The 144179-nt window shown below is 38.9% G+C and overlaps 2 protein-coding genes, 7 long non-coding RNA genes and 1 pseudogene across 13 annotated transcripts in view; 9 read left to right on the plus strand and 1 right to left on the minus strand.

Annotated features, from left to right (window-relative positions):
• Positions 1–9468: 9468 nt before the first annotated feature.
• LOC149090775 (uncharacterized) lies at positions 9469–10491 on the plus strand. Its single transcript, XM_089263554.1, has 2 exons — positions 9469–10254; positions 10310–10491. The coding sequence occupies exons 1-2, from the start codon at positions 9547–9549 to the stop codon at positions 10319–10321; spliced, it is 720 nt and encodes a 239-aa protein (XP_089119680.1). The 5' UTR covers positions 9469–9546; the 3' UTR covers positions 10322–10491.
• A 915-nt stretch (positions 10492–11406) lies between these two features.
• LOC149090776 (uncharacterized) lies at positions 11407–15857 on the plus strand. Its single transcript, XR_016197318.1, has 2 exons — positions 11407–13321; positions 13382–15857. It is a non-coding gene; the product is annotated as an uncharacterized LOC149090776 (long non-coding RNA).
• Positions 15858–22979: 7122 nt separating this feature from the next.
• LOC149090777 (uncharacterized) lies at positions 22980–24611 on the minus strand. The gene is made up of 2 exons (XR_016197406.1): positions 24367–24611; positions 22980–23263 (listed from the first exon to the last, which is right to left on the minus strand). It is a non-coding gene; the product is annotated as an uncharacterized LOC149090777 (long non-coding RNA).
• Positions 24612–26886: 2275 nt separating this feature from the next.
• LOC149090778 (uncharacterized) lies at positions 26887–28630 on the plus strand. Of its 5 annotated transcripts, XR_016197539.1 has the most exons (5): positions 26887–27244; positions 27302–27375; positions 27454–27944; positions 28010–28398; positions 28472–28630. It is a non-coding gene; the product is annotated as an uncharacterized LOC149090778 (long non-coding RNA). The 5 variants fall into 5 exon arrangements; XR_016197538.1 differs by having other exon boundaries at positions 26887–27375; XR_016197537.1 differs by having other exon boundaries at positions 27302–27944.
• A 16744-nt stretch (positions 28631–45374) lies between these two features.
• On the plus strand, positions 45375–78059 carry LOC149090779 (uncharacterized; the record flags this gene model as incomplete). The annotated part of the gene is made up of 5 exons (XM_089263597.1): positions 45375–45546; positions 45624–45885; positions 46450–46454; positions 65522–65547; positions 77751–78059. Coding segments are annotated over 5 exons (774 nt in total), but the record flags the coding sequence as incomplete, so codon positions are not given.
• Positions 71198–72105, plus strand: LOC149090780 (uncharacterized). Its single transcript, XR_016197557.1, has 2 exons — positions 71198–71324; positions 71373–72105. It is a non-coding gene; the product is annotated as an uncharacterized LOC149090780 (long non-coding RNA).
• On the plus strand, positions 76861–77532 carry LOC149090781 (uncharacterized). Its single transcript, XR_016197553.1, has 3 exons — positions 76861–77062; positions 77132–77277; positions 77391–77532. It is a non-coding gene; the product is annotated as an uncharacterized LOC149090781 (long non-coding RNA).
• Positions 78060–81081: 3022 nt separating the features above from the next.
• Positions 81082–87972, plus strand: LOC149090782 (uncharacterized). The gene is made up of 2 exons (XR_016197307.1): positions 81082–81121; positions 87762–87972. It is a non-coding gene; the product is annotated as an uncharacterized LOC149090782 (long non-coding RNA).
• On the plus strand, positions 83611–87645 carry LOC149090783 (uncharacterized; annotated as a pseudogene).
• A 52154-nt stretch (positions 87973–140126) lies between the features above and the next one.
• LOC149090784 (uncharacterized) overlaps positions 140127–144179 on the plus strand; it is a 59192-nt gene continuing 55139 nt past the window's right edge. Inside the window, exon 1 of the long non-coding RNA XR_016197550.1 lies at positions 140127–140536. This is a non-coding gene — a long non-coding RNA (uncharacterized LOC149090784). The remainder of the gene's footprint in view (positions 140537–144179) is intronic.

Raw genomic sequence — 144179 nt, forward strand, 5'->3', positions numbered from 1 at the left:
CATCTATAGGCCGGAGAAGCTTCAACAGCAGGCGGAAAAAGAAAAAAAAAATTAAATAGTTACCCATAAATTGAATAGTGGCAGAGTGACATATAAAACATATAAAACTTTTAACCCCAAAAAAACTCTAAGTCGGCCGCGAAAATCTAAAAGTGGGATAAAAAGAAAAAAACTACACACATCCAAGAACAAAAACTCTAAATTCCAGTTATACCATAATTAACTAAACGAAACAAGAAAAAAAAAACCGAACAAAAACCACACCTCAATTACATATGTGACGTACACTGGAAAAATTTTGTTACTAGCAACTAAAATAGTTCACCAAATCGAAAAGAAAAATGTAGAATTAAAACCCACCACTTAAAACTAGCATGAAAATAACAAAATTAATACGATAACATAATAATGAAATAATAACATTTATCTTATATATGCATATATATATATGTATGTATATAGATACATATATGCACATATAAAAGTAGAAAAATACCACCAACAAAGAAAACATGAAGTCTAAGAAATAATAAACGAAATTATATATAAATGTATAACGAAAAAACAAAAGGAAAAATTTTGTTTGTTTAAAAAAAAAAAAAAAAAAAAAAAAAAAAAAAATAGAAAAAGTAAGAAAGAAAAAATAATAATAATTTGAATAGATATAAATATAAGAAGAAGTATAAAGAGGTAAAGTTAAAAGAAAAAAAAAAAAAACCAAAACCAACAAAAACTGTGTGTTTGTCCGCCCCTATATTCTTTTTGTAACCTGTAAGCTACCACGAGGAAAGGCCTTTCATCGCTGGAGTGAAAAAATCTAAAAATCATGTAAGTGCTGGAAGATACCCTGTACTCCCACTCCCCCCAATCCAAACCATTATATTTTCTTTTGATGACTTAATTAATAAAAAAATGAATATATATATATATATATAAACAAACAAAAAAAAAAAAAAAAAAAACTGAAAAAAAACAACCAAGAATAATAAAATGTTTGAAAATAATTGCATGCAAGAATGAAACAAAGAATTTTTTTTTTTTTAATTAAAAATAATTTTCTTTGCAACCACATTTTTTAAATAAAATTATTAAGACCATTTTTCTTTATTATTATTATTTATTTATTAGATAATATATAAAAAATATAAATCTAAAAATTATTAAACGTGCTAGCTACGAGGGCCATCGACGTGAATGTTGGAAGTTAAATTGGATGAAAAATATTACAAAGATTTATAAACTTAACAATTAAATTAATATTTACAGCTGTAGGTTCGCTAAGTAGTGTGGTAGGAGGTGTGTTGCCGAAGAGTCTTATCCTCTCCCGTTGGTAGGTTGGGCATTGGTCAAGTATATGGTCTACCGTTTTACGTGTGTTGCTGTTGTTGTTACAGCTGCAAAGAGGAGGCGCAGAGCCCGTAAGTAGGTGACCGTGTGAAAATTGTGTGTGTCCAATACGCAGACGAACAAAAGTTGACCACTCCTGTTTTCGAGTATTGGGGGGATATTTGCTGCTAAGTCCAGTAGCGTTGTACGTTTTGTAGCGATGGTGGAAGTTATTCCAGTCGCATGAAGTTATGTTGGCGTGCCGAATAAGTTGTAAGCGGATGTCAGTCTCAGCTAATGGAATATGCATGATGGTTGGATATTGTGCAACTAAATTAGCTGCTGTATCCGCGTTTTCATTGCCAGGGATTCCTTGGTGACTGGGTACCCAAATAAGCACAACATTGTTTGCGATGCATAGGCTGCGGATGTCACTGATAATATCGTTTTAGCAGTTGAGATTTTGTACTGCAGTTAGTGTGGACAAGCTGTCTGTGCAGATAATAAATTTGCCTTTGTTTTTCTGAGCGAAATGACAAGCTTTTAAAACAGCAAAAGCCTCTGCCGTGAAGATGGAGTAGTAATTTGGAAGTAGGCCGTGGGCTATGGTAACATTTTGATTACAGACCACTGCAAAGGATGTGTAGTCTCCAGATTTCGAAGCGTCTGAGAACAGCCAGGTCCGGTTTCGGTATTTATCTCTTTCCTGTCGATAAAGTTGCTTGAAAGTATCGCTGCTGGTGTTCTTCTTTTTATGAGCGTGGATGACGAGATTGATATTAACATCTTCCAGTAGCCAAGGGGGCTTGCATGGTGGTTTCTTGGGATGACATGGTATGAGGATATTTGACTTGCGTAGGATAGCTGCACATCTTCTTATAGTGGACATTGTTTTGTAATTTTTTTTTGGCTGCAATAGCGCTCTTGAAGCATTTTAGTAGTAGAAAATTTGGCGTGGTGCAGAGTTTGGCTAAGAGTTTTGTTGTAGATACCACCAACCTATCTTTGATAGAGGGCAGTCCAGCTTCCGCAAGGATACATTTGATCGGTGAGGTTGGATACGCATTAATGCTACGCCGGACGGCTGTGTGGTATGGAGGCATAATTTTTTTGAGGGTGGAGTCGGAGCAACAACCGTAGATTGGCAGACCATAATCCAATTTGGAGAGGATAAGAGCTTTTGTTATGTATGTTAGCGTGTTTATATGAATATTTGAAAATTTTGAACTTAAAAATTTAATAATATTTATTCTAGATTCTAAGTTTGATCTTAATTCTAGGCAGTGTTGTACAAAATTAAAGTTCTTATCAAATACAATTCCAAGTATTTTTAGGCTATTAACTAACTCTATATTATTATTATTAAAGGATATTTGTCCAATGGAACAATTACGCTTTCTGCAAATATGCAGTAATTTGCATTTTTCTATTGAGAGGGTGGCACCCGATAAGTCTCCCCACGTTTTAATATCATTAAGGACTCGGCTAAGAGCGTTATTTGCGGCAACAGTGTCTTTTATCTTCGTATAAATGATAGCATCATCTGCATATGCTGTGAGTTTTATATTTTTGTGATTACGAACAATCGAGTTTAATTTTTCAAAGGCGATTATGAATAAAGATACAGAGAGTGGGGAGCCTTGTGGGATGCCGTTGTATAAGCAGTAGGTGTTTGATAACTTATTATTAACTCGAACTCTAAAGGAGCGTTGAGCCATAAAGGCCTTTACTATATTAAAGACCCTTGGACCAACTTTCCATAGGTCAAGTTGATTAAGGACAGCATGTATACCAACGCGATCGAATGCCTTTTCGAAATCAGTTCCCAAAATGGAGACATGATTTTTTTCTGAAAGGGCATCCGACACGAAATGATGGATCTGCAGGAGAGAGTCGATCGTACCGTGTTTGCGTTTAAAAGCATTTTGATTGTGGGAAATAAGATTATTTTTTGTGACGAGCCACATTAGGCGGCGAGAGAGAATTTTTTCAAAAAGCTTGGCAAGGCAGGAGAGAAGAGATATTGGACGAAAGCTATTAATATGATGCGCAGGCTTCTTTGGTTTCGGAATAGGTAACACGATTGCCATTTTCCATGTGTGGGGGTAGGAACCGTTGTGTAGCATATCGTTATAGATATTAATTAACATGAGTTTAGCGTTATCAGTGAGGTTTTTTATGATAGGGTATGAGATGCGGTCGAAACCGGGTGTTTTACCTTTAGTATGCACAAGTGATGCATTCAGTTCGGATAGGGATATGTTTGACTCTAAATATTTAGCTTTAGGGTTAACGCTAGTAGGGGTGTAAGTTCTATTGATTGTCATATCTTTATTAAGAATATATTCGGGCGAAAAGTTATTGTCTTTGGAGAGATTTGACCACATAACGCCGAGCGCTTCTGAAATATCTTGTGCAGATGTTAATACAAGTTCGCCAACTTTAAGGCTTTTCAGTGGTACGCTGGGCGAGCCAGTTAGACGCTTTACGTCAGACCAGATTTGGGTCATAGAGGATTTTGGCGAGATCCGGGATGTGAAGTTAAACAGAGCTGATCTTTTAGCGATTTTTGTTTCTCTTTTGAATAATGCGTTGGCTTTTTTTATAAGCAATTAAGTTAATGGTATTCATGTTGCGCTTAAAGATCTGCCACAGTTTTTGTTTTTCATCGCGCAATTTTTTTGTGTCCTTATTCCACCAGACAGGGCTAACTCTAAGGGGTATACCTTTAGTTTGGGGGATAGACTCATTTGCTGCCTTGCGAATGGCTTTGGTTAGCTTGGCTACGCCATGATGGATGTTGACATATGAGCAATCTGTTAAACTGGAAGAGAGGCTTAACTTAAATTTGTCCCAATTTGCTGCATCAGTTTTGTATTTTGCAGTGGGAATTGTTTTTTCGGGCCGAAATTGTGTGATAATATTGGTTATGCTGGGGAAGTGGTCGCTGCCGTGTAAAAACTTATCAATTGACCAAGAGCACCGGTGTAGAATATCAGCTGAAACCAGGGTAATATCAACACAAGTAAAAGTGGAGTGGGTTGAGAAGTGGGTTGGTGATCCATTATTTAAAACTGAGAGATTTGATTGAGAGATAAATTTTTCCACTTTTTTGCCGCGTGCGTTTAGGCATGCAGATCCCCATAGAGGGCTCCAGGAATTAAAATCTCCATTAATTAGCAATGGAGTGCGAATATTAACAAGTAAACCCAAAAGGTCGTTTTCATGAAAATATTTAATTGGTGGCATGTATACATTGATTAGAGTAATTTTATTGTTGAGATCTAATTGGAGAGCATCACAGAGAATGTTACTCCTAATAGCGATATTTTTATGGGGAATGTGGCGTTTAATTAGAAAGCAAATGCCTTCTTTTTGCATGGAACTCGAGTTTTTAAAATAACCAATATATGGTTTAGGGAAAATTATATTTTTAGCGGTGTTAGCTAAATGAGTTTCTTGTATGCACATAACATCTGGGTTTTTTTCTTTAATTAATATAATAAGTTCATGGTAATTATTAATATATCCATTTATGTTCCAATTTAGAATTTTAATAGACATTGGGATATAAAAGAGAAGCAGATGTTATGTGTAGAAAAAATTATGATAAGAGAAGTAGAAGTTAAGAGGAAGAGTCATCCATTGACTCGTCCGAAACTGTATTAATCGATTCAAGACGTGTGGGCAATAGAATTGCCGAATTTATTTCATTTGTTTGGTTTTGTACGTATGTAGATCTGGAATTAACTAGATCATTATTATGCTGTGTGCTTTGGTTAACGGTAGCTGTTTCACTATCGTATTGTTTGTTTTGTTTTGGTACGTAAGTTTTTGGTGTTGAAGTGTAGGGGGGAGATAAGGGAGATGAAAGAGATTTTTGGTTGGTATTTGTCTGCATTGACTTTTCGTTTACAGTTGTAAAGTTGTTATCTTTGTTTATGATGGTTTTTGTGTGTGCGTTATCTTTAGCTTGCGTGGAGATCGCAGAGGCGGCTACTTTGGCGAAAGATAAGGAAGTGATAGAGGGGCTGATTTGGTTAAGCAATGTTTTGGCTTCACGTATGCTGCACTTATTACGAGTTTTAATTTTCAGAATTTCTCTTTGTTCAACATATTTATTGCACGTAGGCGACGAGGCGGGATGGCCAGCACCACAATTTGCGCATTGTGTCCGGGAGCATTCATCATTAGGGTGGGGTGGGAGGTTGCAGTTAACACAAATAGCAGAATTTTTGCAATGTTTAACAGTATGACCGAGAAGTTGGCAGTTTTTACACCGCATAGGGTTGGGAATATACTCCCTTACCTTAACATTATTCCAGGCAATAGAAAGTTTGTTTGGAAGTGTAAATAACTCGAAGGTGACTAGTACCACACCGGAAGGTTTCACTTTTCCATCGAATTTTTTGGTAAATTTGTATACTGAGACCACATTTTGAAGTTTTAATTCTTGTACAATTTCTTCTTCTGGTACATTGTTGAGGAACGGAGCATAGATTGTGCCCTTTATATTATTGAGGGAGTCGTGCAGTTTACAGTTAACCTCACAAATACCCGGTAAGTGTTTTGTTGTGATAAATCTATCAGCGACTTCTTTGCTTTTTACCAGTAAAAGAAGACTGCCATCACGTAATGACGAAATGGAAAGGACTTCAGGACTAATGAGCTTTATTGCCCTATTTATGGCGAAGCAAGAATATTCAGATAAAGGTTTCTCCTCATTCTTAGCAGACAAAGTTATATATTTGGGGTTCTGTGCGGGTGGTGTATTTTCGGGGAGTTCGGGGAAGTCAAACGGGATTTTTTGGTTGTGTCTTTTCTTTTTGGCTTTTGGACTATCACTTAGTAGTGAAAATCTGTTTTCCATTATGTTAGGTGGCCCCGGGGCCATGGCTGTATTATGCGTACGCAGACTTATTCGTGTGAATGTGACCGCGTGCAAAAGAACGAGCAAGAAGGGGAAGAGAGAACGAAGAGGTGTATAGAAACTGAGTGAGACGAGCTTATCAGAACAGACAACCGATCGCGATGAGTGTTAGTCGAAGACTGGTTTTTCTTTATATTTATATCTATTTGTTTGCCAATTTAATTTCACTAAATGATTACACCTAAATTATAAAATAAAGAAAAAAAAAAAACAAGGAGGTAAAATAATAAAATAAGTAAAATGAACAATTAAATAAATTATTGAAATAAATAAAACAAGCTTAGCTTGAAATAAGAAAAAAAATATGAAAATACAATAAATAAAGAAATAAATAGAATTTAATAGCAAGAAAGATTTACTATAGAAAATAGAACAATTTAAAGTATAGCAAAAAAAAAAAAAAAAAAAAAATAATAATAATAATAATAATAATGTAAAATAAAAATGTAAAATAATACCAACATTGTTAGTGTAAGAAAAATAATAGATAGTAATGTAAAATGAGTGAAATTGAATATTATGAATAATAGGAATGAAACCAAGAATAATATGAGTCGTTAATCTGGAAGAAGGGTTGAAATAATGGGGTAGGCTAGTTAGTGTTGGAGCTTCTTTGGGGTTTTTTCTGATAAAATTGTTTATGAAAAACCATGGTTGGGTGGGTAAAGAGCGCGTGTGCCGAATGCCATCTATGGCCACGCTTAGTTGTGTCGGTGTTCTTGCTGTAAATTTGTGCCAGTGCCTCCCCTACTTCCCCAGTATAATTTTTTTTTTCGTGGAGTATAGCTCCACCTTGAGTTAAGGGATCTTAAAAATTAAAATTTATGAACTCTGATCGCAAGGCAGAAAAGAACCCCCCCACACTCCCGACGAGCGCCGGTACTAGAAGATCCCGCTTATCTGCCTTGCGACCGAAAAACAAAGCCCAGCCAGGGTTTTGATTGTCTCCATCGAGAGAGTCACTCTGCTTGAGCATACATATATTTGTTTACAAATGTTATTCATGTCACACTCCAACAGATATTGAACCTTTAGATGATGATTTAGAAATAGAATTGTCATTAGATACAACCATTGCCAATATTCAAAATGATTTTTATGAAAATGCATTGCGATATTTTGCTGGGTATCTTCTACACAAACTGTTGCAAAAACTGATTGCGAAGTTTGTACAAGTCTTCTAAAATCATCAGACAAAATGCAGTGTTCTTCCGAGTATTTGATACTCAATAAAAATGTTCATAATATAAATAGATGTCTTAAATTGAATTGAGCGTCAAACCTCAAGCGACCGAGTCGAGCAAATACAAAGTTGGTTGGTCTCTTCGAGGCAGGTTTTCGGCCTTGGAAAAAGTTTGCTGTTCTTTTCCAGTCTATGTGTTGTATGTGTAGTGGCACTGACCAGACAACACATAGACTAGACATGTAGTACAAAGTTTTTAACACCGAAAAATCTGCCTCTTAGGTCCTATCGATTTCGAATTCGCCTCACTGCTGCCAATTCAGCTTTTTTCCCGCTAAATCTGGCTTTTTCCCAAGACAAATTGCGGGAAATATTTGGGAATTGCGGGAAGCGGGAATTCTGGTTTTATTTTAAATGAATTAGGCTTTTTTCGATTTTTATTTAATACTTCGATTTTTTTTTAATACTGCCATTTTTTTATACCCTGAACCCATTGAAAATGGGAAATCAGGGTATAATGGTTTTGTTAAAATGTATGTAACAGGCAGAAGGAGGCGTGGCAGACCCCACAAAGTATATATATTCTTGATCAGGGCGACGAGTTGAGTCGATTTGGCCATGTCCGTCTGTCTGTCCGTCCGTCCGTCCGTCCGTCTGTCCGTATGTATGAACGCGTCGATCTCAGAAGATATAAGAGCTAGAAACTTCAACTTTTTTTTAAAATGTCCGTATATATCGCGCGCATATCGAGTTTATCACTAAAAAACGATAACTTATTCCGATATTTTTTTTATCGATAAAAAACCTTATCGAAGATCACTTAAAAAATTATATCTCCCACATCTTTAAAGCCAGAGTGTCGAAATTTTAAATATATATTAAGACGCATTTTATACAATTTCGGTTTTTATTAAAATTTACCTCCCACCCTTATATCCACCCCCTCACCCTCATCTTTTTAAAACTCGTATATCAAATACTAGAGACTTGTGCTTTGGTATACTCATACATTTACACATTATGATTATGTTCTGAAAGTTTCATTACGATCGTACGTCTAGAAGTTAAATTATTCAACAAATAAGTTCTGATTATATTGCCAACACTGCAGCGCAACCCAAGCGCAATCGCCTGTATATGTGCGCGTGTGGGTGTGTGCTTGTGTTTGTTTGTTTGCGTATGTGTGTGTGCGTGTGTATGTGCGAATTGTTATTGAAATATCAGTTGCTCGAAGGGTTCAGGGGATCTCCTAGTCGAGCAGTCTCGACTAGAGCTTTCTTACTTGTTTTATACTGAAAACATGTAGCATCGCGGTTGCCACTTGTAAAAAAAGTTTGGTATTTAAATCTACCATTTGTAACAGGCTACTAGCCTATGTTATATTATATTTAAGTGCTGTTGCAGTATGGTTAACCATCGATAGATACACATCGATCGATAGTTAACCATATCGGTGGCTGGGGAGGTTGTCGATATGCGACGTGCCATTTTGAGTAATAGAAGAAGAAGAGGGAGATCGATAATAATAATTTAGGTTTGACTGTGAACAAGAGAAGACGTGTGAAATTAGGAGATTAATAAATTATGAGATTAAGAAATAAAGAAATTAGATAAGGCCTACTACAATCTCAGAAGTGGGATAAAGTACAAAAATTTTCAAGTTAAACAAAATGAATCTAAGCATAGACGAAGTATCTTAAAGAATTGGCTAGCTGCATTGGGCTTGTCGACCCAAGGGTGCAAGACTGAACTTGTCGCTCGCCTCAATGGCGTGCCCGTAAATTTGCGCGGCAACGCCCCCGAATTGGAGCAGAGTGAGGCGAAGTCAGCTCAAACTGGAGTATCTCAGACATTGCAAATGCAACAAGAGGAAATAGACAGCAACGAAGAAGTTTTGCGAGAGTTAAGTGAGCAGATCGACGCAGCGAAGAAGCAGTTAAAAAATTTGCACACACGACAATTGGAAAGAGACAGCAACAGCAAGCGTGATGAAATTAGTGCAAATGGCGTCGATACAGAAGCTGAATTCGGGGAACGCGCTACTTACGCGCGCCAAAAGGGCGCCGGTGAAAATTGCGTAATAAATGAAACTAACAATGATGAATTGATGTCAATGATGTTCAAATTAGCTAAAGAAATTATGGCGGAATTCACCGGGGAGGAGTCTATTAGCAACTGGATAGCGCAATTGAATAATGTATCTCAATTATATCAGCTAACGGATATGCAAAAAAAGCTGCTGTGCATGGCCAAATTAAAAGGGAAAGCCATGCAGTGGATATATGAGGATCCATCGAGGATTCTACAACCGTTGGGCACACTGCTGGATGGACTGGCAGCAGTTTTCGAAAGAAAGATATCCAAAGCCGAAATGCGTCGCAAGTTTGGGGCACGTATATGGAATGTCGACGAGAAGTTTACCCTGTATTATGAAGAAAAAACGCGTTTAGCAAAGGAAATCCATTTAGATGTAGACGAGCTACTGGATGGTCTCATTGAAGGAATCCCAAATGCAGTTTTACGCGCGCAGGCCAGGATACAGTGCTTTGAAGACCCCAGAAAATTGGTAAGGGCTTTTGCAGAGGTGCGTCTTCCACGGCAACGATCTACTGGAGGAAAAGGGACAACAGCAGGGGGACCAGGGATCGATAATGCGATGAAGGAGACGCGTTGCTTCAACTGCAACTATAAGGGACATTGGGCAAGAGATTGTCTGAAGCCCAAGAGGGAGAAGGGTACGTGCTACCACTGCGGCGCTAAGGACCATATGGTGGCACAATGCACGAAGAGGAAGGATGATATTGGAAACAATTTCGTAAGATTAATCAATATATATTTTAAGACCATAGATAAAACGTCAATTACTGCAGAATGCCTCATAGATTCAGGGAGTCCCATTTCGTTTATTAAAAAATCGTGTGTTCCATATGGAATAAAACTTGAACCACACGCAGAACATTACTTTGGGCTAAATGAAAGCCAGTTGAATGTTATTGGAAAAACATTTGTTCATATTTTCAAGAAGTTTAAAAAAATACATTTTTGGTTAATAGTTGTGCCTGATGAATCTATGAGGTGGGGAGTAATTTTAGGAAGGGATTTCATGGAAGCTTGTAATTTGTACGTCGACCCAAACGCTCTGAGAATGATTTCAGTGGGAAGAACAGCCAGCACGTTGGTCGAATCGAAGCCTATTATAGCAAAACTTAGAAAAAACGATGATGCGGCAAAAGGAAAATTAAGTACGTTAGAGAATAAATTGTTAGAAAATGAAGAATTAGAAGAGAAATTGTTAGATAAATTGTTAGAAAATGAAGAATTAAAGGAGAAATTGTTAGATAAATTGTTAGAAAATGAAGAATTAGAAGAGAAACTGTTAGATAAATTGTTAGAAAATGAAGAATTAGAAGAGAAACTGTTAGATAAATTGTTAGAAAATAAAAACTTAGAAAAGAAACTGTTAGCTAAATGGTCAAATAATAAAGAGTTAGAAGAAAAATTATTAGGCAAAGAAGAGAACGATAGTTCAAAAGAGTGTTTAGAAAATTCAATGGAAATAAATAGCAAAAGTATTTTTGACGATAATTTTGAAAACAGCATGCTTCAAATTAATATGGTTGAAGCAGACAATGAAAAAGATACATATATTATCGGTGAAAACATTAGGTATGATGTAAGAGAAAAACTAATTAGATTGCTGAAAGTGGCATATGTAGCTGCTGAAAAGCCAGTGAAACCTAAGAACAAATGTGAAATGAATATACGAATTGAGAAAGCAAAACCGTTCAGCTGTTCACCAAGAAGGTTATCATACACTGAAAGGGAAAAATTACAGATAATGTTAGACGAATACCTTAGAGATGGCATCATACAACCTAGTTGCTCAGAGTATGCTTCGCCAATAGTATTAGTAAAGAAAAAAACAGGAGACTTAAGAAAATGCGTTGATTTTAGAAAACTCAACTGTTGAAAATCTATCGATATTAAGTATTGGCAACACTAAAAACTATAATGCCGATTATTGAGATGTCTGGCAACCTTACACTGATATATAAGCGAGAGTTGAGTTTTAGCACGCGTAACGGAGTGTCGCGCATACATATTATTTTTCTATGAATAAACGTTAATATAATTACAAACATATCTACTGTAAACTTTTAGTATGGGCAGTGAAATTTACAACAGGTTATGGGCCCAGGTCGCTGAAACAGATTATTAAAAGTATACAGTTGCTAATGTGGTGTGTCCAGCTAATTCTTATTGTGTGTCAATAAATTAGTACAAAAATGGCAAATAATAATATGTACTCAATCGACAAGTTAGACGAAAAAAACTATGACGTTTGGTGTGTCCAGATGCGTAGTGTTCTGGTTCATTCCGAAGTATGGAAAATTACAAGTGGTGTGGAATTAAAACCAGAAGTGGACAACGGTAATTGGATAAAGAAAGACGAAAAAGCGTTAGCATCAATTACATTGTCAGTGAAACCAAATCAATTAAATTACATAAAAAATTGCCAAACATCGGCAGAAGCATGGCAAAGACTAAAAGAAATTCATGAACCAAGTGGACCGGCGCGTAAAGTGTCTTTATATAAAACATTGTTAGGTCTCCGTTTGTCGGAAGGCGCAAATGTAGTTCTATATGTGAACGAGTTTGAAAGTGTAATAGACAAATTAAAAGAAGTCGGAGTTTCATTAGGTGATGAAATTATTGTCATTATTTTGTTGTCTAGTTTGCCAAAATCCTACGAGAATTTTGTAATTGCAATGGAAATTCGCGATGAGCTGCCGAATTTCACCATAATGCGCAATAAACTATTAGAAGAGGCAGATCGCAGAAATCAAACGAAAAGCGAATGCAGTGAACAGCAAGCATACATGATAAAGAACAAGACAAACCGCGATAAAGAAGGAAAACGAAACAACAACGACGGTAAATGCTTTGTGTGTGGCAAGCGCGGACATTATGCAGCGAGTTGTCGGCAAAATAAATTTAAAGACAAACAACGGAAAGAAGAGGAGACAATAAAGCAAGAAAAACGAAATAAAAACGAACAATCGTTTGTGTGTGTGTCACCGAATATTGCTCTTTTTTCATCGAATCAAAGTGTGAATTATGACGTATGGTGCGTAGACAGTGGCGCAACCTCTCACATGTGTAACAATCGCGCGCTATTTCACCAATACACAGAAATACACGAAAAGGTGTTAGTTGCAGGAGATCAATCGTTAAACGCAATAGGCATCGGTACAGTGCATATTAAAACCAAAAATTCAAGTTTCAACCTAAAAAATGTTCTGCATGTACCAGACTTACAAGTTAATTTTTTCTCAGTTGGAAAAGGTACGGAAAACGGTTTACAAATAAACTTCAATAGTAAATGTGCGATAGTAAAAATAAAAACCGATAACGAATTGATTGCTATTGCAAAAAGAGACAAAGGGTTATATTATTTTGAAAATATAGTCGAGTGCGTTAATATGACGTGTGTCGAAAACGTAATCAAATGGCACAACAGATTCGGTCATCTGAATATACAAAGTTTACACAGACTTGCATCGAATGAAATGGTACAAGGCATAGATAAAATACAACCAATATCGAACATTACGTGTGTGTCATGTATGAAAAGTAAAATCTGTTCTCAACCGTTCAATGAAGCAGATTATCGAGCAAAGAACTTATTAGAAATTGTACACTCAGATGTTTACGGGCCTTTTAACACAAATTCGATTGGTGGTTCAAAATATTTCTTGACATTTATCGACGATAAATCTAGATATGCTACGGTCATATTTATGCAAAATAAAAGTGAAGTTTTTGAACATTTTAAAAAATACAAACAATACGTTGAGAAACAAACAGGCGCTAAAATAAAAGTAATTAGAAGTGACAATGGTGGTGAATACGTAAATAAAGAGTTTGACCAATACTTACAGAGTCAAGGCATAGAACGGCAACTTACAGTACCCCACACGCCCCAACAAAATGGTGTGGCCGAACGTTTTAATAGAACACTGGTAGAAATGGCACGTTCTATGTTATTGCACGCAGGTCTCGAAGAAAAGTTTTGGGCTGAAGCATGTGCATGTGCTCTTTATATACGGAATCGTTCTACAACAAGAGCCTTAGAAGATGCAACCCCTTTTGAAATCTGGTTTCAAAGGAAACCTACAGTTAAGCATTTCAGAACATTTGGTTGTTTAGCAGTTGGCCTGGATAAGACGCAAAAACAGAAGTTTAGAGCTAAAGGAAGAGAATATATCTTTGTTGGTTATAGTACGGCAACGAAAGGTTACAGGTTATATGATATAGATCAGCACAAGGTGGTTATCAAGCGAGATGTAAAATTCCAAGAGTGGATGTTTATGGAAAACAAAAATAGAGCTGATTTTTCTGACATGATCTACAAAAATAATTGTCAAGCTGATAAAGAATCGCAAAACGTAAGTGCAGATAAAACAATCAATACTAATTGTTCTGCAAGTCCTCAGATAGATTACGAAGATGCTGAAGCGGAACCTAATCACATGGAAAATATACCGGAATCCAGCAATGACGAGGAGCAATTGCCTAGATATGGTCCAGGTAGACTACGCATCGTCCGAACAGGTGCACCCGGCAGACCGGCAAAGCAGAAAAACAGACTCAATGTGATACAGACAACAGAAGAGGTTAAAGTTCCTGAAAACGTTACAGCAGCTATTAATGATACGCATTCGAGCAAATGGAAGGAAGCTATGCAGCTGGAGTTCAACTCGCTCGTGGCTAACAATACTTGGTCTTTGGTAGATTTACCAGCTAATAAGAAAACTATCGGAAACAAATGGGTTTTTAGCTTGAAGAGAGATGCAGAAGGAAACATTGAACGATACAAAGCAAGACTCGTCGCAAAAGGTTGCAGTCAACAGTATGGAGTTAATTATGAAGAAACTTACTCACCCGTCGTACGTTATGCAACAATACGTATGGTTTTTGCACTTGCAGCCGAGCTTCAATTATACATGCACCAAATGGATATATGCACAGCATATTTAAACGGCGAATTAAGCGACGAAATATATATGGTTCAACCGGAGATGTTTATCAATAAAAGGCATCCCAATAAAGTAGCAAAACTAAATAAAGCTATTTACGGATTGAAACAATCTGGTCGAGAGTGGAACGTCAAACTGGATAATGCATTGAAGAAATTTGGGTTTATTTCATGCAGTAGCGAGCCTTGTTTATACACGAAACTGATGGACAACAATATAAACATCATTGCAGTTTACGTCGATGATATATTAATTGCAAGTAAAAACAAAGCGGACTTGGAAGCTATCAAACAATATATCGGAAAACAGTTCAAATCTGTAGACAAAGGCGAAGTCAACAATTTTCTGGGTTTTTCGATAGAGCGTACTGAAGAGACTGGAGATGTGTTTGTGTGTCAAACAAATTATATTGATAAATTACTCAATCAGTACAATATGCAAAGCTGTAAGTCAGCCGCTACACCGTTGGATGCGGGATATCAAATTAATCCATCCGACGAATCTAAGAAAGTTGATGCTACAAAATATCAGACTTTAATTGGAAGTTTGATGTATTTGGCAATATCTACACGCCCGGACATATTGAATTCAGTATGCAAATTGTCACACATGAACAAAAATCCAAATAGCACTCATGAGGCAGGAGCTAAACATATATTACGATACCTATCTAGCACAAAGAATATGAAACTACATTACTACAAAACTGGCAAATCAATAGAAGGCTATACAGATGCAGATTGGGGTGGTAACATAATTGATCGCAAATCTTTTACAGGTTTCATCTTCTTCTTGGCAGGAGCAGCTTTTTCTTGGGAATCACATAAACAAACAACTGTGGCATTAAGCAGCACTGAAGCCGAGTATATGGCGTTGGCAGCAGCAGCAAAAGAGGCGGTGTATCTAAGACGACTTGTTAATGAAATTGGATGTTTTTCTACAGATCTTCCAATATGTGTCTATGGTGATAATTTAAGTGCACAACAACTAGCCAAAAATCATATGTATCATGCAAGAAGCAAGCATATCGACATAAGATACCATTTTATAAGAGAGTTAGTAGAAACTAAAGAAATTGTTTTAAAATACATTGATACATCTAATATGATAGCAGATATTTGTACTAAGAATTTAAGTAAACAAAAACATGTAAAGTTGTTAGGCATGACAGGTTTGAAAATATTGAAAAATTGACATGTAATTTGAAGAAAAGTTTTTGTGTTGAGAAGAGGTGTTGAAAACTATAATGCCGATTATTGAGATGTCTGGCAACCTTACACTGATATATAAGCGAGAGTTGAGTTTTAGCACGCGTAACGGAGTGTCGCGCATACATATTATTTTTCTATGAATAAACGTTAATATAATTACAAACATATCTACTGTAAACTTTTAGTATGGGCAGTGAAATTTACAACATCAACAAGATCATGATCAAAGATAATTATCCTTTGCCGTTAATTGATGATTTGTTAGACAGACTGGTAGGAAAGTGTGTTTTCACTAAGCTTGATCTTAAGAATGGATATTTTCATGTTTTTGTAGAAAAAGAGTCAGTAAAATACACATCGTTTGTTACGCCGTTAGGACAGTTTGAGTTTTTGAGAATGCCTATGGGATTAAAAACTGCTCCGCAAATTTTTCAAAGGTTCGTTAATGATATATTTGCAGATTTAATAAAGGAAAGCAAGATAATCATATATATGGATGATATAATGATTGCCAGCGAAAATGTGTCCGAGCATCTCAAGATACTGGAAGAGGTTCTAAAACGATTAGTAGAGAACAAATTAGAGTTAAGGCTGGATAAATGCGAATTTTTGCAGAGCAAGGTTAAATATTTGGGATTTGTAATATCAGAAGATGGCATTAAAGCAGATAATAAGGGATTAGAAGCGGTAAAAAATTTCCCCACACCTAATAAAATTCAGGCAGTGCAAAGTTTTCTCGGGTTGTGTTCATATTTCAGAAGATTTATAAAAGACTTTTCAACTTTGGCAAAACCGTTGTATGACTTATTGCGAAAAGATAGGAAATTTCAATTTGAAGAAAAGGAACTCAATTGTTTTTTATGCTTGAAGGATAAATTGTTAGAAGCACCGGTATTAGCGTTGTATAATCATAAAGATGACATAGAATTGCATTGTGATGCCAGTGCGTTGGGATTTGGAGCTGTGCTTTTACAAAAAAAAGAAGACGGAAAGCTGCATCCTGTATTTTATTTTTCAAAGCGAACGACAGAAACGGAAGCAAAATATCATAGTTTTGAGTTGGAAACCTTAGCCATTATTAATGCACTTAGGAGATTTAGAATATATTTGCAAGGCAGGAAATTTAAAATAGTAACGGATTGCAATTCTCTTACTTTAACATTAAATAAAATAGATCTTAACCCTAGAATTGCAAGATGGGCACTGGAAATGCAAGAGTTTGATTACGAATTAGTGCACAGGGCCGGAAGTCAAATGCAGCATGTAGATGCATTGAGTAGATACAATAATACCATTATGGTAACAGAAGCAAATAGTTTTGAGACTAATTTAATTATTTGCCAAACAAAAGATGCAAAGTTACAAGAAATTAGAAAATTGTTAGAGAAACAAGAGCACAAATTATTTGAAATGAGAAATGGTGTTATATTTAGAAAGACAAACGATGACAGATTATTATTTTATGTGCCAGAAAAGATGGAAGAGCACGTATTGTACAAATATCACGATGAATTAGGGCACATTGGAAGGGACAAGATGCTTAATGCAATAAGCAAATCATATTGGTTCCCCAATATGAAAAAGAAAATTTTAGAACATATTGAGAATTGTTTGAAATGCATAGCATTCTCGCCTAGAACGGGCAAAGCAGAAGGGTTACTACATAGCATTCCAAAGGGAAATAAACCTTTCCAAATAATTCATATTGACCATTATGGACCAGTGGATAACGGCAGATCGAAGAAATACATTTTTGCAGTAGTAGATGGGTTTACAAAGTTTGTCAGATTATTCACTACTAAAACAACAAGCACTAAGGAAGTGGTAAAGGCGTTGGGAGAATATTTTAGAACATACAGTAAGCCAGAATGTATTGTATCGGATAGAGGAAGTTGTTTCACGTCAACGGAATTCGACCAATTTTTAGAAGAAACAAAAGTAAAGCATGTCAGGATTGCAACAGGATCGCCACAAGCGAATGGACAAGTGGAGCGAATAAACAGAAGTTTAGGTCCGATGATAGCTAAACTAATAAAAGTCGATAATGGACAGCATTGGGATACGGTAATTGAAAAAGTGGAATACGTTTTGAATAACACTCAACATTGTAGCACCAAGCAATTGCCAAGCGTAATGTTATTCGGAATAGCACAAAAAGGGGAAATTAGTGATAGTTTAGAAGGACAATTAGAGAAAATAGCAGGATTAGATACATACAGTTCACAAAATTTAGAAGATATTAGAGAACAGGCACAACAATATCAATCTGCATCACAAGCAAGGAACGAAGAGAACTTCAATAATGCTAGAAAAGCTGCAAGCGTATACAAGCCAGGAGATTATGTAATGGTTAAAAATTTCGACAGCACGGTGGGAATATCAAGAAAATTAATACCTAAATCCAAAGGACCATATGTAATAGATAAAGTACTGAAGAACGATAGGTATTTGATAAAAGACGTTGACGGCTTCCAATTATCCAGGAATCCTTATCAGGGCGTTTGGAGTGCAAACAATTTAAGACATTGGATAAAAGCTTAAGAGAGACAATGTATTATGAATATTAATGTCAAAACTAGTGTGCAACATTTAATTAATAATTTTATTTTCAAAACATGTAAATATATATATATGTATATATCTATAAGAATTTTTATCAAACATGCAAGCGCAATATTATTTTTAAGAATTTAAGTATCAAATATGTAAATAGTTATACAAAATTAACAGAGATAGAGGGCTATCTCAGAGTCAGGATGGCCGAATTGTAATTGTAAATAGTTATACAAAATTAACAGAGATATAGGGCTATCTCAGAGTCAGGATGGCCGAATTGTAACAGGCTACTAGCCTATGTTATATTATATTTAAGGTAACAGCACTATGGTTAACCATCGATAGATACACATCGATCGATAGTTAACCATATCGGTGGCTGGGGAGGTTGTCGATATGTGACGTGCCATTTTGAGTAATAGAAGAAGAAGAGGGAGATCGATAATAATAATTTAGGTTTGACTGTGAACAAGAGAAGACGTGTGAAATTAGGAGATTAATAAATTATGAGATTAAGAAATAAAGAAATCAGATTAAAGGCCTACTACACATTTTCGATAAATCTGTGAAAAAGTTTGGTAAAAATATACCAAATGTGTCAAAGAGTGGCAGCTTTATTATACGTTTATGTCGATATTCGCCAATATCACTACCACTGCTTTACACAAACTGTGATCACAATAAGTGGGATTTTTTCGGCTACAAATTTCGTCATGCCAAAGGAATATAAGCAAAAGTGCCGTGATGCTTGGATAAAGAGCGAAGAATTCAAGGAGTGGCTTCGCAGGGATGACACGGACGACACAAGGGTCTATTGCAGTTATTGTAAGACTACAATAACTGCAAAGCTGAGCGATCTTCATGCTCATGCAAGCACGAAAAAACACACAAGCCACACGTTGGGTGGCTTCCAGCAAAAGAATAAAATTGATTTTGGTACCTTGCCTACAAAAGCTTTGGAACAGGAGCAGCATTGTGTCTGTTTATTGCACAGCACGCAGCTATGGCACAGGTAGACCATTTGGGCAATTTATGCAGCAGTCATTTTGATAGTGCAACTGCCGGGCGAATAAAGCTTCATCGCACAAAATGCACCAGTATTATAAAAAATGTTCATTACCATGGTCCAACGCGGAGGTGGAACGCGTATTAAGCCAGCTTAACTTGAAAAAGTCAAAGTTAAGGAACTCAATGAGCCTAAGCACAATAAACAGTATTCTTAGCATAAGGTAATATTTTATTGAGAGTGAAAAGATGATACCGATATATATATTACTTTTTTATTTAATATAACACACAGATATGGTTTGCAGAGACTCAAACGAAATTGTCTCGTTCTATGCGCTTTGCGTTTTTTGTCCTACTCTCTCTCACACACTCTTCTCTCTCTTTCTCTCTATGAGCTCTCAAATCATCAAGCTCAACATCGGACAACAATTTAAATTTTTTCGCGACGATCCCCCTTTTGAGTGAAGAGTACACCAACATTTTAAAAGCGTTTGCCACGCCCATGCAAGCAAACTGTAAGGGTTTCGTTGATTATTTCGTCCGTTGTAGTCCCGCTTTATATGTATTTGCCATTATGTATGTATGTGTTAGTGTGGGAAACGATTCTTAGTAAAAATTTCTTACTGCCTGTGGTATATTGTAAGTGTGTATGTTCATAATACGTGAACATTGGCGTGTGCCTGCCACGGGCTTTTAATTGTGCGAGCGATTTGGATTAAATCTGCAAAGGCGAGTGCTAAACGACATTTTATTATCACTCCAGTGTTTTCTATTGTTAATCGTGTCAAAATTTATATAAGTTTTTTTTTTAAAACTATGGCTGAAGCAAGTATTATAAAAAAATTATCCGTTTGTGTCAAATAATGTTCACAGAGAAATGGCGAGAAATGCATTATTGAAACGTGTGGCGCGAGTTATAGGACCGTTCCATTCATTTTCCGGTTAGCTTATTTGCGTTTCCGTCTAAAGAATTTGATTTAAACAAGTGGACTATAGCATGTAATTTACCTAATAATTTCGACCGGAAAAGGGCTAGAATATGCAATAGGCATTTTGAACGTAAATATATTGGCAAACGTTATTTAAGAGCCAATGCAGTTCCAACATTACATTTGGGCAATTCGAATTTAATTTCAAATAGTAATGCTGACGTAAGTGAGGACATTTATTCATTAGACATACAGGAAGAAGATATTACTCCTTGTAGGTATCATAAAAAAAGTTTAGAAAAAGTAGTGGATGGCTTTGTGAAGCCATCTGACCCATCGAACAGCAGCATCCGATCAGCAACATTCCAAATCCAAGTGACGAGGAAGACAATTTAGAGAATTTTTTGAGCTTTGACAATAGCTTAAAAAATCAATTGTGGCAAGATTTAAGTGCCGGTAGGTCTTCTTTTTGCTCAAATTGTTTAAAAAGAGAGCAAAATGAGCTATATTATAGGAACAAATACTATGATATGGGAGCAGACCTCAAAAAATCTCAGCAAGAATTCCTTAAATTAAAGAAGAACTATTTAGCTTTAAAAAATGCCTCTAGACACAGTAACATTTATTATAGAATTAGAAAGGTAAAAAATCATGTTAATGTCTTCACGACAATTAACAATTTACCTCATGTTTCTGAAAATTCAAAAGTATTAAGTAGAATGCTTTTGAAATATAATCATGTCTATAATAGTGCTGAAAGGGCTATCGCCCAAAATATTAATTTTTATTCAGCTAGGACATATGATTATCTTAGAGATGTTCTTAATTTAAGACTCCTATGTAAGAAATCCTTAAATCGATGGGCGATTTTGAAAAATTTAGTGGCATAAACCATACTGACCTGAAAAATAAAGTAGAAGAAAATATTGGACTATCGCAAACATAGGGGCTTAATGTCAAAGCCGTTGAAGGCTGATGGCACAGTTTCATGGGGAATAATTAGAAAATTATATGAAACTGAAACCAAAAATTTAACTCGTTTATGTGCGAAATTAACCTTAAAACATGTCAGTCCGAATTGTTTTGTAAAAATGAAAGTTAAATTTGCCTGTTATAGATTCAGGTGGGTTTGCTGATTGCAAAGACAGTGCAGTTGCAACGGCAATATTTATTGAAAAAATTAATAACCTCTTTGATTGCTTAAATAGTCATGTGCTATTTGATAGCAATCCTTATAGATGTGCACTTAGGGAGAAAAATAATATTCACGAATAAGTTCTGGAAATGCGTGATTATTTCCAAAATCTGCAGTATCCACACAAAGTGTATTGCATTGATGGGATGATAATTACAATCTCATCGGTAATTGCTTTGGCAGAAAATATTTGGAGTGACAACAATGATCTTTTCTTTGTTGCCACATCCAAATTAAATCAGGACCCGTTGGAGAATTCATCTTATTTGATTAGATGCCGGGGAGGAACAAATAGTAATCCAACAGTACTCGAATTCAATACAATAATATCTAAAATGCTATCCATGAAAATGATGACATCAACTTCGGTTCCTAGAAAGAAGATTTGATGTTGGCGAATATCATAAAAGATAGCGGGTCCCAATTATCTGTTTTTCATGAACAATGTTATTCATGTCACACTCCAACAGATATTGAACCTTTAGATGATGATTTAGAAATAGAATTGTCATTAGATACAACCATTGCCAATATTCAAAATGATTTTTATGAAAATGCATTGCGATATTTTGCTGGGTATCTTCTACACAAACTGTTGCAAAAACTGATTGCGAAGTTTGTACAAATCTTTTAAAGTTATCAGATGAAATGCAGTGTTCTTCAGAGTATTTAATACTCAATAAAAATTATCATTATATAAATAAATATCTTAAGTTGAAAGCCCCTTCTGACCTTTTTTATAATATGATAAAACTGCATTTTGAAACGTTTAAGACCATTTTTGAAAAGAAACCATATATGCCACGTATCAAAGAGAAAATTGTTCTGTACTGCATGCACGCTACAGCAAAATCCTCTTTAGACACTAAATGGTTTTCTCCCACCCACCCTTGTTATGAGCATAGGCAATTTATTCTTAATCAGTTTGTCTTAATTCTAATTAGGAAGAATTGTAAATGGCAAACTGAGAAAATTGTTGGTAAAACCAGCATAAGTAAAAGGAAATTCAAAATAATTCATCAATAGGTAGTTTAGGTTGTCAAGTATTATAAACATACATACACACATATGTACATATGTTGGATATACAATGACATACATATGTAATTGGATTTGCATAATTGTAAGTAAAAACATACTCATTGAGCGCAACTGGCGCAACACATTTTTATACGCTTTATATACATAGTAACAATAATCTTAAAATTTTACATTATCATTGTAAACATTTTCAACAGTATGGTATACTTTTCAATCCGAAGGGCAATGGAGGATAATCGTTTCGTCGCCAAGAATTTTTGTACGCAAGTGGCTTGTGCGTGCAAACACATATGTATAGAAATTTACATTTATTGAATTATGTTTGTTATTTTTCTTTGTTAATGTTATTGAATTAAATTTGTTTTTTTGATTTGTTTTAATATATACACATGTATATTAAATGTTATGTTTTATATTTATATATATATTAAATTAATTAAATAATATTAAACAAATTCCTATTTTAAGCAATTGTTTTTATGAATTAATGACTTCGTTGCCACACGATCATAAATACAAAATAAAAGGTACTTAAATACAAAAAACAACTACTAAATGTTATATTTAAAATTTTTTTAAAATTATATTATGTTTTTCAATTTGTTGTCTTACAAAAACTATTTTTAAAAAATTAAAAAATATTAACATATGCTTAAAAAACAATAACAACAAAAAAGATATTCAAATTCAACTGACACGAAAGTGTTTGCACACATGCTATTCTTTATTTCTTCTTATTGCTAAATTCGCATTTACCGTTGTTTTTGGCGATTTCAATGTGCACAGCTGTGGCTAATGCTATGTTCTGAAGAATTTCGTCATATTTTGTAAGAATCGATTCAATCTTCAACTAATTTAAACAAATTAATTATGCCAGGGAAGCGATTGTCTTTTGACATGATCCAATTGGTTTATTATAACCACTCCATAGGAAAATCAGTTGCAGAGATTGCAGAAATGTTTGTAATATCGAAGAGGACCGTTTATAATATATTAAACCGCGCAGAAAATAATGAATCACTGGAGCCAAAGCGTTCAACTGGCCGACCTCGGACGTTAACAGATAGGGCAGAGCGTATTCTGGCCAGGAAAGTTAACGAGAACCCAACAATTTCGACCAGAACGCTTGCCAGGGAGTTGAAGGAAGAATGTCGTATTGACATATCCCGCGAAAGCGTTCGCAGAGCCCTAAAAAGGAACGAACTTACTTCCCGAGTTGCGCGGAAAAAACCTTTATTGTCGGCGGATCACGAAAAAAGACGTCTAACATTCGCCAGGATGCATGTGGGACGGGGGGAATCATATTGGGATGAAACCATATTTTGCGACGAGACTAAGATGATGTTGTACTACAACGATGGACCCAGCCGTGTTTGGCGAAAGCCGTTGAAAGCCCTTGAGCAGAAAAATATAATTCCGACTATTAAGTTCGGAAAACTTTCAGTGATGGTCTGGGGGTGTATATCCAGCAAAGGAGTTGGAGAATTATGCTTTATCGAAAGTACCATGGATGCCAATCAGTATTTGCAGATTTTACGCACGCATTTATTGTCCAGTGCCCGCAAGTTTGGATTATTTAGAGATGGTAAACCAACATTTAGGTTTTACCAAGATAATGACCCCAAACACAAAGCTAACATAGTAAGGTGCTGGCTTCTCTACAATTGTGCAAAGGTGTTGGATACTCCTGCACAAAGTCCCGACCTTAATCCCATAGAGAATCTGTGGGCCGATCTCAAAAAACGGACAGCCAAGCGAGGTCCAAAAAGCAAAAGAGAATTGAAAGCCTATATATTAGAGGAATGGGAGAAGACACCGGTGGAATATGTCCAAAAACTAATTAATTCCATGAGTAGAAGGCTGGAAGCGGTCATTGGAGCCAATGGGGGTCATACTAAATACTAATTTTTATACTTAATATAGTTAATATTGCCTTATTTTGAATACTTTATTTTTGTGCAAACACTTTCGTGTCAGTTGAATTTGAATATCTTTTTTGTTGTTATTGTTTTTTAAGCATATGTTAATATTTTTTAATTTTTTAAAAACAGTTTTTGTAAGACAACAAATTGAAAATCATAATATAATTTTTAAAAAATTTAAAATATCACATTTAGTAGTTGTTTTTTAATGCCAAAGAAGAAAAATATAATTTTTTTCCCATGTGAAAACACTTTCGTGTCAAACTGTATGTACATACATTCATATGTATGTATGCGAGCACTCCTCAAGATCGACCAAATTCAAATCCTAGGACCTAAAATTGCTACAGGCAAACTAATGCTCATACATGTAGGAAGGGACTGTGGTGTGCGTGTGCACGCTCGTCGCGAAATTTTTTCATTAGGACCACCAATGCTTTCATACCCTTCTCACAAATAACGAAAACGCAAATTTTTTGTACAAGGTTGGCAAACGGTTTGAAGAGTTAGGTATACTCTTCACACAGAAGGGAAGAAACGGCAGTCGAACGCGAAAATTTTCAATTTTTGTGAGCTGCTGCTTGTGCACACATATACATATTTGAGAGAGCAGAGAGTAAAGAGAGCGAGAGAGCAACAACTAAAATTGAGCACAAAAGCATCTTTTATTCAACATTTGACCGTTTCGGTCGAGCGCATGAAGCGGCATGATTGTGCACCCGTGTATTTTCGTAGCTTGAACCGAAAAGTGAAGAGCCAGGCGAATTCGAAATCGATAAGACCGAAGAGGCAGATTTTTCAGTGTTGAAAAACTTTGTACTACATGTCTAGTCTATCTGTTGTTTGGTCAGTGGTAGTGGTTATGTAAAGCGAATCGTTTCGTTAACAGTGCCGCAGTTCTTACTGTTAAAAGACACAGTAGGTTAGGCAAAGAGCAACAGTGTTGCCGTTTTGTCCTTTTTCCGGACAGATGTCCTATTTTTGACTGCGACAGCCGGAAAAATTTTGAAACGTCCCCTGTCCGGAAAAAATGCCTTTTTTTTTTTTAGTTTGTCCTATTTCTATCCTTTTTTTAATTTTCTGAGTCTCATATATAATTTGTTATTTTCAACTGCATGTCATCGCTTTGATCATGATTTTTTGAACATTTTCAATGCAATTTTATATGTGTGTTATCGAAATCTGACTTTTCGAACATCGCTCACTCGAGTTATAATTGTTAAAAGTAAAGGATGCCGAAAGATACGTACAAACAAAAATTTAGAGATTCCTGTATGAAGGAATGCGACTTGAAGGATTGGGTTTGTCGGGATCCTAAAGATCCTGATAAAGCATTTTGTAAATATTGCAAATGCACGTTAAATGCTAAAATCGACCAGCTCCGCGCGCATGGGCATTCAAAAACAAGTAAGAAGACTCTAGTCGAGACTGCTCGACTAGGAGATACCCTGAACCCTCCAAGCTGATATTCTTATCATTCTGCACTTCTTTTATGCACGCACACATACATTTACATGCATCCACCCTCACGCGCCCGCGCTCTGCTAACTGCGCAGTAAGCAGCGACTGCGCTTGGGCTGCGCTGCAGTGTGGGCAATAGTATGAGAATTTATTTGATGAATAACTTATTTTGTAGACATGCAATCTTAATGAAATTTTCAGAGCGTAATCATATGGTCAAAATGTGTGTACATTCTAAAGCACAAGTCTCTAGTACTTGAAACGTTTTTTACGAATTGGGGGCGAAGGGGGCGTGGTATCCAAAATCTGTTGATTACAAAATGTTTGTATTCATCATATGTATATACACAGTAAATCTCCACGTCTAATAGTGCTCCGATAAGGCTCAAAAACAAAATCAAATTTTCGATTATTCTCGATAAAAAAGTTATCCGATTAGTTATCGAAAAAATAAAGCAAACTCGTACTGCGTATGGTATACACGAGTATGCACACAAAATTTCAGCTCTCTAGCTTTTATATCTTCTGAGATCTCGGCGTTCATACGGACAGACGGACAGACGGACGGACGGACGGACAGACGGACAGGGCTATATCGACTCAGCTCATCGTGCTGATCAAGAATATATATACCTTGTGGGGTCTGCGATGACTCCTTCTGCCTGTTACATACTTTTAACAAAACCATTATACCCTGATTTCCCATTTTCAATGGGTTCAGGGTATAAAAACATATGCAAAATGCAAAGCCCTTTCAAGAAGTAAACAAAATTACATTTAAGCCCCTTGTAAGTAGTGCGAGTTGTAGGCAAGAGGCGGCACTTGCACTGTTTTGCGCACAACATTGTGCAATAAGCCCCATTGGTCATTTAAGTGAATTGTGCAAGTTACAATTTGATGCGAAAGAAATACAATTGCCCCGCACTTCGAAAAAAAGTTGAAAATTGAAGTAGGGGAAAACAAGTATAGCTTGTTAATTGATGAGTCGACCGATGTTTCAATTAATAAGATGTTAGGTAAGAAACTATCTTTAGCACCTAAACAATTTCAATAATTACATTTGAATTTTCTTCAGGTGTCGCTATTAGCTCTGATTGAACTGGAAAATGGAGACGCAGAGAGTATTGCCAAGTGCCTATTGTCCGAATTAATAAAACGGCAAATTCCGCTTAAAAAGCTTTTTGGCATTGGAACAGATAATGCCAGTGTAATGGTGGGTAATAAGAAAAGTGTTTTTGTCGAATTGAAGAAGGTTGTACCGTCCTTAGTATTAATAAAATGTGTGTGCCATTCGGTACAATTGGCGGTGAATGCAGCATGCAAAAAAATCACTGCCAATGTCGCTTGAATTTATTGTCAGCGAAACCTATTCTTGGTTCGCAAAAAGTTCAAGTAGACAGATGGCTTACAAAAGATTGTACGAAGCCATAAATAATGATAAGGTATGGTGGAGTTGTTATATTTGTGTTACATACATAAAATTAACATTATTCTTCCAGATTATTAATTTGTGTACCTGTTTTATATATTAACCACGTACTAAATATATGCGTTGTCCTGAAACTTGTCCCAAGTAAATATTATATGTTATATGTTGTAGTGTTTGAATTTGAATTAATTTTTGTTTTTATATATATTGTTTTTCAATAAGGAACCCCTTCAGATTCCCAGGGTGTGGCTCTCTATTGAGCATGCCGTGAAACGCATATTAGCTCAGTGGATAGAGTTAAAGCTCCACTTTGAGACATCAGCTCTGGCAGAGAAATGCCACAAAGCAACAATTTTAAGTGATTTATACACGGGCACAAATTATTTGTACCTTATATTTTTAAAACCCATTCTTGAAGTGATGCAACGGATCAATAAAAACTTTCAGTCAAATAAGTCAAACCCGACTAAGCTATTGGGCGACTTAATATTTGGAATAAATTACCTTCGCTCAAAGGTAATACCACCTGACTGCGAAATTAATATTCTAGAAGAACCATTTGAGACCCATACAAAACGTGATTTATATCTAGGATACGAGTTTGAAACTCATTTTAAAAAAATCAAAAACAACATCGATGATGAGGCAGAGTTGACTATTCGTCAACATTGCACGGAATTCATTATTGAATTAATTTGTCAACTGAAGCATAGGTTCAAGAATTCTTTTTGCATTATATTTAAATATTAAATAACATTTTTTTTTTTATAATTTTCAGATTGCCAGATAACTTAAAAATCTTGAAAAATATAGACATTTTCTCAGTCGAAAATATTTTGCGAGCTAACAAACAATCGATAGTAGAAATTTTGGAGATCTTTGATAAAAAAAGGCGAAGAAATTGAAAAAATTGTTTGTCAATACAATACAATTCATCTTCAGCGATGGGAAAACCAAGAGAACACGGTAGCATTTTGGGCAGAAGTGAAAACGTTTATGGATTCTGCTGTCAACAGACAGTTTCAAGATTTGGCAGTATTTGCCTTTGTTGTCGCTGCCATGGTCGAATACGGAAGTGGAGCGCGTGTTCAGCCAAGTTGACTTGGTGAAAACAAAGTTAAGGCACAGGCTTCACATCGATACGCTAAATTCGATTTTGGCAGTTAGGTAAGTTGTTATTTAAAAAAAAAATACTTACGTACAACATATTTCAAAAAAATTAAATTTCCTTCTTATTCAGATTTGGATTACGTCGAAACGGAACTTGCTGCCATAACTATGAAGTGCCTGAAAAATTTTTGCGCCAAATCGGCACAAACATGAATGTTTTAGAATCTGAAAATGAAACACTCGACGAAGTGTTAATAAATTTGCATGAAAATGTATAAATTTACTTAAACTTTTTGTTTTATTGAAGAAAAACTTTTTAGTCCTATTTTATATTATATATATATTCTTGATCAGGGCGACGAGCTGAGTCGATTTAGCCCTGTCCGTCTGTCTGTCCGTCCGTCTGTCCGTATGTTTGAACGCGTCGATTTCAGAAGATATAAGAGCTAGAGACTTCAACTTTTATTTTTAATGTCCGTAAATACAGCGCGCATATCGAGTTTATTTAAAAAACGATAACTCATTCCGGTACTTTTTTATCGATAAAAAACCTTATCGAAGATAACTTAAATAATTATATCTCCTACATCTTTCAAGCTAGAGTCTCCAAATTTAAAATGTATATTAAGATGTATTTTATACAGTTTCGGTTTTTGTTAAAATTTACCCCCCACCCCTAAATCCACCCCCTCATCATCATCTTTTAAATAGTCGTATATCAAATACTAGAGACTTGTGCTTCGGTATACACATACATTTAAACATCTTGATTACGTTCTGAAAGTTTCATTACGATCGTACGTTTAGAAATTAAATTATTCAACAAATAAGTTCTCATAATATTGCCAACACTGCAGCGCAACCCAAGTGCAATAGGTTATAAATTTATATCTCCTACATTTTTAGAGCTATAGTTTCCAAATTAAATAAATTAAATTAATTAAAAATATATTCCAATGCATTTTATACAATTTCGGTTTTTGTTATATTTTGGATACCGGCTCCAAATTCACCAGAATCCCCAATGAAGGTCAGATGCTAGTATAGCTAATTGTGAATGATTTGACATGTTTTTTTTTTTGAAAATGCCAAATATTCAATAGAATATGTAGATCATATGCTGAAAGTTTCATTAAATTCCATTAAATCAATCGACGTTAATAAATTAACAAATGTTTGGCCAATTAACAAACGCACGTGCAGCAACCGCAACAGTTTTCTTATAGGTGTGCACACATACACTCAAACTTATTCTTTATAGTTGTTGAATTTGTATTATGCTCGTAGCGATTAAGTTGGGTTGGATTGATTTTTGTAGCCGTTAAGTTGATATCTTATAGTTGTGGTATATTTTTGGTAGATAATAAGTTAGATAGTAAGCAGACGAAGTGTTAGTTTGTAAGATAATTAAGTAGATATGGGTGCCATAGCTATTAACTCTAGACAGTAAGCAAAATTCAAATTAGTGCAACCGTGCGGCTTGAAAGCTCGCGGCTGTGGATTGCATTGCTGGTCGCGTGGTGAAAGCTGGAGAGCGGGAGGGGAAGCTTGAAAGCTGCACACAGGGTTTAGTGAGTTTTGGCTCTCGGTCTGAGCAGGGGTAGTAAGTTTTTGGCTCTCGGTCTGAGCAGTAGTAGTAAGTTTTTGGCTCTCGGTCTGAGCAGTAGTAGTAAGTTTTTAGCTCTCGGTCTGAGCAGTCAGTTTTTAGCTCTCGGTTTGAGCAGTCGGAAAATAAAAGATAAAAGAAAAGGAAATCAAAGAGAATTGATAGGTGCAGGGTAGAAGGTATAAGGTAACATTTGAAATAAAATAAGAAAAGTATATAGAAACAGTTGCGCATTTATTTGTAGTTAGTATGCTAACAATAATTCACTAACAATTATAACAATACTAACAGGTAGTTAGAACGTGGTCCAACCCCGTTCGCCAGACGGTTAAAACTCTGGCATGCAAAAACCGCGTGGTCTGGAGCGAACGCCGGCGACAACGCTGGGCGTTCCTCGATCCGCGGTCTACCAATCATAGTAGCCCCACTAATACCCCGCAATACGCCTTTGCAACCCCGACGCCAGCAATCTTGAGTGCGCTTGATCGCGCCACTCGATCGCTGCAGCCTTCCCACGTGCGAACGTGTAGGCGTGGTCGGCGAGTTCAGGGTGCGTGGCCGTTTAATACATAATAACTCCATCACCCTCTCCTATTTCTCTAACCACGTAAACTGCCGTATCTACTTACAAATTTCTTGTGAGTTATGGCCCTGGGCAGACTGAGACTCTGACCCCGGCTGGAAAACAAATGTAACCTTACAATATTCTTAGAATCACATTACGCATTAAGTGTTAAAATTCTCAGCAGTTAGTTTAGCTTAGATTTGCTAGATGGCGTTGCAGCAGTAAACTTATTTCAGTTTTGCTACTTAATCTTTGAGCATAGCTATGGTGTTCTTGTTAGAAGTCAGGCACAGGAAACAACAGACACTGGGCTCGAATCCACACGCGGTTTGCAGAGAAAAAAGAAATTTCGCATTTATTTATTTTTTTTTTCACAAGAAAATCCAAAATTTTGATTTTGATAGCGGCCAAATGAACAAATTTATTAAATATTTGTATTTTTACCAAATTAACAGATATGAAATGACTTTGAAGTAATTAAATTAAACACTTGGAAAATGGTTCTTATGCGTTCTTTACATATTGTATTCAGAAAATTATAATCGCTTTAGTGCTTTTTTTCAGTTTATACCTAAGTATTATACATATATGCAATGCTTCTATTATATGTATCAGTGGTCTAATAACTAATATGGTTGCATGTATCCGTTTTATGTATGTGTTGAGCTTAGAGTTCAAGCTCCGCGGCGGAGAGGAATTTTATAAAACAGATGCGAAATACTTTATTTTTTTTTATATATAAGCAGAACAAAATATTTTTGTTTTAATAATTAATTTGAGTGTATGTGAAAGTGCGTAAGTATATACATACTATCGGTGTATATATATGGAATTGTACTTTGTGTGCGTGCTTTAAAGAGACTTTCGCGTGATTGATTAGTCGCGCGTGTTATTCAACTCTGACCTCGGCAAGTTATTAATACAATTGTCTCAGTCTTTTTAAATAATTTTAATTATATTAAAATAATTCATTCATCATATATACATATATATATGTGGGATTCTCAAAAGTTGCAGCATCCCTGGCAGATGCACCAGAGAGTAATTCGGAGTTAAAGCAAGCTTAGAGTTAGATAAGCCATCGCTAAGAAAGAGAGTAATTCGGAGTTAAAGCAAGCTTAGAGTTAGATAAGCCATCGCTAAGAAAGAGAGTAATTCGGAGTTAAAGCAAGCTTAGAGTTAGATGAGTCATCGCCAAGAAAGAGAGTCGTAAGAAAGTCGTCAACTAGAGCAGTCGCGTAGCGGACTTAGATAATGAAGAACTGAAGTCGTGAAAGTCAAATAGAGGTCACATGAAGTGATCGAAATCGCACATAAAGATCGCGTTATGCGTTCAATTACTTAAAATATATACAAGTGTAACTAAAACTAATCCATAATACTAAATGAAATAAATTGTAGACATTTGTTGTGAAACTCGCCATAGTTATAATTAAAAGGAAATCGTCAAATTGACTTTTAATCTGATCAATAAATAATAAATTCTACAAATTGGGGGCTCAACCGGGATTTGGTCCAAGTTACACCTCGAACAATTAAATTAATTGAATCGCGCAAGGCAAAATTGCAGAAATCGCGAAGTGAACAATTATCACAAAAGTATGAGCGAGACAGAAGATCGCTCAGTGACATTTTTTAAGTTGCTTTACAATTCATTTCTCTGCTAAAGCGAATCGCGTAAGCAGAAAGGAGACAAAGAAGAAAGAGTGCATGCAGAGACGTCGACGAAGTCGGTCGAGGTCAAATTTTGCTGATACGCAGGCGGATGAGCTGGTGCGTAAAGGAACAGAGTTAATCAAGAACGCAAGTCGGGTGGCTGTGCGCTACGATTAACTACACTAACTTGTCGGTGAGATTCGTCGTGGGACGTAGTCGATCGAGAACGCAAGTCGGGTGGCTGTGCGCTACGATTGATACCGAAGTTGGCGCTGAGATTCATCGTTGGAATCACAGGCGGACCATCAGGGCAAGAGGAACTGGACGCAACCGATCAGCAACGCAAGCAAGGTGGCCGTGCGTGAGGACGAAGTGCGTCGAGGGAGTCTTAGTAAAGTTAGAAGTGTATCAGTAAATTGTGCAGTTTTAGTAGAAAATCTAAGTCATAGCAGCGAGCAATTGTAAGCAAGCAAAGTTACAAGTGTTAAGTAACATAACATAATCTGTTAACAGCATCAACTAACATAACATAGTTTTGATATGCAAATTCACAGCTGATTGGGCTGCTGAATAATTTAGAAACCGAAAGCAAACAAGTGCCAAATTTATAGTTAAGTAAACTAATTAATAATTGCGATATGGAACGAAACGAGATCCTAGGGCTTGTTATTAGCCAATTACGAGGCAAGTTAGAAGAATTACAATTGAGTACGACTGGACGAAAAGTTGAATTGCAGAACAGGCTATTAGAATATTATGGCTTGGGAGCGGAGGAAGAGGACTCAGAGGATGAAGCAGTGAATGCAAGTTCATTGGCGCGTAATTTTGAGCAAAGCAGATCGTGGTTTACACTTAAAGATGTCGAAGATAGTGTAAATAAGTTTGATGGCTCGAGTTCAATGGATGTAGAACAGTGGATTTCAGAAGTTGAAGAGTGTGCAGTTACAGTTCAGTGGTCAGAGTTGCAGTTGTTTGTGTACGCAAAGCAATTACTTGAAGGTGCTGCTAAGTCGTTTATTCGCAGTCAGAGAGGTATCAATAACTGGGAAAAACTGAAAACAACATTGATAAGCGAATTTGAGGTAAAAGTGACATCGGCAGAAATTCACAGAAGGTTGAGAAAGAGGCAGCTGAAGAAAGGGGAGACACTTCAAGAATATTTGTATGCATTGATGGAGATAGCTAGGAGTATCGATCTAGATGAAGAGAGCTTGATCGAGTATTTTGTTGAAGGGATACCAGATTCTAGGATAAATAAGACACTTTTGTACCAAGCTCGATCGATTAAACAGTTAAAAGTACAGATAGAGAGTTATCAGAGGCTGTGTAATGCAACATCGAATACTTTCGTTACAAGAAGTAATGCAATCAGAAGAGACTCTTCAGATAAAAAAGTTGTAAAATGTTTTAAATGCGGAGCTGACTCGCATACCTTGAAAAATTGTGTCAAGAAAGAATTTTGTTGTTTTAAATGCGGTAAGCCAGGACACCGTGCAGCGCAGTGCAAAGGTGAAATCGTAAACGAACCAGTGAAATCAGCAAATCTCGTGAACGAAGGCAATTTAGTCAAAAAAATGTCGAGTACATTTACGCCTTCCGGATTAGAACTGAAGAATATAGTTTGTGGTGCAGTGATTTTGAAAGGCTTAGTCGATACTGGAGCAGATCTGTGTCTCATGCAAAAGCGCGTATATCGGAAATTAGGAATAAGAAAATTGTCAGGCCCTGGTAAATCTTTGAATGGTATAGGTGATGGTCAGATTCTGACATTTGGAAGCTTCGTAGTAGAAGTGAGGATAGACGATATAAAGATAAATATCGAATTTCACGTCGTACCAGATGAAGATATCGTTTTCGAGGCCATTCTCGGCCGAACAATCCTAAGTTGTGTCGATTTGGTAGTGACTGAGGGTGGAACCATATTAAAATCTAAAGTTAATCAAGCATCCGCTGAAAATGAAGTTGAAAGTAGTTCTTGCTCAGCAGTGCTAAGGGAGTTTAAAAACATGTGCATGCTCAGTTTAGATCAGGATGTTGGAGCAGTGGATCTAGAGTTACCACACTTGACTGAATCGCAACAAGAAGAAGTGAGACGAATAGTAGATTCTTATCATCCGATCAAAAATCCAAGTTCCCCGATTAAGATGAAAATTTTGTTAACCGATGACTTGCCAGTGTATCAACATCCGAGACGAATAGCCGACTGCGATCAGGAGATCGTAGATAAACAAATAAAGGAGTGGCTAGCGGAAGAAATTATTAAGCCTAGTGTTTCAGAATATGCTTCTCCAATTGTGCTAGTTTCCAAGAAGAATGGTAAAAAGCGCTTATGCTGCGATTACCGGAAATTGAATGAGAAAGTGATCCGTGATAACTTTCCAATGCCGAATATGGAATGGGTGATAGATAAGTTGCAAGAAGCGTCGGTATTCACTACATTAGACTTGATCAATGGATTTTTCCATGTTCCAGTTGAACCAAGTTCGCAGAAATACACTTCGTTTGTTACTCAGAAGGGGCAGTATGAATTCCTATATGTACCTTTCGGAATTTCGAATTCCCCAGCAGTTTTTACAAGATTTATAATGTCAGTTATGAGTGAACTAACTAAGAATAACGAGGTCGTCGTTTACATGGATGACGTCATCATTCCGAGCGTTTGTTTGGATGAAGGCGTGATGAAGCTCAAGAAAGTATTGAGTGTTACAGAGAAAAGCGGTTTACGTATAAATTGGTCTAAGTGTCAGTTATTGCAAGAAAGAGTAAATTTTTTAGGATATATTATACAAAAGGGTACAATAAGTCCAAGTAAGGAGAAGACACAAGCTGTATCAAATTTTCCAGTGCCACAGAATAGGAAAGCTATCCAGCGATTTCTAGGGCTCACATCTTATTTTCGAAAATTTGTCGAAGGATATGCAGTAATAGCGAAGCCGCTAACTGATCTATTACGGAAGGATGTAGCCTTTAAATTTAAAGAATTAGAGCATGTCGCATTTGAGCAATTAAAGGCAGCGTTGTCAAATGGACCAGTGTTGAAACTGTATAATCCGAAGTTTGAAACGGAGATTCATACAGATGCAAGCAAGTATGGATATGGGGGAGTATTATTACAAAGAGACCCCGAAGATTGTTTGTTTCATCCCGTTCAGTACATGAGCCGGAAGACTAGTGAAGCTGAAGAAAAGTATGACTCTTATGAACTAGAAGTTTTAGCCGTCATGTGTGCTTTGAGGAAGTGGCGTGTGTATGTGCTAGGCATTAAGTTCAAAATTGTAACAGATTGCAATGCATTCACAATGACAATGAAAAAGAAAGATGTTCCTTTGCGAGTAGCCAGGTGGGCAATGTATTTACAAGATTTCGATTATAGCATTGAGCATCGTTCTGGAACAAAAATGCGTCACGTTGATGCATTGAGTCGTGTATCATGTTACATGTTGAGTGATAGTTTATTGCATCGTTTAAAAGAAGCACAACTGAGAGATGAGTGGATTAAGATCATAAGGAGCATTGTGGAAGAGAGAAGTTATGAAGATTTTTATATAGAGAATGGAATATTGTTCAAAGATCCAAACCGCCGATTAATTGTCGTTCCGTCACAGATGGAAGTCGAGATCATCCAGATCGCTCATAAGCAGGGACATTTTTCATCCGCAAAGACTCAGGATCTAGTCGAAAGAGACTATTTCATTCCGAAATTGAAAGAAAAGATAGTTAGCGTTGTTGGAAACTGTATAGAGTGCATAATCATGAATGCCAAGAGTGGAAAGAGAGAAGGGTTTTTGTCCTCGATTGATAAAGGTGATAGACCATTGTGTACCTATCATATTGATCACGTGGGGCCAATGGAGTCGACTAATAAACGTTATAATCACATTTTGGTCGTGGTAGATGCTTTCTCAAAATTTGTTTGGCTATACCCAACTCGCAGTACAGGTGTCGAGGAAGTTATTTCATGTTTAGAAAGGCAAGCTTCGGTGTTTGGAAACCCCGAGCGAATAGTGTCAGATAGAGGAACGGCGTATACCTCGCACATCTTTAAAGATTATTGTCAGAACCAAAGCATTACGCACTTGCAGATTACTACTGGTGTACCTCGTGGAAATGGTCAGGTAGAGAGAATGCATAAGATAGTCGTACCAATGCTTTCCAAGCTAAGTCACGATTGCCCGGCAGGCTGGTACAAGCATATTGGGAGGGTTCAGCAAATAATCAATAACACCGCACCAAGGAGTACTAAAGTGTCTCCTTTTAGAATTCTAACAGGCTTAGAAATGCGTTTGCCCAACGATCTCGAGTTGAGGAAATTAATTGATGAAAGTTTGATCGATGAGTTGAATGTTGAACGATCTGAAGTACGGAACCGAGCTCGAGAAAATATACAGAAGTTACAGGAAGAAAACAAAAGAACTTACAATCTGAGGAGGAAGGCAGAAACTCAGTACGATATCAATGATTTGGTAGCTATAAGACGTACCCAATATGGTACTGGTTTAAAACTAAAAGGAAAATATTTAGGACCGTATAAAATATTAGAAAAGAAGGATCACGGTAGATATGAGGTGGAAAAGGTAGGAATCGGAGAAGGACCACATAGAACGACAACAGTAGCGGAATATATGAAAATGTGGGATTCCTTCGGGTCGAAGGACTTGTCAGGAGGGCCGATTGTGGGATTCTCAAAAGTTGCAGCATCCCTGGCAGATGCACCAGAGAGTAATTCGGAGTTAAAGCAAGCTTAGAGTTAGATAAGCCATCGCTAAGAAAGAGAGTAATTCGGAGTTAAAGCAAGCTTAGAGTTAGATAAGCCATCGCTAAGAAAGAGAGTAATTCGGAGTTAAAGCAAGCTTAGAGTTAGATGAGTCATCGCCAAGAAAGAGAGTCGTAAGAAAGTCGTCAACTAGAGCAGTCGCGTAGCGGACTTAGATAATGAAGAACTGAAGTCGTGAAAGTCAAATAGAGGTCACATGAAGTGATCGAAATCGCACATAAAGATCGCGTTATGCGTTCAATTACTTAAAATATATACAAGTGTAACTAAAACTAATCCATAATACTAAATGAAATAAATTGTAGACATTTGTTGTGAAACTCGCCATAGTTATAATTAAAAGGAAATCGTCAAATTGACTTTTAATCTGATCAATAAATAATAAATCCTACATATATATTATTATTATTATAATTATTATTATTATTATTTTTAAAATATATACACTTACCTTTAATATTTATAAATAAATTAATTTTTATAATTTATAGAATTATATAAAAATGCCTAGAACAAAGAGAACTTCTGCTTCAGCTAGGTCTCAGAGACAGCGAAATAGAAATTTGTTAAATAGGTCCAATCCTGAATATTCGGAGCAGGAAAGGATTTTTAATTTAGAGTCTCTACGTGAGCGTAGGGAAAATGAAGAGTATAGTCAAGGTGAAAGAAATCGAAATAGACAGAGGAATCAAGTTCGACGAGCTAATTCTCCCGTGAGGCAACAGGAGCAATTGGCTAACACTTCGCGTCGGTCAAGACGCAGACAAGACCCGATTTACCGGGCAACCGAACAAGAACGAGACACTATACGGCGAGCTCACCGTAGGAATGACATTGGACAGCGCATTTTAGAAAGGGCAAGAGATAGGAGCCAAAGATCGCAGGATCATCGAGCAAGCACGTAATTCTAGTGCAAGGCGTAGTGCTCGCATTCAAGCACGTCAGGAAGCATTTGACGCTAACCGAAGCGTATCACAGCGGGTTAGCCAATATCGCAACAGTATCGACAGTAGGGTAGCTGAGAATAGGCGTAATGCAACCAGAAATAAGATAGAACGTTTTAATGCCTTTATTGCAAATAGATCTCAAAATATTAATTGCACTCTTGATGATCTAATAGCTGCTTTTAATAATACAGTGAAGCAGGGACCTGATCAGGTCTGTATTTGTTGCAAAGGTTTGTGGTTCCCCCACCAAGTAGACAAAATTTCACGAGAGGCCTTTGAAACCAAGTGTAGTGCAGAAGTTTCTTCAGATATTTTATATCTATCATCTAGGTTTCCATCCGAAAATGGCAAATATAACTTCTGCAAGACATGTAGTCATAGCATAAAGTTAGGCAAAAAAAACAAAAGCTTCCATTACTAATGGCCTAGACTTTCCAGAGCTTCCAAATAGTTTAAAGGGCTTAACGCCGCTAGAGGAAAGGCTTATCTCCCCACGCCTTCCTTTTATGATCATAAAGTCTCTAGGATATGGCCGTCAGAATGCCATTAAGGGAGCTGTGGTCAATGTACCTATTCCTGTGGCCAATGTTGTCACGTCCCTTCCAAGGGCGTTTAGCGAAGCTGAGGTAGTGCAAATTCACTTGAAGCGTAGAATGGAATACAGTCATGATTTCATGACTGAAACCATTAGACCATCAAAAGTGGCTGATGCAATTCGATTTTTAGTCGACACAGAGCTTTACAGGAAGCATCATGTTACTTTTAATGAACAGTGGCTGTCTTCTTTTTCGTCTGACGAAATTCCATTCGTTGCATCAGCTGAAGATAGGGACATAGTTTCAGAGTTAGTAGAAAGATCAGCTTAAGTCTCTACAAACGAGCAGATTATAGAGAACCAGAAGATATCAACCCAGGAGGCCAGGAAACACTTTTAGAAAATGTCCCTGTAGAAAATATAGCGATGCAAAGAATAGTCATAGCCCCAGGAGAAGGTCAGCGACCATTAGATATGATCGAAGATTGCGATTCAGAGGAGCTGGCCTTTCCAACTATCTTTGCAGGCGTAAAACGAAAGTGTAAGGAGAGTTTTACAACCATAGTTAGATAATTTTGATAGAAGAGGTTTTAGAACTGACAAATTATTTCTCAACTACAAGAAGTTAGAAATGATTAATATTAGAAACAATACCTCTGTTTGCTTACGTAAGCACAGCGCCACTCACGGCATTACAGCAGCGAACGCTCTTAATGAAGAGCAAATAGATCAATTAGTTCGCCACGATGATGGATATAGAGTTTTAAAAGGCATTAGAACTTCGCCTGCTCACTGGGAAGCAGAGAAGAAGAAGGTAATGGCTATGATCAGGCAGTTTGGTCTTCCGACCTTTAATATCACATTTTCGGCAGCAGAAACTAGGTGGACGGAGCATTTAGTAATACTTTCTAGGAATGCAGATAAAATAGACATTTCAGAAGAAGCAGCAGGCTGCTTAAGTTTTGAGAATAAAGCCCGTCTTATTAGAGCCGATCCTGTGACTTGTGCTAGGTATTTTGATTTTCGCTATAGGCAGATTTTAAAACTAATGAAGAAGGAAAATGGTGTTTTTGGTAGGAATTATGTTTTTAAGTTTTACTGGCGAGTTGAGTTTCAACAGAGAGGCTCCCCCCATATCCACGGCATGTTTTGGCTGAAAGATGCCCCCAAGTTTGACTCATCTGATGATTCAAGCATTTCTAGAGTAAAATCGTGTATTGATCAGTTTATCACAACTGATACTGATTGCCCGGATGTGGCTCCATATTTGGAGTATCAAATCCACAATCACGGTCACTCATGTAGGCGAGAAGTTAGGGCACAAAAAATTTGTAGATTCGGTATACCATACCCTCCTATGCCCCAAACAGAAATTTTGTTTCCATTTGAAGACGATGCTCAAAATTTATATTAGCATATCGTAGGAATTTTCAAAAAATTCAGGGCTTCTTGGAGCATTCGTTTGATAATTTTAATAGTTTTTTGTCCCACGATCAGCTTAATCTTAGCTATGAGTGCTATATTAATGCACTTAGGTCTAGCATCAAGAAGCCGAAGATATATTCAAAGCGTTCATTCGCTGCTATTAAGCTTAACGCTTACAATAAACATCTTCTCCAACTGCAGCGAGCTAATATAGATATTCAGTTTATATTAGATCCCTATGCTTGCTGCAGTTACGTTGTTAATTATATTAACAAGTCCCAGAGAGGAATTTCAAAATTAATGCGTTAAGCAGTTAGTGAGATTAGTAGGGGCAATGTAACAATCAAGCAAAAGTTACAACACATAGGCCACAAATTCATTTCGGGCACTGAAATATCTGCCCAAGAAGCCGTTTACTGCTGTTTAGGTATGCACTTGTCCGAAAGCAGTAACGCTGAAGTATATATTAATACTTCATTGCCAGAGCATCGGGTTCGAATGCTTAAGTCTAGACAACAATTAGAAAATTTACCCGATGGCTCAACAGATATATTTTTGTTAGGGCTCTTAGAGCATTATGTTCAGCGCCCAGACGCTTTAGATACTTTATGTCTGGCTGATTTTGCTGCTTTTTATAGTTTTAGCAAACATCAGGGTGGAGCCCGCCAAGATTCAGTAGAGCAGGATGACCCAGAAGCATCAACATCCGATTCAATAGTTTTTGCACTTCGCAATGGTAGTGGTTTTATTAGAAAAAGACGCTCTCCCAGTATTATTAGGTATAGAAGATTTAATATTAATACTGAGAGAAGCCAATATTTTAGGGAACTAGTTATGTTATATGTCCCATGGAGAGACGAGGAGGTAGAACTAGTGAGAAGAGACTGCGAATCGTTTTGTAATAATAATCAGGAGTTAGTTGAAAGAAACCGTAGGAAGTATAATAGCTTAGATGATAGTGAGCTTCAGAATGCTCTTAACGCCGCAGTGCAGGAAGAGAATGAGGGCAATATGGAAAATGACGAGGTCGTTGAAGATAGGTTTAGAGTGTTAGGTTTGCCAGAAATAGATCCTAGATTGAATGTCTTAAACATCAATGGCAGGGATGAGAATCCGGATTTAGATAACAATGTCCGTCTGATTAAGCTTCCTCCTTTGTTTTCGTCCGATAAAATCCAAGATCTGGTCAGATCTTTAAATTTAAAGCAGAAGACTTACTTTACAAATGTACTACACAACGTGAAAAGTAAGTTAACATTTTACGAATTCGTTGGAGGTGGTGCTGGTGTCGGAAAGAGCCGACTAATCACCTCAATTTTTCAAGCATTATCTCATATGTTTAATAGTAGACCTGGGAATAATGATTCAGCAAAAATTTTACTCTGTGCCCCAACAGGTAAAGCTGCTTTCGGAATTAATGGTGCGACACTACATTCCATGTTCTCTCTACCAGTTAACCAATCTGGTTCTGATTTGAGAGCTTTGAGTAATGATTTAGTCAATAGCTTACTTTCAAGGTTAATAGACCTTAAACTCATTCTAATAGATGAAATATCTTTGGTAGGTTCCAAAATGTTTTCCCAGCTAGACTACCGTCTAAAACAAGTTTTTAAAAATACTCCTCCATTTGGTGGTATGTCTGCCATAGTCTTTGGGGATCTACGACAGTTGCCACCAGTAGGCGATCGTTGGATTTTCGAGTCCAACTCCCATGATCCCTACAGTCTTATATACTCTTCTTCGCTCTAGGAGCTCTTTAAGTATTTTGGGCTCACAGAAATAATGCGACAACGGGAGGGTCTAACTTTTGCTTCTGCTTTAAATAATATGGCATCGGGGAATATGACACCCGATGATATTAGCCTTATCAGATCCCGCATTTGTCAGCCATCGGATGTTCCCGATGATGCAATTCATCTATTTAGCACAAATGCGGCGACAGATAATTACAACATAATGAAGCTTAATGTTATTGCAACGGATCCATTTATTTCCGTTGGCGAAGATTTTATTATAGCAACCCATTTAAATGCAGCAAATAGGGAAAGAATTTTAGAAGTCGTGGGTAGCTTTGGATCCTCCGAAACACAAGGTCTGTGTAAAACCCTCCTTTCGATGCATCCAACGCTCCAAATGTTTTATGGATGAAATTTCCAGAGGATAGTGTAGGAGTTCTTGCTCGCTCAAAGTATACACATCGTACTGAACCTTCATGGATCCCAATTCAGAAAATAGTTCGAAACTTCCAGTATAGGAAAAATGAGCAAGTTTCTATTGATCGTAGGCAGTTTACAGTTGTACCTGCAGAAGGTATAACTATTCACAAAAGCCAGGGAGCTTCGTATAGCAAAGTAGTGGTCCACCTTTGCTCTCGAATGCAGCGTGCTGCAATATACGTAGCTTGTAGTAGGGCAACATCTTCTTCGGGGTTGTTTATTATAGGAGATTTTGTTCCTCCCAAGCCTCCCAAAAATGATGATCGGGTCAAAAGCCAAATTGTCCGATTGCGCACTGAAAAACTACTTCGATCACATTATGATCATTTAGTTGACAGTTCCGCCTTAGATATTTTTTTCCACAATACTCTGAGCATTAATTGTCATATTGAAGACATTCGATCTGATAGATTAATGCTCAAGTCGTCCGTTCTATGTTTCGTTGAAACGTCTACGCACGCAAACGAAAGTGTCAATATTCCAGGTTTTAGTATTGTTGTCCGTCTTGATTGCGAGGTAGTGGCTAACGCAATCCGACCTAAAAGGGGAATCATCATTTATGCTAAGGATACTATTTTAGATAATCAATCAAGCTGCTTGAGCGTCAGGAAAATAGCTGGGTCATCCGTTTTTGAGTATGCCGTATTTAGGTACAAATCGTTAAGCTTCGTAGTTGTTTGTAAGAGTCCATCTTACCCAGTCCGTTTTTGTAATGCAGAATTTCAGGATCTATTTCTACAATATCCTTTTTTGACAGAAAACTGTATAATTTTAGGAGATTTTAATTTGTGTTTGAGCAAATTTGAATCGGCTAGGACTTTATATGATGATTTAGTTAGCAGAAGCTTTAGAAGCCTATTGGATTTGAAAACGCCTACAACCAATTGTGAATCTCACATTGATTGGGCGTTTTCAAAACTATCTCATGAAAATATTAGCGCTAGGACTTTTGAAACAGTTTATAGTTACCACAGTGGTATTTCAGTAAGTATTCAGGATATGGAAATTTAGTATAGCCTTAATGTAAATATATGTAAATTAGTTTTTTTCATTTAATTAATTTATTGTATTCAATAAATATATTCAAACATATATTATTATTTATTAAATATATTAAAATTTAAGTATTTAACCGAATAATGGAAAGAAGCCGATTCACCATTCGAAGCATCGTTCAGCGCTTCAAAGGAACTGGAAACCTGCAAAGTTCAAAACATACAGGTCGCCCAAAGTCATTGGACAGCTATGAATGCAGGAAAATTGTTAGAAAGGTACAAGTGGATCCGAAAATAACATCAACACAGATTGCTGCTGAGGTTAAGAAAGAAATCGGGAAGGATGTGCACCCGATTACGATACGCAGAGTACTGCACAAGGCAGAATACAGAGCGCGTGTGGCTCGGCGAAAACCGTGTATCTCAGATGCCAATAAAAAAAAGGCGTTTGGACTACGCTAAAGAATATTTTAGCAAGCCACCTGACTACTGGGGGCAGGTGTTGTTCTCTGATGAGAGCAAGTTCATATTTCATATTTCGGTCAGACGGGCGCCAAAGGGTTTGGAGAAAGCCAAATACAGCATTCGATGAAAACAATGTTACTCGAACAGTTAAGCATGGTAGTGGTGGGGTGATGGTTTGGGGTTGTATGTCTGCTGCAGGTGTGGGCGAGTTTGTGCTTGTAGAAGGAATAATGGATAAGCAGATTTATCTAAATATTTTAAAAGAGAAACTTAAAAAAAGTGCCGTAAAGCTACAATTACAAAGCTCGTTCACATTTCAGCAGGACAACGACCCCAAGCATTCTGCCCATATAGTAAAAATGTGGTTGGCGTATAATACCGCCCATGTGCTACCGCACCCACCACAATCCCCAGATCTAAATCAAATTGAACACTTGTGGGAAGAATTGGAGACGCGTATCTCCAAGAGGGCAATAACAAACCAAGCCGACTTAAAACTATCTCTCATTGATGAATGGCATAAAATTAGTGAAGATGTCACTAAAAAATTAATTCAATGCCAAACCGCTTATCAGCGGTTATTAAAGCTAAAGGGTTACATACCAAGTATTAATTTTAGTTGTAGACCATTTTTTCCATAAAATTTCTATGTTTAAGTTTTTTTTTTAGGTGTGCCACTAATTTTGTTCAGCAAAATTTAGGTTTTTTTTTTGTTATTTAATTTTTAAAAAATGTACGATGAAGTTTTTTGCAATATTTTTTTTTTTGTATAACTTAATAAATACTTTATTCTACTTAGTTAATTTTTTGTTTCATTAAAAAAACGTTTCAAAATACTTAAAAAATTGCTATAAAGTTTAAAAACCTTACTGTGCCAATAATTTAGTTCGTCACTGTATATTTTAAATACTCTTAATTTGTAGTTTCGTTAAATATATATTTGTAATGTACTGTTTTGGGTATCGATTCAGGCAATGGCCACGTTGCTTGATACTGATTTAAAAAAAATACGTTTTAAAGAGATCCAGTTGCATGTGCCAATGCACTGATAAAAATTAAATCTCTGTTTAAACAAAACGAAAGCAAAGTGGTCATACCACCGACAACAGGGAACTTAGATTCTTTTTCGAACCACCTTACTTCCTTCGAAAGTAATCCCCAACATCGATGGGCATCGACATCGACGTTTTTACTCAAATTTACATCACTACTTTCAATAATCTGTATAATTGGTTTCTCCCAGTCATTCAGTCTCGAAAGTGCACACTTACCAGTTTTTTTACAGAAAAAAAAAACAAGAAGTTCTATGCCAAAAACCTTCGATAAACTTTATAATTTGTTTCTACCAGTGAGCGTTGGTACCACCCTCGCCATACTTGAACCGTTTGAGAATTATATAGTCGCTGCTTTGGTAAATAGCACCAGTGTTGCCGAATCAGCTAATATGTTATTGCCGAATCAGCTATTTTGTAGCCAGATCTGGCTACTTTTTAAGGTCGATTGCTACAAAAATTTTCAAACGGATTATAAAAGCGACAATGCTGAAAATGACGAGTTTGTGGTCATAGATGAAATATCATCAGAATTAAAGCAGAATTAAGCACTGTTTCCTTATTTGCTACGTTTTCAGCTATTTTAGAAGAAAGTTGGCTACTTTTAGCTACTTTCAGCACTCGGTTTTGCTACCTTTGCTGAAAAAGTTTCGGCATCACTGGAGAGCACAAAAACGAGTGAAGTAGCACTACCTTTTGAGTGGTTGGTAATGCTATGCTTACATATGTACATCTGTGTTGCCATTTTGGCTTATGTTAAGCTAGATTTAGCATAATTTGAAATCAAAAATGCGTGTATCGCCGCTGTCAACATAGAGTTAAAGCGAACAAAGTGTATGCAAATAATAAACAATGTACTGGCAGTCCACTTTAATGAAGATTTGCGGATGGACATAGGAGCGTCCAAATTTAGCTTGTTATTGGATGAGTCAACTGAGTCAACTGATATAAGTGAGCCAAAGTTGCTGGGTAAATAGGAAATGATTACAGGCATTTGGACTGTAATTACATGCATTTGTATATTTTGTCTTTTTTTTGATCTTTAGAAATAGTTATAAATTATTATAGCTTAAATAAGCAAGGTATGGTAACGACTTTCTTAAGTTTGTTTCACATTCAGTCCGGCGACGCTGTTACAATTGCAGAGGCTGTAAAAATGCAAGTCTGGAAGTTTAACGTTGATATATCAAAGTTAATAGCAATCGGAACTGGTGCTCGACATAGCGTATACACGGAGTTGAGGAAGAGTGTGCCCTCCCTAATATTAATAAAATGTGTGTCTCACTCATTTCAATTGGTTGTAAGTCAGTCAACGAAGAAATACTTGCCAGATATGTGATATATATATATGTTTGCGTTAAGTTCTACTATCCAACGTCGAACACGGAAAACAATTCATTATTGCAAAAAAGAAAATTTTTCACAAAAATATTCATCGTTTTTATATAATACAAAATATTCTCAAAATAGTCCAGAAAATGACGAAAGCACGGGGTTTTACAGTAGGAATTCTAGTAAATTAAATTAAATTTTCGCGTAATATTGTCCATTGCAAACCAATATAGTCTTAAGGTACATCATATGAATGTCATTACTGCTTTTCTTAATGCTACACTGAAGGAAGATATATTTATGAAAATTCCTCAAGGAATTGTTTGCAATAGTAAAAATGTATGCAAATTAAATAAGCTATTTTCACACATGTATATTTGTCGGGTATGTTGACTCAAATGGGAGAGGAAATGAGATTGACAAAAGAAGTACAACAGGCTATCTATTCAAAATGTATATTTAAAATCTTATTTGCTGGCATACTCAGTAGCAGCCTCATTTACTGAATCGGAATATATGGCCTTCTTCGAAGCAGTAAAGAAAGCGTTTTGGTTGAAGTCACTATCAGAAAGAATTAATATTAAATTGAAAAATCAAATAAAAATATTTAAAGATAATCAGGGTTGCATTAGTATAGCCAATATTCAAAATGATTATGAAAATGCATTGCGATACTTTGCTGGGTATCTTCTACACAAACTGTTGCAAAACACTGAAGCGAAGTTTGTACAAGTCTTCTAAAATCATCAGACGAAATGCAGTGTTCTTCTGAGTATTTGATACTCAATAAAAATGGTCATTATATAAATAGATATCCTAAAATTAAAGGCCCGCCATGACCATTTTTACAATTTGATAAAGCTGCATTTCGAAACATTTAGGACAATTTTCGAAAAGAAACCATACATCGCTCGCATTAAAAAGAAAATTGTTCTGTACTGCATCAACTCTACAGCAAAATCATCTTTATATAAGGAATAGTTTCCCCCACCCATCTATGCTGCCAGCATCGAACATTTATTATTAATCAGTTTGTTTTAATTTTAACTAGAAAAATTGTAAATAGCAGTTTGCCATTTCAGTTGAAAAGAAAATAAACGTACATGGAAAATAATCGAGAATCGAGCACAATGAAAAGCCTGTGGCAGGCACATGCCAATATTCACGTATTATGCACGTGCATACACACTTACACACACACATACAATATTCCACAGGCTAACAAGTGCATAAACATGTAAGCAAGAACTGATTCTTTATGCGCACCATCGCTTTCCCACCTTTCATAGTAAGATTATAATTATCTTACCATTTTGTATGTGCGCGCTCAGAAGGAATACGAAAATGGGATCGTGGCAAAGAAGTTTCAATTTTTGTGTGCTGCTGCCCAGCAAGCATTTGGAAGACTGTTTTAACAGAAATCGTCTTGATGAGTCTTTTTTAAGCCCCCTCGACGATTAAAAAACGATCTAATCTCCTGGGCGATCGAAAGAAGACTCATAAACAGCCCTTCCATATGATCAAAGTATGATTGCTTTGAAATACAAAAACGAAATGCAAAGCAATCGCCAAAGGAGCATGCAGATGATTAAAATATGATCATTGCTTGGTTTGTCTTTGCTACTATGCAATCATATTCTGCTTGCTTGGCTAATCCAAAAGCGATTCTTATCAAAGCTTATATCCAAGATAATCGCTACTTTTTCTTAAGCACATGCCGAAGTGTGCAAATTTTGTCATTCGATCGTGAAAGTGCAAGTGAAGTGCAAGTGCGAAGTGCAAACATACATAAGCATTATATCAAATATATCAAATAAAAAGGTGATTATGTCAGTTAAACAATTGCGTCTGGAGGCCAAAAGAGAGGCTTATAATATATTATTTCCTAAAAAGGAAATAATAGAGAAAAACACCAATTCAAATGATCTGTTGGCAAACGAAAGTTTTGAGTGCTGAAAGGTCAAGCGACAGTGGGTCTTGCGACAGTGACACTGGGTCTTTTGCCAGTAGCAAGAAAAGTGAAGTTGACCTTTGTGAGGGACTAGCTAAATGGGCCACTGAGTATCATTGCAGTCAATGCGCTGTTGTCATTATTGCGAAACTGCGATATCTCAGTTCCGAAAGATGCGAGAGCTGTTTTGCAAACGCCTTGTTGGAGACGGCACCTATGTCCATTATGTCGGACTAATGATTGGAAGTTGGCAAATTTGACTTTAGACTTTGGCATTGATGGACTTCCATCATTTAAAAGCAGCACCACGCAAGTTTAACCAATTTTGACAAGTGTCAGTTGCACAACTTATGTTGGGCTTGTTGGTGTTTATGAAGGGAACTCAAAGCCACATTGCGCCCTTAACTGTCCTGAAGAGTTCATCGCTGAACTGCAAAGTGTCTACTTTTCTTGTGTGCGGTGCACTCAGAAGAGCCAAATAGTCAAACATCGCCTAGTTTTTTCACCAGGTAGTGACACTATAGAGTTGAGAAGTAATGAATCTTTTAGAAATCGTGCGCAGCCGGAACACCATGTGAAGCAATTTTCACCAATAGAAATGCTAAACATTGGCATAGTGTCCCAGTGCTGCCTAGATGACATGCACGTTTTTTGCTTAGGCGTAATGCGGACTTTATTGAAAAGCTGGGTTCACAAAAAAGGCTTCGAGTTTTCTTTAGTGTCAACGAAAACAACATCAATTTCCGAGGAGTTAACTTTTAATAAAAAGAATATAGCGAGAGAATTTAAAAGAAAACCTCGAAGCTTAAAAGACCTAGACAGATGGAAGGCAACAGAGCTTAGGCAATTTATATTATACACTGGGCCTATCGTGTTGAAAAGGAATTTGAGTCCAAACAGATATTGCTATTTTTTTAAATTATCGTTGTCATGGCCAACGATACTTTTGGACATGCATGCCTTCCAGTCAAACAATTCTGTTGCTGCTCAATTATTAAGATCATTTGTTGTTGACACACCAGAGTTGTATGACTTGGGTTTTTTAACATACAATGTCCATGCCTTGTTGCACATCAACAAAGATGAAAACTTTTCGGAGCCTTAGATGGCATAAGTGCATTTAAATTTGAAAACTATCTGCAGCAAGTCAAGAGGAAAGTCCGAAAAGGAGGAAGTGTTGCAGTTCAAATCCATAAAAGGCGCATTGAGAAGAGCTACCATTTTGGAAAGGAATTAGGGCAAGAAATTAACATAAGTTTTGGGAAGATCATAAATGATCAAATATCAAGTATTTCTTTAAAAGGTGTCTACATTTCTTTGGAAGAACCCAACAACTTTTGTTTGGTAAATAATAAAATATTTAAAATAATAGAAATAATGAAAAATGAGAATCTCTCAGTTTTTGTAGGGACTGAAATACATGGCTTGACCCCACTTTTCGTGGAACCAATAATATCAAGCGATTTTAATATACAGTGGGCCAAAAAAGTAGTGGCACACTTGAAAAGTCAAACTTCTAAGAGCTGTAACTTTTTCTTGAACACAGCTATAATTAAATTAAAAACGGCATTTATTAAATCCATGTTTTCTAATAACAAAAAAAAATTTAATTTTTTGTTTGGTTCACTTGCACAGAACTAAAATATAAATATAGGCACAAATTTTCGTCAAAAAGTATTGGCACCCACTATGTTCTAACTTACGCTTTCGTTGCTACAACCGTAAACTACCGTTATTTTTCATTTCTTCTTTTACACATCGCTTCGTTTTGGTTGTTGCACGTGTTTGCAATAACTTCTAATCGAAAATTTAAGAGAGCAAGAGAAAAATGGCTAGAGGTGCAGAAATTTCTTTGGAAATACGGAAATTAATCATTAAACTGTATTTAGAGAATAAAATAAATCAGATCATGGTCTAGTGTGAGAAATATTATTTTGCATTACACACAAACGGGAAAAATAGCTCCAGTACGCAGATCAGGCCAGCCTAAAATATTAACAGAACGCCAGGAACGGATTGTGGTGTCCACAGCTGCTCAAAATCCACATACTTCGGCTGTGAAATTAGGCGAGAGCCTACAGGAATCTTTTGACAATAATTTCACCCCACAAACTGTTCGAAATACCTGCATAATGCCGGGTATCATGGTCGTGATCCTAGGCGCAAGTCTTTTATTTCGAAGGTGAACAAGAAAAGGAGGCTAGAGTTCGCCAAACAACACATAAATCAGCCGGATTCATTTTGGAACACAATTACATATTTTTAGTGACGAATCTAAATTAAATCTCTTTGGGTCTGATGGAGCGCAAAAAATTTGGAGGAAACCCTTCGATAATACAATTGAATTTTGCTTAAATCAAATAAATAATAAAATAATATGTTTGCGTGATTCCTTAGACGGAAGCTTTTTGTTCATACCGCAACTTCACCATGTCCTTCAATGACATAACTTCATCGTAATTTAATTATATTCCAAGTAATAATTTAACAACATGTAAATAATATATTTTTATTACAAATTTTCCAATATTATTTTAAATAAAAACATCATTTTTAGTGACAAACGTTACGATACCAGAGACCAAAATCTTTTACAAGACTTGGTGAAAGAAATTAAACAGTTGAGGTCTGCTTTAAAAGAGTCAAATAAACGGGGACTCTTAAAGTTGACAAAGGAGGTTGTCTCTGTTAAAATGGACAATAGAAAAAACAACACAGATTTTGATGCTGATGTCTTATATCCGGACATCCCAAAACTTCCTCTCAGTGCTATTAGTGAAGTAGTAGCATTTGATGAGGAAGTAAGTAAGTACTACAGAAACAGATATTAATATTTAATTTTATTTTGATTTTTTTTTTAATATTTTTAATTAATATGTTTAGAAACATCTAATATCGAAAGTTGGAGGAGATGGGCCCACACAATTTATTAGAGCTGCGATAAGAAAAGTTTTTTCGGACAAGGTAGCTTCCGAATACTGGAAGGAAGCTGGAAGGGGACGAAAATTAAACCCTCAGCAGAAAGGTGCTACATTGTAACCGTTATAAAAAGTATGTATTATTTTGGAAAATATTTATATTTATATATATATTATATATTTATATTATTGAAAATTTCATTCGAATATGAGTCAGAAATGATTAAATTAAGACTCTTATTTGATTAAAAAATTACTCGTGGAAGACACTTTTATGATTAAAAGATGACTCGTAGAAGATTCTTTTATGATTAAAAAAAAGAGTCATAAGTCAAGAAGAGTCGCGGCTAGGGTACCATTTTCTCCCGACAGAACAGGGTTTTATGACCAGATAATGAGCGCAAATATGACTATTTTCAATCGCCGCGCGAGTCTTTTAAGACTTACTTATGCTCTTTCAAACTCAAAAGTGCTGGGTGGGCTGTGACGTCACGTTTTCAGAGTATGCTTTAATTTGGCGCGCACTCAAAGCGAATTATGAGATTTTCTTGCTTAGAATTAATGATAATTAATAAATAAAAACAAAAAATTAAGTGTTCGGTGCTTAATTGTAAGAACCAATGTGGGAAAAATTATATTTCTTTTTATATCCTGAACCCATTGAAAATGGGGAATCAGGGTATAATTATTTTGTGAAAAAGTATGTAACAGGCACAAGAAGGCGTGCTTGATCAGGGCGACGAGCTGAGTCGATATAGCCCGATATAGAGCTGAAATTTTGCAAGCATACTCGTGTATACCATACGCAGTACAAGTTTGTCATAGTTTTTCGATAATGATAAAAAAAATCATTAAGATTGTATTGTACAGAAGAAATTATTCAACAAATAAATTCTCATAATACTGCCAACACTGCTGTGCAGTCCAAGCGCAGTCGCCTGTATATGTGTTTGTGCGAATTATTCATTAAATATCAGTTCGCTCGTAGGGTTCGGGGGATCTCGTAGTTGAGCAGTCTCGACTAGAGCTTTCGTACTTGTTATAAATAAATTTATATGCATACAACGTAATTAATATTATATTTAATCAACTTAATATCCATACAAATGTTCGTATGTATATAAATACATGTTATTATTAAGCTGAACAAATATTAAAATACCTAGAACTAAGAGAATTTCGGCATCAGCTAGGTCTCAGAGACAACGAAATAGAGATTTGTTAAATAGGTCAAATGCTGATAATGCTGATCAGGAATCATCAGAATGAAGGAAATATAGAGAGCGGAATGAAGTTCGTAGAAATAATGTTTTAAATAGAATTGCTGATCAAAGCCGAAATTCCCTTCTGCAGCTTCTTTACTTACAAATTCTCAGACTAGACCGATCGAGCAATGAAATCACACTTCGCGTCGATCGAGACGAAAACAGGAGCCACCTTACAGGGCAAATGAACAGACACAGAACACAGTAGACCACACAATTCGACGAGCCAATTCGTCCGTAAGGCAACAGGAACAATTGGCTAACACTTCGCGTCGGTCAAGACGCAGACAAGACCCGGTCTACCGGGCAATAGCTCAACAACAAAACACAGTAGATCACGCAACTCGATGAGCCGATTCACCCGTTAGACAATAGGAACAAATTGACAGACAAGACCCCATATATAGGGCAGACGAACAAAAACGAGACACTCTACGGCCAGCTCATCGTACGAATGACAATGTAATAAGTGTAGTGCAGAAGTTGCTGCAGATATTTTATATCTAGCATCTAGGTTTCCATCCGAAAGTGACAAATATAACTTCTGCAAATCATGTAGTCATAGCATAAAGTTAGGCAAAAAACCAAAAGCTTCTATTACAAATAGTTTAAAGGGCGTAACGCCGCTGGAGAAGAGGCTTATCTTCCTGTTTGTCTGACGATATTCCATTCGTTGCATTAGCTGAAGACAGGGACTGATTTTGCAAGGCTTTAGGACTTCGCTTGCTTACTGGGCAGCAGAAACTAGGTTGATGGAGCTAATAGTAATAATTTCTAGAGATGTAAGGCAAAATAGAAATTTCAGAAGAAGCAGCAGGCTGCTTAAGTTTTGACGATAATGTCCGACTTATTGGAGCCGATCCTGTGACTTGTGATAGATATTTTTATACCCTGAACCCATTGAATATGGGAAATCAGGGTATAATGGTTTTGTTAAAAGTATGTAACAGGCAGAAGGAGGCGTGGCAGACCCCACAAAGTATATATATTCTTGATCAGGGCGACAAGCTGAGTCGATTTGGCCCTGTCCGTCCGTCCGTCCGTACGTCCGTATGTATGAACGCGTCGATTTCAGAAGATATAAGAGCTAGAGACTTCAACTTTTTTTTTAAAATGTCCGTATATATCACGCGCATATCGAGTTTATCACTAAGAAACGATAACTCATTCCGATACTTTTTTATCGATAAAAAACCTTATCGAAGATCACTTAAATAATTATATCTCCTACATCTTTTAAGCTAGGGTTTCCAAATTTAAAATGTATATTAAGATGAATTTTATACAATTTCGGTTTTTGTTAAAGTCTCGACTAGAGCTTTCTTACTTGTTTGTGTTTGTTTTACTGCAATTTTTGGTCGGTATTCGAAATGCACCGTTAGTTTTTTCATATTGCTAGACGTAGACTGCAAATGTGGCACTTCAAAGTATTGATTCTATGTGCAAACATGCCACCGCAAAAAAAAAAATTTTAATATTAATAAATATTTCGATGCAAGTGATGACGATTACATTAAATGCAAAAAATGCGAAAGACTTTTAAAAAAAGATCGCGTTTTTAATTTAAAAAAGCATTTATTGTTGCATGAAATTGAAATCGATGATAAAGGAAGTGAGATTAGTGATTCTGTTGCAACTTCTAAAAATTTAAAACATCAACTAGTAAAAGTGAAAATCAACAGAAAAACATTAATTCGGTCATATATTGGTCTTGTAACTGAAGAAAGCGTTCCATTCCATGTGCTTAATTCAATTAATATGCGCAATATTATATTATTATTTACTTGTTTGATTATTGAAAATCTTGCAAAGTGGATCTCCAAGGCATGAATCTTTTGTTAAGCGTAAGAAAAATTTGAGATGTAGTGTTGCGTTTTTTTGTGCTTTTTGTTTTTTTTTCTATATTGCCTATATTAAATTTTCTATATTGCCTGAGGCGTAAACTTCTTATAAAAATAAGATGTGCTGAAATAAAGATGGCTTTCTTTTTGACGAAAAATAATCTTTCCTTTGGTTTGTCGGAAGATTTAAGCAATCTGCAATCTGTTGCTAACGATTCCAAAGTCGTACATACATTAAAATTTTGACGGGCAAAGGCTCAAGCTATAATAACATCGGTAGCTGGACAAGTGTCAGAGGACGAGTTAATATGACGGTTATAATTGAATAAGATTTCGCTTATTGTCGATAAAAGTGGAGACAGATCTGCAACGAAACATCTCGCTGTTGTTGCAAGAACTGCAGTGGCATTTAAAGTTCAAGATAGCTATTTGGGTCCTATTGCAGTCACTGACAGCTCTGCCACGGCATTGCATAATGAATGCAAGAAATTTGTTGAAGCAAGGGACATACCATTAGAGTCGAACATGATAGGATTTGCTGCGGATGGATGCCAAAACCATTCTCTTTCGCAATGGCTGAAGAAGGATATTCCGAATTTGTTTTTGATTAGATGTATGTCACTCACTTCACCTCTGTGGGTCTTATGCTTGCAAAAAATTGACAAAAAAAAGTGAAAGTATTTGGAAGAGATGTCTGTAACTTTATATCAAGAAGCCCGAAACGTATCGGAGACTGTAAGGCGTTTCAGTCTTTCGTTAATGTGAAACCACACAAACTTTTTCACATCGAACAAACAAGGTGGCTATCTCTGCCTCAAATATTTGAAAGCATGTTCGAACAACTTCCTGCGTTAAAACTTTACTTTCAAGGAGCTGAACTGAATGACCAGTTAAAATCTGCAGAGCCGATTCTCTATATGTGCTTAGATTCGACGACAGAACTGTATTTGGAGTTTCTGAAATTCGTGCTGCCCTATTTCAACAGTTTAAACAAGGAAATGTAGTCAGAAAGTCAAAAATTGTATTTGTTCTACGAAAATGTTCTTGCAGTTGAGTGCTTTCTGAGGTTTTATTATTACCTGATGAAGAATTACTAAAGATTACCAATCAAAAAGAACCCAATTAATCAAGTACTCCCGTAGCTAGCCCAGAACTAAAGGAAGTTATCGTGAGTCCGATCAAGGAAACTTTAGGAAGAGGGGATAATTTCCAGGGCCAGAACGATAGGGCGTATATTTAGTGAAAATATAGTGGTTTGACTCAGGACTAATTGATAATAAGCTATGAGCGGGATTTATCAAATAGAAAAGTTGGACGAAGGCAATTATGACACTTGGCGTGTGCAAATGCGGAGTGTGTTGGTGCACCAGGAGCTATGGAGTGTAGCATCAGGTGAACGGTTACCAACGGAAGCCCCTGAGGATGTGAATTGGAAAGCCACAGATGAGAAAGCGCTAGCAGTGATCACATTAAGTGTGAAGGCTTCACAATTGGGTTTTTTGAAAGATTGCAAGACGTCGTCCGCGGCATGGAATCGGTTGAGAGATGTCCATCAGCCAACTGGAGCAACACGTAAGGTTCAGCTCTACAAGAAATTGCTTTTCAAGCGCATGGAGCAAGGGCAAAGCATATCGAGTTATATAAATGAATTCATGGGAATTCTGGATGCCCTTGGGACAGTAGGAATTGAGCTATGCGACGAATCGCGCACAATTATTTTGCTGTCGAGTCTTCCAGAAAGTTTCGAAAATTTCGTTGTCGCCATTGAGACGCGCGACAGTCTGCCGCCCTTCAACGCTCTATGCATCAAAGTGCGGGAGGAGAGCGAGCGGAGGGAGAACGCAGAAGAAAAGAACGAATGCGAAAAAGCATATAGCGCAACATACAAGCCGCGTGAGCGCGGGCATATGAAGGCTGAGTGTAAGAAAGAGAGCGCAAGTGAGAAAAAGGCAGGAAGAAGAGAGAACAAGCAGTGCAGTTTATTAAATGCGTAGAGCGCAGATCATTTGAAAAAGAGTATGTGGAGTTTAGACAGTGGTGCCACAAGCCACATGTGTTGTGATAAAAGGTTATTCACAAAGTTTGATGAACACACAGAAATGATTAATCTGGCTGACTCTGGGTTGCTGAGAGCAGAGGGCAGAGGAGATGTAAAGCTAGAGACGGAATTATGCACGTTGCTGTTAAAAGATGTTCTCTATGTGCCGAAAATGAACGGAAATTTTTTCTCAGTTAGTAGCGCTGTGAAACATGATTGCTTTATTACTTTTGGGCAAGAGTAAGCAAAAGTAATGCAAACGGGTGATTGTATTGTTAAAGCAAGAAAAGTTGGAGATTTGTATATGTTTCAAGGAAAGCAAAATGGCTGTTATTCTGCGGTTAAGGCAGATTAAGGCCATTTGAATGTCAATAGCTTCAAAGACATGATCAACAAAGGAATGGTGCGCGATATTGATAATATGGTTTTCAATGATAGCATGAATTGTAAAACTTGCATGCTATGCAAAATTCATGTGCAGCCGTTTCCTGACGCGACTGCCAATAGAGCACAAGGCATATTGGAGTTGGTCTATGAAATATTTGGAAGAGATGTCTATGACTTTATATCAAAAAGCCCGAATTGTATCGGAGACTGTAAGGCGTTTCAGTCTTTCGTTAATGTGAAACCACACAAACTTTTTCATATCGAACAAGGTCGCTATCTCTGCCTCAAGTATTTGAAAGCATTTTCGAACAACTTCCTGCGTTAAAACTTTACTTTCAAGGAGCTGCACTGAATGACCAGTTAAAATCTGCAGAGCCGATTCTCCATATGTGCTTAGATTCGACGACAGAACTCTATTTGGAGTTTCTGAAATTCGTGCTGCCCTATTTCAACAGTTTAAACAAGGAAATGTAGTCAGAAAGTCCAAAATTGTATTTGTTCTACGAAAATGTTTTTGCAGTTTACAAGACAATAGTTGAGTGTTTTCTGAGGTTTTATTATTACCTGATGAAGAATTAGTAAAGATCATCAATCAAAGAGAACCAAATGCATCAAATACTCCCGTAGCTAGCCCAGAACTAAAGGAAGTTATCGTGAGTCCGGTCAAGGAAACTTTAGGAAGAGGGGTTAATTTCCGGGGCCAGAACGATAGGGCGGAAGCGGTAACCGACGTACCAGCTATAACCCTTTCTCCAAGAGACCAGGAAAAACTTCCAGACTTAACGAAGTTGGTAAGAGAGTTCTCTGGAAATCGTGCCGACTTCGGTTCATAGAAAACTATGTATCATGTATTACGAGCTAGTACGAAAGTAGGGAAGATACACAGGCCTTTTATATCATAGCTCTAGCAATTCGTAACGAGGTTGCCGGTGAAGCTGATGTAGTCCTGGAATCATATAACACTGGAAGGCTATTTCAAAGTGTTTAACAGATAATTTCGCTGATAAGCGCGATCTGAAAACATTAAAATACCAGCTATTCTCGCTCACTCAAGGCAAACTGACCATTGCTGAATTCTATCAGGCGGTCTATTATCAGCTCTCCTTGATACTAAGATACCAAGATTTGACACTCGAAAGAGTTAGAGCTTTGACTCAAAACTATAGGGAAAAGGCTTTGGATACCTTTGTTAGAGGACTACACGGATATTTACCCACACTATTGGCAAAGAACAACGAAATACTTTTACTCCGAAATTCCGGGAATCACCCCCAGCACTGCCCCCTAGACAGTAATCTGCTCCAATGAAGCTTAACATTATTGCAAGGTATCCATTTCATATCCGTTGACGTTGATATTTGATTGTATATTATATTCCATTATCAAGACTTGGCCTTCAATAATCCATATGAAAAGCTGACTAGCTTCGCCCTAAAATTATTATACTCATTCACGAAATTGAAATGAGTATATTGGTTTTGTGCAATGTCCGTCTTTCTGTCCGTCCGTCTGTCCGTATGAGCACAGTCTATTTCGGCGCTATTGAGGCTAGAGACTTGAAATTTGGAACATATACTCGTGTATATCTCCGATTAATAAAGTGTTAAAATTTTCCGGATACGCCCACTAGGGGCGTGGCAAATAGGAAAATGCATTTTCCGATATCATCATCATCGAATCATGTTAGTTCCGCCCTTAGGAAGCGTGGCAAACAGGAAAAGCTTTTATTTCCTAAAGTATGAGAGCTAGGAGCTTCAAATTTGGATAGTTAGGTTACTCTATCGATGTACCAAAAATAATTGTTACGCCTCTTTAGCGTAAAAGTTCAAATTTTGAATCTAGGTTACCGTTAGCTTGTTCTAAGAGCTGGCCAAATATGAAGTGCCTATGCCCAGTAGAGACGTGGCAAATCGAGAAAATTCTACAGTATTAGAGCAAAACTTGGCTACTAAATTGCTGATGGGGTGTGAATGAGTATTCCGCGGTCGGAACGCCCGACTGCAACGTTCTTACATGTCTTTCAATAAAATTAAAAGAAAGTGATTGAACGAATGCACTTGACTATGATGGTGTTTAGTTTCGTATTGGTCTTTATTATTCTGAGCCTGGGTTTATATACCCAGACTCATGTATAATTTCAACCCTTAAATCTAATGTATCTATTGCTGAGTGTGTAAGGCTCAGAATTGGGCTATTACATATTCTTATCTTATCGCTGAATATGTAAGACTCCGCGTTGGTCTATTAGCTATTCTTATCCTATCGTTGAATTTGTAAGGCTCAGCACTCGTCTCTTACGTTATCTTGACTCTGGGGCTGCAAGGGTTGGTCTTCATTTGTATATTTATGCAGTCCGTACATGTGGCCCTTATCGCTATCACAGCGCACTACCTGCTAGTCGCTGAGTGCGTCGGAGGCATGTATACGATCATCGTATATTCATATGTTCATGCCTGAACAGTGATTAATAATATTTTTTCTACGCCGAAAAAAAAATGGGTGGGGGAAAACCATTCATTATCTAAAGATTATTTTGATGTAGCGTGCATGCAATAGAGAACCATTTTCCCTCTAATACAATCGATCAATGGTTTCCTTTTTGAAAATTGTCTTAAATGTTTCTAAATGCATTTTCGTCATATTTTAAAAACTGTCAGAAGGAGCCTTAAAGTATTGGCTTATATAGTGAACACGTTTATTGAGTATCAAATACTCAGAAAAACCCTGCTTTAGACAGTTTTTGCTGAAGATTCCTAGGGAAATGCAAAACTATTTTGAATATTAGCAATGGTTGCATCAATTAAATTGTTCATGAAAACTAGATAGTTATGACGAGCAATCTTTTATGATATTGGCCAACATAATATCTTCATCTGAAATTTATAGATACAAAAGCAGATGTCAATATTTTCATGGATACCGTATTTTATAATATTGTATTGGATTCGAAAATAGTTCGGTTAGTATTTGTTACTCCCCGAAATCGAATCAATTAAAATAAGTTTCCACCGAGTCCTTGTTTAATTTGAATGTGGCAAAGAGGAGAACATCTGTGTGGTCAATCAAAATATTTGTTGCCAAAGGAATTATCGATAAGATTGTAATAATCATAGCATCAATGCAATATATATTTCGTGTGGATAATGCATATTCGGAAATAATAGCGCGTTTCCTGAAGGTACTCGTCCACTTAATGTTGGTTGGTCCTAAAAGCTCATCTATTGCTATAAAATAACAGATGACTGTTTAATCAAAGGGATAATATATTTTTTTTTTCAATAAATATTGCGTGAATCATCAACCGTGCGTATCGACAAAATTACTTCACTATAGAATTATTTAAATCTATATCTCATAAAACTGCTTTATTATTGGATCCCTGATTGCAAAGGCTTTGGCATTAGCTCCCAATTTTTGCGATAGTCCAATATTTTCTTTAACTTTATTTTATATTCAATATTTCTTTACTACTTTGACCTCATTTCTTCGACAATAATTTTGCAGATTTTCTAATTACTCTGGATTAGTTCAAGGAGCAACATTTTTCAAATTCGCACCTAGATTTAATGATCACTAACAATAGAGTACTAAATTAAGAACATCTCTAAGATAATAAAAATTAATATTTTGTGAAATTGCCCCTTCGGCAATTCAAAAGCATTTTACATAACTCTTTGGATTGTTCAGAAACATGTAACCTGTTAACTGTCGTGAAAGAATTTGCATGCTTTTTTACTTCTCTGTTGTACTTTCGTATATTTCTATTCTATTTCACTTCATAATTTTTCACTTATCTCTATTTAATCTCTAATTGGCTCGAATCTGTTGCCGAATATTTGTGCGCGAGTGGATGAGAAGAACCGCAACGTTTGGTTGTTCTGGTGAGACTGATTTTATTATGCTTCTTAATAGCTAAGTACATGATAGCGTTGCCACTAATATGAGAATAGCCATATCGAAAAAATCTACGCAGAATATCATAATATTTTTTCTCTTTTTAAACAATTTGAACAAAAAGAAGACATAACGCTTAAATCTTGACTTTATTGATTTTTGAATTATAGTCAAAGCTCAACAGGTTAACTTTCATGTTGAAAGCTTTGCTGCTTCTCTGTGAGAGATGGCTTAAAGCGAATTTTCCACTGAGTCCAGATTTATTTTTTATGCGGCAACAAAGAAAACATCTGCGTTATCATTGAAAATATTTTCTGCCAAAGCAATTACCGCATCAGTGCACTATACTTTGGGTGTATAGTGCAGATTTAGGAAATAATCAACTTGGAGATGATACCTATCACCTAGATATCGTGTCGCATTGTAACAGATGATATTCTTTAAAAATGGGAAGCCTTTTAGCTGAGGGTCTGGGTGATATTTTACGTTTGGGCATGTTATCAATTTGTTTGTATACGCACTTTGAGTGCGTGAACAGAAGGAAACCCGAGACCTGCTGACCTAATAGCCTAGTTTTCTTTTTTCCATATTTGTCAATCCCTCGAATCTCGATAAGAGAAGAATCTATTGATGGGTTGTTTTGCTTTCATCTCATCGCGAACTAATTCTGCATGTTACAGATGTTATTAAGGTAAAATGGTTGGGAAGTGCTAAATGCGACAGCATTCGCTGTGCATTGGATTGGCTTGTATAGAGCGAGCAGCGAAACATGTTTTTACTGATGATAAAAATCGAAAGGTTTCTCTAAAATGTAATAAAAATACAATAAAACATAAAACAAAAATTATTCATATTTTTGAATAGATGATTAGATAATAGAATCAATAATGAATTGATAATAGATGAACAAAATTTGTATTAAACATCTTTTTACTTATTGGGTGTTAACCGAAGAAAGAAGTAAGTGAGCACTGTATTTAGTCTTAATTTGGTGCTAATCGAAAACATTTTCTTGTATAAGTTAGACAAAATTTCTGTTTGCCCTCATTTCTCGGCTCAGCAGCTTGAATTAAATGAATAAAATTTTTATGAACAGTACACAGAAGATAATACCATGAGTATGTTCATGTGAGGTCAGACGCTATTTATTCCCGCGGATAACCCAGAGTTGCTATTGAATTTTCTGGGATCATTCCATCATACGATGTTCCATATCCCCCGACTTTCGGCTTATCAACAACCAATTTCATGTTTACACAGAATTCTATTCGAATTTTTCTTTTTCTTTACAAAAATCCAAAAATGTCAGACTCGAACATAAAGTCTGTAAGGCAAATTGTGACAGGCCGAATCGAAACCGATATTGATGAACTTTTCTGAATATTTTGCATCTGAGTTACTGACTGCGGAATACTGATTCACATCCTATCAGCAATTTAGGATCTAAGTTCAGCTGTAGTACTGTAGATTTGTCACGCCCCTATTTGGCGTAGTTCATACCTCCATTTTGGCCAGTTCATAGAATAAGCTTACACTCACAAAATGTGAAAATTACATGGTAGTTATTGATATGCTACGCCCCTAAAGAAGCGTAAAAAGACGCTTGGGAGCGGTCATAGATGCCAACGGTAGCCAAAAAGAAGTATTAGTTTTAACTAAAAAGTATTTAAAACACTATAATGAATTGATTGTTTTAGTTGTGTAAACACTTTGTCAGCTGATTTTTGTTACTTCTTTTGTTTGTTGTTATTTAGACAGCAATGAAGAAATTTTGCAACTAGTCAAGCGAATTGCACCGAAAAATAAGCTAAAAAGCTATTACACACGACAGTTAGACAGAGACGGCAATAGCTCGCGTGACGAAATAACCTTAGATGGCGCCGAATCCGTAGAACGCGCTACTCACGCAAATTTTGTTTTGAGTTCTTTATTTTTAAAAATAACATTGCTGAACTTCTTCATCTAAGTCTCAGATGTGAACTGATCTTTATTCAAATGCTGCTAACCTATTCTGGCGACATACATACGTAGCTGTTTCTTTGATGCTAGACTATTCTGGCGCCAGTTTAGTAGCATACTTATTTTCTTCATAATTTGAATTTCACAATGTTACTGATTCTTTCATCATAACAAACATGCAATATTTAGGTATGGACTTTGCCTCTTAGTGATGACAAATCGTTAAAAAAAATGTATATCGATTACATTGAATACATACATAACTCGCGCGCCAAAAGGGCGCCAGTGAAAATTGCGGAGCAAAAGAAGCGAGCAATAATGAAGTTACGTTAATAATGTTCGAATTAGCCAAGGAAATGATGGCTGAATTCACTAGAGAGGAATCTATTTGCAATTAGATAGCGCGATTAAATAATGTTGCTCACCTGTACCAATTAACGACGAAGTTAAAAGGGAAGGCCATGCAATGGATACATTCCAATCCATCAAGGATCGTACAGCCGTTGGACAAACTACTAGACGGATAAGCAGCAACATTTGAAAGCAAAATGTCCAAGGCCGAAATGCGTCGCAAGTTTGAGGTACACATGTGGAACGTCAAAGAAAAGTTTGCCTCATAGTGAGCAAGTTAGCAAGTGAAATTCGGTTAGACGCGGACGAGCTGCTGGACGGACCCCGGCAACATGTAAGGACCTTCGCAGAGGTACGTCTGCCACAACAACGCTCCACTGGAGACCGAGGGAAAGCATCAGTGGAACCAGGGCCCAATAAAGTAATAAAGAAGACGCGTTGCTTCAACTGCAACTGCAGGGGACATTGAGCAAGAGATTGTCGAAAGCCCAAGAGAGAGAAGGTTACGTGCTACCGCTGCGGCGCAATGCGCAAGAGGAGGGAAGTTTTATTATGAAGGGATTTTATGGACGCCTGTAATTTGCTTGTTGACCCAAGCGCTTTGAGGATGATTTCAGACGAAAGAACAGCTAGCCCGATGGTCAAATCAAAGCCTATTATAGCAAAACATAAACTTAGAGAAAACAACAATGCGGCGAAAGGAAACTTACGTAAATTAGAAAATAAACTGTTTGAAAGTACATAATTAGGAAGCACATCGTTAGACAAATCGTTAGATAATAGAGAATTAGACGAAAAAGGGAACAATAGTTCAAAAGAGTATTTAGAAAAGCCGATTGCAAGAAATAGCAAAAGTGTTTTGGAAAATGATTTCGAAAACAGCATTTTCGGGGAAAACATTAGTTATGACATACGAGAAAAGCTAAATAGTTTACTTAAAGTGGAATCTGTAGATGCTGAAATCCAGTAAAACCTAATATCAAATGTGAAATGAAAATACGGATTGAGAAGGCAAAACCGTTTAGCGGTTCACCAAGAAGGAGAAATTACTGAAAAGGAAAAATTACAGATAATCTTAGACGAGTGCCTTAGAGATGACATCATACCTAGCTGCTCAGAATATGCTTCGCCCTTCGATCTGATATTCTACTCACTCTAGACATCTTTTAGGCACACATACATACACACGCACGTATTAGAACGCGCTTTGGTAGCTGCGCAGTAGCCAGCGATTGTCCTTGGGCTGCGCTGCAGTGTAGGCAATATTATGAGAATTTATTTGTTGAATAATTTAATTTCTAATTTCAAAACATAATCATATGCACGACAGCACCCCCAGAATTTGCTGCCCCCAAATGCTACTGCATTACTGCGAATGAAGAGAAGGTTGAGAAAAGATTATGTGAGAACGGGAGATATACGCGTCCACCAAATTTATAAAAGAATCTCCAATCGCGTACAAAAAGTCCTCGCTAAAATTAAGCAACGCAATATTGATCAAATGCTGGAAAATGCTGGCCCGGATGCATCTTCTAACTACTCCCTTTGGAAGCTTACAAGCCGTTTTAAAAAGATTGCAGCTCCAAAAGTACCGATTAAGGATATGGCAGGTAGATGGTGCTACTCCAGCCAGCAAAAAGCTGATACATTCGCAGACAGCCTACAACAGCGATTCATGCCGTTCAACTACACAGACAATGCGACGCTGAGAACTGTTGAACTGCAGCTGGATATGCCGTTCCAGATGACGCTGCCTGTTCGGCCTGTCACACTGGAAGAGGTAACGATTATTATTAAAAATCTGAGAGTTAAAAAATCTCCTGGAGAGGATAGGCTGGATAACAGAACACTTAAGCTCTTACCCAAAAAAGCTCTCCTGTTTATAGTGCTGATTCTAAACAGTATGCTCAGGCTGGGACACTTCCCAAATATCTGGAAGATAGCGTTGATAAAAATGATCCCAAAGCCTGGAAAAAGTCTTAGCGAAGTTGATGGGTACCGGCCAATAAGTCTTCTTCCTGCCTTAGGAGAGATGGCCGAAAGAGTAATCCTCGACCGGATCCTGCAACTTGAAGCAGCCAAGCAAAAAATCCCAAACTGGCAATTTGGATTCAGGAGAGGTCATGGTACTCCGGAGCAGCTTCACCGCGTTGTAAATTTTATTCTGGATGCTTTTGAGCGCAAGAAGTATGCAGTTGCTGTCTTTATGGACATAAAGCAAGCGTTCGACCGAGTCTGGCATGACGGATTGCTTTTCAAACTTAGAAGTGTTCTCCCTCCACAACTGCACCAGATGGTCAGCAGCTTTCTGATAGATAGAAGCTTTAGGGTTGACGTTGATGGTGTACAATCGTCAAAAAGGCCAATATGTGCAGGCGTGCCTCAAGGTAGCGTTCTCGGCCCTACCTTGTACACTCTGTTCACAGCCGATATGCCCTCACATAGCGACATCACAGGTGTGAACCGGAAAAATGGACTGGTAGCCACGTATGCTGATGATACAGCCATACTATTAAGTAGTAGCTGCATTAACAAGGCTACAGACTCATTGCAGCAATATGTGAGCAGTTTTGAAGCCTGGGCCCGCAGATGGAACATTGGGATTAACGGGAGCAAATGCGTAAATGTTACGTTTGCAACAAGGCGTGAAAACTGTGGTCCCATTAGAATGCTGGGTTCAACACTACCGCACAAAAGAAGCCACAAATATCTGGGCGTAATGTTAGACAGAAGGCTTACGTTTAATATGCACACCACGATGGTTAAAAAGTCTGTAATGACCAAAAGCGCTAAAATGGCATGGCTTCTAAAACCGTCCAATAAATTGTCACTTTACAGTAAAGTGACAATTTATAAAGCAATTCTCAGTCCCATATGGAAATATGCGCTTCAAGTTTATGGAATTGCGGCAAAAGCAAACTTAAACAAAATAAGAGTTGTGCAAGCGAAAATCCTCCGGCAAATTTGCAATGCTCCCTGGTACATGCGCACCAGAGACATTGAAAAAGATCTCAAGATCCCCAAAGTTGGAGACGTATTGCAAAAGGTAGCTGCTAGCTACCTTGCAAGACTTGAAGGCAACCCAAACCCTTTGGCGAGAAGGCTCAACAAAGAAGCCAAGAAAAGAAGACTGAGGAAGTGCCATCCACAGGACCTCCCTGCGAGGTTCCTATAGAATAATGCTTTATAAAAAATTGAATGTGATTTAATTAACTATTTGTTACTCATATTTATGTAAATTGTTATTGTTGTTGATGTTTATGTTAATTGTTATTGTAAATTCTGTAGTGTCCTACTGTAAATAATCGTGCCTTTATGTCCAACTCGTTAAGCTGCCAACTAGGTAGTAGAAAGCCTGTTTAAATAAAATAATACATATTTTTACCAAAAAAAAAAAAAAAAAAAAAAAAAAAACATAATCATAATGTTTAAATGTGTGTATATTCCGTAGCACCAGGATCTAGTACTTGAAATACGCCTTTTACAAAGATGATGGTGAGGGGGTGGATGTTGGGGCGGGGGCAAATTTTAACAAAAACCGAAATTGTATAAAATGCATCTTAATATACATTTTTAATTACATTACACTATATATATTTTTATCGATTAAAAAATATCGGAATGAGTTATCGTTTTTATACACTGAACCCGTTGAAAATAGGAAATCAAGGTATAATGGTTTTGTGAAAAAGTATGTAACAGGCAGAAAGAATCATCGTAGACCCCATAGAGTATATATATTCTTGATCAGCACGACGAGCTGAGTCGATATAGCCCCGTCCGTCTATCCATCCGTCCGTACGAACGCCGATATCTCAGAAGATATAAAAGCTAGAGAGCTGAAATGTTGTGTGCATACTCGTGTATACCATACGCAGTACGAGTTTGTCTTATTTTTTCGATAAATCATCCGATAACTTTTTTATCGAAAATAATCGAAAAATTGATTTTGTTTTTTGAGCCTCATTGGAATACTATTAAACGTGGAGACTTCAGATTTACTGTGTATTCGCACCCGATTTGCAAAAAATGTATTTCAAGTACTAGACACTTGTGCTTTGGAATGTACACACATTTTGACAATAACATTATACCCTGAAGTCCCATTTTCAATGGGTTCAGGGTATAAAAACGGGAGACCCAAGAATGTGCATTGATTTAAATAAAACTCAACAAGATCTTGAACAAGGATAACAATCCTTTGCCTTTAATTGACGATTTGCTAGACAGGCTGGTGGTAAAGTCTGATTTCACTAAGCTTGACCTTAAGAATGGATATTTGCATGTTTTCGTTGAGAAAGATTCCGTAAAACACACTTACTACGTTAGGACAGTTCGAGTTCTTGAGAATGCCGATGGGATTTAAAACTGCTTCGCAAGTTTTTCAGATATTTGTTTAAAGTTTTTTCTCGAGTCGTGCTCCTACTAGAGGTCTGCATGGCCTGCATATTTACACACAAAGCCGAACAAGTGCCAAAGTTGTGTTTTGGGCATTTCTATTGCTCATTTTGCTTTAATTACTGTTCTTATAGAGAGACGCTATGCAATGAAATATGCTATTCCAAATCTTCGTTTATGCTTAAAGAATAAAGGAAAAATATAAAAGGTACGATGCAATTGACTACACGGTAAATTTTTTCGTCTGTTTCACCGTATATTTCGATATCACCTGCTACTTCGAAAAATAGGATTTGTTATCAGTAACTCAAATGTTTTTGCGCAACTAACATCAAAATTTAGTAGAAAACATAGTTTTAAAAAAAAGTTTCACACGAAAATATTAAGTTATTTAATCATAGTGTTTTATTTAAAGTGCGTAGCTTTCGACACCGTAAATAAGAAATTTAAATAAACCCAAGTGAATTTTCAATCTAGGTTGGAAATAATGAAATTTCGAATATATTTTATGATTGTAGATGCGTACAAAAAACCTGAAGGCCTCTGAACTCGTTATTCAAATAGATTTTGCCGAAAATTACAGGCTTGCACCACAAAATGAGATTCAGAGTGCTCATTTTAGCTACCGCCAATTAACAATTTTTACTTGCGATGATAAGTGACAAACTTAAACAACAAATATTACGTATTTTTGTTTTGTCTTTTACGTAAAATTAATCATATGTATGTAAATTTTACAAAAATATTAATCTTTTCCGCTGGAAGTTGCGCTCAATTAAAAAATAACTACATCTTAACTAGGATGTTATGTTGAATGGAATTTTTTGGCCACGTCTCACGGAAAGGGTGCCGTTGATGGAGTTGGAGCTGTCATTAAAAACAAAGTATATTCATTTTATAAATGTGCAAAAAATAATCTTAATGGCATTAAAATATATTTTCAAATCGAAAGGCTATGTCTACTTTATAAATTGGATAAAAAATGGAACGATGTTACGAACATCGCGCATATATCACAGTTTCACGCATTTTGTTGCAATGGCCAACAGCTGCAAGCAACTAGGACTGCATATTCCTCTATGTAATTAGAGTTAAAGTTTTCACTATTGAATATATTGTGTTACGTTTTTCAAACGAACAAGCCAATGGACTTCTGGTGAAAGGTCATCTCAGATGAGTCCAAATATAATATAAAAAAATTAAAAAAGCAGCGCCGAGAAACTAGGAATCGGATCTGATTTCTGGTTTCAACAGGATAATGACCCAAAACATAAATCAATGAATACTAGGTTGTAAACCGCGTACAACACTCCACACCTTTTAGAGACGCCACTACAGAGCCCGGATATCAATCCAATTGAGCATGTTTGGAATATGCTCGAAACAAAAATAAGGAAGCACCAAATCAGCAACAAAAACCTCCTGCGAGGCATTACACCAAGGGTGGTGCGCGCTGGATCCAAAATATATAGAAAGACTGGTGCTTTCAATGCCAAATTGCCTCAGAGAGGTGATTAAGATGAAGGGTTATCCCACAAGATATTAAATTTGGAGGTTGATTAAAAATATTGTTCCTTATAGTTAGTAAGTTTATATTAGTTTGTAAGAGTACGTAGACTTTTGTTTACGCAGACATCAGAGTTTCTTTTGTTTTTAATTAATATTATTATGTCAAGTTTGACACTTTACTCTTCTTCTTTTTTAGAGTGATTCGCGCAAGTACAACAAGAGTACGGTGACTTTAGTGGCACACTGTATGAACGCGCTCAGGAGGAATAAGACAATGGGATCATGGCAAAGAAATTTCAATTTCTGTGCGTTGCTGACTTGTGCGCTCATACATACAACCATTTATGTGCATAGTGGGAGCCTAAGACAAATGAACGATCCATTCCGTTCGAGAGCTTGTGGCGTACTGACTTCGCTGCTCGAGCCTCGAGCGTCAAGCCTCGAGCGTAAAGCTTCAAGCGACCGAGCCGAGCAAATACGAAGTTTGGTTGGTCTCTTCGAGGCAGACTTTCGGCCTTGGAAAAAGTTTGCTGTTCTTTTCCAGTCCATGTGTTGTATGTGTAGTGGTTATGTAAAGCGATTTGTTTCGTTAACAGTGCCGCAGCTCTTACTGTTAAAAGACAGTAGGTTGTAGAGGTTAGAGGTGCCAAACTATCGATGGCACTATCGTCACTATCGATGGTCGGGCACTATCGAGCGACTGAACTATCGATGGTTCAATGTCTCGATAGTGGACGATAATATCGTCAAAGGCACGGGATAAATAATTATAATTTTTTTAATTGAACGTTTTGCTATTTTCGAACAAACATCTATCACTACAATAAAAAACAGAACTTAATGGTTTTTAGGTTTTAGCTTTTAAGTCGATTCAGCTTTTATCTTAAAATAAAATTTCACAAAATTTCAGTGTTCAAATTTGTAAGGCCAAGAATCACTGTTTTTCGTTGCGACTATCGACCACTATCGATGGTACTATCGTCCTCGATCGATGGGGCCACCATCGATAGTTTGGCACCTCTAGTACATATGTGCATAAAAGAAGTACAGAATGATTAGAATATCAGAGTGGAGGGTTCAGGGTATCTCTTAGTCGAGCAGTCTCGACTGGAGCCATCTTATTTGTTTTTGTTGTTGTCTCTGTTTTCGTTGTTTGAGGTTATGTATGATTTTGAATATCGTAGACAATTTTTATAGGTGTGTTTTTACGCGCTTACATTATTTATATTTATATTATATTTATATTTATATGTATATACTATTTTTTATTTTTGGTGCACAACAAATGGAATCAGTGCAGAAAATCTAGAGACACTGATAGAATTTGTACACATTGAAATTAAAAGGAACGGTTACATTGTCGACCTGGATGATTTGTCAAAGCGTATTTCGTACATTTGTAAAAGATTCGCAACTCTTTGGCAAAAACACAATCGTACAAAATCCTCTGCATTGCAATATCAAAACGTTTGGCTGAATGAAAAGGAAACAATTTCGTTGCGCTGTGACCACCAATCAATACCCAAAGCAACTGTTCATGGAAGGCTGAAAAAAGATTTCATCGAGTCTTCTAAAAGGACGAAACGTCGAAAAATTGCTGAGCTTTCAAAATCCGATGAATCCATTGTTTGTGCCCTACGTTCCTGCAACTTATCCAGTCCAGCGCTTTCGGAATTCAGTGCCGATGAAATGCTATCGATTCTCGTGCAGACAGGCTTGAGTAAACAACAGTATTTAACTATACGAAGTTTTTTTACTCCAAAGCTACGAAAAACTTCTGGCAGCCGAAGCAGCAAGCTATCCTATAAACATCATTGTCAGTGATTCGCAAGTGAAGTTGAACTGCACACAACTAACAACGATTAATGATTTTGACGATTTAAGTTCATTCTTATGTCCCACTGCAACTGATAACCAAAGATGAACGTCCTAGAAACCGCAAATTAATTTGGAGAAATCCTCGACCGTCAGCTACACGCTACTGCAGACCAATAAGGTTCCAATTTAAAAAGAAACGTCTCAATTGGCCCTTCACGAAGAAAAATACTTCAATGACAAAATTGCCGCTCTGAAACCCACAACGTGCATTGCATCCAATTCACTGATTCAAGTTGAGCATACTTTGCAATTGACTATGGTTGACGGAAAAGTTTGCAGTGCTTTAAGCCAAACATCTTTTTGTACGAGCCCAAACCACTATTAATTCGAACAGCATATTTTTTTTGCAGTGCGCAATGTTTAACACACTATATTGTCAATACTACTAAAGAAAACATGCATTTCGTCTTAAAGAGAACTTTATCCTCTTTATGATGAAAAAAAAAAAAAATAATAATAATGCTTTCTTTCCAACAACAACAAAAATATGAGTAATTTACTAAAACGGTATACTTAAGAGATAAGAAAAATTGGCCACTATTAATTCGTACGCTGCGTAAGCTTACCTTAATCTCAAGAAGAGCAAAACAAAAGCAACTTATGTAACGGAATCACTATCTAGCTATGATCTGCCAATAATGTCACATAATAATGTATTTTAGAATTGCTGCAGATCAGTGAAAGTTTAGCAACGATGGTGGGTAATAAACCAATTTGTGAAGAAATCAGAGTATTGATTAGGAATTATTTTAAATCTGGAAAGAAACTTACGGAGATAGGCAAGCAATTAAATTTGCCAAAGTCGTCTGTGCATGGGGTGATACAAATTTAAAAAAAAAATGGGAATATTGAAAGTAACATTGAGTAATATAGAGGCCGAACATCAGCAATAACAAAATTGTTAAGGCTGATCGTCGCCAATCTTTAAGAAATTTGGCTTCTGAGTGGTCGCAGACAATTGGCAAAACTGTCCACCGAGAGTGGACTCGACTGCAATTAAAAAGTATTGAATATGGTTTTTATAAAGTATGTTTTGTTATTAGCTGTGCATCGTACCCAATAACTTACTCGTAGGCCAAGGAAAAACCCTTGCTTACGCTTCGTCACAAAAAGAAGCGTTTGCAATGGGCTCGGGAAAGGATGTCTTGGACTCAAATGCAATGGGATACCATCATATTCAGCGATGAAGCTAAATTTGATGTTAGTGTCGGCGATACGAGAAAACGCGTCATCCGTAAAAAGTCAGAAACATATTATAAAGACTGCCTTAAAAGAACAACAAAGTTTCCTGCGAGCACTATGGTATGGAGGTGTATGTCTGCCAAGGGATTAGGAAGACTTCATTTCATTGAAGGGACACTCAATGCTGAAAAATATATCAATATTTTACAAGATAGTTTGTTGCCATCAATACCAAAACTATCAGATTGCGGTGAATTCACTTTTCAGCAGGACGGAGCATCATCGCACACAGCTAAGGGAACCAAAAATTGGCTGCAATATAATCAAATGGAGGTTTTAGATTGGCCAGCAAATAGTCCAGATCTAAGCCTAATCGAAAATATTTGGTGGCTAATGAAAAACCAGCTTCGAAATGAGCCACAACGGAATATTGCTGACTTGAAAATCAAGTTGCAAGAGATGTGGGACTGAATTTCTCAAGAGCATTGCAAAAGTTTTTTAAAATCAATGACAAAACGAGTTAAATGTGTAATTCAGGCCAAGGGCGACGTTACACAATTCTAATATTAATTAAATTATTGTTTTGAGTAGGATAGTAAATCACATTACGCAGCGTTCGAATTAATAGCGGTCAATTTTTTCTTATCTGTTAAGTATACCGTTTTAGTAAATTACTCATATTTTTGTTGTTGTTGGAAAGAGAGTATTATTTTTTTTTTTTTTTCATCATGAAGAGAATAAAATTCTCTTTCATATATTCGGTTTTTTTAATATTTCTTACACGTTGCTTACAGATTGGATATCAAAATTTGGCAAGCTTGTTCCCCACAAGAGAAAACCGCTCTTCTGGATAGGAAAAAGAAAATACAAGCAGACTTTCGTTCTAAAATAGGATTGATCGTCGGCCAGCCGAAATGTGGAGGAAGTGGAACATCCAACGACGGAAATTCTGCAAGAAAATTTTTTAGCGATCCGAAATTGTCTGCTGAAATTACAGGATTAGAGGAAAATGTTTAAATTAGGTGTTCAATAGTTCTGTAATGCATATCGTCCGGCTATAAAATTAATATAGAAAAGTTTGGAGACTATACAAAACAACAAATTAAATTGTATCCATAGTACTACACGCCACCGCCTGTCCACAATGTTCTGCTACATGCGCTGAAATAATAAGTTATGAGCTGGTTTCCATAGGAGAATTGTCTGAAGAAGCCGCAGAATCCAAAGATAAAGACATTAAAAAATGTAGAGAGCAACATACGAGAAAAATTTCACGTATTTCAACCAATACTGATTTGTTAAATAGATAGTTACCTAGCTCAGATCTTTCCTTTACTGGTCAAAGAAAGTTAACTTGCAAGAGTAAATGTATGTAAATATAATCTTAGAACTTGATAATATTAGTTATTATATAATTTTAGTTTTTATTACTATTTGCTTCATTTTTTTTTTTTTTTTTTTTTTTTTTTTTTAAATCTTCTGTTTTGTTCTAATGTTATATTTTAATAATTTTATTTTTTGAGGTTACGTATTGGTATAGGGTGCTGGTGGGCTATACGAATTATTGAGGCATGCTATATTACTTATTATATTTTTATAGAATTTTGGAAAAAATTTCATAATATTATCTCCACTAAAAGTATTTTTGGCCGCTCTTCCCATACAAGCGCAACCACTGTGCCTTGTCCAGTCTGGAAATGTCATTCTAATGCTAATAAAATTTCTGAAACCCTTTAAAAGTCGTCTGACAAATTGTCATCTGAAAAAGAATCTGCAATAAAGTAGCATGAGAAGCGTTATCGAGCGGTGTGGCATTCTAGTTACACAATAGCAACAGGGTGGCAACTTCATTAAAAAACGAAGTCAGTTTTTGTGACGGCGTTGATGAAACAAGACGTATAGAGACAAGCTGTTAAGAAGACATTTAAAGAAGTAAGACGTACACGCTGGTGATTAGAAATCAAGTAATCACTGAGTTTTAAAGTTGTTAAAGTTCTCAATACTCTGTTAATTTCAGTAAGTTGATCGGTAAAAGCACTAACCACATTAAAAAGACCTTATGCTAAAATATTTGAGTCCTACGTTATAGAACAATAAAAAAGAAAACCTTAAGTTTTGGAGAAGTGTTTTCAACCAACTACAGTTCATTTGCTTAGAGCAAAATGTATTGCATCGATATCACTATAGATAACCATCAGGCAAAAACTAAATAACTTTTCGCAAGCGTCAGGAAAACGTCACTATTAAAGCATAAAGTAATGCCTATTACAAGGCTAAAGTCCTACAAAGCCAAAGTTAAAAGACTGGATGAGAAAGGTGCCCGCAGATCCTACGAAAGTCTACTTTGACTATTGCAAATGCACGTTAAAGGCATGCAACAACATCAAAAAATATTTCCAATAGTAAGAGTTTTGCACAGAGGAACAAAATTACCTGCGACGTAGACCCAACACCTAAAACTATTGGGCAGGAGGTTGAGTTAACTCTGGATAATGGATTAATAAAGTTGATTTTTTATGGAAAAAAAAAAACAACACTGTTTTCTTTTTTGCCACTTCTACTTCTATACAAGTTTTTCTTTATATTTCTTGCCATTTAATTGTCCATTTTCGCTGGTTACGAATATAAGCACATAATTTTTTTTTTAAATGCCTGGAGAGCGAATGAGCTCTGAGATGGTGCAGCTCATCTATTACAACCATGAGATGGGTAAATTCGCACCAGAATTGATGGACATTTATTCTGTGCCCAGGAAAACGGGAGGGCCGAAAAAAAGATAACTGTACCAGTAGAACGGCTTATTTTGAGAAAAGTGAGCGCTAATCCTCATATTTCTGTGAGAAGTCTTGCCAAAGAGCTGAAGGAATAATGTGGCATAGATGTCTCAAATGAAACGGTACGCAAAGCCCTCATGAGCCATGAGTACAGTTCGAGAGTATCGCGTTTGTTACCCCACAGAATACTGGGATGACGTACTATTTTGTTGCAGTTGTACAATGATGGTCCTCCCAGGGTATGGGGCAATCTATTGACGGCTCTTGACAGCAAAAAAATAATTCTGACTGTTAAATTTGGTAAATTATGATATTGCATTCATTGAAAGCACAATGAATGCTGAGTAGTATCGGCTATAATTGAAGAATGCGAGAAAATCCCCCATTCTTGACACAATTATTATACCCTGAACGAACTGAAAATGGGAAATCACGGTATAATGTTTTTGTTGAAATGTATGTAACAGGCAGAAGGAGGCGTGGCAGACCCCACAAAGTATATACATATATTCTTGATCGATGCGATGAGCTGAGTCGATTTAGCCCTCTCCGTCCGTCCGTCTGTCCGAAAGTATAAACGCGCCGATCTCAGAAGATATAAGGGCTAGAAATTTCCAATTTTTTTTTTTAAATATACGTATATCGAGTTCATCACTAAAAAACGATAGCTCAACCCGATATTTTTATCGATAAAAACCCTATCGAAAATCAGTTATAAAATTATCTCTCCCACATCTTTGAAGGTAGAGTCTCCAAATTTAAAATGTATATTAAGATGCATTTTATACAATTTCGGTTTTTGTTAAAATTTACTCCGCATCTCTATATCCACCACCTCACCATCATATTTGTAAATACTAGAGACTTGTGCTTCGGTATATACATACATTTAAGCATTTTAAGTGACGAGGAAGAAAATTTGGAGAATTTTTTGTGCTTTGACAATAGTTAAAAAAATCAATTGTGGCAAGATTTAGGCGCTGGTAGCTCTTCGTTTTGTTCAAATTGTTTAAAAAGTGAGCAAAACGAAGTATTTTATCGGAGAAAATATTATGAAACAGAAGTAGCTCTTCAGAATGAACAGAAAGAGAATCATGCTTATAACAGCGCTGAAACTAGGGCATAGAGCGCCAAGGAAAAATATACCGTATTAGCTTGCCATGAACTCAAAGTAAAGAGAGGTCTTCAGTATAATTCATCTCTTGACGGATTTGAAAACGATTGGGAAAAAAGAAGTAAGTTTTTAGGGCAGCAAGTCTGTGGTTTCCTTGTTAGGGGGCTGCTTGACAACTGGAAGTATGTTTTAAGCTATACGGTTTCAGCTCGTAGCATAAGACATACAGACTTTAAAAATAAAGTTGAAGAATATATTGAACTATCGCAAGCATTGGGGCTTAATGTCAAAGCCGTTGAAAGCTGATGGCACAGTTTCATGGGGAATAATTAGAAAATTATATGAAACTGAAACCAAAAACTTAAATCGTTTATGTCCGAAATTAACCTTAAAACATGTCAGTCCGAATTGTTTTGAAAAAATGAAAGTTAAATTTGCCTGTTATAGATTCAGGTGGGTTTGCTGATTGCAAAGACAGTGCAGTTGCAACGGCAATATTTATTGAAAAAATTAATAACCTCTTTGATTGCTTAAATAGTCATGTGCTATTTGATAGCAATCCTTATAGATGTGCACTTAGGGAGAAAAATAATATTCACGAATAAGTTCTGGAAATGCGTGATTATTTCCAAAATCTGCAGTATCCACACAAAGTGTATTGCATTGATGGGATGATAATTACAATCTCATCGGTAATTGCTTTGGCAGAAAATATTTGGAGTGACAACAATGATCTTTTCTTTGTTGCCACATCCAAATTAAATCAGGACCCGTTGGAGAATTCATCTTATTTGATTAGATGCCGGGGAGGAACAAATAGTAATCCAACAGTATTCGAATTCAATACAATAATATCTAAAATGCTATCCATGAAAATGATGACATCAACTTCGGTTCCTAGAAAAAGATTTGATGTTGGCGAATATCATAAAAGATAGCGGGTCCCAATTATCTGTTTTTCATGAACAATGCTATTCATGTCACACTCCAACAGATATTGAACCTTTAGATGATGATTTAGAAATAGAATTGTTATTAGATACAACCATTGCCAATATTCAAAATGATTTTTATGAAAATGCATTGCGATATTTTGCTGGCTATCTTCTACACAAACTGTTGCAAAAACTGATTGCGAAGTTTGTACAAGTCTTCTAAAATCATCAGACGAAATGCAGTGTTCTTCCGAGTATTTGATACTCAATAAAAATGTTCATTATATAAATAGATGTCCTAAAATTGAAAGCCCGCCATGACCATTTTTACAATTTGATAAAGCTGCATTTCGAAACATTTAGGACAATTTTCGAAAAGAAAATTGTTCTGTACTGCATCAACGCTACAGCAAAATCATAGTTTCCCCCACCCATCTATGCTGCCAGCATCGAAAATTTTTAATTAATTAATTAGTTTGTTTTGATTTTAATTAGAAAAAGTTGTAAGTGGCAAACTGAAAAGACTGCCTCTGGTTCATCCGCAACTCATGATTGATTTTCAAAAATCTCGATTCGGCAGTCGATATATCAAAAAATATACGAATGTATTAATAACGAAAAGGTATATTTAGTACATATGAATATGTCTGCTTTTTATGTGTGTAATCACCCTTTTTATGTATTAATATTTCTAAATCGTGTCAAGAATTTAGTTTTTACTAATTCGAAGTGATTGTTTACCTATATCAAGTGTGTAATGTAAGTGATTGTCCCAAACATTGAAAAATATTACAAAAAATCAATTTCCAATTTTTTTTTTTCCAAAAGGCTCCGCTTAAAATTCCAAGGGTTTGTGATACTAGATGGTTGTCCATTGAAATGGCAGTTACACGAATTTTAAACCAGTGGCATAAGCTCAAAACTCACTTTGGAATTGCTGCTATGCAAGAGAAATGCAAAACAGCTAAAATTCTGTATGAATCGTTTTGTGACACTAAAATACATTTATACTTGCTTTTTTGAAACCAATATTGCAAGATTCGGTTAATGCGACAAAGCTTTTAAATGATCTTGTATTCGCTATCAGGTCATTAAGAGAAAAAATAATTCCTCCTAATAATGAAGTTGACATTATTAATGACGATTTTGAAGAACATGTCAGAACCGATTTATATCTCGGCTATGAATTTGAGCAAGAACTCAAAGCAGTGAAAATTGAAGCCATTGAAGAAGAAATTAGAGCTGGTCAAACAGTTGAAGCAAAGGTATATATTTTCTAAATTCTTTTATATTTGTTATAAATAAAATTTTTTTTAATTTCAGGTTACCGGACAATTTTAATATTTTGAAACAGATTGATGCTTTTTCTGTTGAGAATGTGTTAAAAAATAAAAAAAGGAGCATCATTCAAATCCTTGAGTTTTTGAATACTCCCAACATCGACAAGATTGAACGAGACTACAATCGCATTTCCCTGGTACAATGGGACAATGTCGATGAAACAGTAAAATTCTGGAGTGAAGTTCTCAAATACCGGGATTCTGGAGGAAACTGCCAGTTTTATGATTTGGCTTCAGTTGCTCTGCAAATGCTTTCTTTACCTTGGTCGAATGCCGAGGTAGAGCGGGTATTTAGCCAAGTAAATTTGGTGAAAACAAAGCTTAGAAATAGACTACACGTTGATACGTTGAACGCTATTTTAACCATAATGTCCATATTTAAATATATATTTTTAAGCTCGAAATTATTTTTTTAAATTTCAGATATGGACTGCATCGACACAATAAGTTGTTAATAAAAATACCTATAGTTTGGTGTTCATATACATATGTAATTAAAATCAGCTTTTTTGTCAACCTTTTTCCCTTGAATCCAGCTTTTTTTTTGCTCAGAAAAAGTGACATGACTGTGCTTGACCAAGAAAACATCGATGGGCATCGACATCGACGTTTTTACTCAAATTTACATCACTACTTTCGGTAAACTGTATAATTGGTTTCTCCCAGTCATTCAGTCTCGAAAGTGCACACTTACCAGTTTTATACAGAAAAAAAACAAGAAGTTCAATGCCAAAACCTTCGATAAACTTTATAAATGATTTCTGCCAGTGCGCGTTGGTACCACTCTCGCCATGCTTGAACCGTTTGAGAATTATATAGTCGCTGCTTTGGTAAATAGCACCAGTGTTGCCGAATCAGCTAATATGTTATTGCCGAATCAGCTATTTTGTAGCCAGATCTGGCTACTTTTTAAGGTCGATTGCTACAAAAATGTTCAAACGGATTATAAAAGCGACAATGCTGAAAATGACGAGTTTGTGGTCACAAATGAAATATTATTAAAATTAAATTAATAAAGTTGGCTTTATATGAAAAAACAGCACTGTTTCCTTATTTGCTACGTTTTCAGCTATTTTAGAAGAAAGTTGGCTACTTTTAGCTACTACTCGGTTTTGCTACCTTTTCGAAAAGAAACCTGTAGTGGCGCTGGAATAGAAAAAAAAAGCAGCCTAAAAGTAAGCAATCCGCTGAGCTTGGAGTGGCTTAGAAAAGTTGATCACGCGATCACGGATGTGGCAATCTTAAATCTGGATTAATAACAGGAGAAATTGTCACTCTCACCTAGGCCATAAAAAACTGTTTCCAAGCGATGACTTGCCGCTTCATGGGATCGGCCATATTTTCCTCTTTCTTTTCCAATCCCAACCACCGACTGAAAAGGTTGTGCAAAAATCACACTGTGGAATAGTGAAAAGTTAATTTGAAAATTAAAGAAAAAATTTATCTCGTGTAAGCCCTCCAAGTGTACATACGCGTTCTGCAAAAGTAAAGTAAAGTTAAAGAAATCTTGATACAAATATACCACAAACCTCCTAACAGTGTTGAAGTGCTGCTGCAGTGTCTTCTCTAAGACACGGTGATCGTAGAAACGGCCAAAGTCGTCAAAACTAGTTTTGTGCCAGCGAAATTGCAAAGTGGAGCCCCGGCCACACACCGGCGGCCACGCTCAAAACAGCTGAGCAAATTAGCTGGGCTTTCGGAAGAAAGCTCAACTGGTTTGTGTCTTCGGAATCGTCATCACCCAAGAAATATAGCATACTTCTAGGGCGAAGTAAAACAAAAGAGCGATGAACACTGACAGTCTAGCAGCTGAATCCGAAAGGATTAAGGCAGTAATGCAGAGCAGAATTGATGCACGTATGGCTGAAATACGTGCCAGAAGCAGCGATTCGTCCCTGAAGAAAATCGATGTGGCATCCATCCAAGGACCGAAAGCACCAGGCATAAAACGCAAGCAGCTAAGCTCCCCTGAAGCACTAGGTTGATCTTGCTGTGCCTCGACTCACAGCTTGGGTTGGTAAGCCAATGCACAAATTTACAATTATTTAGCACTTCACTTTGTACTAGACACAAACACTTTTCCCTTTTGGACTGCATTGAAGTATTAAAAATACTTCCTCCGGTTCGAAGGACCTTGAATGAATACACTTGACTATGATGGTGTTTAGTTTCGTATTGATCTTTATTATTCTGAGCCTGGGTTTATATACCCAGACTCATGTATAATTTTAACCCTTAAATCTAATGTATCTATTGCTGAGTGTGTAAGGCTCAGCATTGGGCTATTACATATTCTTATCTTATCGCTGAGTGTGTAAGACTCCGCGTTCGTCTCCTTCGTAATCTGACTCTGGGGTTGCAAGGGTTGGTCTTCATTTGTATATTTATGCAGTCCGTACATGTGGCCCTTATCGCTATCACAGCGCACTACCTGCTAGTCGCTGAGTGCGTCGGAGGCATGTATACGATCATCGTATATTCATATGTTCATGCCTGAACAGGGGGTCTGCTGCAAAAACCCACATAAGCAAAATTCAAGTCATACAAAACACAGCATTAAGGACTTTGACCGGAGCCGAATGGTACGTCAAAAACGAAACACCGACCTCGAGATGCCGACATTTGCTGAGCTCATTGGCCGACACAGCACAAGGTACGCGGACAGATTATCCAGCTACCCAAACCAGCTTGCTGTCAACTTACTAACAAACACCATCAACAGAAGGCTGAAAAGACCACACCCCCTGGACCTGAGAAGCGACCTCAATTAAAGTAAAATCTAGTAATAAAGGCATAAAGCCAATTCAATAGTGAATGTACCCTTATAAATGCGCTATAGAGTCAACAACAAAAGCTGCAATAAAACTATAATAGAAAAAAAAAAAATAAAATAAATTTTAAATTGAAAGTACTATTTCTTTTGTGCAAGTGCCAAACTAATGAGTTCGGTAAGAAGAAAGTAGTGGCATTTCCATAAGTCAGAATATATGCCTAAAATCATTTCGCACAAACGTCTTTGCTGGTTTGGCACCCAGCAAAAATTTTAATTTTTTTTTTTTTGCCGACGTGCATCCGCGCATACGAAATATTCTCATCGCGCTATTTGGATGACAGCTTCTGCGCACAATTAAATATTCGCATCTGCGCACAACTAAATATACGCATCGCGCTATTTGGATGGCAGCATCTGCGCACAAACACATTTAAGCAGTGCTGCAGAATACCGCATCTTATATCTCATATCAATAATCATGGCCTATTTGACTTTTGGCGAATATTGTTGTATTAATTTGCATTATAGGCACAGAGTTTATCTTTTTTTGTTTGCACTTCACTGTGAACCAAATAGTAATTAAATAGTGGAATAATTTAAAAATAATATTAGTCATTGTTAAGGCATTTGGATATTTGCCCTCTGAATTATTATATTATATTATATATTATATATATATTAAGAAATTGAATTATTATCGAAATTGTATAGGTTAAGTAATTGAAGCTGAACCACTGTACAGAGAAGTTGTTGTTGTACGCGCTAGCACGGGAGTGTCGCTCTCCAAAAGATCGCTCTCTCGCTGCTCGCGGTTAGATGCGCATAGGTGCGCTCTCTACTGTGCAAGCTGCGCTTGCGTTGATGTTAAATTTAATAAATCAGTACAAAATTGAACACCGGTGCCAGCACTTCATATTCACTTCAGAGAGACCGCAAGTTGCTGTCCACATTTTTTTTATAAATATATTATACACTGGCCCATCGAAGGACCAGACCCCTTTTGGAAGGACATTTTTGGTGCCCCCGGGTGGACACTCTCTAGAATTGAAGGAAGCTGGATTATGGATTTTGTGGAAAATCAGGGAAGTACATAAATACATAGAGCACATAGATGACCAAGTAATGCAAGCGATAAATAAATAAATGCATTACTTGAGACATACAAAATATTAATGTATGTACAATCTACGCCTATGTACATTGTGTTGAGCTTGTTTAAAATTGAAATTAAAAAAAAAAATAAAATAAAAAAATAAGGTGCATAATGTAATTGACCTTTGATATGCAAAAAAAAAAAAAAAATCAAAATTGCCTCGCATAATCCAAGTTTTCTTTGGCGCCGTTAGTGTGTTACAGTTTTTTGCTCATTTTCGTCTCGCACTTTCGTTGTGCGCTTGCGCTCACAGCTCGCTCTCGCTCGCACATAAAAGTTCGTTCTCGCTTGCACAGATAATTGCGCTCTTAATTTACGCTCTTCATTTGCATGCGCGCTTGCAATATCGCTTGCACTTATACATAGTTGCGCTCTCGTTTTACTGTCTCGCTTGCACATATTAGTGCGCGCTCAGTTTGCGCTCATTGCATACTCACTTGCTATATCGTTTGCACTCGCGCTTATACAGTAAATTTCGCTTTAATTTACGCTCATCATTTGCATGCGCGCTTGCAATATCGTTTGCACCCACGCTTGCACATGCAGCAGCGCTCTCGCGTTGCGCTCAAAACTTACGCTCGTCACTTGGATATATTCTCGCTCAAAACTTGCACTCTCAATCTGCGCTCAATCTGCACTTATATTTTGGCATTCATACCGGCGCGCTCTCGCTTGTGAATGCATTGCACTCAGTCGCTCTACAGTCAAATATCACTCAATCGACCACTTGCCCAAATAGTCACTCAACATTTTGGTTATTGTCTTCGCTATATCGTTATCAGCTGTCTGTAACAGTCACTCAGGTATAGTTTAACACTGAGATTTATTACGATCGCGCGCATTTGTTAATATTCTTGACTTGCTCTTCGCTTGTTGTCATACATTAAGTGAATTTTCATTTCTTTCGATTGAAATTGGTTTCAACTGAGCTTCACTTATAGCATCATGACTAATAAGCGAGGAAAGAATAGGTCTATGGACGAGTCATCAACGGAGCGTGTCGAAGCTCTGTTGGCCGTTTACAAAAATGTTACAAACGATATAACACGCATTAATAAATCATTAAAAGATTACACTAAACCAGTAGAGCCATTTGAAATTGAATGTCGACTTGAGATACTGAACCGCTACATAGAAAAGGCCTTTAAGACACAACAAGAGTTGGACGACATTAACGCAGATTTAGTGCCTCGGTCAACGTTAGAAGATTTGTGTGTATCGACCAAAGCACTTCTTATGAAGCGAGGTAGTGATAGCCAACCTAAAAGTGAGAGTCCCGCTAACTCTACAATGATTAGCTCAGTGTCTCACTCTAGGAATCTACCGAATATAAAGCTGCCAAAGTTTAGCGGAGAATATTCGGAATATAAGAATTTCATTGGACTTTTTGAGAGTTTAGTCGACAACGAGCCAGGGTTATCAAATATAGAAAAGTTTAATCACTTGTTGTCATGCTTGGACAAAGAAGCATTAGGCACTGTCAAGGCATATCAGGTGACAGATGCAAATTACTCAAAAGCGTTAGCTGCTTTAAAAAATGTGTACGACAATCAGTGTCTCATATTTTTTAACAGTATTTCAAAACTATTTGATCTCCCACACATGTCCGAACCGTCAGCATCATCTTTGCGCATGCTGATAGACTCAGTCCGTGCCATTTACGAATCTCTATTATCGCTAGGATCTGATAAGCAGATTTCGAATGCCATGCTCATCCATTTAGTAATGATGAAAGCGGACGCTGGCACGCGCTCTAGGTGGGAAGAGAATCTTGACTACAATAAGCTTCCATTGTGGCAAGATTGTGAAGCTGCCTTGAACAGACGGTATCAGCATTTAAGTGATGAAGACTCATCTGGTACACGTCGTAAGGTAGCTCAGGATCATAGGAAAAGAATTGGGAAAACTTCACTAGCTGTCGCTCTGCCCAGTGAGCCGCAGAGTCCCAAATGCGTGTTTTGTAAAAGGAACGATCACTTCATTCACTCGTGCTCGTCGTTCGCAACAATACCTTGCCAGAAACGTTTTACGTTCGCAAAGAGCTATCCGCTCTGTGGCTGCTTGCAAATCAGCCCACTGTCGTGTGTGCTCTAAGCCGCACCATACCATACTGCATAGATACAGCTCTGAAGCGGCTCAAAGTAGCTCAGCAGCTGTATCAGCAGTCCCTCGTGTCACTTCGTCACAGATTTCATCTGTAAATCACGCACGGACAGCCTCTGATCAAGTTCTTTTGGCAACTGCAGTTGTGAAGATAAAAGATCAATCTGGATCTTATCACTTAGCTAGAGCTTTATTAGATTCCGGCTCGCAAGTTAATTTCATAACTGAAGAACTTGCAAAACAGTTGAAATTAAAACGGCAAAAATCTGGGATTCAATTGTTGGGCATTGCTAATTGTCAGTCACCTGTTCGGCACAGCGTGCAAACTTCGATAGCGTCCCGAACGGACGACATAGAAATCCGAACAGACTTTGGTGTGTTACGTTCCATTTCGTCGTATCAACCAGAGAAGCACACTGAAGAGATCAATGTACCTGACAATGTACAATTAGCTGATCCTCAATTCCACAAGCCGCAACGTATTGATTTGTTGCTCGGTGCTGATATCTTTTTTGATATATTAAGAGAAGGCAAAATAAAAGGACCCGATAACAGCCCAACATTGCAATTGACTGCCTTTGGTTGGATTGTATCTGGTCGCTGCCGAACATTGAATGCAGCTACTAGTTCGTCGACTTTCATTAGCGTCGTAAACGACGACATAGCAATAGATTCAATAGTTCGCAAGTTCTGGGAGTTGGAAGAAAAGCCAAATACAATTAATTCGATTTTGTATACCCCAGAGCAACAACTGTGCGAGAAGTCATTTGTGGAGACTATTTGCCAAACTACCTCGGGTCGTTTCAGAGTGTCGCTGCCATTCAAATCAAGCCCACATTGTCTTGGTACGTCTTATGACACAGCCAAGCGACGATTTCTGGCCTTGGAAAGAAGAATGAGCAAGCAAGAAGACATTCGGCCAATGTACATTGACTTTATGAAAGAATACTTGGCCTTGGGTCACATGAGCCCAACTAACAATCAAATTCCGAGAGAGCCGCATTATTTCATCCCATATCAATGCGTGCTAAGACCGCACAGCTCATCCACTAAACTTCGAGTAGTGTTTGATGCCTCTAGCAAGTCCTCCTCTCAATTGTCGCTGAATGATCTACTCATGGTGGGTCCGACCATCCAGCCGCAGTTATGGGAGACTTTGCTAAGATTCCGACTTCGTCCTTGGGCTGCTACAGCAGACATCGCTAAAATGTACCGTCAAATTGAACTTGACGAGTCCCACCGCAACTTTCAACTTATTGTGTGGAGGGAAACGCCCACTGATCCGTTACAAATCTTTCGATTAAACACAGTAACGTACGGGACAGCGACTGCTCCATTCTTAGCAATTCGATGTTTAAAACATCTAAGCGACTTGCATGCTTCCACTCATCCAGCTGCTGCAAGATCGTTAGCCCGAGATTTCTGTGTTGATGACTTGTTGACAGGAGCAGATAGCGTTGAAGAATTGTGCTTGTTGCATCGAGACTTGATAGCAATTCTTCAAAAGTTTGGATTTCCTCTCACGAAATGGTTGTCCAATTGTAAACAACTCGCAGCACAACCAGCTAGAAACGATATAGTTATTGGTCATCAAGAGGACACAAAAACATTGGGATTAATTTGGAATCCAATGAATAACAGCTTTAGATATTCCATGAACTGTCCAGTGGAAGTTCAACAGACCAAAAGATCCGTTTTGTCATTTGTAGCAAGGTTATACGACCCCTTAGGTTTGTTAAGTCCGATCGTAACTCGTGCGAAGGTCCTTTTACAGGAAATGTGGTTGCACAAACTTGGGTGGGATGACCAATTGCCTGTTCAAATGAGGCAAGAATTTGAGGCAGTAACTAGCTGTTTCTCAAATCTAAACTCGTTACATATACCTCGTTACGTTGGCACACTTAAATCGAAAGGATGTCAAATCCATGGATTTGCTGACGCCTCAACGAGAGCTTACGGTTGTTGTTTATACGTAAGAATGCAAACAGATAAGGGTATCACTACCAGGCTGCTAGTCGCCAAATCTAAGGTAGCGCCCTTGAAAACAAAATCTGTTCCGCGGCTGGAGTTGTGTGCTGCAGAATTGTTAGCTACCTTATGGGATGCGGTAAAGAAAGTACTTGATGGTCCTATTAATCAAGTCACATTTTGGTCAGACTCTGAGGTGGTGCTTCATTGGCTGCGAATGCATTCATCTAGCTTGAACACATTCGTTGCTAATCGCGTTGCAACCATCCAAGAGTTGACAACTAATGTATCTTGGCGTCATGTACCAACGAAAGACAACCCAGCAGATATTGTATCTCGGGGATGTTCAGTTGAGGAGCTTAAAACATCATTGTGGTTTTGCGGACCAGGATTTTTAAAGCTTTCTGACACATTGTGGCCAGCCAACCCACAAATAACCCTATCAAAGGAGTTAGAGCTGCTAGAGAAGCGTAGAACTGCAATTACTATGATCGCGGTCGATGAGGTAACAAATCCTATCGTACATCTTATTGAGTCAACGTCATCATTTTCTAAGCTAATCCGCATCGTTGCCTATATGTTCCGCTTTATCAATGGAAAACAAGAAAGTCATTCTTCACTTGTTCCTACAGCTTCTGAGTTAAGCTTCGCATTCCTTGCAGTTATATCTGTAATTCAACATATTGAATTCAGCGAAGAAATAAAGAAAATAAAGAAGTCAGTCGTGTTGCAACCGTCATTGCAAAAACTGACACCGTTTTTGCACCCACATCAGCATGGCAGGCGTATGTTATGGTTGCTACGAGTAGGAGGTCGTTTATTGAAGGCACCATTAGCACATAATGCCAAATTCCCATTATTGCTTCCAAAAAAGTGTCGTTTCGTAACGCTTTATTTGGAGCATTTGCATCGCTCTCATTGCCACGCCAATCCCCTAGTACTAATGGGCCTGCTTCGTCAGCAGGTTTGGCTGGTCAATGCTCGACAGGCTTGCAGTGCAGTAGTCCGAAAATGTGTGCATTGTTTTCGCTACAAGCCGAAACTCTTATCCCAAATAATGGGCAATCTTCCCGCTGATCGCTTACATGGAAATAGGCCATTTGAGATCAGTGGAGTGGACTTTTGCGGTCCAATACTAGTTTCGCTGGGAATTCGTGGCAAATCGCCAGTCAAAATGTATATTGCCATATTTGTTTGCTTTACTTCGAAGGCAGTGCATCTTGAATTAGTCACCGATTTAACCTCAAATTCATTTCTGATGTGTTTATCTAGGTTCGTTGGTCGACGTGGGCTTGTCCGGAAGCTGTATTGCGACAATGCCACCAATTTCGTGGGTGCTGCACGCACGCTGGACCTCAAAACTACGTTCCATGGCAACACAGCGGACATGGAAATGTTTGCTGCGGAGCGGGGCATGGAGTTTGTGTTCATCCCTCCTCGAGCGCCGTATTTTGGCGGCCTTTGGGAAGCGGCGGTGAAATCCGCCAAGGGTTTGCTGCTGAAAGCGATGGGCAGCGCTCGATTACGGCAAGACGAGGTGGCCACCGTGCTGGTCGAGGTCGAGGCCGTGCTCAATTCGCGGCCAATGGTCGCTCCCAGCAGCAGCCCAAACGACGGCGAAGTGCTCACGCCAGGGCACTTCCTGATAGGAGCAACGCTCGTGCCGCTGCCAATCGCGTCCACAGAGCCAGTCGACGACGCCAAGCTGACACTTTTAAAAAGATGGCAGCTGACATCCAACATCAAGCGTCGATTTTGGAACGACTGGTCAAGGGACTACCTGCTCAGCCTGCAGCAGAAATCAAAATGGACGAAGGAGAGGCAGAACGTACAGGTCGGAGCAGTCGTGCTCGTGGGAGAGGACAACGCTCCTCCACAACAGTGGATGCTAGGCGTGGTGACGGAAGCCATAGTCGGAGGAGATGGTAGAGTGCGCGTAATTGTCGTAAAGACAAAAAATGGCACATATAAAAGGGCAATTCCTTGCGTCGCACCACTGCCACTCCACAAATACACCATATGATTGAAGCCCTGCGGCCTTTCAACGCGGCCGATGTTAAGGCATTTGGATATTTGCCCTCTGAATTATTATATTATATTATATATTATATATATATTAAGAAATTGAATTATTATCGAAATTGTATAGGTTAAGTAATTGAAGCTGTACCACTGTACAGAGAAGTTGTTGTTGTACGCGCTAGCACGGGAGTGTCGCTCTCCAAAAGATCGCTCTCTCGCTGCTCGCGGTTAGATGCGCATAGGTGCGCTCTCTACTGTGCAAGCTGCGCTTGCGTTAATGTTAAATTTAATAAATCAGTACAAAATTGAACACCGGTGCCAGCACTTCATATTCACTTCGTCACCGATGAGGAGTATGGCGAGTGGATCGGAGAGGTCGGCGGGGAGGTGGAGGACGAGGTGATAGTCATTTCCGACTCGGAGGAGGAGGAGATGACTGAACCCTCGCGGGTGAGTGCCAGCTGCGCTGCCAAGGTGGTGGGGGGTCGGCTGGAGCACCGCGCCGAGGTCGTTATTACTTGGAGCGAGCCCCTCACCCCGAAGCCCGCGGGGTTCACGCTGGAGGAGATCCCGCCCCCCCCGAGATGCCGCGGACGCCACAACAGGCGACGCCACCGCCGCCCACACCACCGGAGATGGCGATGTACGCCGACGAGGAGTGGCGGCCCATACGGTTGCCCGGCCGGCCCACGCTGCAGCGCCAGACGTCAGAGCCGGCGCCGCCACCGCCCAGGAGGCCGGTCTTGCAGCGGCAGGCATCCGTGCCCGAGGCAGGAGCAGCACAGTGGCGGGAGCTACCGCGCGCGGAATTGCCGCGGGAGGTGGAGGAGCACGCCACCCGGATGGAGGCCCAGGGCAGCGGGCGCACCGCCCGCATCGTCTGGGCAAATGGGAGAAAGCATCGGGTGCGACGGGCACGTACTGGGTGCAGGGCTTTCGCCTTCTATTAAGAAAAAATTTTGAGAATAAAGGGAAAAAAATTTTTAAAAAATTTTAAATTTGTCATAGCTACACCAATTTTGGGGTACTCGTTGGGAGTCCTGGCCACCATCGATGCCTGCCACGCGACGAAGTCATCCGGTTGACCGTGCTTGGGCGTAGGCGCGTTTTGTTGGCCGAATCCTCGCGCACTGGCCAGCGATTTTGCTGCGAGCTGTGCGCGAATGAGGAGTGGCCGCAAAATGCCAGCCGGCGTCAAAGTTCGACACTGGTGGTAGTTGCGAACGACATCGATGTGGCCAACTCCCAGCAGCAATCCACAATTGGGTCGGCGGCGCCGCAGAGAGGACACAGCACGAATTTGGAGGAGCAGCTGCTGTTGTGGACGCCTTCAGCAACGGAGAGGACGGCGAGGGATGTCGGAAGACAGGTGGCCGCCGCACGAGTGCCAACGCCACCGGGGACTACAGCTCAACAGGTGAGTTTTGTAGGAGCGCCCGGCGTGGGCAGAGGCAGCGGCGGCAAATCATGGACGCGGGGCATGCAGTCGGGCATGTGGCTGCTTGCTGGGAGAGCATGGCGGCAGACGCCTGCCACGCAACTGGCTCCACCGGCTCCGAACTTTGGGTGTCGACAAAGCTTGGCAGCCGGTCCTCGCGCACTGGCCAGCGACTTCGCTGCGAGCTGTGCGCGAAAGAGGATCGACCAACAAGCGTACCGACACCAAAGACGCGATACCGGTGTCCAATTTGCGAACGACGTCGGTGGCCCGATCTCCTAGCAGCAGCGCATGAAATGACCGCAGTGCCCCACCGGAGCATCCCCAAGGGTCCAAGGAGCAGCAGCAACCAGCAGAAAAGCATCTCCAGCGGCGAGGAACATCATGCGCCAAATGGGTGAAATGGCCATGGCCGCGCGCACATGCGCCAATGCCACCGGGGGCTGCAAAACCGACAGGCGAGTTTTGCAGCAGCGCCCGGCGTGGGCATTGGCAGCGGCAGGCCATCAGGTCAAGGGGGCATAATGGGAAAGATGCCCGGCCTGAAACATAATATTTTTGGTAATTTTATGGGAAATTAAAAAAAAATATTGTACTTTTCACTCACCGGCAGAACACAGCATTGCCAGCGGTAAGCGGAAATGCAGCTGATGGCGTTAACAGTGCGTTAACAGCGGCGATCAGCGCAAAATGGAGCAGCGCAAAACGAAGCAGCGCATCGGAGACGGGCGCCAAATTCAAACACGATGGTCTCGTGTTTTCCCGAAGGAAGAGGGGAGTGTGAGGAGCAATATAGGTATGCACGTATTAATGTATATGAACGTACGTATTTGCTGTGCGTTTGTATGCATATACGTGCATATACATGTTGCTCCACACAGCGACGCGAATACTGTAGGAGCGACCCTCGCACTGGAAAGGGGGTCAAAGTCCTGTTAGAGGCGGTCTCTTTCGCTCCTACAGATTCAGCAATGGGTTCGCGTCGCACGCACGACGATCATCGGGGACCGTTAGCCGAGGTGCCGTTCGTGCCGGGTGATAGTAGTGATCGATTTCACTCGCAGGGCACCAACGGTACTTCGGCCAATGGGAGGCGGTCACGCAATTTGGCGGGCGAGTGGCGTCACCCGGATCACGCCACTTTACCGTTTGTATGGGCACGAGCGGCTGAAAGGCCCCGCTCCAGAGCCGAACGGGCCCCGTTATCACCCGAAGCAGGGCCTGTGGCTGGGCTATAAAAGGCCACCGGCGGCTCCATACGAGGCTTAAAAAAAAGGGCTGATATGTTTGAGAAAAGTGAGAGGCTTGAGAAAAGTTTGGTGATTAAAGTGATTAGTGAAAGGCAACGCGAGTGGTAAATCAGGACTCCCAGGACTTCAAAGGACAGCAAGGACATCGTGGGAACAGCAAGGACATCGTGGGACAGCAAGGACATCCAGTGGGAATCCTTGCGACAACGAAAGAGGCAATCAGCAGCATCAGCGGCGCCGATCAGGACATCGTTGTATATCAGCGGCTTAAGCGAGGCCTGCACATCTGAGTAAGTTCACGTAGCCGTGCGCAAGAGAAGTGTTTGTGAGTGAAAACGAAGCTAGTGTTGTGCTGTGAGCGAGTGGGATAGTAGGCGAGGCCTGCATATCTGAGCGAACCGCCAGAGTTTTGTTCAGACCGAAGTCCTGGCGTTTCCCGAATCGTCCCGGTAACTAGCGTGTTTTAGCACAATACTCTCCCAGCCGGAGTGCGTTGAACCAGCGCTCGGTAGGTGTGCTTCGCTAAAGCCAACCAGCGAGCCAGCATAACTTTAAGTGACGTGTACATTTTAAACTTATTCAAGAGAATATATTTACGCTATAAAACCTAAATTCACAAGTGACTAATTATTATCGCAGGGGCTTCAACAAATAAATTTGTTGGCACGAATCCACAGTCAGCTGAAACTAGCCCAGCTTAGACTCGGGATAAACCGAAGGTTCGTTACAGCATAGAAGAGAGAGAGAGTCGAGGCAATCTTTATTTGGGGATCTTCACAAACAAGTTAAAGCTGAAGATCATGGTTGGGTTTGGGTAAAGACAGCGAGAAGCCAACACCACCTCTGCTTCCGCGTCTTTATAACTGTCCGTGTTTGTTTCGTTTTTTCTTGTTGTCCGAATGTCTGTGATCCATAGGAATCCTAAAAATTGTAAAGTTTGTGTGTATTGGTGACGGTTTGGCAAGACCCACCCCCCCGCCGACAGAGCTAAGGGAACCAGAGGATTCCGCCCGCCATTACCCGATCCACGTCTTGTGTATGTTTGGTTATGTGTGTGTGTATGTATGTATGTATGTGCACGAAGATCGCATTCATACTCAAGCATGAACATTACATTTACTTCGTCTTTTGCAAATCTTTTTTTGTCCTTAGTCTTAATTTGATTGTTTCTTATATATACCTCATCTCCTTCATTGTATTGTATTGGTATTGTTCTTTTTTTATTATTCCAATTATTTGATTGTTCCTGTCTGTATTTAATTAAACCTTTTATATCTTCATGTACCATTTGTGTAAAATCTGTCAATCCTTGATAATTTATCCTAGAAGTTCTATTGAAGAATATATCTGCTGGCTTTCTTTTTGTAACAGAGTGAACAGAGTTGTTGTATCTATCTACCGAAAATACTAATTCCATTAATGAATATTTTTAATGTTGTTGTTTTAAACATCTAAATATTTCCCAAAAGGTTGAATGGAATCGCTCTATTTGTCCATTTACCTCGCTTTTTTGTGTTGGAGTCTTTTACACCAGAAATGCTTTCTCATTGTCTGTAACTATCATTTTAGGAACTGTGAAGTAATGGAGCACTTCAGTCAGCTTACTGTGTACATTTTCCGCAGACTTTGTTTGTATGAGAAACAGTTTTTTTATCGATACAACTTATGAATTTCTCCCCCTGTAATACAAAGATATCCACATGTATTATTTCGCATGGATATTCTGGTATTGGTGCTGATTGTAGAAATGGTTTGTTCGGATGTCTATCATACTTTTGCGTTTTACAAATTTGACAGGATGATATCCATGATTTAATTCGATAGCTCATTTTGATAAAATAAAATTTCTCCAAAATCTGTATCTTTACTTCTTTTGCACAACGGTGTGCTCTATTATGCTCCGCTTCAATTATTTTTAGTATTTGTTCCTTATCAGTAATATCAATTACTAAGCGTTGCGTCACTCGTATTTCATAACACTTGAATGATTTTAAATTACACGATTGGAGGTGCTCTATAAATTCTTCGGGGATCTTAATCCCATTTATAACCTTCGGCTTTATGTAGTTCTCTAATGCGTTTGAAAAACTACTTATTACATCCTTCGCCGATTTGCGGAGTCTCGTACTCATAATTGACTATATGTTTGTCGAATATTAATTGATTTCGGAAAACATTTATCGGCACTTCCACATAAGGTATAACATCTGAAGCATTTTGCAGAGCACCGTATACCGTTACCATTGAGGGGGAATCATTTATCAGTGCATTAACTTGTAGTGGAATTCTCGAAAGAACATCTGCGACTACATTTGATTTGCCTGGCTTATAAAAGAGTTCACAATTATACTCCTCAATTCTCGACTTCCAACGTTTCAGCTTGGCATTATAGTTTCTATTCCCACAAGCGAAAGTTAACGGTTGATGGTCGGTATATACCCTTATTAATTTTGCTCCATACAAATAAGATCGTAAGTTATCCAATGCAAAATAAATTCCAAGCATTTCTTTTTCATTTGTCGCGTAGCCTTCCTCAGTTTTGCTCAATGAACGGGATATGTATGCGATAGGCGTATCCATGCCGCTGTCATTCTGGGAATGAACTGCCCCAATAGCATAACTAGAAGCATCTGTTGTAAGATTGAACGGTTTCCCAAAGTCAGGAAAGGACACCACTTCAGACGATGACAGAACATTCTTAAGGTTATTAAATGCCCTCAATGCGTCTTCGTCAAGTGTAATCGGTATATTTTTAGACTGTGACGCTTTTACGTTTGAATGTTCACCTTGCGTCAAATTCGTTAATGGCTTTGCAATTTTGCATAGCCTTGAATAAATTTTCGATAATAGGAAGAAGCTTTTCAATTCCTTAATGTTTGAAGGAGACCTCATCTCCTTGACAGCCTCCACCTTTTTATCAGGGTATAATGGTTTTGTGAAAAGTATGTAACAGGCAGAAGGAATCATCGCAGACCCCACAAAGTATATATATTCTTGATCAGCATGACGAGCTGAGTTGTTATAGCCCTGTCCGTCTGTCCGTCCATCCGACCGTCTGTCCGTATGAACGCCGAGATCTCAGAAGATATAAGAGCTAGAGAGCTGAAATTTTGTGTGCATACTCGTGTATACCATACGCAGTACGAGTTTGCTTTATTTTTTCGATAACTCATCCGATAACTTTTTTATCGAGAATAATCGAAAATTTTATTTTGTTTTTTGAGCCTCATTGGAATACTATTAGACGTGGAGACTTCAGATTTACTGTGTATATACGTAAGATGAATACAAACATTTTATAATCAACAGATTTTGGATACCACGCCCCCTTCGCCGCCAATTTGTAAAAAACGTATTTCAAGTACTAGAGACTTGTGCTTTAGAATGTACACACATTTTGACCATATGATTACGCCCTGAAAATTTCATTAAGATCGTATGTTTACAAAAGAAGTTATTCACCAAGTAAATTCTCATACTATTGCCCACACTGGAGCGCAGCCCAATCGCAGTCGCTGCTTACTGCGCAGTTAGCAGAGCGCGGGCGCGTGAGGGTGGATGCATATGTATGCATGTGTGCGTGCATAATAAAAGTGCAGAATGATAAGTATATCAGCTTGGAGGGTTCAGGGTATCTCCTAGTCGAGCAGTCTCGACTAGAGTCTTCTTACTTGTTCTTATTTGGTTCGTATACCGTCAGCAGATACAATATATCCAAGGAATTCTACCTGCGAGCATAAGAATTGTGTCTTTTCCAGGTTTACTTGAAGTTTCGCTTCCCTAAGTCTCATAAAAATGGCTCTGAGGTTCTGCCAATGTGTTTCATAATCCTTGCTGAAGATTATTATATCATCAATGTAAACGTAACAATTTTTTCCAATATATGGCCTTAACACGTCGTCAATCATCCTCTGAAAAATTTCGGGGGCATTTTTTAATCCAAATGGAAGACGAAGGAATTAATATTTGCCATTCAATGTTGAAAACGCCGTCTTGACTGTGTCTGACTCTTTCATTCGAATCTGATGAAAGCCTGAAGTTAAATCAAGAGTTGTAAAAGATTTTGACTATCCTAGGCTAGCCAACGTCGAATTGATATCAGGTATTGGATAAGTGTCTGCGATTGTCACAGCATTCAGACGCTTGAAGTCTATCACCATTCGATACTGTTTTTCTCCATTTGGTTTCGGTTTCTTTGGAACTACCCATATTGGAGAATTATAAGGGCTTTTTGATGGCTTGATAATTCCATTTTTTAACAGGTCCCCAATTAGCCTTTCTACCTCCTCTCGCATACTAGCTGGATATGGATAAATTTTGGAATATATTGGTTCTTGAGTTGATGTTCAAATTTCTGCTCTGATCGAGGTTTCAACCGTCCAAAGTGGTACAAAGATATCCGAATATTCATCTATTATTGACTTTAAAATCTGTTTGATTTCCTCAGAATGTTCAGTGTAATATATTGATATTAAATGATTGTTTAGCAAAGAGAGGTATTTTAATGCCTGGTTCTATAATAAGTTCATCCCGTTCTCTATTAAATATAGCTTTCAGAGTTTTCAGAGTATCGTCACCTATGATTCCATCAAAACTTTGTAGCCCCGGGAGTACATAAAATGTGATTGGAATATCATTCCCCATTTGGGCAAAGAACGAACCCACAAGTTTATGTCTAATAAGAATGTTTCCTGATTGCACGTGGAATGGTCTCTGATGTGTTGTGCAACCACCTGCTATTTTTTAGCTTATGAAATTTTTGTTTTTTCCTGTATCAACTAGAAACTGTAGATCGGCTCCATCCTTTGTGTTATATCTTATATACGCTGGAGAGGCTTCGGTCATAAAATTTACTTTACTTGTCTTACCTTCCATTATCAATTCACCACGTTCGAATGATTCAGTAGGTTGATAACTGTTTTCAGAAGTCTCCGTTGTCTCCTCACAATAAACTGTACTATGATCTTCAATCTCTTTCGATTCGTCCAGTGCCCGTTCCATCACAATGTCCATATGGCTCACTCTTTGCACCTTAGAGAATGGATTTATTCCATCATTCAGATTTGGTTTGACAGCTCCATCTCTCTTAACTTTGTTCAGATTAGAATTGCCAATATGGTTTGTAATTGCTGCCCTTTGAGCCGAATAGCTTCGTGTATTTATCGGTCGTCGATTTTGAAAAATTTGTCTTGGGCCACTCCCATGGGGATGAGCCACGAATCTTGATTGTTGATAATCATTTATTCCACGAGGCATATATGTCCTTTGTGCACCATTACTTCTTAATGAAATATTCTGTAAATTCATACAAATGGCATAAGCTTCCGGTAAATTATTAAGCTTGCTAACTGTTAACATCCTCGGTAGGTCACCGTTTAGTCCCCTTATGAAAACATCTAAAGCTCTATCTCTATATGATTCTATTAATGCGGTCAATACTACGACTCGTTGCTCGCTTGCTTTTAAGGCCTGTAAAATTAAAGAAAACTGACTATTAACTTGCTTATAGGAGGTTTCCATGTCGTTGCTGCCTTTAATCATTTGATTCAATTCGTATTCCAAGGTTCGAACATCCCTTTTATCAGCATAATGCAACCGCAAAACTCGCTTCATTTCGGGCCAATCATCATTTTGTACACCGTACGATGACAGTGAAATATCGGCATCTCCAATTACTTTCCCTCGTATATGTAAAATTATTGAGCGATATGGTGGTTTTTCCTTGATAATAGAATAATCTTTAAGTACGGACTCGATCCTGTTTACCCACGGGGCATATTCTGAAGGGTTTCCCTCAAATGTCGGCAACACTAACACAGTCTGGCAATGACGAAATTTCATTTAATTCAAGATCTGAACGTGGATGGGCCAGTGAGGTTTGTTCCTGTATGAGAGACTCACTAGTATCTTCCTTTTCCAAACGATCGACTGCAAACAAATTTATGCAGAGTGACTCTCTCGATTGAGACTAAACAAAACACTGGTTGGGCTTTGTTTTTCGGTCGCAAGGCAGATAAGCGGGACCTTCTAGTACCGTCGCTCGTCGGGAGTGTGGGGGGGTTCTTTTTGCCTTGCGATCAGAGTTCATAAATTTTAATTTTTAAGATCCCTTAACTCAAGGTGGAGCTATACTCCACGAAAAAAAAAAATTATACTGGGGAAGTAGGGGAGGCACTGGCACAAATTTACAGCAAGAACACCGACACAACTAAGCGTGGCCATAGATGGCATTCGGCACACGCGCTCTTTACCCACCCAACCATGGTTTTTCATAAACAATTTTAACAGAAAAACCCCAAAGAAGCTGCAACAATAACTAGCCTACCCCATTATGTCAACCCTTCTTCCAGATTAACGACTCATATTATTCTTGGTTTCATTCCTATTATTCATAGTATTCATTTTCATTCATTTAAATAATATCTAGACATTGGGATACTAAGATTACTATCTATTATTTTTCTTATACTAACAATGTTGTTATTATTTTACATTATTGCATATAAAAAAATAAATTTTAAGAAAAATTATTGCTTTTAAGAAAATATATATATAGATATAGATATAAAAAAGAACATTTTACCAGCGAAGTAAAAAAAGAACATACAAGAACCAACATTTTAAAATAATTTTGTGCCCTACATAAAAAACAAGTAAGAAAGCTCTAGCGAGACTGCTCGACTACGAGATCCCTGAACCCTCCAAGCAACTGATATTTCAATAATAATTCGGACACACATACGCATACAAATAAACACACGCACACACACACGCGCATACAGAGCCCATTGCGCTTGGGTTGCGCTGCAGTGTTGGCAATATTATGAGAACTTATTTGTTGAATAAATTAATTTCTAGACGTACGATCGTAATGAAACTTTCAAAACGTAATCATAATATTTAAATGTATGTGTATACCGAAGCACAAGTATCTAGTATTTGATATACGACTTTTACAAAGATGATGGTGAGGGGGTGGATTTAGGGTTGGGGGGCAAATTTTAACAAAAACCGAAATTGTAAAAAATGCATACATTTTAAATTTGGAGACTCTAGCTTGAAAGATGTAGGAGATATATTTTTTTAAGTGATCTTCGATAAGGTTTTTTATCGATATAAAAGTATCGGAATGAGTTAACGCTTTTTAGTGAAAAACTCGATATGCGCGCGATACATACGGACATTTTAAAAACAAGTTGATGTCTCTAGCTCTTATATCATCTGAATTCGACGCGTTCAAACATACGGACAGACGGACGCACAGACGGACAGGGCTAAATCGACTCAGCTCGTCGCCCTGATCAAGAATATATATACTTTGTGGGGTCTGCCATGCCTCCTTCTGCCTGTTACATACTTTTAACAAAACCATTATACCCTGATTTCCCATTTTCAATGGGTTCAGGGTATAAAAATAGCGCATTTCATTTTAAAGTGAAAAGTGCAAACTTGATGTCTGAACAAGGTCACTGCATCGAGCAAGGATCCTGGACAAATTCAATTTTATAAAAAATAGAAGAGGAAACAAATAAACAAAATAAACAAAATATAAAATTTAAAATATCACACTATACACAAGTACGTAAGAACAAATGCGTGTGTACTCATTACATTATGAAAAAAAAAAAAAAAAAATGTACATACATACATACATACGTATGTTACAAAACATGACTGATGTCTGTCCGCCCGTAGGCATACGCATAAATCACATAAATCATGTCAAAAACAACAACAAGTGCTAGACGCACTGCTATCATAGAAGGCAGAGAAGAATCCCCGATTTTCTATGGGTCACCGGACGAGCACATACCACCGGCTCAAGGACCCAATTCATATAGACAAAATATAATTTCGAATGGGGATCGCCACTCACGTGCAACACTCGCGCGGATTCGCTTATCGTTCCATGCGTTCCATCGCTTATCCGTCTGTCGCTTTGGTCGCCTGTCCTCTCCGCCAGCTATCCAAAATGACTGTCTCTTGTCTTTTATAACCAATTGCCGTTTATTTCGGTAATCATTCATTTTTCTCATTCATTATTCTCCGCAAAAATCTTAATTCATAACATTTGAAACTGAACACGCACTTCTCGCGCAAAATCTTAAACCATAACTTTGAACGTGAACACGTATTCCTCGCGTAAAAATCTTAACTTATCTTTTTCACCTCTTGTCATTCTCGCGCGCCCACGCCAACTAACCTAGCTCTATTTCCGCTCGCCCAAAGCGCTCGGCGCCGGCGACGCAACTCTCCGCTCAAAACTCTCCACGCAGGGTTGCGCCGTCGATCGCCGATAAAACACCAGCGCTTTGGGCGGCATTTTCAAATATGCATTTAAATAATAATTCCGATTATTGTTTATATCTGGTGAGGCGGTGATCGGCGAGCTGCCTCACAATGTTTAGCCACATTCTTAAGGGGACTACGGGGACCATTAGGACCCAGTACCAGAGGAAGAAACCCATCAGATATTATTACAGCCTACGAACTAGCAATGGCCGAAAAATGCATTTTTAAAAATCAAAGACAAGCCAAATAACTCTTAGTCACCTACCTATAAGTAGATATATGTATTTGAATATATAAATATAAATGTGTAAATATGATGTATTACATTATGTATTTGTGATGAATAAATATATGAATATAAATAGGCATATTATATATTTATAATAAATATGGGTATATATATGTATGTACGTATGCGTGTATATGTATTTATATATATATATATATATATATATATATATATATATATATATATATATATATATGAAAAAAAATGCATGAATTACTATACTTATGTACTTTGAAATACGAAACTTATGGTACACTTATGTTAGAATTTTGAAATATACCTGAATTGTTACTGTTATATTTTTGCAAAAGGAATGTAAAAACAAGTAAGAAAGCTCTAGTCGAGACTGCTCGACTACGAGATCCCCTGAACCCTTCGAGCAACTGATATTTCAATAATAATTCGCACATACACACACACACACAAACGCATACAAACAAACACACGCATATACAGGCGATTGCGCTGCGACCTTTACAAAGATGAGGGTGAGGGGGTGGACTTAAGGGTTGGGGGTAAATTTTAACAAAAATTGAAATTGTATAAAATGAATCTTAGTTTAACATTTTAAATTTGGAGACTCTAGCTTGAAAGATGTAGGAGATATAATTTTTTAAGTGATCTTCGATAAGGTTTTTTATCGATAAAAAAGTATCGGAATGAATTATCGTTTTTAGTGATAAACTCGATATGCGCGCGATATATACGGACATTAAAAAAAAAAGTTTAAGTCTCTAGCTCTTATATCTTCTGAGATCGACGCGTTCAAACATACGGACAGACGGACGGACGGACGGACAGACAGACAGACGGACAGGGCTAAATCGACTCAGCTCGTCGCCCTGATCAAGAATATATATACTTTGTGGGGTCTGCCACGCCTCCTTCTGCCTGTTACATACATTTTAACAAAACCATTATACCCTGATTTCCCATTTTCAATGGGTTCAGGGTATAAAAAAATAAAAAATATATAAAATATATATATATAATATGAAAGTTATGTTATGTTACTAAAGAAAAAAATAAAGCAAAACAAAGGATACAAAATGCTTCTACATGGAACGTAAGCAACTGAAAAGGAACATCAACGGTGGAGAATTCGGACCTTTTAGCCCTCATTCAGGCCATACCTTCGTTCTGGCCTTCGCTTCAATCTAGAAGGGGAGGAGTTACCCGCTAGTCACTATACAGACACATATATGTACATTAGTGACTCGCCGGTCACAGCGCCACACATACATGTACACACTTGCATGTGCACACTTATGAGTCGCCGAGGAACAACGTATACATATACATACATATGTTCAGACTCGCTGCTGCTCGAGGACAAATAAAGATTATTCCATTGTTGTTACTCCTCGAGACAAGTCGTGTTTTATTTCAGCATACCATCTTACAAAGTCAATCACAGATTGATTACTCGCGTCAGTAGCGCGTTCCCTGAATTCAGCTTCTGCATCGACGCCATTTGCGTTAATTTCGTCACGCTTGCTGTTGCCGTCCCTGTCCAATTGGCGTGTGTGAACATTTTTTTGAGGCTTCTTCGCTGCGTCGATCTCTCGCAAAACTTCTTCGTTCCTGTCTATTTCCTCTTGTTGCATTTGCAATGTCTGAGATACTCCAGTTTAAGCTGACTCCTCCTCACTCTGTTCCAATTCGGGGGCGCTGCCGCGCAAATTTGCGGGCACGCCATTGAGGCGAGCGACAAGTTCAGTCTTGCACCCTTGGGTCGATAAGCCCAATGCAGCTAGCCAATTCTTTAACTGCACCACTGATTAAATACATTTTGTTTAACTTGAAAATTTGTGTACTTTATCCCACTTCTGAGATTGTAGTAGTTTAATTTAATTATTTCTTACTCTCTTAATTTCACACACGTCTTCTCGCGTTCACAATCCAGCCTAAAATGTATCGATCTACCTCTTCTTCGCACTACCGTTGTTAGTTTTTTAGCTTATAAGATGAGTAATACGCCGAGTTTCGCTTTAATTTTTTTAAAATTTATTTCCAACATTTCACTTAAACTTTAATACGCTACATGCGCTCCCTTTTCCTTGCTATCCGCATTTACTTCACTTCAAACACTTAAATTCTAATGAGCTACTTGCGCTCACCCGCTACTCTTCGCTGCTCAAAAACTAATAATCCATTTTTCTCTTAGTCGTTACTTACTAGAGCGAGGGTCACGCTCCCCGTGGGTGTGAAATTCCCGTTGACCGTGGCGCCTTCGGTGCGAACACGGAAACGCACCCTTCTGCGCGGTAGCTTCCGCAACCCTAGCTCGCACTGTACCGCTCGGATGGTCTGTTCATCCACTGAGGCCCCCGGTGGCCGGATCTTCCAGCCGGGTGGAATGACCGGCGCTGAGCCGAATGGAGGGGGGCTCTCCCCCATAAGGATCTCGAATAAATTCGGCTCCCAGCCGTCTCATCCTGCTCAAAAACTAATAATCCATTTTTCTCTTAGTCGTCCGCCTCCAAGCATCCGCCGCGATCGGCCTCGGCGTCGGCGATGCAACTCACCACGGCGTCGGCTGTTCGAACTTTCGCCGCGAAGGACAGAGTTGCATTGCTGATCGCCGCGACTTGCGCGCGTCCCTTGACCCATTTAAAAAAATAGCCGTCTTCCCTCAGGGGAACCCCGATCCGGCACAGAAAAGGTCGTTTGCCGTCCTTCTCCCGATTGCCGCAGCCTTTCCGCCACGCTCGCCAAATCGACTCTCGGGATCTTTTTGACCGGGCTCTTCGGCGGACTTCGCCGGCGACGGCGTCGGAGGTGGGTGCTCGATCCGCTTTCCTCATCGCTGGTCACCGAGTCGAGATGTGCGGCTCGCACCTTCTCCTTCTCGCCTCGCCTCGCTTTGGAATGTACATATAGCCCATATAGCCCTAACCTCTGCACAGCGCATATGTGCATGTGGCCTTCTGCTGGCCGAGAGGTTAGGGTTATATTATAGGCTGTTGTGGTCTGCTTGCACACTTGTTGTTTCCCATGAATAAAAACGCGTGCGGCTGCACGCACCAAAGTCATTGACTGACCAGCTCAGCTGGTCACGGTGGGCCAGATTCTTTTATGAATGCCAATAAATAATCTTTTTATACCCTGAACCCATTGAAAATGGGAAATCAGGGTATAATGTTTTTGTGTAAAAGTATGTAACAGGCAGAAGGAATCATCGCAGACCCCACAAAGTATATATATTCTTGATCAGCACGATGAGCTGAGTCGATATAGCCCTGTCCGCCTGTCCGTCCGTCCGTCCGTATGAACGCCGAGATCTCAGAAGATATAAGAGCTAGAGAGCTGAATTTTTTGTGCATATTCGTGTATACCATACGCAGTACGAGTTTGCTTTATTTTTTCGATAACTCATCCGATAACTTTTTTATCGAGAATAATCGAAAAATTGATTTTGTTTTTTGAGCCTCATCGGAGTACTAATAGACATAGAGACTTTAGATTTACTGTGTATATATATATGATGAATACAAACATTTTGTAATCAACAGATTTTGGATACCACGCCCCCTTCGCCCCCAATTCGTAAAAAACGTTTCAAGTACTAGAGACTTGTGCTTTAGAATGTACACACATTTTGACCATATGATTACGCTCTGAAATTTCATTAAGATCGTATGTTTACAAAAGAAGTTATTCACCAAGTAAATTCTCATACTATTGTCCACACTGGAGCGCAGCCCAAGCGCAGTCGCTGCTTACTGCGCAGTTAGCAGAGCGCGGGCGCGTGAGGGTGGATGCATGTGTATGTATGTGTGCGTGCATAAAAGAAGTGCAGAATGATAAGAATATCAGCTTGGAGGGTTCAGGGTATCTCCTAGTCGAGCAGTCTCGACTAGAGTCATCTTACTTGTTTTTGTATGCTTTTTTTGTTAACTATATATATATGAAGATATATATATAATACGTTGGTACTCCCTTGGAGCAACGACACAATTTGATTCATCTAAAATAAGCGTTCTTTTATTACAACGAAAAGATAATAGCACATGGTTACTAACCTAAAATAAGCGAATCAACAATTAAATGTTTATGCTCCTATGCATTCCATTGAACTTCAATTATTAATTATTATAATTATTTTTTTTAACTTAAGATTAATCTAATTATTTTTAATGTAGTTTAATATTGATTAATTGATTATTAAGCTTATTAACTTCACTTGTATCACAAATCTCTCTTTTTCATCTGCTTATTTATCAGCTGATCTCCCTGATAATTCATTTGTGTTCATCGATATGTGGCCCACATATGCATGTAAAACTCACAAACATATGATTAGAGAAATGTAAATGTACACAAAGCTTACATATATATATATATATATATATATATATATATATATATATATATATATATATATATATATATAGATTAACAAAAATTTGAGTTGGGCAGAACTCTACGCTGAGGGTGTCTTATGGGAAATGTGGGCCGGAAAAAGATGAAGCTGGCAATGTGGCCGCTTTTTATACGCTCACATTCCAGTGTTCTTTGTTTCAGCGTTTCGCTCTCAGCGAAGCTTTGGGTAGCGGGATGCGATTGAGTGGAATTCTCCCACTGTCTCCGACGAGCGAGCAAAGCGTAAGGTTAGCGAAAGCTCGACCGCTAAAGCTCCGCTCTCTCTTTCTTTCTCTCTTGCATTGCAGCGCAGGCAACAATGTTGTCGCAAACGATATACGCTGCAATTTGCAATCTTAGAGATTCGCAACCAGCGTTTGAAAATGCTACGCTACTCCGTAGTTTTTCGTTTTGCTCTCGCTACCGCTCTCGTTTTTGTCGAGAGCCGTAGCAGAGCCGTAGCCTAACAAAAAAAGTTTGTGCTCTGCTCTGCTCTCGTAGTTTGTTGTGTTAAAATCTGTAGCGATAGCAATAGCACAAAACGAAATGATGTGCTACGCTCTGCCGTAGCGGTAGCTGAAAACGGATAGCGAAAGCGATAGCTGAAAAGAGAGAGCCAAATAAAATCATAGGAAGATGAGAACAGAGCCAGATGAGAACATAGCGAGATGATAACAGAGCGAAATGAGAGTAAAACAAATGTGCTAGAGCGGTATGAGCAGCAGCAGATCTTTTTTGTGTTTGTTTTACTGCAATTTTTGGTCGGTATTCGAAATGCACCGTTAGTTTTTTCATATTGCTAGACGTAGACTGAAAATGTGGCACTTCAAAGTATTGATTCAATGTGCAAACATGCCACCGCAAAAAAAGAATTTTAATATTAATAAATATTTCGATGCAAGTGATGACGATTACTTTAAATGCAAAAAATGCGAAAGACTTTTAAAAAAAGATCGCGTTTTTAATTTAAAAAAGCATTTATTGTTGCATGAAATTGAAATCGATGATAAAGGAAGTGAGATTAGTGATTCTGTTGCAACTTCTAAAAATTTAAAACATCAACTAGTAAAAGTGAAAATCAACAGAAAAACATTAATTCGGTCATATATTGGTCTTGTAACTGAAGAAAGCGTTCCATTCCATGTGCTTAATTCAATTAATATACGCAATATTATATTATTATTTAGTTGTTTGATTATTGAAAATCTTGCAAAGTGGATCTCAAAGGCATGAATCTTTTGTTAAGCGTAAGAAAAATTTGAGATGTAGTGTTGCGTTTTTTTGTGCTTTTTGTTTTTTGTTTTTTTTTTTTTTTTTTTTTTTTTTTTTTTATACGTTCGTAGTTCGATTTGTTTTAACAAATTGTTTTATGAAAAATTTACTAAATAATGTTTTTTATATTGGTTTTTTATATGTCATTTTAATCAGTTTTATTATTTATAATTTTACTCTTAGGCATCGATCAACCAACTGAATTTTCTATATTGCCTGAGGCGTAAACTTCTTATAAAAATAAAATGTGCTGAAATAAAGATGGCTTTCTTTTTGACGAAAAATAATCTTTCCTTTGGTTTGTCGGAAGATTTAAGCAATCTGCAATCTGTTGCTAACGATTCCAAAGTCGTACATACATTAAAATTTTGACGGGCAAAGGCTCAAGCTATAATAACATCGGTAGCTGGACAAGTGTCAGAGGACGAGTTAATATGACGGTTATAATTGAATAAGATTTCGCTTATTGTCGATAAAAGTGGAGACAGATCTGCAACGAAACATGTCGCTGTTGTTGCAAGAACTGCAGTGGCATTTAAAGTTCAAGACAGCTATTTGAGTCCTATTGCAGTCACTGACAGCTCTGCCACGGCATTGCATAATGAATGCAAGAAAATTGTTGAAGCAAGGGACATACCATTAGAGTCGAACATGATAGGATTTGTTGCGGATGGATGCCAAAACCATTCTCTTTCGCAATGGCTGAAGAAGGATATTCCGAATTTGTTTTTGATTAAATGTATGTCACTCACTTCACCTCTGTGGGTCTTATGCTTGCAAAAAATTGACAAAAAAAAAGTGAAAGTATTTGGAAGAGATGTCTATAACTTTATATCAAGAAGCCCGAAACGTATCGGAGACTGTAAGGCGTTTCAGTCTTTCGTTAATGTGAAACCACACAAACTTTTTCACATCGAACAAACAAAGTGGCTATCTCTGCCTCAAATATTTGAAAGCATGTTCGAACAACTTCCTGCGTTAAAACTTTACTTTCAAGGAGCTGAACTGAATGACCAGCTAAAATCTGCAGAGCCGATTCTCCATATGTGCTTAGATTCCACGACAGAACTGTATTTGGAGTTTCTGAAATTCGTGCTGCCCTATTTCAACAGTTTAAACAAGGAAATGTAGTCAGAAAGTCAAAAATTGTATTTGTTCTACGAAAATGTTCTTGCAGTTGAGTGCTTTCTGAGGTTTTATTATTACCTGATGAAGAATTACTAAAGATTACCAATCAAAAAGAACCCAATTAATCAAGTACTCCCGTAGCTAGCCCAGAACTAAAGGAAGTTATCGTGAGTCCGATCAAGGAAACTTTAGGAAGAGGGGATAATTTCCAGGGCCAGAACGATAGGGCGTATATTTAGTGAAAATATAGTGGTTTGACTCAGGACTAATTGATAATAAGCTATGAGCGGGATTTATCAAATAGAAAAGTTGGACGAAGGCAATTATGACACTTGGCGTGTGCAAATGCGGAGTGTGTTGGTGCACCAGGAGCTATGGAGTGTAGCATCAGGTGAACGGTTACCAACGGAAGCCCCTGAGGATGTGAATTGGAAAGCCACAGATGAGAAAGCGCTGGCAGTAATCACATTAAGTGTGAAGGCTTCACAATTGGGTTACTTGAAAGATTGCAAGACGTCGTCCGAGGCATGGAATCGGTTGAGAGATGTCCATCAGCCAACTGGAGCAACACGTAAGGTTCAGCTCTACAAGAAATTGCTTTTCAAGCGCATGGAGCAAGGGCAAAGCATATCGAGTTATATAAATGAATTCATGGGAATTCTGGATGCCCTTGGGACAGTAGGAATTGAGCTATGCGACGAATTGCGCACAATTATTTTGCTGTCGAGTCTTCCAGAAAGTTTCGAAAATTTCGTTGTCGCCATTGAGACGCGCGACAGTCTGCCGCCCTTCAACGCTCTATGCATCAAAGTGCGGGAGGAGAGCGAGCGGAGGGAGAACGCAGAAGAAAAGAACGAATGCGAAAAAGCATATAGCGCAACATACAAGCCGCGTGAGCGCGGGCATATGAAGGCTGAGTGTAAGAAAGAGAGCGCAAGTGAGAAAAAGGCAGGAAGAAGAGAGAACAAACAGTGCAGTTTATTAAATGCGTAGAGCGCAGATCATTTGAAAGAGTATGTGGAGTTTAGACAGTGGTGCCACAAGCCACATGTGTTGTGATAAAAGGTTATTCACAAAGTTTGATGAACACACAGAAATGATTAATCTGGCTGACTCTGGGTTGCTGAGAGCAGAGGGCAGAGGAGATGTAAAGCTAGAGACGGAATTATGCACGTTGCTGTTAAAAGATGTTCTCTATGTGTCGAAAATGAACGGAAATTTTTTCTCAGTTAGTAGCGCTGTGAAACATGATTGCCTTATTACTTTTGGGCAAGAGTAAGCAAAAGTAATGCAAACGGGTGATTGTATTGTTAAAGCAAGAAAAGATGGAGATTTGTATATGTTTCAAGGAAAGCAAAATTCTGCGGTTAAGGCAGATTAAGGCCATTTATGTCAATAGCTTCAAAGACATGATCAACAAAGGAATGGTGCGCGGTATTGATAATATGGTTTTCAATGATAGCATGAATTGTAAAACTTGCATGCTATGCAAAATTCATGTGCAGCCGTTTCCTGACGCGACTGCCAATAGAGCACAAGGCATATTGGAGTTGGTCTATGAAATATTTGGAAGAGATGTCTATGACTTTATATCAAAAAGCCCGAATTGTATCGGAGACTGTAAGGCGTTTCAGTCTTTCGTTAATGTGAAACCACACAAACTTTTTCATATCGAACAAACAAGGTGGCTATCTCTGCTTCAAGCATTTGAAAGCATGTTCGAACAACTTCCTGCGTTAAAACTTTACTTTCAAGGAGCTGAACTGAATGACCAGCTAAAATCTGCAGAGCCGATTCTCCATATGTGCTTAGATTCGACGACAGAACTGTATTTGGAGTTTCTGAAATTCGTGCTGCCCTATTTCAACAGTTTAAACAAGGAAATGTAGTCAGAAAGTCCAAAATTGTATTTGTTCTACGAAAATGTTCTTGCAGTTTACAAGACAATAGTTGAGTGCTTTCTGAGGTTTTATTATTACCTGATGAAGAATTAGTAAAGATCATCAATCAAAGAGAACCAAATGCATCAAATACTCCCGTAGCTAGCCCAGAACTAAAGGAAGTTATCGTGAGTCCGGTCAAGGAAACTTTAGGAAGAGGGGTTAATTTCCGGGGCCAGAACGATAGGGCGGAAGCGGTAACCGACGTACCAGCTATAACCCTTTCTCCAAGAGACCAGGAAAAACTTCCAGACTTAACGAAGTTGGTAAGAGAGTTCTCTGGAAATCGTGCCGACTTCGGTTCATAGAAAACTATGTATCATGTATTACGAGCTAGTACGAAAGTAGGGAAGATACACAGGCCTTTTATATCATAGCTCTAGCAATTCGTAACGAGGTTGCCGGTGAAGCTGATGTAGTCCTGGAATCATATAACACTGGAAGGCTATTTCAAAGTGTTTAACAGATAATTTCGCTGATAAGCGCGATCTGAAAACATTAAAATACCAGCTATTCTCGCTCACTCAAGGCAAACTGACCATTGCTGAATTCTATCAGGCGGTCTATTATCAGCTCTCCTTGATACTAAGATACCAAGATTTGACACTCGAAAGAGTTAGAGCTTTGACTCAAAGCTATAGGGAAAAGGCTTTGGATACCTTTGTTAGAGGACTACACGGATATTTACCCACACTATTGGCAAAGAACAACGAAATACTTTTACTCCGAAATTCCGGGAATCACCCCCAGCACTGCCCCCTAGACAGTCATCTGCTCCAATGAAGCTTAACATTATTGCAAGGGATCCATTTCATATCCGTTGACGTTGATATTTGATTGTATATTATATTCCATTATCAAGACTTGGCCTTCAATAATCCATATGAAAAGCTGACTAGCTTCGCCCTAAAATTATTATACTCATTCACGAAATTGAAATGAGTATATTGGTTTTGTGCAATGTCCGTCTTTCTGTCCGTCCGTCTGTCCGTATGAGCGCAGTCTATTTCGACGCTATTGAGGCTAGAGACTTGAAATTTGGAACATATACTCGTGTTTATCTCCGATTAATAAAGTGTTAAAATTTTCGGGATACGCCCTCTAGGGGCGTGGCAAATAGGAAAATGCATTTCCCGTATGCCAGAAATCATGTTAGTTTAAGAGCTGAAATTTGGTATGTAGATCCGCGTCAACCACCCAAGATCACCAGCTATGGCGGATATATCTCTGCCCATTGAGGGCGTGGCAAATCGGATAAAACTGTGTCTCCCAAAGTTGTAAATCTAGAATACTGAAATTTTGCACGTGTGCTAATGTTTTGATTCTTTAAAGATGAGTGGAAAAATTATATCTACGCCTACTAGGGGCGTGGCAAATCGGACCTGAAGATATAGAGCTTTTTCAAATTCTGCTATATTTTAGGCACTATTGATGCTAGAAACCTGAAATTTGGTGTATATACGCAGCTTGACCACCCAGGTCCAACGACTATGATAGATTTATCTCCGCCCTGAGGGGGCGCGGCAAACCGGAAAAGTTATTATCTCCTAAAGTATAAGAGCTAGAAGTTTCAAATTTGGATAGTTAGGTTACTCTATCGATGTACCAAAAATAATTGTTACGCCTCTTTAGCGTAAAAGTTCAAATTTTGAATCTAGGTTACCGTTAGCTTGTTCTAAGAGCTGGCCAAATATGAAGTGTCTATGCCCAGTAGAGGCGTGGCAAATCGAGAAAATTCTACAGTATTAGAGCAAAACTTGGCTACTAAATTGCTGATGGGGTGTGAATGAGTATTCCGCGGTCGGAACGCCCGACTGCAACGTTCTTACATGTCTTTCAATAAAATTAAAAGAAAGTGATTGAACGAATACACTTGACTATGATGGTGTTTAGTTTCGTATTGGTCTTTATTATTCTGAGCCTGGGTTTATATACCCAGACTCATGTATAATTTTAACCCTTAAATCTAATGTATCTATTGCTGAGTGTGTAAGGCTCAGAATTGGGCTATTACATATTCTTATCTTATCGCTGAATATGTAAGACTCCGCGTTGGTCTATTAGCTATTCTTATCCTATCGTTGAATTTGTAAGGCTCAGCACTCGTCTCTTACGTTATCTTGACTCTGGGGCTGCAAGGGTTGGTCTTCATTTGTATATTTATGCAGTCCGTACATGTGGCCCTTATCGCTATCACAGCGCACTACCTGCTAGTCGCTGAGTGCGTCGGAGGCATGTATACGATCATCGTATATTCATATGTTCATGCCTGAACAGTGATTAATAATATTTTTTCTACGCCGAAAAAAAAATGGGTGGGGGAAAACCATTCATTATCTAAAGATTATTTTGATGTAGCGTGCATGCAATAGAGAACCATTTTCCCTCTAATACGATCGATCAATGGTTTCTTTTTGAAAATTGTCTTAAATGTTTCTAAATGCATTTTCGTCATATTTTAAAAACTGTCAGAAGGAGCCTTAAAGTATTGGCTTATATAGTGAACACGTTTATTGAGTATCAAATACTCAGAAAAACCCTGCTTTAGACAGTTTTTGCTGAAGATTCCTAGGGAAATGCAAAACTATTTTGAATATTAGCAATGGTTGCATCAATTAAATTGTTCATGAAAACTAGATAGTTATGACGCGCAATCTTTTATGATATTGGCCAACATAATATCTTCATCTGAAATTTATAGATACAAAAGCAGATGTCAATATTTTCATGGATACCATATTTCATAATATTGTATTGGATTCGAAAATAGTTCGGTTAGTATTTGTTACTCCCCGAAATCGAATCAATTAAAATAAGTTTCCACCGAGTCCTTGTTTAATTTGGATGTGGCAAAGAGGAGAACATCTGTGTGGTCAATCAAAATATTTGTTGCCAAAGGAATTATCGATAAGATTGTAATAATCATAGCATCAATGCAATATATATTTCGTGTGGATAATGCATATTCGGAAATAATAGCGCGTTTCCTGAAGGTACTCGTCCACTTAATGTTGGTTGGTCCTAAAAGCTCATCTATTGCTATAAAATAACAGATGACTGTTTAATCAAAGGGATAATATATTTTTTTTTTTTCAATAAATATTGCGTGAATCATCAACCGTGCGTATCGACAAAATTACTTCACTATAGAATTATTTAAATCTATATCTCATAAAACTGCTTTATTATTGGATCCCTGATTGCAAAGGCTTTGGCATTAGCTCCCAATTTTTGCGATAGTCCAATATTTTCTTTAACTTTATTTTATATTCAATATTTCTTTACTACTTTGACCTCATTTCTTCGACAATAATTTTGCAGATTTTCTAATTACTCTGGATTAGTTCAAGGAGCAACATTTTTCAAATTCACACCTAGATTTAATGATCACTAACAATAGAGTACTAAATTAAGAACATCTCTAAGATAATAAAAATTAATATTTTGTGAAATTGCCCCTTCGGCAATTCAAAAGCATTTTACATAACTCTTTGGATTGTTCAGAAACATGTGGTAACTTGTTAACTGTCGTGAAGGAATTTGCATGCTTTTTTACTTCTCTAAATCTTTCCGTACTTTTTTAAAGTCTAATTTGTATAGATGTAAATTTCAAAGCTGGGACAGGCTCAGTCTGCCCAGGGTCCTCTCATTAGGAAATTTATTTGATGTGTGTTACCAGAGGGATTGTGGGAAAGCGTGGTCTTTTCTATCGATGTGTTAATATAAAAGGTGAGAGGGAGAGAGCAGAATAAAGCAAACAATATGCGTACGCCTCGATATGTTACGCCTCTGTTTTATTTCTGTCCATTTTTTCCTTTACTTCGCGATTGTATTTGTTGTACTTTCGTATATTTCTATTCTATTTCACTTCATAATTTTTCACTTATCTCTATTTAATCTCTAATTGGCTCGAATCTGTTGCCGAATATTTGTGCGCGAGTGGATGAGAAGAACCGCAACGTTTGGTTGTTCTGGTGAGACTGATTTTATTATGCTTCTTAATAGCTAAGTACATGATAGCGTTGCCACTAATATGAGAATAGCCATATCGAAAAAATCTACGCAGAATATCATAATATTTTTTCTCTTTTTAAACAATTTGAACAAAAAGAAGACATAACGCTTAAATCTTGACTTTATTGATTTTTGAATTATAGTCAAAGCTCAACAGGTTAACTTTCATGTTGAAAGCTTTGCTGCTTCTCTGTGAGAGATGGCTTAAAGCGAATTTTCCACTGAGTCCAGATTTATTTTTTATGCGGCAACAAAGAAAACATCTGCGTTATCATTGAAAATATTTTCTGCCAAAGCAATTACCGCATCAGTGCACTATACTTTCGGTGTATAGTGCAGATTTAGGAAATAATGAACTTGGAGATAATACCTATCACCTAGATATCGTGTCGCATTGTAACAGATGATATTCTTTGATGGGTTGTTTTGCTTTTATCTCATCGCGAACTAATTCTGCATGTTACAGATGTTATTAAGGTAAAATGGTTGGGAAGTGCTAAATGCGACAGCATTCGCTGTGCATTTGATTGTCTTGTATAGAGCGAGCAGCGAAACATGTTTTTACTGATGATAAAAATCGAAAGGTTTCTCTAAAATGTAATAAAAATACAATAAAACATAAAACAAAAATTATTCATATTTTTGAATATATGATTAAATAATAGAATCAATAATGAATTGATAATAGATGAACAAAATTTTTATTTAACATCTTTTTACTTGTTGGGTGTTAACCGAAGAAAGAAGTAAGTGAGCACTGTATTTAGTCTTAATTTGGTGCTAATCGAAAACATTTTCTTGTATAAGTTAGACAAAATTTCTGTTTGATCTTATTTTTCGGCTCAGCAGCTTGAATTAAATGAATAAAATTTTTATGAACAGTACACAGAAGATAATACCATGAGTATGTTCATGTGAGATCAGACGCTATTTATTCCCGCGGATAACCCAGAGTTGCTATTGAATTTTCTGGGATCATTCCATCATACGATGTTCCATATCCCCCGACTTTCGGCTTATCAACAACCAATTTCATGTTTACACAGAATTCTATTCGAATTTTTCTTTTTCTTTACAAAAATGCAAAAATGTCAGACTCGAACATAAAGTCTGTAAGGCAAATTGTGACAGGCCGAATCGAAACCGATATTGATGAACTTTTCTGAATATTTTGCATCTCTTAGAGCGATAAATAAAACAACTCCACATTTTATAAATTCAATATCTAAGACTAAACTGAATTTGATTGCTTAAAATACTAGCTCTTTAAACAGTTTGGCAATAAAGTTTTCACAAGCTTGTGCGTAGGAATGTACACACATTTTGACCATATGATTACGATCTGAAAATTTCATTAAGATTGTGTGTCTACAAAAGAAGTTATTCAAAAAACAAGTAAGAAGACTCTAGTAGAGACTGCTCGACTAGGAGATACCCTCAACCCTCCAATCTGATATTCTAAGCACTCTGCACTTCTTTTAGGCACACATATATACATACAAACGCACGCATTAGGACGCCCCCTGCTAATTGCACAGTAAGCATCGATTGCGCTTGGGCTGCGCTGCGGTGTGGCAATATTGAACGAAATTATTTATTGAATAATTTAATTTCTAGACGTACAATTTTAATGAAACTTTCAGAACTACATTTAAAATTTGGAATAAGAATATCCGCTTGGAGGGTTCAGGGTATCTCCTAGTCGAGCAGTCTCGACGGGAACTTTCTTACTTGTTACAGTTATACATTAGCCAGCATCTCACAATATTTGCAATATAATGTGTGGGATCATTGTTTTTATAAAACCTAAAAGTTGGTTTGCCAAAAATTGTGGGCACTGGCTACTAAATATTTGCGCAAAATTTTCAGATACTGTCTAGCATCAAATAAACATGGCAAAACAAGTAAGAACGTTGCAGTCGGGAGTTACTGACTGCGGAATACTGATTCACATCCTATCAGCAATTTAGGATCTAAGTTCAGCTGTAGTACTGTAGATTTGTCACGCCCCTATTTGGCGTAGTTCATACCTCCATTTTGGCCAGTTCATAGAATAAGCTTACACTCACAAAATGTGAAAATTACATGGTAGTTATTGATATGCTACGCCCCTAAAGAAGCGTAAAAAGACGCTTGGGAGCGGTCATAGATGCCAACGGTAGCCAAAAAGAAGTATTAGTTTTAACTAAAAAGTATTTAAAACACTATAATGAATTGATTGTTTTAGTTGTGTAAACACTTTGTCAGCTGATTTTTGTTACTTCTTTTGTTTGTTGTTATTTAGACAGCAATGAAGAAATTTTGCAACTAGTCAAGCGAATTGTACCGAAAAATAAGCTAAAAAGCTATTACACACGACAGTTAGACAGAGACGGCAATAGCTCGCGTGACGAAATAACCTTAGATGGCGCCGAATCCGTAGAACGCGCTACTCACGCAAATTTTGTTTTGAGTTCTTTATTTTTAAAAATAACATTGCTGAACTTCTTCATCTAAGTCTCAGATGTGAACTGATCTTTATTCAAATGCTGCTAACCTATTCTGGCGACATACGTAGCTGTTTCTTTGATGCTAGACTATTCTGGCGCCAGTTTAGTAGCATACTTATTTTCTTCATAATTTGAATTTCACAATGTTACTGATTTTTTCATCATAACAAACATGCAATATTTAGGTATGGACTTTGCCTCTTAGTGATGACAAATCGCTTAAAAATATGTATATCGATTACATTGAATACATACATAACTCGCGAATTTTGTTTTGCGTTCTTTATTTTTGAAATTAAATAACATGGTTCAACTTCTTCAGTTAAGTCTCAGATTAGAACTGACTTTATTCAAATGCTGCTAGCCTATTCGAGCGACATTTCATCATCATTTTAATTTCACAATGTTGCTAGACATTTCATCATCACAAACATGCAACATTTAGGTATGGACTTTCTCTCTTAGTGATGACAAATCGCTTAAAATTATGCTTATATCGATTACATAATTACATACATAACTTCTCCCTCATTTAAATAAGAATTCTCCTGAATTCAGTGTTGTTATTAATTTTCTTATAATAATATATAAGGTAGGTATTACTTATAATTATTGTTTTGAGTAATGAATAGTAACTTGTTTATATTTTTTGATTAATTTTGAATACTTATAAAGATTGCTGTTTGTCAGAAACAAATATTTAAAAGAAATAAAATTATCAACATTTGCTAATAGATTTGATTTGCTCTGTTATGCTTCAGAAAGAGCGAATTTTGTTTTGGTTAAGTATTTGATGAGTCTTCAATTCTGTTATCATTCTTGTCTTCTGTAAATTTGTAAACACGTTTTATATTTGCTGGGTTAATATTCTTAAGTTTGGCTTTTTTAAACTTTGGTACTTCTTTGTGTCTGACTGCTTTATAATTTTTAATAAACCCCTCTTCTCTTTCTTCTTCATAATTTTCTCTGTTTCGGTTGTTCTTATCCAGCATCTTGATTTTAGTGGTTTCTATATTATTCTTAATGATTTTTAAATCTATTTTATTATTTTGCGCTTCAAAAGGTGTGCATTTAATAGTAGAGTGGTACCTGTCGTTATAATTTCTTACTGCCCTTTGCATAATTTGTTTTACTGATAAGTTTTCTGTTTCTGTATTATGTATTATCCTAAACTTTTCTGCCAATGAGTTATGCAGTCTTTCTACATCTGCATTGCCTGTATGGCTGTGTGGTTTTGTTAAATGTAATTCAATATTTTCTCGGCTTAATAGTTCTTTAATTCTTATTGAATTAAATTCATTGTCAGCTACAATCTTATTTGGTTTGCCTATTTTTGTAAAATGATTTTCAATCTGCTCTACGATGGTTATATGGTTTCTATCGTTTAGTGGGTAAACGGCTGCAAATTTCGAAAATTTATCTATAATAGTCAAAAAATATGTGTTTTTTATTACGTATGTGTCTATATGTATTATTTGGTTTTTATCCGATGGAGTTTCTGTTTTAACAAATTTGTTTCTAACTGGGTTTCTGTCATATTTGACTTCTTTGCAAAAGTCGCATTGGTTGATCACTGTCTGTATTAATTCTAATAACTTAGGGTAAAATATTTTATTTTTTATTTTGTTGTACGTCTCTTGAATACCTGAATGCATACTCTCTTGTACATGGTAAATAGATATTTGTTTTACAGCTTCCGTTTCAGTTTCTATATCTTGAGCTCTATGTGTGCATTTAGTGAATTCTATTTGTTTGTTGTTAGAGTATAATTGAATTAATTTTTCTTGCACTATATTATATTCTTGATCCGGTAGATCTGAATATATACCTACTTTTCCTTTGTTTAAGTATTTTATAAAAATTTCTTCCATTGTTGGGAAGTCGTGTTTTGCTATGAAAATTATTCTTTTTCCATGAATCGTTTTACACTCTTCTGTTTTGCCATTTGTTATTATTATTTGTGTTTTATATTTATTTACTATTTCTTCCTTTATTAGAAAATGATCCTGTAAATTTTCTTCTGCTGAATGTATAGTTGCTGCTAACGAATAGTTATCTTCTTCAATATTTGTTATTATATTTATGTCTGATATATTGTCATTATCTTGCTGTGGGTCAAAATCATTACCTTTTATTCTGCTTAAGAAATCGGCTACTCTGTTTTCTCTTCCTCTTAAGTAATCTATGTCAAACTGATATTCTCCTAGTTTTAGTAACCATCTTTGATGCCTTGGCGAAATATCTTTCCCTTTATGTTTTGAATATAAGAATTTTATCGCTTGGTGATCTGTTAATAGTTTGAATTTTCTTCCGTAGAGATATGGTCTAAAATAGTTTACACTCCATAGTATTGCTAAAAATTCTTTATCTGTTGCTGAATAATTTTTCTCATGATTGTTTAACGTTCTTGACGCAAAACAAATTGGATGCCCTTCTTGAGAAAGAACCGATCCTATGGCATAATTTGAAGCGTCAGTTGTAAGCGTGAATGCTTTTTCAAAGTTAGGGAATCTTAATATAGGATGTGAACAAATAAGTTGCTTTAACTTTTCAAATGCTTCGATGAAAGTTGGATCTTTTGTATTTATTTTAGTATTTTTCTTTAAATATTTTGTTATGGGTTGTGCTACTTTTGCGTAATCTTTAATAAATTTTCTGTAGAAACCTGTTATGCCTAAAAAACTTTTTATCTCCTTTTCTGTTTTTGGTAAAGGTAACTTTTCTATTATGGCTATTTTGTTTGGATTTGGTTTAATACCTTCTTTGGTTAAGATATGACCTAAAAATTCTGTCTCCTTCTTCATGAAGTTACATTTATCGATTTGAATCTTCAAATTCTTATCCTCTAATACTTTAAATATTTCGTTGATGGCTTGAACATGCTCTTGCAACGATGTGCTAAAAATAAGTATATCGTCCAAATATACGACACATTTTTTGTTAATAAAGTCTCTTAAGATTTCATTCATTAGTCTTTGAAAAGTGGCGGGGGCATTTTTCAACCCAAATGGCATTCTAATAAATTCATATAAGCCATGCGGCGTAACAAAGGCAGTTTTCTTTCTGTCTTCCTCTTTTACTAAAATTTGATGGTAGCCTTTTGCTAAATCTATTGTTGTGAAGTACTGGGCTCTTCCGAGTTTATCAAGAATTGAATTAATATTAGGAATCGGAAATTTATCGTCGATGGTTATTTCGTTAAGTTTTCTATAATCTATTACAATGCGAAATTTTTGTTGTTTTGAATTGTCTAACTTTTTTGGTATTACTAAAAGTGGGCTCGAATATCTTGAATTGCTTTTTCTAATAATTCCCTGTTCTTCCATTTCTTTTATCTGTTTTCTGACTTCTTCCTCATGCTGTGGTGGGTATCTATATAGCTTTGAATTAAGTTGTTCATCTGTAGTTGTCCTTATTTCATGTTCTATTTCGGTTGTACTAGTTAGTTTATCTCCTTCTTTAAAAAAAAGTTTACTATATCGTTTTATAATTTTCTTAACTTCAATTACCTCTTGTGTATTTAAATGATCTAATGCCAAGCTATCATATTTATCTATAGTACTCTCTAATGCACAGATTTCTTCATATTGATATGGCTTATTTATTATACGGTTTTCTTTGTGATTTAATGTTAAACTGTTTTTTTTCAATGTTAATAACTGCACTCAAAAATTGTAGAAGGTCTATACCTATAATAAAGTTATACTTCCTTCCCTTTAGTGAGGCTAACTTCCAGCGGACTCTAGCGTTGTTTGGTAAATTGAATTCTCTAGGTGCTGTTGTATGAATTTCATACTCTATTATGTCCTTACTATTAATTGTGCTATATGATATGGGTTTATTCAGCTTAATCTTTGTGTGCCCATTAATTTGGTTGTTTACTAGACTTAAACTTGCACCTGTATCTATTAATGCTATATATCTATGTTTATCGATGTTAAGTTCTAATAATGGTAGGCATTCCGAGGCTGCTTCATAAAAAAAACTGTATTATTAACCTCTGCCTGGTCGTAGTCATTTTTTGTTTCTTGGAAACTGTTTGTATCTTGCTTTGTTTCTAGGTTTTCTATTTCCATGGGTTCTGAATTCCTTGACCTATACTGTTTTGACTGTTGTGAAATTGTTTGCTGATTGTTTTGGTTAGGGTGACTCTGTCCTGAATTGTGTTGAGTATAATCTTGTCTGTACTGACCTGAGTTGTTTCTGTAAAATCGTTGCTGATTGTTTTGGTTATTGTTTTGACCACTTTGTGGTTGATAATAAGATTGCGTGTTATTGTTATAATTTTGTTGATAATATTGTTGCTTTTTGTTATAATTTTGTTGTTGGGTATTTTCGTTTTTGTAGTTATGATTTTTCTTGCTAGACTCAGCCTCAGCGTTATACCTATTGGGTTTACTTTTCTTATATTGAAATCTAATACAACTATTTTCGTATCTACGTAACATCATTATTTTTAGAATTTCATTTAAATTTCGTTCTTCGTATATTTTATCAAGTAAAGTGCCTTGAGTCATTTCTTTAGCTGCATTTACTAGTAAACTTTCTACGTTACTTAAATCTATAAAATTATCGTTTTGATGGTAAACTGTTAATTCGTCTGTTTTATACTTAATATTTTGTAGTTCTGCCTGCAAGTTCGCTTACTGTGTCTACTTTTAACTCATAAATTTTACGGTAAATTTGATGGGGTTCCGTGTCCGGTCGATACCTCAGCTTTAGCGTTGACTTGATTAGCTGCCAGTTGTCTGGTTCCGGTATATTGATAACTACATCCTTCGCCTGTCCTTGGATTGTTTTGTTGAAGATTGTCCTAGTGGCCTCTCGTCTTAGTCCAGAGTCCTCCACTCCTTGGAGAAGGTACTCCACGCTGCTGAAGAACGAAGTTAATTGATATATCACCAGTTCCCGTGAACGTTGCCAAATAATTGATGTTTTGAAACAATCGTTCCTTCTGAGGCGCATTGATGTTTCCTTGAAGCGTGACGTAAGCTTGATGTAGCTCCTCTAGTTGCCGCTCCTTGTTGATCAACTGCTCATATAATTGCTGCGATGACATTTGTGGGTTAGCTTGTGCCATCCTGCTTTTGTCGTAATATGCTGCTCTCTTTTCTTTTCTGGTTGCCAGCGTTGAGATGTACTTTTGATTGATCAACTTATTTGTAGTTTGACCTTTTTTTTTTTTTCGATTTATAAAAATTGTCAACTTATTTTTAGTTTGACTTTTATTTTATAATGATCGATTTATAAATTTGTCGACTTATTTTTAGTTCGCATTTATCACAGAATCCTTTTTAAAAAAAGGATCCTACCGGCTGCGCCAATTTTGTTTTGAGTTCTTTATTTTTTTAAATTAAATAACATGGTTCAACTTCTTCAGTTAAGTCTCAGATTAGAACTGACTTTATTCAAAAGCTGCTAGCCTATCCGAGCGACATAGCATCATAATTTTAATTTCACAATGTTGCTAGACATTTCTTCATCATTTTAATTTCACAATGTTAGACATTTCATCATCATTTTAATTTCACAATGTTGCTAGACATTTCATCATCACAAACATGCAACATTTAGGTATGGACTTTCTCTCTTAGTGATGACAAATCGCTTAAAATTATGCTTATATCGATTACATAATTACATACATAACTTGCGATCCGAAAAAAATAGCCGAAGCATTTTGCAAAACCTGGTCAAATTATTCGAATGATTCGAATTTCTCACACGCCTTCATAAATAACAAACAACTGCACATAGCCCAAACACCCATCACATACACTCCAAGAAATAGAGGTAAAATCATCGAGCAACCCATAACACTCTTAGAATTACGCCACTTTCCCGCCAAATTGCGTGGCAGCCTCCCATTGGCCGAAGTACCGTTGGTGCCCTGCGAGTGAAAGTGATCACTACTATCACCCGGCACGAACGGCACCTCGGCTAACGGTCCCCGATGATCGTCGTGCGTGCGACGCGAACCCATTGCTGAATCTGTAGGAGCGAAAGAGACCGCCTCTAACAGGACTTTGACCCCCTTTCCAGTGCGAGGGTCGCTCCTACAGTACTCGCGTCGCTGTGTGGAGCAACATGTATATGCACGTATATGCATACAAACGCACAGCAAATACTTACGTTCATATACATTAATACGTGCATACCTATATTGCTCCTCACTCTCCCCTCTTCCTTCGGGAAAACACGAGACCATCGTGTTTGAATTTGGCGCCCGTCTCCGATGAGCTGCTCCGTTTTGCGCTGCTCCATTTTGCGCTGATCGCCGCTGTTAACGCACTGTTAACGCCATCAGCTGCATTTCCGCTTACCGCTGGCAATGCTGTGTTCTGCCGGTGAGTGAAAAGTACAATATTTTTTTTAATTTCCCATAAAATTACCAAAAATATTATGTTTCAGGCCGGGCATCTTTCCCATTATGCCCCCTTGACCTGATGGCCTGCCGCTGCCAATGCCCACGCCGGGCGCTGCTGCAAAACTCGCCTGTCGGTTTTGCAGCCCCCGGTGGCATTGGCGCATGTGCGCGCGGCCATGGCCATTTCACCCATTTGGCGCATGATGTTCCTCGCCGCTGGAGATGCTTTTCTGCTGGTTGCTGCTGCTCCTTGGACCCTTGGGGATGCTCCGGTGGGGCACTGCGGTCATTTCATGCGCTGCTGCTAGGAGATCGGGCCACCGACGTCGTTCGCAAATTGGACACCGGTATCGCGTCTTTGGTGTCGGTACGCTTGTTGGTCGATCCTCTTTCGCGCACAGCTCGCAGCGAAGTCGCTGGCCAGTGCGCGAGGACCGACTGCCAAGCTTTGTCGACACCCAAAGTTCGGAGCCGGTGGAGCCAGTTGCGTGGCAGGCGTCTGCCGCCATGCTCTCCCAGCAAGCAGCCACATGCCCGACTGCATGCCCCTCGTCCATGATTTGCCGCCGCTGCCTCTGCCCACGCCGGGTGCTCCTACAAAACTCACCTGTTGAGCTGTAGTCCCCGGTGGCGTTGGCACTCGTGCGGCGGCCACCTGTCTTCCGACATCCCTCGCCGTCCTCTCCGTTGCTGAAGGCGTCCACAACAGCAGCTGCTCCTCCAAATTCGTGCTGTGTCCTCTCTGCGGCGCCGCCGACCCAATTGTGGATTGCTGCTGGGAGTTGGCCACATCGATGTCGTTCGCAACTACCACCGGTGTCGAACTTTGACGCCGGCTGGCATTTTGCGGCCACTCCTCATTCGCGCACAGCTCGCAGCAAAATCGCTGGCCAGTGCGCGAGGATTCAGCCAGCAAAACGCGCCTACGCCCAAGCACGGACAACTGGATGACTTCGTCGCGTGGCAGGCATCGATGGTGGTCAGGACTCCCAACGAGTACCCCAAAATTGGTGTAGCTATGACAAATTTTACATTTTGTTTTTTTTTCTTTATTCTCAATTTTTCTCTTTTTTTTTTAACCCATCAGTGTTTTAACAGAACGCGAAAGCTCTGCACCCAGTACGTGCCCGTCGCACCCGATGCTTCCTACCATTTGCCCAGACGATGCGGGCGGTGCGCCCGCTGCCCTGGGCCTCCATCCGGGTGGCGTGCTCCTCCACCTCCCGCGGCCATTCCGCGCGCGGTAGCTCCCGCCACTGTGCTGCTCCTGCCTCGGGCACGGATGCCTGCCGCTGCAAGACCGGCCTCCTGGGCGGTGGCGGCGCCGGCTCTGACGTCTGGCGCTGCAGCGTGGGCCGGCCGGGCAACCGTATGGGTTGCCACTCCTCGTCGGCGTCCATCGCCGTCTCCGGTGGTGTGGGCGGCGGTGGCGTCGCCTGTTGTGGCGTCCGCGGCATCTCGGGGGGCGAGATCTCTTCCAACGTGAACCCCGCGGGCTTCGGGGTGAGGGGCTCGCTCCACGCAATGATGAACTCGGCGCGGTGCTCCAGCCGACCCCCCACCACCTTGGCAGCGTAGCTGGCACTCACCCGCGGGGGTTCAGTCATCTCCTCCTCCTCCTCCGAGTCGAAGATGACTCGTCCTCGTTCGGTGCGGGGTGGGTGGACGTGGTGGGCGCCACAGCGGTCGCGTCGGCGAATAGCGGCCGTTGCGCACGTAGCTGCTCACCAGCGACTCCTCTCACCGCTCCTCCTCCAGCTTCTCCCACGCTGTTGCCGGCATAGGTGCCGTCGCGACACCGGGCGAGCTCGGGGGTGACCAGCGCGTGCCCTCGTCTGTATCGCTGGTCAGACTGCCCGGCGACCACTAGCCAGACGTCGTCGCGCTCGCCTCCTCGCTGGATGACGGCTCCAGCTCCAGGTAGGGCCGATGTCTTCGTAACCGTCTCTTCGACTGCCGGCGCGAATGCGACCTCACCGGCGGCAGCCGCGCCCTACCTCGTCGTGCACGTCGACTGGGCAACGGTGTGTCCACCTTGCCTGCTCCTCGTGCCGCTCCAGCGTAGCCGCTGGCCAGCAACCGCGGATCGGCAGGGTGTACCCGGCCGATGCCCTTGCCATCCGTGCTCCTTTCAACGTGTCCACTCTCCATCATGATTTTCAACAATAGGCCGAGCCCAAGCTCGGCTGCCTATTTTATACCCCATGCTGCCGCGCCGCCGCTGCGCCGGCGGCAGCATCTAACGGATCCTGTGTCCTACGCTCAGCCCACTCTACTCTACTCCTTTGCCACCTTATGGCTGAATTCCAGGCAGGCTACGGTACTGCCCAGATACCGTTTTTCCCACGCTCCCATTGGCACACGCATACATAGCCCTCCTAGCCGACATCCAATGCAAGCTCTTCTGCCGCGTTGCATTGTTGTTGGCATTTCTTCGCTAGCGATCGTTATATGCCGCCGTGTGTTTGTTGTTGGCGATTTTAGTTGTCGCTGTGCGTTTTGTTGTTGGCGGTTTTAGTTGTCGCTGTGCGTTTTGTTGTTGGCGGTTTTAGTCGTCGCTGTGCGCTTTGTTGTTGGCGATTTCGTGCGCTAGCGCTCGCTGAGCTTGCTCTCGCTCGCTCTTGCTTCGCTGTGGGTGTGGGTGTGCAATTTTCGCATGGAATGCGTGCGGTTTGTTTTTGTTCCCGCTCTCGCTTAGAAATACATACATATAATTTCGGCTGCGCGCGCGCTGTTGCTAAGGGCGCCTACACTGCAGGTGGGTACTGCTTGCACTGCTTTGTTGTTGTATCTGTGCATAGTGCATTGCACATGCACTGGCAGCTAAGTTTTTCAGTGCAGTACTGTACACTGCTTGCTGTCGTGCGCGCGCAGTTCAAACAAATTGTTGTTGCGCACCCAATATACCGTAATTATCCCGATGGCAACTGTAGTTTTCCAGCCACAGATGCATTTCGCAGCCGAAATTATGCATTTTGAGCAAAATTATTGCTGTGTTTTTTTTATACCCTGAACCCATTGAAAATGGGAAATCAGGGTATAATGGTTTTGTTAAAATGTATGTAACAGGCAGAAGGAGGCGTGGCAGACCCCACAAAGTATATATATTCTTGATCAGGGCGACGAGCTGAGTCGATTTAGCCCTGTCCGTCTGTCTGTCCGTCCGTCCGTCCGTCCGTCCGTCCGTCCGTCCGTCCGTCTGTCCGTATGTTTGAACGCGTCGATTTCAGAAGATACAAGAGCTAGAGACGTCAACTTTTTTTTAAAATGTCCGTATATATCACGCGGATATCGAGTTTATCACTAAAAAACGATAACTCATTCCGATACTTTTTTATCGATAAAAAACCTTATCGAAGATCAGTTTAAAAATTATATCTCCTACATCTTTCAAGCTACAGTCTCCAAATTTAAAATGTATATTAAGACGCATGTCATACAATTTCGGTTTTTGTTAAAATTTACCCCCCACCCCCAAATCCACCCCCTCACCCTCATCTTTGTAAAAGTCGTATATCAAATACTAGAGACTTGTGCTTCGGTATACACATACATTTAAACAATATGAATACGTTCTGAAAGTTTCATTACGATCGTACGTCTAGAAATTAAATTATTCAACAAATAAGTTCTCCTAATATTGCCAACACTGCCGCGCAACCCAAGCGCAATCGCCTGTATATGTGAGTGTGTGTGTGTGCGTGTATTTGTTTGCATGAGTGCGTGTGTGGGTGCTAATTATTATTGAAATATCAGTTGCTTGTAGGGTTCAGGGGATCTCGTAGTCGAGCAGTCTCGACTAGAGCTTTCTTACTTGTTTCTTTTTCTTCTTTCTGCTCTTAAATTAGAAGCAATACACTTCGCTGTGTATTCACAGCTTCAAACAGCTTTAATGCTCACCCGTGTCTCCTCTCCACGGCTTGAGATCCGCTTATCGGCCTCCGACCTGATCCGGCAGATTACCGGCGACACAAAACTGGCCACGATATAAGGCCCTCCATAGCGTGGTGCCAGTTTTGCTGCAAAACCCTCTGCGGCATTCGACAAGTGGCGTTCCTTTGCCCACACCTTGTCACCTACGGCCGGCTTCCACTGCCGCCTCCGTAGGTTGTAATGCCGCGCCTGATCCTGTCCAGCTCTCTCCAGGTTTCGACGCACTATCTCAAACACTTCGCGCATCTTGTTGGCTCTCTCGACTGGGCTCTGTGCCTCCTGCCCTGTGCCGATTGTTTGCGCGTCGAACAGTGATTTGGGCAGCCTTGGCTCTCGTCCTTGGGTGATGAAGGTGGCCGAATACCCTGTGGATGCTGACACGCTGCTGTTGACCGCCAACGTCAACTCCGGCAATGCGTCGTCCCAGCATCTCTGGTCACTTCCAGCGAACTGCGCAATCATCGTCTTCACCGTTCTGTTGGCCCTCTCAGTGGGATTCTCTTGAGGTGTGTATGGTGCTGTCAACTGGTGACGCACCCCAAGCTCCTCCAGAAACACCTTTAATGCCCGACTGGTGAATTGGGTGCCATTGTCCGTAATGAGCACCTTTGGCGTGCCGAACCGCGCCAAGATCCGCTCTCGAAATGCCTTTTGGAGAGCCGCGCTATTCGCGCTCCGCAGCGGCACCATCTCCGTCCATTTCGAAAAGCGATCTATGAAAACCAAAAGCATAGTGTTCCCATGCTTTGATCTCGGCAGAGGGCCAACAAAATCGGCACAAACTGTTGCCCATTGCTCTTCAAGCACCTGCGTCAGCATCTGCCCAGCAGCTTGCAGCTAACTGGGCTTATATCGCTGACACGCGTCGCAGCGCTGCACGTATGCTCTCACGTCCCGGTACATACCTGGCCAGTAATACCGCGCTGCCACCCGAGCGATCGTTTTACGGTTCCCAAGGTGGCCAGCGGTGGCTGCGTCGTGGTTCTCCTCCAGAACTTGTTTGCGCCGGTCCGCCGGCACGCACAACTTCCATGCAGCCACATCCTCGTGGCCGGCTTGATGCGGGATGTGCCGATATAAGTTTCAAGACTCTTCCATATAGTCTGGAAACTTATGTGGCGCCTTCTTGATGTCCTGCCGAAGCTTGGTGAGCCAGCGACATCCTGTCCCAGCTGGCATCTCCTTGCTCTTGACCAAACGGCACGCCACCTCTCCCAGAGGCTGCCGTGAGAGCGCATCTGCTACCACATTCTGCTTGCCCTTCCTGTAGCGAATCTCGAAGTCGTACTGCTGCAACTCCAGTGCCCATCTGGCAATCCTTCCCGTTGGGCTCTCGGTCGAATTGAGCAGGCTGTTGTTGTAAATGGGCTTCATCTCGCGGTCTGCTCCATAGCGCAGAGGCCGCATGAGAGTCTGGATCTCAACCATGTAGACCTTGAAGCTCTCATCTACCATTTGCCTCCGGCGTTTGACGTCGTCCTCCAGCTTCTCCAAATAGCCTCTGGGCAAGAAGAACTCCTGGAAGCTGCGCACAAACGTCGCCCACGCCGTCCAGTGCCTGTTGTTGGCCACATACCACTTTAATGCCATGCCCTTCAGCAGCTCTGGCATTGTGCGCGGGATCATATCCAGATCCAGGCCATATGTGTCCGCCGACCACTCCACCTGCTCCAAGAACTCCAAAGGCTTTGTGGTGCCATCAAAGCGGAAGCTCCACTCTCGCACTTGTTTGGCCACCTTTGGATATTCTTGGGCTGTGCTGCCGAGTCCTGGTGGCCTGATTTCCGGTTGCGGGGTGGATGTGGCTCTTATCTCACCCTGTCGCGTGTCCCGCAGCCGTGCCGCTGCACTCGTGGAAGGCACACAGAGCCGCGTCACATGCGCCAGCTCTGTCTCCATGTCGTCGTCAACTACGGCGGTCGTTGCCTCATCTCTCAGCGAGGCACGGCGTCCATGCAGTCGCCTCAGCTCGGCGATCCTCAGTGAGTAAGGAAATCTACCTTCATTCCTCTCAACCCACTCGCCAAACTGCCTCCGCATAGCGTCCAGTGTGCCTGTCAAGCTCACTCCGAACTCGTCACCATAACTCAACACTTCATCCTTTTTCAAGTTATATACCCACGCTCGCACCATGGTCACAAATTTCTAATTAAACTCTTATCGCAGGGCCCAACGTTGGGCGCCAGTTGTAACGAACCTTCGGTTTATCCCGAGTCTAAGCTGGGCTAGTTTCAGCTGACTGTGGATTCGTGCCAACAAATTTATTTGTTGAAGCCCCTGCGATAATAATTAGTCACTTGTGAATTTAGGTTTTATAGCGTAAATATATTCTCTTGAATAAGTTTAAAATGTACACGTCACTTAAAGTTATGCTGGCTTGCTGGTTGGCTTTAGCGAAGCACACCTACCGAGCGCTGGTTCAACGCACTCCGGCTGGGAGAGTATTGTGCTAAAACACGCTAGTTACCGGGACGATTCGGGAAACGCCAGGACTTCGGTCTGAACAAAACTCTGGCGGTTCGCTCAGATATGCAGGCCTCTCCTACTATCCCACTCGCTCACAGCACAACACTAGCTTCGTTTTCACTCACAATCACTTCTCTTGCGCACGGCTACGTGAACTTACTCAGATGTGCAGGCCTCGCTTAAGCCGCTGATATACAACGATGTCCTGATCGGCGCCGCTGATGCTGCTGATTGCCTCTTTCGTTGTCGCAAGGATTCCCACTGGAGGTCCTTGCTGTTCCCACGATGTCCTTGCTGTTCCCACGATGTCCTTGCTGTCCTTTGAAGTCCTGGGAGTCCTGATTTACCACTCGCGTTGACTTTCACTGATTAGTGCACTCGCTTAATCGTCACTCAATCCTTTAATCACCAAACTCTCTCAAGCCTCTCACTTTTCTCAAGCCCCGTATGGAGCCGCCGGTGGCCTTTTATAGCCCAGCCACAGGCCCTGCTTCGGGTGATAACGGGGCCCGTTCGGCTCTGGAGCGGGGCCTTTCAGCCTCTCGTGCCCATAGAAACGGTAAAGTGGCGTGATCCGGTTGACGCCACTTTCCCGCCAAATTGCGTGGCAGCCTCCCATTGGCCGAAGTACCGTTGGTGCCCTGCGAGTGAAAGAGATCACTACTATCACCCGGCACGAACGGCACCTCGGCTCCACAACAACGGTAAAGTGGCGTGATCCGGGTGACGCCACTCGCCCGCCAAATTGCGTGGCCGCCTCCCATTGGCCGAAGTACCGTTGGTGCCCTACGAGTGAAAGTGATCACTACTATCACCCGGCACGAACGGCACCTCGGCTAACGGTCCCCGATGATCGTCGTGCGTGCGACGCGAACCCATTGCTGAATCTGTAGGAGCGAAAGAGACCGCCTCTAACAGGACTTTGACCCCCTTTCCAGTGCGAGGGTCGCTCCTACAGTATTCGCGTCGCTGTGTGGAGCAACATGTATATGCACGTATATGCATATAAACGCACAGCAAATACGTACGTTCATATACATTTATACGTGCATACCTATATTGCTCCTCACAGTACTTTATTCAGTCCAGGTTTATCTCATTGTGCCAAAAAAGAGTTTACGCAAAGGAAATCAGTTGTTTACGCGTACAGCAACAACTTCCGGCCTCAAGTTCACTCCGCAATCTTAATCCTTTCCTGGATAGTAAAGGTATCCTGAGAGCATGCGGACGCATAAGGACATCCGCCTCCTTAAGTTACGACGAGCGCCACCCCATCATCCTCCCTTCCTCGTACTCTTTCACAAAGCTGTTAGTCCGTTTCACCCATCGCATATCCTTGCATAGCGGGAATCAACTTATTGTGAGACTCATCCGTTCACAATTCCGAATCCCTAAGCTGAAGGTCCTCATCAAATCTTTAATAAACTCATGCAAGTCCTGCGCAGTTTATCGCAAACGTCTCCAAATGCAAGTGATGGGCGACCTGCCAGCTGATCGCACAACCTTCACAAGGCCCTTCACCGTCGTAGGCGTCGACTTTGCAGGCCCCTTCGATGTAAAGAAATTACTCTGGACGTGCCTGCCTCATTACAAAGGGGTACGTCTGCGTGTTTGTGTGTTTTAGCACCAAGGCTATCCATCTCGAGGCCACATCCGACTTAACCACCGAAAAATTCTTAGCGGCGTTCTCCCGCTTGGTGGCTCGGCGTGGATGTCCGCAGATGATTTACTCCGACAACGGGAAAACGTTTGTCGGAACCGCAAAGATTTTATGTCGAGACTTTGTAGAATCACTTCGATCCGAGGTGCTTGCAAAGCACACTCTCCATAACCTATCCTGGCATTACAATCCACCGAGTGCACCACACATGGGCGGCTTGTGGAAATCAGGGGTGAAGAGTTTCAAGGCTCTTATCTATAAATCCACGGTTACAATGAAATATACTTTCGAGGAGCTTTCGACCCTCTTGGCAAGAATAGAAGTCTGCCTCAATTCAACACCGATAGCACCCATGTCCGAGGATTCCACCGATCTACAAGCCCTTACTCCAGGACACTTCCTAGTTGGTGGGCCTCTTCTAACCATTACTGAGCACAGTTTGCCCAACGTGACTTGAAGGTCGGCGACATGGTCATCGTGAAAGACGACAACGTCGCCATCAACGAGTGGCGGCTTGGCCGTGTCTACCTCACGCACCCAGGAGATGATGGGAAGAGCCGAGTGGCGGACGCTCTCACCTCCCGGGGAATCGTCCGTAGACCCGTCCATAAGTTGGTCATCCTACCAACGGACGATAATCCACATGTGATGTCCAACTAACTCCAGTGTTCATCTCACAAGGAAATCATTTATCAACCATTACACTTTCCTTTATCCATTTCAGTTATGACACCAGCCACTCATCCTGTGCAGATACCCGGCATCAACTCCTTCCGATGCCGAGTATGCTGAGGAATCCACGCTCTGCGGAAGTGCAGGCGTTTCCTGGGCCTTCCGGCCGAAAAACGTCTTCACGAAGTACTTATAAACAAGTATTGCGCGAATTTTCTGGAGTATCAGCACTCCGGGCAATCCTGCCGCAGCAAGGCAGGGTGCAAGACGGCCAGAGCCATCACACTCTGCTGCACTTGCCCGGAGCTCGTCGCCGACAGCGACGTCATCCCGCTGCAGCCTCTGTCAGCGGCCCCACCTCCTCCGCCGTCGCCGTGACATCTACGCCACAAAAAGGATCCCGAAAAGGACGACGCCTTCAGGCAGTATCCAGGTCCACGAGGGAAGATACGCCGCCGCTGATGCAGCACAAGGCCGTTAGCATCCTGCCCACGGCAATCATCATTCTGCAAACGGATGTTAAGGAGTGCGATGTGAAGGCGTTGATCGATCCTTGTAGCCCTACTACTCGGATCCATGCTTCCTTGGCAAGGGCCATGGGTCTTTCCGCCACTAGCGTGGGTCCGGGAGAGGTTTGCACAGCGACCATCCGTTCGAAAACATCGAATTTCAATATTGATATTATCCTTCAAATGGACCCGCGGCTCAATTGCCGGACGCCAACTTGGCAGGTCGAGCACGCAGCCAATCCGGCTGTGATTACGCTCGCCGACAGCAATTGGGCTCGACCCAGTACGGTGTCTGTTGTGCTGGGGGCTGACGAATTTGTTATCAGTAACTCAAATGTTTTTGCGCAAATACATTAAAAAAAAGTTTCACACGAAAATATTAAGTTATTTAATCATAGTGTTTTATTTAAAGTGCGTAGCTTTCGACACCGTAAATAAGAAATTTAAATAAACCCAAGTGAATTTTCAATCTAGGTTGGAAATAATGAAATTTCGAATATATTTTATGATTCTAGGTGCGTACAAAAAACCTGAAGGCCTCTGAACTCGTTATTCAAATAGATTTTGCCGAAAATTACAGGCTTGCACCACAAAATGAGATTCAGAGTGCTCATTTTAGCTACCGCCAATTAACAATTTTTACTTGCGATGATAAGTGACAAACTTCAACATAAAATATATTACGTATTTTTGTTTTGTCTTTTACGTAAAATTAATCAAATGTATGTAAATATTACAAAAATATCAATCTTTTCCGCTGGAAGTTGCGCTCATTTTAAAAATTACTACATCTTAACTAGGATGTTATGTTGAATGGAATTTTTTGGCCACGTCTCACGGAAAGGGTGCCGTTGATGGAGTTGGAGCTGTCATTAAAAAAAAAGTATATTCATTTTATAAATGTGCAAAAAATAATCTTAATGGCATTAAAATATATTTTCAAATCGAAAGGCTATGTCTACTTTATAAATTGGATAAAAAATGGAACGATGTTACGAACATCGCGCATATATCACAGTTTCACGCATTTTGTTGCATTGGCCAACAGCTGCAAGCAACTAGGACTGCATATTCCTCTATAAATAATGTAATTAGAGTTAAAGTTTTCACTATTGAATATATTGTGTTACGTTTTTCAAACGAACAAGCCAATGGACTTCTGGCGAAAGGTCATCTCAGATGAGTCCAAATATTGTGAGGCGGCTCCCCGATCACCGCCTCACAAGGTTTAAGTAATAATCGAAATTGTTATTTAAATCAATATTTGAAAATGCCGCCCAAATCGTGTAATGGTCGCAAGCCAAAACAAAAAAAATAAAGGATAAATAAAAATACCGAAAGAAATATATTCAAAAAGTGCGCGCGCTTTTAAAAGCTTTGGAAAGGTACACCGAACCTTTTCATTGCTTGTAGAGCTGCATTTAGAGCTTTCGGTAGGTTCCGAAAAGTTGTCGTGCACGCGCAACAGCTGATCTTGTCGCGCTGTGCGAATTCTGTAGCGACAAGTATTAGTGCAGCCAACTTTAGGGGCAATAAAACCCTAAAGCTTTTATCTGCTGAAACCTATAAAAGCAGCCAAAGTGCAAGATTTATTTCTTTTTAAACTCCACGTGCGACTGCAATATAAATTACATATATATATATTGCATTCATATATATTTTATATATATGTCCCACGAATAAAAAAAGGTATGCAAATTTATTAGCTAGTGACAGGTTATTAATAAAGCAACCTTTTCTGTAGCACCTCAACAAAATTCTCTTTGCGCCCGTGTCACATTTGGGCACGGCAAGATATTAAAAGCCTGCCCTAGACACGGGCTCTGACCTAATTTTTGGCACATGGAGCGAGCGAAGCAACTGCATCTATAAGCCGGAGGAGCTTCAACAGCAGGCGGAAAAAAAAAAAAAAAAACAAAATTAAATAGTTACCCATAAATTGAATCGTGGCAGAGTGACATATAAAACATATAAAACTTTTAACCCCAAAAAAACTCTAAGTCGGCCGCGAAAATCTAAAAGTGGGATAAAAAGAAACAAGTAAGAAAGCTCTAGTCGAGACTGCTCGACTACGAGATCCCCTGAACCCTTCGAGCAACTGATATTTCAATAATAATTCGCACATACACACGCACACACACACACGCATACAAACAAACACACGCACACACACACACACACACACACGTATATACATTGAGCTTGGGTTGCGCTGCAGTGTTGGCGATATTATGAGAACTTATTTGTGGAATAATTTAATTTCTAGACGTATGATCGTAATGAAACTTTCAGAACGTAATCATGATGTATAAATGTATTTGTATACCGAAGCTCAAGTCTCTAGTATTTGATATACGACTTTTACAAAGATGAGGGTGAGGGGGTGAATTTGGGGGTGGGGGGTAAATTTTAACAAAAACCGAAATTGTATAAAATACATCTTTATATACATTTTAAATTTGGAGACTCTAGCTTGAAAGATGTAGGAGATATAATTTTTTAAGTGATCTTCGATAAGGTTTTTTATCGATAAAAAAGTATCGGAATGAGTTATCGTTTTTTAGTGATAAACTCGATATGCGCGCGATATATACGGACATTTTAAAAAAAAGTTGAGGTCTCTAGCTCTTATATCTTCTGAGATCGACGCGTTCATACATACGGACAGACGGACGGACGGACGGACGGACGGACGGACAGACAGACAGACGGACAGGGCCAAATCGACTCAGCTCGTCGTGCTGATCAAGAATATATATACTTTGTGGGGTCTGCCACGCCTCCTTCTGCCTGTTACATACATTTCAACAAAACCATTATACCCTGATTTCCCATTTTCAATGGGTTCAGGGTATAAAAAAACTACACATATCCAAGAACAAAAACTCTAAATTCCAGTTATACCATAATTAACTAAACGAAACAAGAAAAAAAAACCGAACAAAAACCACACCTCAATTACATATGTGACGTACACTGGAAAAATTTTGTTACTAGCAACTAAAATATGCACGCACACGCGCCCGCGCTCTGCTAACTGCGCAGTAAGCAGCGACTGCGCTTGGGCTGCGCTGCAGTGTGGGCAATAGTATGAGAATTTACTTGGTGAATAACTTCTTTTGTAAACATACGATCTTAATGAAACTTTCAGGGCGTAATTATATGGTCAAAATGTGTATACATTCCAAAGCACAAATCTGTAGTACTTGAAATACGTTTTTTACAAATTGGGGGCGAAGGGGGCGTGGTATCCAAAATCTGTTGATTACAAAATGTTTGTATTCATCATATATATATACACAGTAAATCTGAAGTCTCTACATCTAATAGTACTCCGATGAGGCTCAAAAAACAAAATCAATTTTTCGATTATTGTCGATAAAAAAGTTATCGGATGAGTTATCGAAAAAATAAAGCAAACTCGTACTGCGTATGGTATACACGAGTATGCACACAAAATTTCAGCTCTCTAGCTTTTATATCTTCTGAGATCTCGGCGTTCATACGGACAGACGGACGGACGGACGGACGGACGGACGGACAGACGGACAGGGCTATATCGACTCAGCTCATCGTGCTGATCAAGAATATATATACTTTGTGGGGTCTGCGATGATTCCTTCTGCCTGTTACATACTTTTACACAAAAACATTATACCCTGATTTCCCATTTTCAATGGGTTCAGGGTATAAAAACAAAAGAAAATTTTTTTTTGTTTAAAAAATAGAAAAAGTAAGAAAGAAAAAATAATAATAATTTGAATAGATATAAATATAAAAAGAAGTATAAAGAGGTAAAGTTAAAAGAAAAAAAAAAAAAAAAAAAACCAAAACCAACAAAAACTGTGTGTTTGTCCGCCCCTATATTTTTTTTGTAACCTCAACGCCACGCTACAGCTACCACGAGGAAAGGCCTTTCATCGCTGGAGTGAAAAAATCTAAAAATCATGTAAGTGCTGGAAGATATCCTGTACTCCCACTCCCCCCAATCCAAACCAGTATATTTTCTTTTGATGACTTAATTAATAAAAAAGTGAATATATATATATATATAAACAAACCAAAAAAAAAAAAAAGAAAAAAAAAACAACCAAGAATAATAAAATGTTTGAAAATAATTGCATGCAAGAATGAAACAAAGAATTTTTTTTTAAATTAAAATAATTTTCTTTGCAACCACATTTTTTAAATAAAATTATTAAGACCATTTTTCTTTATATTTATATCTATTTGTTTGCCAATTTAATTTCACTAAATGATTACACCTAAATTATAAAATAAAGAAAAACAATAAGGTAAAATAAACGAAGAAATAAATTAGTAGAGAAATAAACCAAATTTAATAAGTTAAAAATATATATATTAAGTAAAATGAACAATTAAATAAATTATTGAAATAAAATATAAATATACAATAAATAAAGAAATAAATAGAATTTAATAGCAAGAAAGATTTACTATAGAAAATAGAACAATTTAAAGTATAGCAAAAAAAAAAAAAAAATAATAATAATAATAATTATAATAATAATAATAATAATAATAATAATAATAATGTAAAATAAAAATGTAAAATAATACCAACATTGTTAGTGTAAGAAAAATAATAGATAGTAATGTAAAATGAGTGAAATTGAATATTATGAATAATAGGAATGAAACCAAGAATAATATGAGTCGTTAATCTGGAAGAAGGGTTGAAATAATGGGGTAGGCTAGTTAGTGTTGGAGCTTCTTTGGGGTTTTTTCTGATAAAATTGTTTATGAAAAACCATGGTTGGGTGGGTAAAGAGCGCGTGTGCCGAATGCCATCTATGGCCACACTTAGTTGTGTCGGTGTTCTTGCTGTAAATTTGTGCCAGTCCTTCCCCTACTTCCCCAGTATAATTTTTTTTTCGTGGAGTATAGCTCCACCTCGTGTTAAGGGATCTTAAGAAAATTAAAATTTATGAACTCTGATCAGAAAAAGAACCCCCCCACACTCCCGACGAGCGACGGTACTAGAAGATCCCGCTTATCTGCCTTGCGACCGAAAAACAAAGCCCAGCCAGGGTTTTGTTTGTCTCCATCGAGAGAGTCACTCTTCATTGATCATAGTTTGTTTACAAGCGTCGCCGGCGCCGAGCGCTTTGGGCGAGCGGAAATAGAGCTGAGGGAGTTAACGTAGGAACACGAGAGTGGCAAGACGGAGAAATGTAAGGAGTTCGCGTGGGCACGCGAGAATGACAAGAGGTCAGAAATGTTATAAGTTAAGATTTTGCGCGAGGAGTACACATTCATTTTCAAAGGTTATAAGTTAAGATTTTGTACGGGGAGTACATAAGCAAGTGATTATTGAAATAAACGGCAATTGGCCATTAAAAGACAAAAGACATTCATTTTGGATAACTGGCGGAGAGGACAGGCGACCAAAGCGACAGACGGTGAGCTATTTGAGTAATAGACGAATTCGCGCAAGTTTTGCACGTGAGTGGCGATCCCCATTCGTGTTTGAAATATGCTCGTGTGAAGAGCAATATGCACGTATTAATGTATATGAACGTAAGTTTCTGCTGTGCGTTTATATGCATATACGTACATATACATGTTGCTCCACACAGCGACGCGAATACTGTAGGAGCGACCCTCGCACTGGAAAGGGGGTCAAAGTCCTGTTAGAGGCGGTCTCTTTTGCGTCGCACGCACGACGATCATCGGTGACCGTTAGCCGAAGTGCCGATTAAAGAGTTAAAAAAATTGAGAGTCGGAGTCATAGTCAGAGTGAAAAGTGATTAGTGAAAGTCAGAGTGAAAAGTGATTAGTGAAAGTCAGAGTGCCGTAAAAGTCAACGCGAGTGGTAAATAAAAAAAAAAGGGAGTGAATACACAGCGAAGTGTATTGCTTCTAAGTTAAGCACAAAGAAGAAGAGAAAAAAAAAAAAAAACACAGCAAAAATTTTGCTCAAAAGTGCATAATTTCGCTTGCGAAATGCATCTGTGGCTGGAAAACTACAGTTGCCACCGGGAAAATTACGGTATATGGGTGCGCAACAATTTGTTTGAACTGCGCGAGTTACCATCTCAGTCCCCTCAGTTCCCCCTGAGATGACCCCTACCAAGCCGCCTCGGCGTGGTGCTGCATAAGCATTGCCCCAATTCGTGTGGGCGACATTTGCTGACCAATACTATGTTGCCAAACTGCAACATCAGCTTTGGACAGGATGCCACGACACATATACAAATCATACGATACAGCTAGCTTGGTTTAGGGATAGATATATATAATTTTTTTTAATAAACGAAGAGTCAGTCTGTATTCAGAGACAGAAGCAAACTGAAGTCTATTTCATTTATAAGAAAATTATAGCAACCGCCATCAGAAGGCCGCCGAGGCCAGGAGCTACATACCTATCCTCCTACCAATCCGTAACTGGAGTCCACCTAGATCGTCCTCCAACTGGTAACTCGAACGCACGACAGCAAGCAGTGTACAGTACTGCACCGAAAAACGTAGCTGCCAGTGCATTTGCAATGCACTATGCACAGATACAACAAAAAAACAGTGCAAGTGCAAGCAGTGCCCACCTGCAGTGCATGCGCCCTTGGCAACAGCGCACGCAGCCGAAATTATATGTTCTAACGAAAGCGAGAGCGGAAAAAAACAACAAACCGCACGCATTCCAGGCGAAAAATTGCTGCACACCCACACCCACAGCGAAGCGAGAGCAAGCAAGCGTAGGCCAGGGTCAAGGGCCTACGTCGGCTGCTCAGCGATCGCTAGCGCACGAGCGTTTTTTGCAAATTGGCGGTGAAGGGGGCGAGGTATCCAAAATTAAAATGTTTGTATTCATGATATGTATATACACAGTAATTCTGAAGTCTCTACGTCTAATAGTACTCCGATGAGGCTCAAAAAACAAAATCAATTTTTCGATTATTCTCGATAAAAAAGTTGTCGGTTGAGTTATCGAAAAAATAAAGCAAACTCGTACTGCGTATGGTATACACGAGTATGCACACAAAATTTTCTCTAGCTCTTAAATCTTCTGAGATCTCGGCGTTCATACGGACAGACAGACGGACGGACGGACAGACGGACTCAGCTAGTCGTGCAGATCAAGAATATATATACTTTATGGGGTCTGCGATGATTCCCTCTGCCTGTTACATACTTTTTCACAAAACCATTATACCCTGATTTCCCATTTTAAATGGGTTCAGGGTATAAAAAGAAGGAACACATATTTACAGAAATTTTGGGGTACCCGTCACCATGGATGCCTGCCACGCGACGAATGCATCCGGTTGTCCATGCTGAGACGTAGGCGCACTGGCCAGCGTTTCGCTGTGAGCTGTGCGCGGATGAGGAGTGGCGGCAAAATGCCAGCCGGCGTCAAAGTTCGACGCCGGTGGCGATTGCGAACGACATCGATGTGGCCAGCTCTCAGCAGCAGTCCAAAATTTGGCGGAACCAACCAGGAAAGTAGCTGCTAACATGGAACGCTTTCAGCAGCAACGGAGAGGACGACGAGGGATGTCGGGAGGCAGATGGCCGCTGCACAGGTGCAAAAGCCACCGGGGACTGCAAAACCAACAGGTGAGTTTTGTAGTAGCGCCCGGCGTGGGCAGAGGCAGCGGTGGCAACCCATATACGCGGGGCATGCAGTCGAGCATGTGGCTGCTTGCTGGGAGAGTGTGGTTGCAGACGCCTGCCACGCAACTGGCTCCACCGGCTCCGGAACTTTGGGTGTCGACAAAGCTTGGCAACCGATCCTCGCGCACTGGCCAGCGACTTCGCTGTGAGCTGTGCGCGAAAGAGGATCGACCAACAAGCGTACCGACACCAAAGACGCGATACCGGTGTCCAATTTGCGAACGACGTCGGTGGCCCGATCTCCTAGCAGCAGCGCATGAAATGACCGCAGTGCCCCACCGGAGCATCCCCAAGGGTCCAAGGAGCAGCAGCAACCAGCAGAAAAGCATCTCCAGCGGCGAGGAACATCATGCGCCAAATGGGTGAAATGGCCATGGCCGCGCGCACATGCGCCAATGCCACCGGGGGCTGCAAAACCGACAGGCGAGTTTTGCAGCAGCGCCCGGCGTGGGCATTGGCAGCGGCAGGCCATCAGGTCAAGGGGGCATAATGGGAAAGATGCCCGGCCTGAAACATAATATTTTTGGTAATTTTATGGGAAATTAAAAAAAATATTGTACTTTTCACTCACCGGCAGAACACAGCATTGCCAGCGGTAAGCGGAAATGCAGCTGATGGCGTTAACAGTGCGTTAACAGCGGCGATCAGCGCAAAATGGAGCAGCGCAAAACGGAGCAGCTCATCGGAGACGGGCGCCAAATTCAAACACGATGGTCTCGTGTTTTCCCGAAGGAAGAGGGGAGTGTGAGGAGCAATATAGGCATGCACGTATTAATGTATATGAACGTACGTATTTGCTGTGCGTTTATATGCATATACGTGCATATATATGTTGCTCCACACAGCGACGCGAATACTGTAGGAGCGACCCTCGCACTGGAAAGGGGTCAAGGTTCACTCCTACGGATTCAGCAATGGGCTCGCGTCACACACACGACGATCATCGAGGACCGTTAGCCGAGGTGCCGTTCGGGCCGGGTGATAGTAGTGGACACTTTAACTCGCAGGGCAACAACGGTATTTCGGCCAATGGTAGGCTGTTCACGTAGCCGTGCGCAAGAGAAGTGTTTGTGAGTGAAACAAAGCTAGTGTTGTGCTGTGAGCGAGTGAGATAGTAGAAGAGGCCTGTGCACCTGAGCGAACCGCCAGAGTTTACAGATAGAGGCCCTGGCGTTTCCCGAATCGGCCCGGTGAACTAGCGTGTTTCAGCACAACACTTTCCCAGCCGGAGTGCATTGAACCAGCGCTCAGCAGGCGTACCGCGCATAAACGAATCAGCATATAAGTTATACTTAAGTGAAGTGTAAAATTTATATAAAATCTTCAAGAAAATATACTGTACGTTTCAAAATCATAACTCACAAGTGACTAATTAATATCGCAGGGGCTTCAACAAATAATATTGTTGGCACGAATCCACAGTCAGCTGAAACTAGCCCAGCTTAGACTCGGGATAAACCGAAGGTTCGTTACAATCCCATTAACTTTAAATCTAGATTTCCTCAAATACATTTTTTTTTTTTTTTTGCAGTTGAATAAAAATTGAAAATATAATTTAAAGCTGTTAAAAGTTCACAAAAAAAGATATTGAAAATAATTTGAAACCACATGTAATGATTTTTAATTTAATATAATATGTAAAAGGGGCGGGAAATGTGAATGCCACGCCCAATTGTAAAAAAAAAAAATATCAGAATATTCTTATGAGTCGGTCGATGAGCCGGTCGATGAGCCGGTCGACAGCGACGATGAGCCGAAATCGTCATAGCTTGGAGCGAGTCCCTCACGCCGAAGCCCGCGGGGTTTCCATTGGAGGAGATCTCGCCTCAAGAGATGCCGCGGACGCCACAACAGGAGATGTCCCAACAGGCGACGCCACCGCCGCCCACACAACCGCCGCCCACACCAACGGAGACGGCGATGGACGTCGACGAGGAGTGGCGACCCATACGGCTGCCCGGCCGGCCCACGCTACAACGCCAGGCATCGGAGCCAGTGTCGCCACCACCTAAGAGGCCAGCACTGCAGCGGCAGGCATCCTTGCCCGATGCGGGAGCAGCGCAGTGGCTGGAGTTACCGCATGCGGAATGGCCACTGGAAGTAGAACAGCACGCCACCCGGATGGAGGCCCAAGGCAGCGGGCGCACCGCCCGCATCGTGTAGGCAAAGGGGCGAAGTATCGGGTGCAGAGCGTTCCAATATGTCTGATAGCAACAAACTATCAGATTGCGGTGAATTCACTTTTCAGCAGGACGGAGCATCATCGCACACAGCTAAGGGAACCAAAAATTGGCTGCAATATAATCAAATGAAGGTTTTAGATTGGCCAGCAAATAGTCCAGATCTAAGCCCAATTGAAAATATTTGGTGGCTAATGAAAAACCAGCTTCGAAATGAGCCACAACGGAATATTGCTGACTTGAAAATCAAGTTGCAAGAGATGTGGGACTCAATTTCTCAAGAGCATTGCAAAACTTTGTTAAAATCAATGCCAAAACGAGTTAAATGTGTAATTCAGGCCAAGGGCGACATTACACAATTCTAATATTAATTAAATTATTGTTTTGAGTATGATAGTAAATCACATTACTCAGCGCTCGAATTAATAGCGGTCAATTTTTTCTTATCTGTTAAGTATACCTTTTTAGTAAATTACTCATATTTTTGTTGTTGTTGGAAAAAGAGCATTATTGCGCACTTCAAAAAAAACATGTTGTTCGAATTAATAGTGGTTTGGGCTCGTAGTAGAGAGGAGTTTGGATTTGAAATTATATTTTAGTTTGTAGTAAATAAGCGGAAACAGTTGAATTATGTTTTGCTATATTCTGAAGTGACGCAATCGAGGTCGTTGATTTATATTTTTTGTTTATAGATAATGAGTTGAATTATGAAGTTATATTTTGGTAGAGAATAAGTTGGGTAATAAGTAGAATAAGCATTAGTTTGTAAAATAGCACTGAGTAGTTAATAAGTAGTCGTAAGTGTTATAGCAGTTAGTTTTAGAACATAAGCAGAAATTCAAATTAGTGGGCGGGCGCGCGATCAGCAATACAACCGTGCGGCTCGAAAGCTCGTCGTGGTGAGCTGCATTGCTGGTCGCGTGGTGAAAGCTGCAAAGGCGGCAGAGAGGGATTGAAAGCTGCGGGCAAAATTAATTAGTTTTGAGCTCTCGGAGTAAGCAGGCGTCCGCAAAAATCGGGTCGGTAAATAGGTATTAGAATTGAGGTTGAGTTTTGGGAGCTTCATAATAAGCATGCATTTGTAAAAATGGTCGTGTATTATTTGTGTAGTCAGTTCATCTAGCATACTGATTTTTGACACTTACTGCAATTAACTATAACAACACTAAGTGGTAGTTTGAACGTGGCTACAACCCGTTCGCAGGAAGGGTAAATCTCTGGCAGTGAAAATCGCGTGGTCTGTGAGTGAACGCCGGCGGCAACGCTGGGCGTTACTCGACCCACGATCTACCATTCGTAGTGGCCCCACAGCACGCCTTCGCAACCCCGACCCCAGCAATCTAGAGTGCGCTTGATGGGCCCTGGGCAGACTGAGACTCTGACCCCGGCTGGAAAATTAATGTAACCTCACAACATAAAAGCAATGAAAAAACTATATGATTCTGACATTTATCCACCTTATTCAGAAGTGGCAAAAGATAAATTGAAATGTAGGCCAAAAGATATATGTTTTTCTGAAACAAAAGCCGAAGAGCGTCTGCGAAATCTGTTAGATCATACGGTTGATCGCATCCTTGATATGCAGCAAGATGTCTGTTAAGGCATTTGCCTGTAAATATTTTTTTTTGCGAGCGCGAGCACGGAAGTGCGCTCTAATTGTATCGCTCTCTGTTCGCGCATAGATGCGCTCTCACTTTGCAAGCTGCGCTTCCGTTATTTAATATAATAAAAAGTACGAATTGAACCACTGCACTGTGGTTTTTTTTAAGTTTTTTTTGGCATAAAGTCAATTTTTTTTTTTTTAGGTATTTCAGAATTTTGTTAATTTTTATTTTTTAAACATTCTAGTTAGACAAAAAAATATGTAACTTTAACATTTGACGCAATAGTTTTCTGATAGAGCGCTGTTAAAGTCAGCTGTTTATATACCATATGTTTTGTAGGAAATTGGCGGCAAAAGTTTGGCAACTTTAATTGTTTGTTTTGGCGAAAGTTTACACAAAAGTGAAAAGATTTAATATGGAAAACGATTGTCCAGGTATTGAAAACAATAGTTTATTTATAATTGTATCGTTTTTATGTGTTTCTGTTTAGTTGTACCGTGTTTTGTAAATGTGTATTTTCAGAATGAACTTAACAAGCGTAGTTGTGTTTCGTGGATCAGTACTTTTGTATGGCAAAGCGTTGCAAAAGGTTTTATATGCAGAGTTATTAACAAATTTGTACAGATTAATATGAAACTAATCTTTTTTGTCCGAATCCACACGTTTTCGATCAAATTTAATTTTTCTAGTACAATATGAGTTTAGTCGTGCTAATCTGGTTGACATTTGGAGCAACAACAATCGCTCAGTCGACGCAGTACAACAACATATATTGGCAAATATTGCACAAAAACACTTATATGAGGAGAACATAAGCTTAATAAATCAAAAAGTTAAAGGCTTTGTAAATTACATTCGTAAGCACCTGCCGAAGTGTAATTCAACTCTTGAAAGATTTAAGATAAAACACTCGGAATGGCTTGGCAAAAGCTTATTCATTGACATCACTGGTCAATATGCCTTAACAAATAAAATGGGTCGCGCAAAATGTGATTACGAAAGCGCTGGTCCACGTCTAAAAAGAAAATTAGCCGCCGAAATTTCTAAAGAGAATAACAATTCATCTCCCTTACTCATACATGCAGCCACAGTTTCAGCTAAAAAATCAAAAATGGCTATTGTTTTAAAAGCAGCTGGGAATTGTGAGAGTATTGATGATATAAAAAAAAAACTTTTTACGGATGAACCAAAACAAATGTCACCCGACAGTGCTCTTGCTTTTATATTGTGCGAAAGTTTTTGTGGCATATCACGATAAATATCCTTGGTATCCCATGTCGCCCACAGTTCACAAAATCTTAGTACATGGGTACCAAATAATAGATACATGTTTAGTTCCTGTAGGCTGCCTTGGGGAACATGCATCTGAATCAAGAAATAAACTATACAAAAGCGATAGAAGAGGCCACGCAAGAAAATGCAGTCGACTAGACAACATCACTGATGTTTTTAATAGATCAATGGATAGTTCGGATCCATTGCTGTCTAGCACCTTTTTTAAAAAAGGATCGCAGCGAATCAAGTTAAAAGTAATACCAGCAGAAGTGATATTCCTACTACAAGAACCACTTATAGAAATACCTTCGGAAAATAATGAAGTGGATTCGTCAGACGAGGAAGATGAGGGTGAACTTGAGGTCATTGCTTCAGAAGATGAATATTTTGAGCCAGAATAAAGTAAACCTAATTAAAAATTTGTTAAATTGATCTATTCTTTTAAATATATTTACTTAAATTTCATTTCTTTATAATTATTTTTTTCTTTTTTAAAATACAAAATAAAAAAAAAAGTATTTTATGCAACATTCACCAATATCGGCCAGATCGGTTATATGGCAGCTATATGAAATATTGCTCCAAATCATATAAAACTTGGTAGGTCATCTAAGGAGCGTAAAATATTCATACTATCCAAATTTCAATGTAATAGCTTTAAATTTAGAGTTTATGCCAAAAAAAACTTAAAAAAAACCACTGTGCACTGCAGGGTAAAATCCGTAATATTGTAGCTGTAGTTGAGTTCGCCTATGAGCAGTTGCTTGAGATCTTCATGCAAAACAATCGTAATGCATCTGCCGTTTTGAGTTGGATCTATGATGAGCAGAAATAATTTGACTTAAATATGGAGAAAAAGGATGAAATTAACACCAAAGTGAGAAGCTTTCACATATACATACAAAAAAACTTGCTAAAATGCAATAGAAATATGCCCAGATTTAAGACAAATGTCCAAAATGGCTATAACAGTAAGCTCATTCAAATCCAAAGCCGTCAATATCAAGACCAATTGGACGCCCACCCGTTGAATATGTTAACGCCGGGCCTCGTCAGAAGAGAAAATTGTCAACCGATTTGGCTGTAAAGCAAGGGCATAACACATCTCTCCTTGTGCATGCCGCCGCAGCTTCGGCCGAAAAATCGAGTGAGAAAGACAGCCCTTGTGTTAAAAAATACACTTCTTACTCAGAGTGACCCCATAAAGCTAAAAAAATCGTTTTACTCAGAAAAATGACTCGGTTTTAATAACGCAGGATGAAGCTTTAGCATATCTGCTTGAAAATTCATTGACTAAAAGCACTGGTTAGTGCTAGTTAGTTAATACAACAACTTTCGTTAGCTCAGCATATCCCGATCTTGCGAACTTATTCCTGCTTAAAACATTTTTAAATGTAAAATACTTATGGTATACTCATACTTTACTATTTGTACTTTGCTTATTAATATTAAAGTTAAGTTTTAAAAAATTAATTAAAAACATTTGTTGAATTTAACGAGTGATAGTATTATTAATTACCGTACAAGTGTCAATAAGAGAAAGCCTCTCATATGGGCGGCTAGAGAAGGCGTGGTCAGTTCGGTCTTAAATATAGATAGATATATGTATTTTTATGTGCATCGACACTATCATATGTACCATATTTCAAGAACCTAGCATAAAAACTTTAATTTTCGTCGAAAAATCGGCTCGCTGGCCCACAGTGCACTGGTGCTAACACTTGCCTTCTTATTCTAAGAGA

This window comes from Drosophila navojoa, chromosome X (genome assembly GCF_054131105.1).
Source record: "Drosophila navojoa isolate 15081-1374.11 chromosome X, UAZ_NAV_1.0, whole genome shotgun sequence".
Taxonomy (NCBI): domain Eukaryota; kingdom Metazoa; phylum Arthropoda; class Insecta; order Diptera; family Drosophilidae; genus Drosophila; species Drosophila navojoa.

What these genes read in the sequence shown, in the direction of transcription:
- LOC149090775 (XM_089263554.1), top strand. Translation starts at nt 9,547, where the DNA reads ATGTCAATGATGTTCAAATTAGCTAAAGAAATTATGGCGGAATTCACC.